At 40.1% G+C, this 128,754-nt stretch overlaps 2 protein-coding genes across 2 annotated transcripts; one reads left to right on the plus strand and one right to left on the minus strand.

Moving 5' to 3' along the window:
- Positions 1-13,028: 13,028 nt before the first annotated feature.
- Positions 13,029-82,249, plus strand: PDE8B (phosphodiesterase 8B; the record flags this gene model as incomplete). The annotated part of the gene is made up of 22 exons (XM_079548997.1): positions 13,029-13,310; positions 40,750-40,809; positions 47,610-47,800; positions 49,051-49,110; positions 50,163-50,220; positions 53,521-53,609; positions 57,826-57,904; positions 58,420-58,560; positions 58,944-59,032; positions 59,692-59,752; positions 67,248-67,299; positions 70,479-70,556; positions 71,442-71,518; positions 72,681-72,845; positions 73,652-73,697; positions 74,115-74,250; positions 75,318-75,516; positions 76,117-76,334; positions 76,768-76,903; positions 79,806-79,973; positions 81,509-81,638; positions 82,134-82,249. The coding sequence occupies 22 exons, from the start codon at positions 13,029-13,031 to the stop codon at positions 82,247-82,249; spliced, it is 2,631 nt and encodes an 876-aa protein (XP_079405123.1).
- Positions 82,250-86,131: 3,882 nt separating this feature from the next.
- On the minus strand, positions 86,132-109,905 carry WDR41 (WD repeat domain 41; the record flags this gene model as incomplete). The annotated part of the gene is made up of 13 exons (XM_079548970.1): positions 86,132-86,284; positions 88,242-88,372; positions 89,873-89,961; positions 90,842-90,963; positions 93,277-93,461; positions 94,345-94,455; positions 95,644-95,706; positions 97,112-97,223; positions 97,772-97,834; positions 98,186-98,317; positions 99,208-99,256; positions 103,448-103,563; positions 109,855-109,905. The coding sequence occupies 13 exons, from the start codon at positions 109,903-109,905 to the stop codon at positions 86,132-86,134; spliced, it is 1,377 nt and encodes a 458-aa protein (XP_079405096.1).
- Between the last annotated feature and the right edge of the window lie 18,849 nt (positions 109,906-128,754).

Below are 128,754 nucleotides of genomic sequence, written 5' to 3' on the forward strand. Positions count from 1 at the left end.
ATTTCTTGTTTGTTGAGGAGGACCTGGTCAGTGAGCATCCAACCAAAATAAACATACACAAATCCATGGGCCCTAATAGGATACAACTACATGTGCTGAGGGAGCTGGCAGAGGTAACTACTGAACTGCTCTTGATCATCTTTGAAAATTTTTGGTGAATGGGAAAGGTGCCTGACTACTGGAGGATAGCCAGTGTCATACCAGTCTTCAAAAAAGGCAGGAAGTAGGACCTGGGAAATTAAAGGTCAATTAGTGTCACTTCTGTCTTTGGAAAAGTGATGGAACAACTTGTTCTGGATGCTCTTTCCAAGAAATTGGAAGAGAAGAAGGTTGTCAGAAGTAGACAACATAGATGCCCCAAGGGAAAATCATGGTTGGCCAACATGATAGCCTTCTGTGATGTCATCACTGGTGGGGTAGATGGGGGGAGAGCAGAGGATTTTGTGTACCTTGACTTCAGCAAAGTATTTGACACTGTCTCCCGCAATATCCTTGTTATGAAACTTTAAAAGTGCAGGATAGATGAATAGACAGTGAGGTCTGTTGAGAACTGGATGACTGGTGGTGCTCAGAGGGATGGTCATTAGTGGCGCAGGCTGGTTGGAGGCCTGTAACTAGCAGTGCTCTTGTAGAGCTGGTGCTGGATCCAGTCTTATCCAACATCTTCATTAACAGCCTGGATGAAGGGATAGAGTCCACCCTCAGCAAGTTTACTGATGTTACAAAGCTGGGAGTAGTGTCTGACTCACTGGAAATCTGTGCTGGCATTCAACAAGACCTGGACAGACTGGAGGGTTGAGCAGGGAGGTACCAGACAAGGTTTAACAAGAGCAAGTGCAGAGTCTTGCACCTGGGGAGGAATAACCACATGCATCAGTACAGGTTAGGGGATGGCCTGCTGGAAAGGAGCTCTACGGAGAAGGACCTGGAGTTGTGGTAGACAGCAAGTTGACCATAAGCCAGCAGTGTGCCCTCTTGGCCAAGAAGGCCAGTGGTATCCTGGGGTGCATTAAAAAGAGGGTAGCCACAGGTCAAGGAAGGTGATCCTCCCTCTCTACTCTGCCCTTGTCAGGCCACATTTAGAATACTACGTCCAGTTCTGGCTCCCCAGTTCAAAAAACAGAGGGATCTCATAAAAGGCAACAGAGGAGGGCTACGAAGATGATGAAGGGCCTAGAGCATCTCTCATATGAGAAAAGGCTGAGGAACCTGGATCTGTTCAGCCTGAGAAAAAAGTAGACGGGGGATCTGACTGATGTTCATAAATACCTAAAAACAGGTGGGAGGGTAATGGATGAGGCCAGGCTTTTCTCAGTGGTGCATAGAGATAGGACAAGGAGTAATAGACTAAAGCTTTAGCATATGAAGTTCCATAAAAACTTGAGAAAGAAATTCTTCATGGTAAGAGTGAGGGGACTGGAATAGGTGCCCAGAGAATCTGCGGAGTCTCCTATTCAAGACCCATCTGGAACAGCTACAGTGTGACTGTAGGGAATCTGCTTTAGCAGGGCCTTTGGACTCAGTGACCCACATTTCTTCCTTCTTGTATATCAGAGGGCATACACTCTCTTTTGCCTTTCTTTTCTGACTGAAGTACCTGTGGAATCCCTTCTTGTTATTTTTCACATCTTTCGCCAAAGTTCAGTTTCATCAGTGCCTTGGTTTTCCTGATCCCAACTCTGCACATATGGATGGCATCCCCATATTCTTCCTACACTACACATCCCACCTTCCACTGCCTATACATGTCCTTATCTCTCATTTTCACCAGCATGCTCTTGCTCAGCCATGATTTCTGCTAGTACAGTTCTGCCAAGTATTGTGGCTCTTGAAAGCCATATTTATGTTTTTCCAGGGAAACAGATATCTTTCATAAGCTACAATCTGCCATGATGAATAGAAGAGAAATTTTCTTTTGATGCCTGAAATGAATACTGATAAATTAATGTAATAGTAAAATGTATGTCAATGGATATTCAAAAGCAAATCTCAGTGCCAAAAGTTGGTATTTGTTTATTGGGCAGACAGCAAAAAGAGCAGAGAATCATTACTTAAACTAGGGAAGATTATTTTTTTCACAATGTTTTTATTAAACTTTGGAATGAAAAAATCCATTTTTGGAAAATGCCTTTTTTTTTTTTTTTTTTTTTTTTTTTTTTTTAAATACACAGTGCTACAAATCAGGGTTTACTGGTTACTTTATAACTGCTTCCCAGTTAGAGAATGCATACCTCATCTGTTTTTATAGTGGCATTTTTTATTCCAGAGTCAGTCAAAGACTATGATCCACTAAAGAGTTGTGTTTCCTAATCATGAGATAACAAGACAGTATCTTCATGTGAACTTCTGTGGCAAAAGGACCAGACAGTACAAGTCCTAAGTTTACTCTAGAGAGAGAAAATGAATTCACTGTCTTCTCTAGCAATTTGAGCAGTGTTTCTCATGTACTACTGCCTGATATACTTCATGAGATGTACGTTCCATACTCTAGCCATGAATGACTGAGCTGTGCTTAATTCTGCCAGAGGGGTTCATTGAGTTCAACGTTTCTTTTTCTGTAGTTCTTCACAATGTAGCATTGTGTTCTCTTCCAATTTGCTGTAAGTCTATAGAGAAGTGATTCCCTTGGTGACTGTTCACTTTTTGTGATGATTGCAGTTTTCTGGCTTGTCGTTTACAGATTATCTTATGCTGGAATATTTTTACACTCCATTACTTTTGATTTACCTTGCAAGGATGTACAAGATACCAATCACACTGTCAGTTGAAAACACACTTAACAATAAATTGATTGTCTACCCACCAAATTAAGGCACTCCAAGGCAATACAAGACACTACTGTACATTTCAGCTTATGAACTGTATAGCTGATTTAAGACATTATGGCACTGACTGCATACAAATATCACACTGCAAAAGATTAATTAGGACAAATGAAAAGCAACTCAAGTAACTGATACACTTTGAAGCCTATAGATAGCAAGAGGATTAATGCGGGATCCTGTAGCCTTTCCCTCATGCTAATTGTACCTGTAAAGCCAAAGGCATCAGAAACGTCTGAAGCCTGATGGAAACTCTTTGAACTGAGACCTCTCATTCTCAAGTGAACAGAAATCTCTTCTTGCCATTCTCTTGTTTCTGCATGCCAAAGTCGAAAACGGCACTGTGAGCAATTCAGCTGTTCAGCGCTTTTTTTGTTGGGCTGGGTTTTTTTTTGTTTGTTTGTTTGCTTTTTTTGGTCAAGAAGTTCACAGAGATATGTGCAGATGATATGTGCAGATGGAATAGAATTAGGGGAACATCTTGGAAATGCAATGTATAGCTAAGAGCCAGGCACCAAAAGAGCAGCATAAAGCCCACAGCTCGTTCAGCTTCATCTGTGCCTTTATGTGAAGTGGCAGTCAATTGTTCAGGAATGCAAGCAAATTTATTGCTATTGTTCTTGTTCCTATTGTTATTATTAATTGTTATTACTGTTATTATTGAATGATATTTCCTTCTCTGGACAATGGTTCTTTCTTAGCTAGTGACAAAAGCAATGCTTTTTTGAGTATGCATCACATGACATCTCTGTCAGGCAGTGTTGTATTCACCCAGCTGTGTTCTGCTAGAGTATTGTTAGACATTTTACCACAGCTTCCAGCGTCAATCTCCAGTGATTTGTCTCTGCCCTCGTGACTACCTAAAAACCTGAGGAGAGATTAATGCCAAGTTTGTTTTTAAGATGAATGAGAGAAAAATCAAACAAAACAAAACCAACACAACAACAACAACAAAGCAGTAAGGATGCAACAGTATTTTTACTCTAGTTTCGCTTACAGTCTGGTAAATTTTTGATATAATGATATTGGAGCTTACATGTAGATTATGGATGTTCATAAAAATTGTTTGTCCATTTTAAACAGCTGATTTTGAATGGCTTATCTATTGATATCTAGCAATATTTTCTAGGCTGGCCGAACACAAATAAAAATAGCTTTTGTCAAAGAACATAGAAAACCTACTTCTACCAAAGAGGTAGGAATGAAATCAGAGGAGGAAATTGTGATGGCAGGGAAATGAGGGAGGACTTACTCACAGGGACAAGTCAATCTGCAAGACTAAGAATCTTTTGTACTTTGCTAAAGCCAAACAAATGGTCAAGCACAGACTTTGTCTGAGCTCTGCAGTCTGCTTGAGCCCAAAGCCTCAGAGCCAGTGCAGTGAGCATTTTGCTTGCTTAGGAAACATGAGTTCTGTTGCTATTGCAGCATGGGCATCTTGTTCAGGCGTGCTAGGGAAAGTCCATACAAGGAGAGAGTCAAATAACCTTTTTTACTGTTGGCTTAAGTGTAATAACTTCTCAGAAATGGGCTTCTCACATACTAATTTGTGGAAGAGATTAATTTTAATTTTAATTTAAGATTTATGCAAAGGAAATCAAGAGGGCAAAATGTTAAGAACATAACTGGCTTGTGTGGAGGAAAGAGCAAGAGAAACATCATAAGAAAGAAACGAGGGACTTCTGGAGTGATAAAAATGTTGAGAATTACCTTCTTGATAGTAACAGAAGAAAGTCCCAAAGAAATTAATATGAAAATGCAGCCCAAAGGAGAGTTGAAGTCTGTGTACATTACCCACTAGGAGGCACAGTGTTTGCATACTAGAATTTAAAGTTATTACTCAGGACACTAGAGTGTACTTACAATGCTCTCAGAACAGAGCAGAAGCAAATTAAGAGAGATGAAATGGATTAATAAAAAAGCAAATAAAAAGGCTGTAAAGTTCAAATGAAGGGCTTAATTCCATTCCTATTAAAATATAAACAGCCACATTCCCATTGAGTTCAATAGGAGTAGAATACTGAGTCTGAAGTAGAGTCCATACTACATCCTAGAATCTATGTGCATGGAAAATGCAATGAAAAAGCAGACAATTAACTTTTTTTTTTACTTCTAGAACTAAAAGGAGAATAGGCAGAATAATGCACTATATTTGGGTTGCTTCCCTGGAAACAAGGACTTAGTTACTTTTTATGTTCTAAATCACTGACGTTAGCACCAGCAATCTACTCTCAAGTCACAGGTGAATAAAAGGCAAGTGGAATTGTGCCTGTGCTGTTTGTTTTCTCACAAAAACCTGTGCTGACAGAACAATGGAGGATGCTATCCTCTCTTGAGAGTGCACCCTAAGGACCATTTGCCTGCCACATACTGAGCATGGTTGTTAACAATAGGACTAATTCTGCTGTGTTTCCTGTGTCAGGTTCTCAGTGTTTGCCTGGAAATGACACTGGCTGTTCTCAGCATTCCTCTGGCAAGTCCTAAAAAGCCACATCAGCTGGAAGACACAAGGAGAAATGCAGGGAAGATCTGTGTGGAAACTGCAAAAGATCTCTGCAAATGTACCTTAAATTTTATCTTTGTAAGCACTTCCAAGACCCTATGTCCAGATGTGCACCTTGACCTCACCCTGTTGTGTTCCTTAGGTAAGGTATGAGCACATTCCTGCCCCTTCTCTTATCTTCCTATGTTTTAGCAGGAAAGAAGACTGGGCTGTACAGAATGGCCAGAGCAAAAGGCATTCTTTGGTTAGTCCTTGATGCATTCAACTGGGGAAGCCAGGGTCCCAAGGCAGGCTGCAACGCTTGTCTGCTGCAGCACTGCTAGTGTGAATGTCCTTTGAAGTAACTGGGCAAAGCTGACTCTGAGGTTTGCAGTTAAAGTCTGATTCGCAGCATTTTATACCTCTTTTGAGACTGACCTGGGCTACAGGCGCAGGTGTCTGAGAACATGGCTATAGCAAACCTCCTGTTCACCACAGATCACTCTGAGAAAATGGAAGGGACATGCACTCCTAGACAACAGATCTTGCAGATGTATGGCCACTGAACGGTGGGTGTTCTGACCTCCAGTTAACGACATTTCAGTATACAGTTTCTCTGGAGTTTCTGGGGAGCTCAAGCAGAATTGTGCCTGCTGACGGTGGCTCTTCACTGTCCCTGGCCTCAATCTGACACAACTTGCTGACCCATACCGTTTCTGCTGCTCCTCTGAAGAACTGATTTCCTCTACAGGTTCAGTGCTTTAAATTTATTTTGTGATATGTTTTGTGGTCTGTGTTTTGTGTATCTTTGCATAGGAAGCAGCTGTGACTTAACCACTGTTTATCCCACAGCTCCCAGTCATCTCTACTCTTGCTTTATTTTTGTGACACTCAGTGGCTCTCCTCTGTCTTGTATGCAAATCTTTGACTCTTTTGGTGTAGGGATTTTTTTTTCTGTTTTGTTTGCTGAGCTTCTTGTACAGCTCACTTGTTGAGGCATTGTAGAACAACAACAGTATTAACCATGGTAATGAAGTACGAAGAATCAGTAATGGAAAATGGAAAATTTCTCCAAAATGGAAAATAGCAACATACTGCTTTTGAATATTAAAGGAGAGAGCAATGACATGAGACAATTAAGTCCAGTCAAGCCCAAAGATATCATTCCCAAGGGAATGCATTCCATCAGTGCGGCACTTGTTGCAAACTGGAGTATCACAAAGATGAAAATACACTTTGCAGCATGTCTTGGGTCACATCTCTGACGTTTGTGATTTGCCCAAGGTCAGGGTAACGCTACCCTCTCTTAACCCCGGGGTGTTTGTTCTCCCTCTCTTTGACTAAGAGGCTGGATTTTACCTGAGGACCCTAGATATCTCTGGACACAAGCAATCTGCTCCACGGACAGATTTACTCCCTCTCGAGGGGCGGTAAGGATTTGCCTTTTTCCAAATGCTGCATAACTACTAACACACTGAAGCAAACCCAGCTCCCGATGCATTTTACTTTCCCCATTCTAAACATTCCCATGCGGATCATGAAACGAACAGAACAGGGCGCGGGCTGGAGGCGCGGAGCAGCCGGCTTCACCTCCGTCCCGTGGGAGCGGCGGGGGCTGCGCGGCCCGGCCCCGGGGTGGTGCCGGCGGCGGGACCCGCCCCGCTCACCTGTGCGGGTCGGACGGCCGCGCTGCTCCCGCTCCAGCTGCAGCCCGCTCCTCGGAGGATGAACGCGCCGAGGCTGCCGGCAGATCCCGGCAGGGAGGTGAGAAGAGAAGGGGCTCCTCTCTCCGGCTGGTTTGGGCCGGCGGGCAGCCTGCGGGTCTCCTGAGTCTGGGGAGCGGGGAGGTCAGAGCTGGCCGGGACCGGTGCAGCGGGTCCAGGTGGAGGTGTGTCTGCTGCGGATGAAGCCAGGGCCCGTCCAGGGCAGCTCAGCTCGCCGGGAGTTGCGTTCAGCAGTGCTTCATGTGCAGAGCCAAATGCTTTAACCACCAGAGCCATATTTGCTGTGCAAAAATTCCTATGCAACAATAAATCAAAGGGGAACAGTTGTGTTACTGCAGTTGCAACAAGCTGATGATGAGGAAATGAAGTGTTGCTGGGGGACTTTTCGGTGGTGCTATGGGAACTGCAGACTGATCTTTTTGACTCTGAGTGCTGTGAAGTACGTGGTTCACTTCTATTCTGAAGCAAACCAAAGGGCTTGATGGAGAGCAGGAGACATTTAGGCTTCATAAATGTGGTGTGATCACTGTTGCCCTACAAATTTTGCTTATAACTGCTGGCATCTGACCAGCGTGCTGCCCAGAGTTCTGCTCCTTGAGGGGATTAACAATAATACATAATGGCAGTGCAAGTGACCAAAACATGTATCTATGTTTCTATACGTTAATTTTCCTATTCAGAGCCATAGGATATCTGTGCCTCTCAAGAACGTGTTGAAGTACAGTGCTGTGTTAGCCCATTTTAGGGAAAACAACTGCAGAAAACAACTGCAGGTTGTCTCCTGGAGGTAATCTGCATCCCAGAGTACTCTGAGGCAGACTATGGCTTGCACTTCCACCCCTGTCAGCAGCGAGGTGCAAAAGCCCAGGACTGCACATTTACCTGCCCCAGGGGAGAGAAACAGCTGCAGATGTGGGGAGGTGGGAAGTGCAGCCCTGCCTCGCTTCTGCAGGAACAGCTAGAAGTGAAGAGAAAGGAGGGCCCCTGCCTTTCTGCATTCTGTGCCAAGCAGTACTTACATTGACACAGGCTGCTAGTGGAAGGGCAAATGCTCTGGGGTCCCTCTTCAGCTCTGCTCCCTTGAGTACTTTTAGTAGTGGACTTCTCTGTGACTCAGTCTTCCTACTTGCAAAATATCCATCAGGCAAAGTATTCTATGTACTTCTGGTAAAAACTGAGATAGCTGCTATAGTCCAAGCCAGTCAAATATGCCTGTGAAAGAAGACCAAATTTGCTTATAAGTTTTACAGTGTGATCATCCCAGCAAAACCATTCAGTTCGAGCGGTACCTGCCTAAAAGGATATTATTGTAGTGTGATATTTATTCATAGCACTCATAGAATTTAGTATTTAAACACAGAATTTAGTATACAAACATGTAATAAACTTAAGAAAAAAAAAGTCACAGCATTATTTTTTCAAAGTTATGAAATAGAGGAGTTTTGAGCAGAGAAAAGAAATACAGGACTTGATTTTGCTTTCTAGATGAACTGAAAGAAACTATTTGCTTGCAGTGGGTTACTCTTGTTTACTCTTGTTTATACTGATGTGAGAATCATCACACAATTGTGGGCTGAAAGATACATTCTGCTCTTCCTCAGGCAGAAGAAATAACCCTCACTCTTGTATTTAACATCTTCCTTTTTTTTCAAGTAACATCATTTCTTATATTGTCAGTGAGTAAAAGCATGAGGTAAGCATTTGATAATTTGTTGTTACAGAGCTGTGTTTTTTCTTGTTTTGGTTTGGTCAGTTGTTTTGTTTTCAACAAAATGGAGGTATGCATAGAAGGCTTTCATTCTAGCTACCATGATTTTTTCTTCACATCTATTTTGAGTTATGAACACAGCATGTAGTCTGACTAATTTAAATTAATATTTAGGTATTTACTTTGCTCCCATATGGGCATGCATGTTAGTTTTTAGTGTAGTTTTGAAATCCATTGGACCAATATGAAAGGGCTGAGAAACTGTTGAGCCTCCTCAGTGCCAAGCAAATTTTTTTTAGATATACAAGCTAATTTGTACCTTCTTAAACTGGTTTACAGTAAAAGAAACACGAACAGAGGTAACTGTCATCAGAAGCTGGCTGTGAAGACAAGATTTTCTGTAAAATGTGACCTCTGAAGTAATACATTCTTACTGCAGTGAACTCAGACTTGCAGATGTCATTTCCAATAGCTTACCAACCTACTTGTAGCACGGGGTTAATATGAGGTCAGAGTGAAGCCTGTGACTGAATTTGGAAGGGATACGAAGTTTGGAGGAGTATATTTTCCTCATTATGGGGGGATTTGCAGGTGTAAATGCCATAGAGAGTGTGTATCTCTTGTTTTTTACCGGAAAAATAGACAAGGTTGTACAGATGTTCCACTGACATCTTCCAGAATCATTAGTACACTTAAAGCTGAAATTTGTCCTGTAAGAAACTGGTTTCCTGTACAGTGTAAAATTTGTTGTATAGTTGCAACTAAAGCCAGTGAAGAATCTTTAATAGTGAAAAAATGGGTGCATATCTTCCAGTGACTGGATGCACTGACTAAATGCTGAGGCCATATGAATTACACAATTCTGAGGGCAGAATCTGCGTCAGTACCTTACCTGTCCCTCCTGGATAGGTTCCTGGTTGAATTAGCACATGCTATTTAGAGTAAAACCTTCCATGTTAGTGAACATAAGTCAGGATAAGTAAGCCATAAGACATGGTACAAGGATGTATGTGTGTGTGTTATACATTCCCTCTCTGCCCTGTTCAGTAAATCTATGGCTGTCTTCTCACAGGCAAGATGCAGCAAAAGCAGCAATATTAGAAGAGATTCTTTAACCTGCCTCTCCATTTCTTCACCTGTTCCAGCTGCAGACAGTCATCCTATTCCTCTGCATTCACTTACTTTGCCTCACCCTCTGCTCATACATGTCATCACTCGCATGTTCCATTCCTCAAAGTTCCTCCTGTTGTCAGATGAAGCAGCAAGTGACTCTCCTTTCTACTGCCTTTTGGCTGTCCATGTATTTCTCTGTCCTGCAGCCTTCCCTCCTCTCAAGCATTCTGGCACTCTGCACAGGCAATTTTATTCCTTCAGTGGCAATTCTTCCCCATTAGCCAAAAATCAGTAGAACAGAACAGGGAGAGGTACTCAACAGTTGCATTTAGTCAAAATTTTCCAGACGTGTGACTTACGCTCTATTCCTGCGATTAAATTTCTGGCAAATATCATGTCCAGACAAAGGAAGTCCACATAAGAACGGGAAAATGCCTGCAATGCTGTCTAAAATAAATAGCAAAATTGTAACAGAGCTCAGTAAGAACAATATAGAATGCTGAGTATTGGGAAGCTATGGAAACCTAAGTATTCCCTGTCTGATGAAATAACAGTGAATCTATCTGAAGAAATGGACTGCAAATAGCTGAGCACATAATCTAGATGTGATGTGACATCTTTGAAGTCAAAATACAGCTTACTACCACATTCTTTTTTATTAACTAAGTCTCAACCTAAATAGCCAGCAATTCTCAGGGGTCTTTTTGGGACACTTCATTTACAGTGCATGTATGGATTTCATGTGGGATGATCCTCATTCTGTTCTAAATCTTTGGTGTGACCCACAGCAAGTAATTCAGATGCTAAGCTTATGTTTCCCACTAATTAAAGAAAGGTTAGTTCTTCAGTATAGTAACACTAAAATGAGGAAGAACTATGATATACTGCAAAAAATGGACTTGTTGCTCAATTCATAGAATCAAAGAATCATTAAAGTTGGAAAAAACCTCTAAGATTATCTAGTCCAACCATCAGCCCATTCCCACCATGCTCATTGAACCATGCCCCGCAGTACTACCTCTCCATGTTTCTTGAGCACCTCCAAGACTGGTGATTCTTCCACCTCCATGGGCAGCCATTCCAGCACCTGACCATTCTTTCTGAGAAGAATTTTTTCCTAATATCCAACTTGAACCTCAACTGGTGCAACTTGAAAACATTCCCTCTTATCTCGTTACTTGGGAGAAGAGGCCAAATCCCAGCTCACTACAGCCTCCCTTCAGAAAGCCGTAGAGAGTGATAAGGTTTCTCCTGAGCCTTTTCTTCTGCAGTCTGGACAATCACAGTTCCCTCAGCCACTCCCCATAGGTCTGTGCTCCAGACCCTTCTTTTCTGGACACGCTCCAGGGCCTTGATGTCTTTCTTGTAGTGAGGGGCCCAAAAATGAATGCAGTACTCAAGATGTAGTCTCACCAGGGCAGAGTACATAGGAGCAATCACCTGCTCCTGCTGACAACACTATTTTGATACATGCCAGCATGCCATTGGTCTTCTTGGCCACCTGGGCACACTGCTGGCTCATGCTCAGCCAGCTGTCAACTAGAACCCCCAGACCCTTTTCCTCCATGCAGCTTTCCAGCCACTCTGCTACAAACCTGTAGTAATGAGTGGGGTTTCTGTGACCAAAGTGCAGGACCCAGCACATGGTCTCGTTGAACCTCTGGCCTCAGCCCACCAATCCAGCCTATGGATTTTGCAGGACATGTTCATCTGCAGCTAAGTGTATTAGGATCTGGTAGACTGAAAGATCTCACCCAGAACTGCAGCCTAAGCAGCAACAACAGCTACACCGATGGATTGGAGGATAAGGCATTATTCTCTTTGTTTCACTCACAACCAAGCCTGGTTTCACATTGGTTGTCAAAGACAGCCGTCAGTAGGGCAGTGCTGCAAACATGCAGTATGTGCAGGACATGAGCCACAACTTTGTGAACTTAGACAAGTGGGGAAAAAACTAGTGAGAGAAATGTGTTTGCTAGGACCAGCACAGACAGGCTCTCTCTGGTAAAGCCGTAATTTGTCCTATAGGTTGGTAATCTCAGGCTGGTGCTTGATGGATGACTGAGTGTTCATATTGCCGCAATGACGCATGGAATTGATTGGCACCAGCAGCCTTGACAAGTGCTATTGACAAAGCAGCCTTCCTGTGCTGAGGCATTTTGTCTGTGAAGCCATCACTCCTGCGGCAATGAATGAACTGGTCTCCGATCATCACGGGACTCCTTTTGGAGTACTAGGAAGTGAAATGAAAAGCTTAAAGCATGCTGTTTGGCATCACAGTACTTATACCAGTCATTCTTCATGTTTCTACTGTATTTACAGTGCTTATTAAAAACTGGAGGGGGGAAGAGTGATATCAAATATCAAGAGATGCTCCAAGGAGTGGAAAGATGTATACAGACATACCGTTTGGTAACTGAATGTCGAGTAAATGCTGCATTAGGCAGTAAACATAGAGGCTGGATGCCAGTACCAGTTCTTGAAGGATTTATAAAATGCCATGGAAAACAGAGGAGTTTAAACTAAAATGTAGCAAAGGCTTAAGTACTGTGGTTAGCTTTACACCTTGTGTGCACTTTCACTGTAGGAAGTCGAGGAGGTGTGCAGATCACTGCCAGACTGAACCTGACGGTCTCTGGGACTGGCTGCAGGGGCTGGTACTTACTGGGCATACAAGCTGAGGCTGCAGGGGCAGCTCTGAGCTCTGACTGAAAAGCAGCATTCACAGCCGTTGAGCAGTCCTGGTCTTCTTCCCACACCTGCGGTAGATGCTGTGCGGCTCCGAGCTCGTACCTGCAGTCACACAAAATAACTGACACTTGCTTACCAATGGCTAAGAGAAGTGAGCACAGTCGGATTTTTCTGTAGAAGCACTTTAGAGACCTTTCGCTAGCAAAGCGAGTTGACGGAACGGGGCCGGGGGGACCGGACGGGGCGAGAGAGCGCTGAGAGCTGTGGGGCGGCCACGCTCCGCCGGGCGGGCGCGGCGACGGCAGGGGGGCGTTGCGGGCGAGGTGGGCGCCGAACGAGCGGAGCGGCCGGGGCAGAGCTGCAGGCTGGGCGGTGGCCGGGGGTGGCGCCACGGGCAGCGCGGCGCAGGGCGGCGGCCCTGCAGCCCAGGCGGGCGGCAGGTGGGAGCGGGCTGCGGCCGGCGGTGAGCAGAGCGGGGCGGGGACGGGATGGGCTGCGCGCCCAGCATCCACGTCTCGCAGAGCGGCGTGATTTACTGCCGGGACTCGGACGAGTCCAGTTCCCCCCACCAGACCACCACCGTCTCGCAGGGTGCCTCCACACTGCACGGCCTCTTCGTCAAGAGCGACGCGGCCGACTCCATCCCCGCCGTCCTCGCCTACCAGAGCCGGCAGCCGCCGCCCTGCTCCGGCCTCCGCCGCACGGAGCCCAGGGCGCCGCGCTGCTGCGGCATCGAGGCGGAGACCCAGACCGGCAGCTCCAGCCTCAAGGTGAGCGCCGAGCGGAGCGCGGTGGGAGAGCCGCTCGGCGCTGGGGTGCAGCTGTCCCGCTGACTCACCGCTCCCTCCCCGCCTGCAGAGCCCCGGGGGGGAGAGCTGCGCGGCCGCAGGGGAAGGGCTGCTCCGGCGCTGCGGTGGGTGGCGGGGACTGGGCGTCCGGGAGAGGTCCGCCGGGTTGGCTCCTCTAGGGAGAAACGCGCCTCCTGGAAGCTGAGCTCTTCCATTTCTCTGTCGGTCGGAATGAGCTGCTGCCGTCCGTAGGAACTCAGCCGTCCTCATCCTCAAGGCCGGCAGCCGCGGGCCTCTGGCAGCGGGCGGACAGCGGCCGTCTGCCGGCTCCGCTCCGAGCCGGAGCGTCTGCGGCAGCGGCCGGCGGTTCGGCGGAGAGCGGGCGGACAAGGCGCTGCTCCGGAATGCTGCACTGACCCAGCGCGTGCTGCCGGCGTCGTGGGGCACTGGTTTCCCTGCCAGTTCCCTGTAGGGTTCTGTTTTGCAGCGTCGCCCCGCTCCAAAACTTGCTCACAAAACAAGCGGTGTGGTGATCGCAGAAGCGCCCCAGGGTGCGCCTCCTCGTATTAATAAAGACAGGTATCGTGTCGTAAAGTTGTTCTCTGGGATTAAATAGATTCTATACTCGGCTGTAATTAAGAAATTGGGAGATGAGGTGAACTTAAAATATACTCTGTAATTAAAAAAAAAAATAAAATCAGAAAACATCTAATGAAAACGTAGGGTAGGTCACAGGAAAAAAAAAAAAAAAAAAAAAAAAAAGAATAACCAAAGCAACTGAATCCACTTCAATCCACAAAGTTAAAAAATAAATAAATAAATAAATAGATTTGTTGATTTTTTTTTTTTCTACTCACAGTGGGATGCTTTGTGAGATAAACTACAACTCTTCAAAATGCAAAATAAAATAGTTGTGCAAATTAGAGATTATTGCACAATTCTTTAAGTTGAAATTTGGAAGGAGGTTCTTAAAGTGGCAATACCATTTTTTATTCTTAGGGATTGTTTATACTTTGTTTACCTTTTTACTGTTACACCATGCACTCTTGTAAGCAAATGTACTTGTCAGCTTTCTGGTTGTCAGAAGTGAGAGTATTTCAGATGTTTCTCAGCTTCGTAATTGGCACCCAGATGTCACTGCTTCAGTGTTTTGCACAAGCGTGGGGACCTATGCTCAGGGAGATGGTGCTTCTATTCAGTTAAGAACTGCTCCAATGATACAGTGGAAATGTTTCCATCATACGTGCATTAAGATCTGTAAAATACTTTTTGTCATTTTAAAACCAAGTCAGAGCTCCCCATTTTTTCCATCATTCCTTCTACTATTTCCTCTGGGATAATAGGTTCTTTTGTGACCAAAATAAGGTCCAAATATTACAGAACTATCACAAAAGCAAAGTAATAGTCAACTTCTCTGATAGAGAAGTTAAGGGGACTTGCTGAGTATTATAGATGATAGAGACGATAGATTGTGTAAGATGAGTCTGCATCATAATTTGAAATAGGACCCCCAATTTGAGGTTCCCAGTCATACGCTGTACTACTAAAATATTTATGTGCAAGCACTGAAGTGAAAAACTGCCATCCCTTGCCCATGTTTAATTCTTGATAAAACACATGCTCTGTGTATTAGCTATGGCCAACTGATAATCATAATTTACTTACTGCATCATATCACTGCAGACAGTAGATATAGTCTTCTGTGATGAGTTGACTGCAACACCAAATCCTACTTGTAAACTATGCAAACAGCCTCATGGCAGCAAACTATTAACATCTCAAACCTTTCATTGGCCTTTATAAAGATAAGATGCACTTAATTTGCTTAATTGAAGGCTAACATTGAGTATGAGATGATACTAAATGAATAATAGTTGCTTGATCCATTGTCTAAATATCACCAGTTTTCAAGTGCAAATATACCAGCTGTTCAGCAAGAAGAAAAGGCTTCTTGGACATTTCTGTGGTGATTGGAAAAGATAATTAAGTATTTCCTCTGTGGAACTTAAAGAATGCAAATGCATATTTTTATTACAGCCAGTACAGATCTTGAGCAAAAGTTTGTGCATAGATGGACACTTCTTGCACACTATAGTACGTAAACAGTGGCCAGAAGACTACAAGAACAAACAAGCTTTACAGCTCTTATCACTAAAACATAGCAACAAATGGGAAAGCAAAACAAACAAACAACTCCTCCAAGTCTTTCACTGACTGATTACTTTATCCTCTTCTTGAAATGACAGGAAGCTTCTTTGTGGAAGAGCAAAACGTGTTTATGAACCTCCAAAGCTTTTGACAATTTTCAAGCATTTCCATATCAAAACAGAAGCAAAGCTCAGGAATAATAAGAAATTGAATGGACCAGTATCTCTAGTATTAGATCATGACAGGAGACCTTATTTCTCTCTTCCAATATGTGAAAGGTGCTTACAACGAGAGTGGGGTTGGTCTCTTCTCACTGGTGACAGGTAACAGGTGAGGGAAATGGCCTCAAGTTGCACCAGGGTAAGTTTAGGTTGGATATCAGGAAACACTTCTTAACAGAAAGGGTTGTTAAGCAGTGGAATAGGCTCCCAGGGAGGTGGTTGAGTCACCATCCCTGGATGTGTTTAAAAACCATTTGGATGTGGTGCTCAGGGACATGACTTAGTGGAGGGTTGTCAGTTAGGGTAGTATGGTTAGGTCATGGTTGGACTCAGTCTTCAAGGTCTTTTCCAACTTGAACAATCCTATGATTCTATGATTCTAAGTTCTGATGTAGAAGCACAGGTAAGATGACCCTCCTCAATATATCAAGCACCTAGCTTTTCTGATTTACTTATTTGTGTTTTTATTTTATTGGGAAATACCAGAAATGATGTAGCTGTAGGTTACAAATCTGAGGACGTCTAAGTGCTATGGAGAATACTCAGAAACCCAGGTACAGACAGTGCTGTCCCAAGGTCCACAGACCCTGGAGAAATGCAGCCTTGTACACTGCCTTGATCTAAAGTATGTTTCTTCTTTTTACAGAAATATCATGTCCGAGAGCGCAAAAAATCTGTACTGCACTGCCAGCACTTCTTGTTTTCTTTAAACTGTACTACCGTGTAACTACTGGCTGGTAATACATTCTGTATAACATGGGACATGTTAGAAACAGTAAGCTTGAAAAACAAAGCTCTAGACAACACTAGGAGTAGCTGTCCTGCTCTGTGAGTCAGTGTGACAATCAGTTCACAACTTGATTTGACATCTAAGACATCATAGTTCTCTTGAACATACTGTGGGACTGCAGAGCTGGGAAATGAAAATTAGGGGCAATCCGAAAAGTGTTGGTATGCTGAAACTATGAGACAGTGCAGGCTATTTTCAATTTAGCCCAGCTGGTTCTGTGAGAGGTTCTGGCTGGAACAACTCTTGCCATAAAAAAGGTTGCTAGTTGAGAAGTGCTTTTCTTGGACTAAGCCCAGACTTCCTATATCAGCATACTGAAGTGATTTTGGCAAAGATTTGTTGCTCCGTATTTGACCTTTTCATTCCTTTTCATTCCTTAACAGGTGCTGTAGTTGTACTCTTATGTGCTGACAGTGGAAGTGTGTAGACTGAAGTGTTACAGAATGGAGAAAACAGAGTCATCAGAAAATAATAAGCTGCTTGGCAAATAAAAAAGAGTAGTCTGATAGGTTAAATTTGGCAAACAGCACTCTGTACTTCCAGAACTATTTTAGGTGATAGACATTTCTAGCATGCTTGTTTTTTGTTTATTTGTTTCCTTTTTCCTTAGCTGGTATAGGAAATGTGTTGTAAAACTAAAAGAGATCAATTTGACTCAATCATTTGGACACGGAACCAAAAATCATCTCAGGATGACTGCACCCCCATAAGTCTTTCAGAGCCCAAAGCAACCAAGTAACAGTAGCACCTATTTCCTACTTCGTACCATTTGCTATGTGCAAAACAAGACTCTGAGGCTTTATTGTTTGAGGAGCCTGATTTGGATCATTTGTCAATTTCTAATACTCCTTGACAGCACTGAATGCAGAGAAGAGGGATTTCAAACTGACCACACAGGTTAAAGAAATAATGCAAACTAAGACCTTATGCAGTACATCCTGAGAATAATGCATGTTCTTGGAATGTAGAAGGTAACAGTTGATAATATCTTTCAATTTCTGTGTGCTTTATAATTGCTAAGGTGTCATACAGAAAGTGGGTGCATCATTTCCCCTCTTCTCTCCTTGAGGAGAGGAATAACCTGGCAAGCTATATACTAACAGTGGTGGATTGGTTTAGAAAGTGAAGTAACTCTGCAGTTTTAGCTGTACAACTAAACCTCACACCTGCTCTGTAGGTACTCTAACCCAGAGCAAATGTGCCAAACAGCTAACACAAACCCTTCCTTACAGGTGGCTTCTCTACGTCCATCATTATTTTGCCCTATTGCTGTAATGAGTGTTGAGGTGCCAGACTCTCAGCTGTGCTTAATCCTCTTGAGGGTCTTTCAACTTCTCGGTGTTTTATTTCAGGCAGGTTGCTGTACCTCTTCTAGTTCCATGGGTATGAATGGTCCTAGATCAGGTAGCTGCACACTCAGAGGAATAAGAGTTGGTAAGAGTGAGTAGTGAGGCAGATGCAGCGTGGAGCCAGGAATGAAAAAGCAGCCATGCTTTGGGCTGCATTTTCCTCTGATGTCAACTGTGGTGCTCCCAGATTTCAGGGTATTTTATTTTTGTAGACCATTCTCTGCTTGTATTTCCTGGCTACCTGTTGATCTCTCCTCCTTTCCCAACGGCTCTTTGTCTTTGTCTCAGTAACAGGCTTATTTAGTGAAGCCCAAAGTGAAGGATGCACGTTATATGTGAAACTTGTAGGTGTTTCTTTAATGTACGTGTAACTTTTCTGAAATTTCCTTTGACGAAGGCTCTATGTACCTGTGTGGTTGCTAGGAGATAGCATGTGAAGTGTTTTGTAGTGTAGCGGTTTGCCTCTTTTAGGGGATCGTTGTCATGGTAACCAAGGCCCAGAATTTTCTGGACTTCAAAATAAGTCAATGGTAGCAAGGTTGTAGCTTCAGAAAATCAACTGTTGCCTTTACAGATGCATAAATAAGCATAGAGCGCATCGTGGATGCAGCATGTGTGTTTAAAGTGCACTGTGTTGTGGTTGAGGACATAAGTTTGCAGCAGTGAGTGCTACGCAGTGATCTCTTGTGTGTTGCTGTCTCCCTCTGGCCCATTTTAGGAGCTGCATTTCTAGCCCAGCAAGACACCTGTCCTGCAGGGCTGCAGCAGCTGGCTGTGCCTCCCTGCTCTGTGGGATGGTGTTTGGGGGCAGTTCTTACAGGCCATGAAGTACAATGTGCTCATACTGTAGGAGCTCCTGCTTCTCCCCAAAACACTGCGGTGCTGTGGGCTTCTGGACCTTGAGCCACCTTTGCTTCTGTGAGAGGGAAGGGCACAATATTACCTCTGAGTGAGTCAGAATGCTGCAAAGCCTTTTGGAGGCACTGCCTAGTGCAGGTAACTCTCTTCATGTGAGAAAAGCAGCTGGACCAGCTCATGTTCCCTCACAGGCCAACCATTTGTGTCAGCCACTGCTTCAGCCTTCTGCATCCACTTATTCATATGCTTCTTTCTCACCCATATTGAAAGCTGTGAAAGAAAAAAATGCATTAATGATATTCTGTTCCTTTAGGTTTCCTCTGCTTCTGTGAAGAGAGGATTACTCTGGAAAACTGATCAAAAAGAATCCTATGTACTTCAACCTATTGATTTGCCCATCAGGTGCCAAATATTTTGTATCTTCAGTATAGAAGTAGAACTAAGAACTTATTGCAACCCATCAGCTAAAAGGTGCTACTTTAGAGGCAGTTTCAAGTGTGAAACACTTGATAATAATTTGAGTTATTCCTTTGAAAATACAAAACTAATTTTGTAGATTCACAATTTGTTGATTTCTTGCCCTGGATTCCTATTGCCCCTTAAAATGACAGCATTCTTTCTAAAAGGGGGATGGGAAATTCAGGCCAGAATCAGGTGGTTTCATAGCATGGAAGGGAGGAGCAGAAGTTGCAGAGATATGGGCCGCTACAACCGCAGACCAAATCCCAAGCAGGTCTACAGGGATTCCACAGAAACACTGTTTCTTCCTGGTTCCTGTGAGTTTACACAGTGTGATCATGTGCCTAAACGTTACAAAATTATATTTAAATGAGAAATCCAAAGAAATGGCTGTTAACTGAGAGACTATGCATTGGCAGAGTCTACAATGTTCACTAGGTCCACTGCCAGGTAGGGGAATGAGATGAAATGGGCAGAAGGGAGCTTTGAAACACCATAGCTATTAGAAAACAAGCTATTGAACAGCTATTTATAAGCCTGGGACAAACTGTGTTCATAGCCAGTTTGCATGTGGTGCTGTAACCTGTTAGATTTAATTACAACTTATTTATTTGTGGAGGAGCAGTGTCTGACTTCCTTCTTATTTTACAGCCATTTTAATGAAAATATTGGTATACTTACCAATGGCACATGGTCTAGTACTATTAAAATATAAGCTTAGTTTAACGTGGAATTGGGCATGAGGCCTATTAACTTAACTTCGGAGCTGCTTTCAGTACTCCTTTTTCCCTTTCTTTGGAGGTCAACAATTTGGCTACAAGAGCAGCAGAAGAACAGCAGCTTTCTGTTTCTCCCGTTACTGGAGTGGACAGCTTTTGGAAGGCACTGTGAACTTGAAAGTTGTTAATAGTCATTCTTGTCTTGTAGTTATGTTTAGTAATCATTGCGTCTGATCAAAGATCACAACTCAACCAGGCATTGTGGGGCCTGAAAACCAGGGAATCTCTTTTAGAAGAGCGGAAAAATGGAACTTAAAATTTCCTGTTCATTTTCAAAGTGAAAAAGCAGATTTCTTTTGAAACTGACAGAAACTTTCCTCAGGGTTGATGATAATATGGCAATTAAGCTACCTTCTGGAGAACAGACACTCAGGTTCAGTCCTCTGATTTCAAAGAATCTGTCCCCTGCCTCCTGAAGTGCTGACAGTAGTAGATTTCTCCTTCTGTATGTCTGAGACAGCTTCCCTGAAATCCACCATTTGCAAAGAATTCTGTCCTGCTTATCTACTTGTGTCACCAAGAAAAGAGATACCTAAGCAGGTAATTACTTTGGAAAATAACACAGACTTTCAGGAGAAGATGTTGTGTTCTATATCTCAGAATAAATCTGTTCAGAAGTCAAGGTTGTGTTTATGTGCTGAACTGTGTTGTGATTTGTGGAACCAGTGAGTTAATTGATGAAGGTCACGTTTCTGCAGCCTATCTTCAATCTACTTCTCTTTACATCAGAGAACACAGTGAGGGAAACCACGATGACCAAAAGTCTCAGAAGGTCCAGTTTCCTAGGTTCTTGCAGACTTGGTGAGGTGGGGGACTTGCAGAGGCACTACCGAGCAAAATATCAACAGCATCCAGTGAGCACTGCCTTTTAAGGAGACTGAAGGATCTGCTCGACTGTCTTTGTTTTGGGGAGGCGTTTGTAGAATCACAGAATGGTTTGGATTGGAAGGGACGTTTGAGATCATCTAGTTCCAACCTCCTGCTATGAGCAGGGACACCTCCCTCTAGACTGAGTTGCTCAAAGCCCCATCCAGCCTGGCCTTGAATGCTTCCAGGGAGGGGGCATCCACAGCCTCACTGGGCAACCTGTTCCAGTGTCTCACCACCCTCACAGTAAAGAATTCCTTCTTGATATCTAGTCTAAATCTACCCTCTTCCAGTTCAAAACCATTTCTCCTCATCTTCTCACTATATGCCCTTATAAAATGCCCCTCTCCAGCTTTTCTTCAGGTAGTGGAAGGCCACTATATGGTCCCAATGGAGCCTTCTCTTCTCCCTGCTGAAGAGCCCAACACTCTCAGCTTGTCCTCATAGGAGGGGTGCTCCTGTGCTCATCTTCATGGTCCTCTTCTGGACCCACTCCAATACCTCCATATTCTTTTCTTCTTGTGCTGGGGGCTTCAGAACTGGACACAGTACTCCAGGTGGGATCTCACAAGAGCAACTCCCTCGATCTGCTGAGTTGGAGGCACAGAAAGGTCAGCAGAACACTACAGAGCACGAGAGTCCAGTGGTGCTTGGAGAAGAGATGGTGAAGGCCTGAGATTGGTTAAAGCCTTTAATACTTTTTTTGCTTAAGTATATAAGAGTAATGACAAATGACAGAACTTGGGCTGCCCCAACCTCAGAGTCAGAGAATTAAGAAGGAGTGAGGGAGCACATACTTTCCATCTGTGATCAAGGAAATTGTAAGGGAACAGCTGTAATATCTCAATGTTCATAAGTCCACAGGGCCTGAGGGGATTTGCCCCAGAGTACTGAAGGAATTAGTGGATGTTATAGCTGAAACCCTCTTAAAAGTTTACTGAAAGCTGTGGGAGTCTGGGGAGGTCCCTGTGGCTGGAAAGTAGCAAGCATTATACCTAACTTCAAAAAGAGTTTGAAAGAAGACCCAGAAAATTATAGACCTGTCAGTCCAACTGTGGAAAAGTTATGCAGAAGACTGTCCTGGAAGATATTGAAAGCCATTCAAACAAAACTGTTCTCAGATGTAGCCAGCATGGGTTAGTGAAGGGAAAACCCTATCTCAGTAATCTGATCTGCTTCTGTGATGAGGTCTCCCACATTGTGGATGAAGGGGGGCAGCGGGTGTTGTCTTTCTGGATTTTAGTAAGGCCTTTGATATTTTCCTCACAGCCTCTTTCTGGACAAATTGTCCCACTGTGAGATTTGTTCATGTTGTCTTAGGTAATGAAATGGCTCGATGGCAGAGCATGAAGGGGTAGTATGAGGGATACTGAATGGGGACTACATCTGGTTGGCTGGTTGGCTACAGTCACCAGCAGTGTCTGGTGTTCATTCTAAGGCCTGTCCTGTTGCACATTTCAATGATTTGTGTGCAAGAATAGAGTGCACCCTAAGCAAATTTGCTGATGACACTGAACTGGGAGGGGCTGTTGCCTCCATGTAGGGAGGAGAGGCCTCGTAGAGGGATCCGGAGATGTTGCAGCATTGGATAATCATCATGAGCATGAAATTCAACAAAGAAGAATGTTGGATGCTGCACCTGGGGCAGAGTGATACAATACACAGGCACAAATGGGAAACAAATGGGGAGCAGCTCAGAAGGAGGGGACCTGAGAGTGCTGGTACCAGCAGCTCAGCCTCAGCCAGCAGCAGTGTGCCCTGGCAGCCAAGGGTCAAACAGCATCTTGGAGAGCATTAACACAGCACAACCACATGGTAAAAAGAGGTGATTCTCACTGTGTTCGATGTTGGTGAGGTCTCACCTTGTGTGCAGTTCTGGGCTCCACAGTATAAGGATTTTAAGGTCCTTGAAAATGTCCAGAGGAGGCAATAAAGCTGGTAACTGGACTAAAAGACATGAAACATTTCCTAGTGTGGTGCCTGCACCCCATGGGTGTTAGTGTTCAAGATGCATTTGGACAGTGCCATCAATAAATGTTGTAACTTTTGTTTAGCCCTGACGTGGTCAGGCAGTTGGACTTTGAAGACCACTTCCAGCTGTTCCATTCTGTTCCATTCCATTCCATGCAAAGCAGGATGTAATTGTTAAAAAAAAAAATCAATTCATCTGCAGCATTTGTGGAAGAATCATCTCTTATATGGTAGAAAAGGCCTGGATTTAGACATAAGACAGGGTAGTGGGACTGAAGAAGCACATGGGAAAGAAAATGTTTTGGGGAAAAGATTTTTCCTGGTGTCACTGCTGATGACACCTAGAAGTCCTGAGGATGTCTGAATTTAGATATTCTCATACAAACCTTATATCTACACTAAAGGAATGTAGTTTGCAACTCACTGCTGAGAAGTTTGTTTTATAGTGGTCTTCTTGAAAATGCTACTTCTGAAGTTTTATTGTGGTATTCTTAAGATATTTCTAAAGCCGCTCAGTTACACATCTGTTTCACTGCAACAGGGAATTCATAAATGGGTTCGCTGTTGCCTGAAGTCACCTAAATAATCTGGGCTTTTTCTGTGTATTTATTTTTCTTCCTCCACAGTGATATAAGGCTAATAAATCCATGTCATCTTGTATTTGAGAACAAAACAAAAGTATCTAATATTTATCCAGACAAGTTGGAGGATTCTGATCAGTCTGTTTGGAAGATGTACATTCTTGAAAGTAAAGTCTTTTTCAAAGTAATTTTTCACTGGAGTACTTCCCCCAGCAAACCATCCTGCTTTACAGTAGTGTTGTACCTGGGGGATACCTGGGGAAAAAGTGCTGGTAGTTCAGCCACTGCTTTTACAGGAAAAGCAGCTTACTGCAAGGTCTAAAGAGAGCTTGACAAAAAGGAAAAAAAAAAAAAAAAAGGAAGAAAATAAACAAGTATATAAACAATAAAAATAAACAAGTCAGGCACAAGGATGAAACTTGTAAATATGGAGGTACTTCTGATATAACTTTGTGAAATTACTCTTGTGCTCTAGCATGAAGGGTTAACACAACCTTTTAGCTCTGTCAGAATGAATTTGACGTTCGTGTCAGCTTTTCTTTTAAAAATAGCCTTGTATTAATGTCACTTTATTTGGTGCAATATTTTTTCCTGATGCATTCTGCTCATTTTAGTGACAGAGCTACATTTTACTATGCTGGTCCTTCAGGTGAACTTGGAGTGAGCAACACAACTTGTTTACTGCACCATTACTGGAATTGTTCTCATTTCAAAAAGATATTTTTTTCTAATGCAGTTGAAAACAATAGGTTTGATAAATATTGCTGAGGTCACAAGCTGGAGGCAAGCAAGATATGTGCCAATTTTAAAATACACTTAGAATTTCATAACTGTAAGTTAGGTTCTAGGCATTCCGGTTTTGAAATTGTCAGGTTTCTTTCAGGCATGCAGCAAGCTTAGTTGTTTAATTGAAGTACTCAGGTGTGAAGCCAGATACTTAAGGAAGTCAAATATCTTAACATTAGCAATAAAATAAGAACCAGGGAGCTGACCAATGTTACATTCAACTGTAAAACGTGAGGATATTGCATGGCCTCTAGTAAGATCCTGCAGTGGATTACGTCTGCGTGATGCCCTTGGATCCTCATTAATTTATGTGAAACAGATTTCTGTATTTCTCTGTGTTCATGGATTTTGCCATAATAATTAACAGTTTGTCCAGGCAAATCCTTACAGATTTAAGAGGAAAAAAAAAAAAAAAAAAAGCAGGTGAAACTCTTAAAAATAGTTCAAACCAACAGTTTTAGCCTTCAGGCTTAAATTTGTTTCTTTCCTACTCTATCAACTTGAAAGATTCCTTTGTTGTCTCTTTGCAGATATGTGTTAACTGGAACAGCTGATACACATGTAGATCTTTTTTGGCCCTCTGGCATTTCAGTGGCTTAGGGACTATCCATATAGTTCAAAGAGTTCAGCAATGAATCATCTTCAAAGGAGAGAATCTTTTTCATGGGTTCCACCAAATTTATACAAGAGACTATTTTTAGATCAAGGACCTTTTTTTATTGTTATTATTATTATTTTTTTTTCCCTTAGGACTTGAAGGCATCTGTGGCCTTGCATAAGATTTAAAAAATCTGCTGTTCTGAAAGTAGGTTCTTCAGGGCTACCCTTTCATGTTCACATTATTGCATTATTGTTATTTTTCATGTAATTGCAATAGTCTGCAGATAACTTAAAATTGTGAAGGGCTCTGTATTTCTATAGCTTACTTGTAAACCAGAGAAGGCTGGTTCCCTGTACTGTGAGTGCACGTCTGCTTGTGACAGGATGGTGCTTAATTATCATGCTCATGTTTATTCTCTGATGTCAGTAAATGAATCAGTTTATCTGTCCAAGCCTAAGATACACTTGTGTTTACAACTTGGTGCTTTATGATACACATATGGTTTTGGAATATAGCTTGTTAAGTATCAAGTGAGTAAAAAGTATCTTCAACATACCTTTGTTCTATTTTTGAATGTAAGTAGTATAGTTGTACAGGATCTGCTGGGATAAAATGGAGGAGAGTGCAAGCAATTTTCTGTCATTTGCAAGGTGTTTCATGTGTGTAATCAGTGTCTTGAAAGAATAGTAGTGATATATAGGATCATAGAATCACCAAGGTTAGAAAAGACCTCCAAGATCCAACCAACCATCCATCACCATTATTTCCTACTAAACCATGTCCCTCAGTACAACATATAAATATTTTTTGAATATCACCAGGGACAATTATTTTTGAGTTCGAGTAAGAACAAGCTATCCTTACAAGATACTCTCATCAGGCACATTTAGAAATACTTGAACGGTAAGGTAGATGGCCATGATCTTAAGCATAGGAAGTTTCACACCAATATGTGCAGGAACTTCTTCACAGTGAGGATGTCAGAGCAGAACAGACTGCCCAGGGGGTGTTGTGGATTCTCCTTCTCTGGAGATATTCAAGAGGATATCTGCCTGGATGCCTACCTGTGCAGACTGCTGCAGGGGGCCTGCTTTGCACTGGGGTTGGACTCAATGATCTGTGAAGGTCCCTTCCAACCCCTACAATTCTGTGATTTGCGATTCCGTGCATTTCAAAGGCTTAGGTGAGAGACACATGTTACGATCCAAATCTTGCTTCGAGAAAGACTCCACTGGCATCAGTGAGATGAAGACCTGGTCTCTTGCAGAGAAGAAGATGGCAATGGGTAGAAGGCTATCCAGATTTTCTGAAAATGTCAACATATTTCACTTCTAGTTCAGCAGAAATTGAGGAGTGGACTTTGATATCTTCTCTTCTTATTAATGAGCAGTCATGCTCCAAAATCACTTCCCTCTTACATAGCCTTTATCTTTTATAGCTGTAGCTAGGAGTTGGGCTAGGCAGTGTAGCATCTCCAAATACTTTGTTCCTAATTCTCCCTTGTAAGTCTTCAATATTAGTTGATGATCAAAGGAGGCAGTGGCATGCCATCAGTGCTGTATTCTAGCTTTACATCAGTTGGAGATGTCACCAGTTCCTTTTGTATGTTTGCTTAGTTTATGCCCATCTTCAGGTGAGGATGACCAGGGTGAGCCATTTTCTGGAATCTGCAATCCAGTTTCTCTCAGAAATTTACTTGGCAAGTGACTTGTTTATGGGAAATGGATACTGTATGGAAATATCACTTCAAAAAGAGAAATATTTCTGAGAAAAGATTTTGGAAATAAGTGTGAAGTCAGTCAAAACTTAGTAAAGTTAACCTCAGATTCTGTTTATACTTACATAAAAATGTCCACCTGAATTACTGCATCTACAAAGTCTTTATTCTTGGTGGCTGGGAAGATCCAGCTGAAAAACTTCCATCTGTCTGGCAATGCTAACTAACTTAAATCATTTCAGCTGCAGCTGGGAGGTCCAAAGATGTTGTCATAGAGATACACACATTCATTTTAAACCAGCTTTACAGTGCTACAGCTTGAGGCTTAATGATTACAGCAATATCAAGTGTGAAACAGACACCGAGAAGCTGATCCAGTGTGGAAACTGATGTACTTCAGTAGCTGGCTGGGCTGAGTACGTATAATTACCACCCTTCAGTGAGCGATCTTGAGGTTGGAAGCAGAGGACACAGCTCAGTTCTTGGTGAGACACAGTCAGCCTTGTGCTAAGGGGCCTGACCAGGTGCCTTAATTTCTCAGTTGTGTCACCCCTGTAGAGAACAACCAAGTGGCATCTGACAGATGGATCAGATCTAGCTAGAAAGGCCCACTCGTTCCACAGATTGAGTTGTTCTGCTTGTTGCTATTCCTCTTCATTTGGTGACTTTTTTTAAAGTTGGGCTAATAGGCTGCTCTTCAATCTATTGTTGTTATGCTTCTTCCTATGGAGAACCTACTCATGTGAGGGAAGCATATGAATGGTTACCTGATGTTACTGTCAGCAACGGAAATGGAAAGTGACTGACAGTAGTGTGTGTTCTGTACTTAAAAAATCATGAGGACTCTGTACTGCTTCATGCTGCACACATTTCAGTGATAAGTAATCTCAGAAGGAAGTGTCTGCAGTCTACCTTTCAAGAGTAGCACCGGCAATCATTGAACCCAGCCATCTTAAATAAGACAGATGTTCTTGCAGCTGTTTCATTTTTTCAGAATCAGTCTTTTCATCAGAGCTCATTTATTAATCCTTGCCTAGTAAAGTATATTTATCCTATTTCTGCACTCAGTTGCAGCGTCTACACTAGTCTTACAAGGATAATAAAATAATTTGTGGTGGCTACCAGTGCAATTAGTTTGTTCATAGTATAATCTAGTTACTTGGACCTGCACATATTTTCATTGCAATTACTACAAGTGTCATGCACCAAAGGATAAATTCAATTGAAGTTTCTGGCATTCATGAGAAATGGAGGAACAATTCTTATCTGCTGAGTACATAGGTGAGGTTTCCATTCTGAGATCATATTTTCACTTTCTGAATTTATTTAAGTGATTGATAACTACAAAATCATAAGTTTTATTAACTGTTGAAGTAAGAAGAAGTTTTATGTAAAGTAAGTTCAGGAGTTAAGGACTCAAAATTCTGAGATGGCCTGATGTCTTTAATGCTGTGGATTTTGGCTCCTCTGAGATGTCTGGCTGCAGAAAGAGTTCCTAATTTGCAATCATGTATGTATCACGAGTGAAATTAAAATATCAGGGTTGGGGAGAACTTTTTATTATTATTTTTAGGGGCAAATCATATAAGGATATGTCTTGGGCTCTTGCCATAAGGTCAGACACAAAAGTGTTGATTATTATGAATGTGTTTCAGTAAAATTTTTGCAGGAATAACTGCATCTGCAAATATATGTGCCTCTTTACTGGAAGCTGTGAGAAGAAATGGAACAGAAGGAACTTCTAAAACAGGAAATATTAACCATAAATCAGTACACAGACATTTATATGGAAATGGCACTTTTTCAGCAATTTGTGTGTTTCCATTCATTGGTTTTTGTTAAATTGACCCTGAAATGGGTCAACACTGCACTCTTACCTAAAATCTCTACAGTTCTCATCACCAGGAAAATGACTTTTCACCTTTCTCATCCTTAATGCTAACTTATTTTGGATTCCTTTCCTAAGTCCCAAGACATTACCATCAAGTAATGGTCATAATTTGGACCTGAGAAGCAGCATTCACCTTTCTATAGAGAAACAAAAATCAATAGCCAAGTTGTACATAAATGTTGTATGAAGGCCATTTTTAGACTTTGAGAAGCAAACTCCCTGCAGGTGGAGCCTCATGAGAGTAGAGCAGAGGGGGCAACTACCTCCCTTTCCCTGCTGTCACCTCTCTTCTGGTGCTGCCCAGGATAGAGCTGGCCTTCCACACTGCTGGATCATATATCAGTTAGCATACTTTTCACAGAAACAACCATTTCTATCAATAAAGCAAAGCCATTTGAACTTCTCAATTTAGATAAAAGGTCTCATTTTCAAAGTTTCTGAGAGCCAACATATTTCTAGATCTCCAGCAGATATGAGACAATAGCTCTGATAGTCTTTAAGGCAATTTAACAGCCAGTATGGTTACTTTATCCTGCAGACATGGAAGAATGGGAGTTTGCATGCAGGCCTGGTGCCTCCATGCAAGACAGACATGGAGCTGTTGGACTGAGCCCAAATTATTTCCTGAGGTACAGTCAGTTTTCAAAGAAGTTAAGAAATACTTCACTGACATAAATGGAGGGAAAGAAGCTTCCAGGAGGGGCAGAGAAAGTTATTTAGGCAACCACAGATTCATCATGTTGTCACACATGGTGAAAAGCAGTGCCAGAGTTCCTAAACAGATTGTGTTATATTGAACAGAAGATGCAATTCACTATAATGTTATTAAGCTTACTGAGTCAGCCTAATGTGAGCACCAATAAAAGCAAAGAGATTTTTCTAAAGAAAGGAAAGTTAATAACCTTCAAGGTTTTGGGAAAGAGTTTGTGTTATCAAAGACAAAGCTATTCAAAAAGCTAAAGCAAATGGGATGAAAATAATTTAGGTAAGGTAGCAGAGAACCTCGAGGGCACAGTAGTAGAAATGGACTGAAATTCAAACAATATGAAGTGCTGCACTGTGCACTTAGGTTTGCTGCTGTATGTTGGAAGACTCTTGGCTGAATACATCAGAAAAATCAGAGGTGACCTGAGGAGAGAGTAACAGGTTTTAAAAGTGAAAGGAAGTTTCTCTTTTTCAGAGTAGTGTTCCAGAACTTCGGTCAAGTAATGTCAGAGATGAATAGAAACAAACTTTTCCAAAACTGATGAGATTAAAGGGATTTTAGATGACTTTTCCATAGAAGATGACTTCCCACAGTTGCAGGGACCTGCTCTCTGACTGTTTAATCCTTTCTTGAAAATGCATTTGGCTTCATTTGGCAATTTTCTGTTGAAGTTCGAATGCTCCTTGTGAAATAAAAGAGACATTGAGCTGGAAGCCTCCTAACAAAACAAGTAGTGAAATATCTGTAATTGTTATGGTCATTGAACATAAAAAGCTCCTTTGCGGTCATACACGAAAGACTGGCTTGTTGCTCACATCTGTGGAATCTCTATGATGAATTGATAGTGCAGTAGGAAAGCTGAATTCTCCACACTGAGTAACACAGGAATATCATTGGTTATTTCAGTTACGGTATTACAAATATTTTAATACTGCTCACTACAGAATCTAGGTCTAAAGTCTTCAGAGTCACGTAACACAATCCAAACAAGAAACTTCCACATTCACAACTCCTCCCAGTGAAGTAGTGCTTTTCATCTGTGCTCCTTTTTAGACCTTTGTAGTGTCACAAAGCTAACCAGTTGTTCTATATTTAGCTGCCAGACGCAGGTTGTAACCACCTCAAGGTTGTTTAAGGATTCTTCCAAGGGCAATGACCCTGTAGAAATGTAAGTCCAGCCACTGCTCTGGTTTTTCCAGTCAAGCTGGATGGTTCTACTGGTTTGCTTAAATATCTTGCTAAGTTAGGCTTCAGTGAAGGGCAGGATTGCAAGTACATAATAGCGGGTGTAATGGATCAGATCAAACTGCCAAGATAATATCGTGTCTCTCAGAATGGTCTCCACCGGATAATAACATGAGGGCAAGTTCATGATACCTCCTGCAGCCACTGCTGACTGCGAAGTTTTGTGTTTTATGGAACACTCACTCCTTTTTGTATTTGTAGATATAAAATGGGGCACGGTCTGATTTATTTTGTAATTTGTAGTCATAGAATCATAGAAGGGGTTGAGTTGGAAGGGACATCAAAGACCATCCAGTTCTATACCCTCTGCCATGGGCAGGGTTGCCAACCACTAATAAATCAGTCACCAGCTCAGGCTGCCCAGGGCCCCATCCAACCTAGCCTTGAACCCCTCTGGGGATGGGGGCATCCACAGCTTCTCTGGGCAGCCGGTGCTGACATCTAATCTAAATATATCCTCTTTCAGTTTTAAACCATTCCTCCTTGTCTTACTGCTATCTACCTGTGTAAAAAATTGGTCTCCCTCTTGTTTATAAACTCCAAGTATTGGAAGGCTGCTTTCAGGTTTCCCTGGAGCCTTCTCTACTCCAGGCTGAACTAGCCCATCTCCCTCAATCTTTCTTCATAGGAAAGGTGCTCCAGCCCTCTGACAATCTTTCTGGCCCTTTTCTAGACACACTCCAACAGTTCTGCGCCCTTTTGTGCTGGTGGCCCCAGCCTGGACACACCCAATCCCATAATCTATGTCCTTGATAAAGGTGTGAAAGAGTACTGCCCCAAGACAGACATCGGGAGAACACCACTCATCATTCGTCTAGACCTGGACATTGAGCCATTGAGAACAACCCTCTGGCAATGACTGTCCAACTAGTCCTTTATCCATCAAAAAGTCCAGCCTTCAAATCAATATCTCTCCAATTCTTAGATAAGTATGTGTTGTAGGAACATGTCAAAGGCCTTGCACATGTCAAGGTTGATGACATCAGTTGTCCTTCCACTGTCAAATATGGCAGAGAGCAGCCTGGCAGCCACATCAGCTAGCTCCATCAGGGCTATGAGATACATGCCTTTGGGCCCCAGAGACTTAAGCACATTTATTCTTGTTCTTGAGAATTCAGAATTTATGCACAAGTAGCTCTTCAGTGGAGCTATGTGTAATACTGACTCTAATTCACTAAAATGGGGAAATGATACTTGAATAAAAGCTTTGTTGCCAAACAGTTTGTCAGTAAATTGGAACTGAAATCTTCCGTGGCTTTCTGGGACATGATTTCTAGATAGAGGTGGTTGGAAATTTTCAGAACTTATATATTGCAGAGAAAATTAATTTTCTTTTAGAGTTGACTATGTACGTAGCTCCTGTTGTTACTAGTTACTTAATTCTGAAGAAAAAAAAACAAAAACAAAAACACTAATCATTTGGAGAAGAAGTCTTTTTTATAAAGCTTTCGATGATTTCCTCCCAGTATGTAAAAATAATGCTGAGTAGTACAGAAACTATTACTGCTTATTGCTTAAGTAATAATTTGCTCCAGTGCAGCAGGCTAGCTCAGGGCTATGTAATGCCTTCTTTCTATACTGTTGCAGAGCTTATTTGGATTGTAGTTGCATGCAGTGTTAAATCTTAACATTAGATGTTGTTCCTACCAGTATTTGCATGAGTAGAATAGGGACAGTGAAATTAATATGACTGAATTCTGGTGTTTAAGACTGGGTAGTTAAGTTTCCAGATTTGTAAGACTAAGTAATTAACTTTCCAAGCTTATCAGAGCAGTTCTTACTTTTTGCATCTGTTACTCCCTCTTCTTTTGAGTCAGATTTTCCCCTTCTTCTGACCATTTCATTTGTACCACTAAGCCCATCCTGTACAGATGTTACTCCTACTCTTTCTCACTTTTTGTTTTTGTTTGGGTAGGTTTATAGGATTGGTCAATCCATGTTCCCTTATAAAAATACCTGAGGTGTGGTGAGGTTAGGTGAGTTTTCCCTCTGTGGTTTATGAACTAAATAGATGAGACAAGTTTCATGAACACTTTAGTCTTGGATGACAAAATATGGAGGTTAATAATGCTGGTCTTGAGTAACATCCACGTGGTGAACCATTCATGCCGTTAGATGATTCACCAGGGAGCAAGGCATTGTGCACTTCCCAGGAGGTGATACATGAATGTCAGTATTTGACATCTCTTAGATTCATACACTACTGCTGCTGTCCAGATTATCTGCAATGGTTTTGCCAAAGTTAAAACAGAAACTTAAATGGAATTAAATGTGATCATGAATTATTCAATCAGTATGCAAGCCTCTGGGTTGTTTATTTTGATGAGATATGTGCTTTTTGTTGTCTGCACAATTTTTTTGGTCTGAGACATGGCACACGCTATCATGTTGACTGTATCTGCATAAAAAAGGTAATTTTTAGCTGGAAGCTGTTTTCTTGAGAGAACCTTAGACTTCATACTTGAGATGGTATAGTCTACTCAGAGTAATTTTTTTATCTGGACTTCTGATAAAAACAGCAAAATAGTTAATTGTAACATATGTTTATGTTAGATTGGGAAAAAAAAGTGTACATACGTAACTCAGGGAGATAATGATTTTTGCTTTATATGGTGGTGGTACTCTGTGCAGTCAGGAAATTTCGAGGTTTTTTTGTTGTTGTTTCTTTGATTCGTTTCGGGGTTGGGGGTTTGTTTTTGTTTTAGTAGAGTTTCTATGTATAATGCATTATAACATTGAAGTAGTCATCTTCAGCTGAAGATTACTCAAACAATCCATCCTCGTAAACAGCCATTCCCCCTCCTGTTTATACACTCCCTTCAAGTACTGGAAGGACACAGTGACGTCTTCTCAGAGCTTTCTCTTCTCCAAGCTAAACAAGCCCAGTTCCTTCAACCCTTCTTCATAGTAGAGGTACTCCAGCCCTCTGACCATCTTAGTGGCCCTCCTCTGGACCCGCTCCAAGAGCTCCACGTCCTTCCTGTACTGGGGCCCCAGGCCTGGACGCAGTACTGCAGATGGGGCTCACAGGAGCCAAGTAGAGGGGGACAACCACCTCCCTCTGTCTGCTGGCCACCCCTTTTTTAATGCAGCCCAGAACACAGTTGGCCTTCCAGGCTGCTGGCTCATGTCCAGCTTCTCGTCCACCAGGACCCCCAAGTCCTTCTGTGCAGGCCTGCTCTCAAGTGGCTCTTCTCCGAGTTTGTATAAATACCTGGTATTTCTAGAATAGTTTAGACTTAGTTGCTGTATTTTTCCCTGAGACTGATGGAACAAGGTTTGACTGGATTCATCAGTAAAGCATGAGACTCATTTTCTTACTAAGATGAGACTGGACAATAATGACAAATGCACTTACAGAAAGAAGTCTCTTCAGGCTGAGATCCACAAATGTTGAGTGTATTGTGTGCACTTCGTCAGATGTTTATTTTCACTCCGCCAAGTGTCCCCCTGCAAGGACATTAACATAACCTGAAATGTGCATGCTAACAGAAAAAATGCACTTTCAGAGAAACCTCTGCTGACAAAGTCAGTATTCAAAATAAATGTCCTTGGAGACTCTGTAAATAGTTTTCTTTCCACAAGTCTAAAAATTTTGCCATTTGTGAAACAAATCTATCTCTTCAGGACATTTGTGCTGCTGGATTGAAACATGGAAGCTGACTTTTCTTAAAGAATATTATTAATGACCTTGCCCCAGTAAATATACTCAGAGTTGCTAAAGTTTTATTTCTCTGAAGGAGTCCATAGGAGTTCATTGTTAACTTTTAAAACAGTTCTCACAGAATCACAGAATTGCAGGGGTTGGAAGAGACCTAAGGCATTATCAAGTCCAACCACCCTGCTACAGCAGGTTGCCTACAGTAGATCATTTCAGCTTAAAATGAAATATGCTAATGGTTTTCCCAAAACTTGGGCTGAAATTGCTCAGTATTACAGGTAGGTAGAAGTGAGATAAGACGTAACTACATTATGATAGGAGATATTTCTCTCCTATATTGTAGTTTACAAGTCAATAATTTTGGCTGTTCTTTAGATTTTAATTCCTTTCTCATCAGTACAGACTGGGAGATGGTTGTCAAAGCAGCAGTCAAACTGGAAACGCATAGACAAAAGCATGGCTGGTCTGATGTAGTGTTACAATAGCACCAGTTGGAGCAATTAAATGACCTTCAGGGGTCTCTTCAAAAAAATGTTTTTGTGAGTCTTTATTCATTGGGATTACAGTGAGTATCTCTAAGCATTAGTCAAGGCCCCTCTTCCTATTTGGGTTCTGAGTATCTAGTTGTAACAGAGGGAGTTTCTTCCTGTTCCAGACCTTGACTGCCTGTGCTTTGCTGCTCTGTGAGCAGGAAAATGTAGTAAAAATTTAGAGAAAATACTGTTGAAAACTGATACATTAGATTTTTGCTGTGACTTGTTCCCTGATTAGAAAAAAAATGTTGCAGTGTAAGGTTCATTTTGTTTTGTTTTGTTGTTTTTCTCAGTAAGAGATAAACAGCACCTATGCTAAGTGGTGTCTTGAAATGTCACCTTGTCACAGCTAGCTTGGTTTCATAAATATTGTATTACAATAGTGTAGGTATCGAGCCAGTTCTAATTAAATATACCTTTAAAATTCTACTTAATCCCAAGACTGAAAAACTCTCAATACCTTAAAGTGGTTTGATGTCCAAAGGAAGAAATGCCTGGTTTTCTTATCAAAAGATAGGAAGTAAAATATTAAGCAGGAAATCCAATAAGAAATGGGATTCTTTTTTTTTTTTTCTTAAAGTCCGTACTGGAATTAAAGAAAAAAAAGGTAGGATTCATTGAAGGTAGGATTTCTTGAAAGAGAAGTGTTTGGTATCAGAGTGTGATGCAACATTTTATATTTTGATGTCTTCCTTGGTGCACATTTTTTATTTATGACATTTTTATTAATTTTATATCATTGCTATAAAAACATCCTTGACAGTTAGTACTCTGATAATGATAACTATATGTTATGAGACTATATTCTTCTCAAGCTGCACAAATGGCTGACAAGGCAACTGAGCCAGCTGTCCTCTGGGCACTCTGCTCTTGGGAGACATGAGAAGCAGATCTGGGTATGATGTGTGTACTGCTGTAGGGATGAGAAGAGATCACTAGGACTTAGTTGGCATATTCACCCAGGAATTCATATAAACCTCAAATTGCTGAATAACTAAGTAGTAATGGTGTGTCACCCGTTCTTTAAACGGATCTCAGTGGCAGCCAGCAGAGTGAAAAGTGGGTAATCATAGATACAAAGAATCACTAAGGTTGGAAAAGACCTCCAAGATCATCTAGTCCAACTGTCCAGCTATCACCAATATTTCCCCACTAAACCATGTCCCTGAGTACCACATGTAAACATACATTAGCTCTCCTTATGGGGTTCAAAGTGTCATCTAGGAACTACATTTTCTTTCCTTTAATCTTTAAAGGAACCTTTAAAGATCACCTAGTCCAGTTCCCCTGCAATGAACAGGGACATCCACAGCTAGATATGTTGCTCAGAGCATAGTCCAGGTTGGCCTTGAATGCCTCCTGGGATGTGGCATCTACCACTTCTCTGGGCAGCCTGCCCCAGTGCCTCACCACTCTCACTGTGGAAGACTTTTTCCTTATATCCAATTGAAATCTATCATCTTTAAGTTTGAAACCATTTCCCCTTGTCCTCCATGCTTTTAATTTTTACTAGTTTACTAGTAAACTAGTAAAATTTACTAGTTCCCGTGCATCTGCTGTTAAGCACTGTAAAAGACGTTCATGACACACTGAGTGGTTAGGCTTCTCTTATGGATGGATGCCTGCAGTTTGTAGTGGCTAATCAGCTAACTCAACAACAAGGCCTTATTTTTTCTAAGCACTATGTGCATTTGATCATCATTTTAAATTAGTAAAGCAACAGAATTCTACGTTAACCTTAGCTATCCGAATGTTCAATGTTCCTCTGGACTCTGGGAAGATGGCAGCTGACTGGCATTGAAGAGAGCAGTGGTTTTACAGCCCTTTTGTGGGAACTAAGGAAATCAGGGCCTGAGCAGCTGGGAAAGTAAAACCACAAATCAACTGGAAGCTGCAGAAAAAGAATGAATAAAAAGTCAGATGGGAACATTCTGAATTATGAGGAGTACATTACAACAGAGCTACCTCCCTGCTGGATGAGTAGCTGTGTTGGTGGGAAAAGAAAATTATCTGAGACAACTGATTAAATGAATGAATCAGGGAGGAATGGTGTCTGGGAAAGCCATCTAGCCAGGACCAGATCTCTAAACACCAAAAACCATCTAGCTCAGGGCCAGATCTCCAGCAGCAGGAGCCCTGGGAGGAGCAGATAGTAAACTGTTTTGTTTATTCTCCCAGCTACTGGCAGATTATGATTGAGGGTCTTACTGAGGCTGAGGTGGCATCTTTCTGAAAACATTTCATTTTTATTTTGTGAATGTGTCCTTATTTCAACACATGTAAATTGCCAAACAGGACAAGAAAGATATTCCCTATAACAGTTGGTGCTCACAAAAGAAGCATGTGAGAGATCCTAAGCATAGAAAGACTGAGCTCAGGTGACACAAGAATATCAGTTAATGAACAAGAAATGATTTCAAAGACAGAAAGAAAGAAGGAAAGATAGAAGAAAAGCAGGAAAGAAGGAGAGAAAGAAAAAAAGAAACAAAAAAGAGAAAGAGAAGAAAGTTTGAAGTACAGTTCTGCTGAACAACATGAGACAGTTAAAGAAAGGAAAGAAGAGAGGCACGTAACATTGCTCAACAATGGAAGAGGACATTCACTCTGGTTGGTGACAGCTGCAGGCTGGGGATGTTTTAGAAAAGCTGTGAGCCCTGTGTCTCAGAAGGGAATTCAAGACATCAAGAGAATGGAAAGTCAGAGGTCCAGTATGGAAGTCACATGTGATTGCAATCTTTTTCAGGGCCAGTTCTTGGTCAGGGAAAAAGGGAGATCTCTACCAGGCATGTTTTTCCTGTGCCCGTCTAGAAGACTGCTATACCATTTTGCTGGCTCCAGCTGCTGTTGTTTCTCTGGAACAACAAAGAGTTATTCAAGAAGATTTTGCTGTGCTAATTAGTCACCATGTTTACAATAGTTGTGCTATTAATTATTGATGATTCATAAACTGCAGGGGCCTTAAGTCTTCAGTCATATGATGAGTAAAGCATTTTGTATTAGTGATTTAAAAGAGTAGAACTTAATTAATAAGTGGTGATTCCATTTTGCTTAATATACTGCTTTGAAAGGAAGATAATTGATAATCACCAATTTATATAAAAAAAAGGATTTAAGAAAATATCATTTACTCTGTCTTTAATTCTTTGATTACTAGCGGATTCCTCTGGAGTTTACAATGATACTGGAAATAATGGTAGACAGTTTGAAATGTTAAAACAAAAATTTCTTATTTTTAAGCTCTCTAACCATCCCCAGATGGTTAGTTTATTTATGGTGTCTGTTCCTCTGCACTATTAAAACAGGAATTCTCTCACTGACCTCTTTGGAAACAAGCTCTGCATGTTTTACCAGAAAAGTTTGTCATGAAATACTGTACTAATTGAGTTAGGATGCAAGTCTATTAGCAGTCCTTCCTGCCAGTCAATAAAATAATGGGATATTTATTTTAATTGGAAATCATCAGCAATGAGATGTTCACTTGAGCCAGGAAATGAGCAGAGGTATGGTCATGGTATCATTAATATGCAGCATCCACATCATCATACTTTTCTAGGAGTTAGGAAGATTTGAAATTAGTTCTTTCAGGCCAAGGAGAAATCCATGCTTTTTTGACAGCGAGGTACTTGTGCCTCTTCTAGCAATGTTTTGAAAGAAAAATGAGACTGTTCTTTGTACCAAATGCAATTTAGGCATACAAATCTAGGGGATTGATTCAGTTAGTAAAACGAAACTCGGAAGTCCAAGTCCATGAAGGAAGTCTTTGAAAATGCTCCTCGTTGTATCCAATGAGATGGTTTATGAATCCTTCCCATGTTCAGTCCTATTATCAGCCTTAATTTGAGGACGCCCCTCTTATTTCCATGTGCTGGTAAGGAATGTCTTAAAGGTCATTCTTCCAGAATTTCAGTCTTGCAGGAAGAGCAGCACACCATTTCTACATCCCTATATATGGCTGTGACTGTAAGTAAATCATATCTTTGCAGAGCAGGACAGTGACAAGCTTACCTATGTTGCGACTCTCTGATTTTTCTAATCCTCATAAAGCTTTTCTACTGCCAGCAGACACAGGAACACTCTCAAATACTAGAGGGAAGAAAAAAAAAGACAGGATCTGATTTTCAGGTCCTTGCATTCAAGTATTTTCAGTTCACAAGTCTGATGTGAAAGCAGCACAAAGAGAAGCTCCTAGTCACAGTTATGTGAATTTTTATTTCATTTTTTGAATACCTGAGCTAAGGTAAGTGAAGAAATCTCTGAAAAGAATCTGATAGACTTGGCGGTGGAGATCTGTTTTTTAGGCACAGTTATTCCATCTTGGACAAAACTAAGAAATGAAAACTGAATGCACTCTGAAGTGGTAGCAAAGAAGAGATCACTTATTTAGAATGTCATTTCTATATTGGCACCGCTAAATGAATCATGAAATGGTTAGTGATGTCCTAAGTGTACCTTGTGAAGAATGGTAGGCTCTTATCAATATGTTTTTTTAAAATGTGCATTTTAAAAAGAAGGTTTTGGACTGATACAGACCAAAGCCTGTTGTGTATCTGTTGACTGTTCCCCTTACTATCGATTCTACAAATAAGACTACTTAAGAACACTTATTTAAATCAAAATGATTCACAATTTAAAAAATATTTTAGTTTCTTAAATAATGCACTGTAATATGAACGTACTTTTTTCTGATTTTTGTCTGTTTGCTTGTGAGGGGAGAGGAGTTAGGAGCTTTGAGAGAATTCTGTTTCCCCAGCTTTATTACTTCACGGCTTATGATCAGTGCTAACTTCCATTTCTATTCTAATATCTCTCCTTGCACTATGTTTCCTTCCAACATGGCAGGAGATCAAGCGGGATGTGAAGCTGTCGTGTGTGGAAAGGTTAGCTATTCTTGTATTGGAGGCAGTTTTTGCTATGGAAAGGAATGGCAATGCTTTGTGGTTTAATATTCTGGAGAATTGCTTGCTACCTTCTGGCATACATGGGATTCAAAAGGATCAGTGCTCAGGGATGTGTGAAAATCCAATGCGCCATTTGTCACTATGCATAATTCCACTGTCTGAAATGCAAGGCAAGACTAATACCTGCAACACTGGTGTGTCTCCTCCAAGGAATAAAACCAAATACTAGTAACTTCATCTATGTTGAATATTTATGTAAAGTCCTTTGAAAAAATACTATATTTGAGGATAAGGTAATACCCAAGTAAAAGGCTTGACCTAACAAGCAGTACACAGCAAAGTGGTGCAGAAATAATAATCTAGGGATCCTGGGAGTGAAGGAAAGTTCTGGAAATAGGCCTGCAGTTAGGGTTTTGTTGAAACAGCTGACCTGCAAGGCAGTTGCTTGAACTACCTACCCCAAGCACGTGGAGTCACTGGCATCAGGAAAGCAGTGAACCTGCCCCCTCAAATACTGCTAACTTGTTTGTAATCCTCTGTAGTATGAGGAGAGTAATATTCAGTGGGTTCAAAGAATTTTTTAAAGTACATACATCTGTGGGAGGACATAGGCATTGTTCAGTTGCTTGAGAGCAGTCTGTAATCTAAAGTGAATCAAATCAGCATTACAGGAGGAGTATATTGAAATGTATCAGTACACAAAAAGCATGAAGGTAGTCCAGCTATTAGGAAATAAGGCTACGAAGCATTGAAAGCCAATGTTTGCTGATTTTGTTGCTGTAGTTTTAAACTGTGATGTGCTCTCAAGTCTTCTGAAAACACCCTGATTAGGGATATCAATGTTGTTTGGGTTTTTTTTCCCCCTCTAAATTAAAGGCTACATTTCTGGAAAATATCTTTAAAACTATAATCCAAACAAACTGTCTTGTCTGAAAACTCACTTGTTTTTCTAACAAAACGTATTAAAATATTATTCTCAGTATACATTACAAGATCTTGAAGGTATGTATTGCATTCAAATGAATAAGGCAATATTTGGCCAGAAAAATAATAGTTTTCCATTGTCTTAAACAAAACAGAAGTCCTTTGTAATCGAAGTGCTCTGGGGAAGGAGGAAGATGGTGGTTAGATTTTTACTGCGTTAAGCCCTACAATGTTTAACGTTGAAGTACATGAAACAAAATTGTGAGCGTGGTTATCTGTTATCAAAGCTACACTTAAAGCAGCTGGATAAAGGCTGCATGTTGTGTGGCTATCCTGTGAGAGTCTTACTGGTTATGCTTGATCTTTCATTCTTGCTTGCAAAATGCTATCTTGTCAAGAAGTAGAGTGGAAAAAAATCTCTATTACTCTTACTTAGCAGGCTTCAGCTACAGAGGTACAAATTGGGCCTATGAGACTGACACAAGATCCAGTTCAGGTAAGATGTTCTCTCAGTTTTTTTGATACAGTCAATTCAGTGCTAATGAACTGTGAAAAATGAAAAAATTAAGGCATGGTTATACATGTTTTTATTTTACTTCTGCAAGGACTGTGAGTTCAATAATTGGTGTTTCGGTTTATCTGAGTGCTTGAAAAGAGATCTGTGGCTAAATTAACTTGATAAAGAAGGTGCTCACATTTCCATTAACATCAAGTAATTTATTTTGTGTCCTGTCAGTAGGAGTGTGTCCATATGTGTGTGCACCAGCAAGGAAAACAGCTGTTTCTGAACTTTAAAAACTGCTGAATCCTGACTTGCCACAGCAGAAAGCATTATTATATAGTTTAGGTACCAGGCAAATTTTGCTGGGTTTTGTACAGTAGAACAGAGAACTGTGCTTTTACAGGTCACAGATGCAAGAAGTCACACGTGTTCCAACAAGAGCATTGAATTTTGTCACACAAGCAGCAGCTCTGCCCATACTTACTACTGTTTCTGTACAATTTGTACCTAAGTCTGTAAACAGAGGGATGCCAAGAACATTATTTTTAACAAATAGTGTAATCTTTAATACTGCTCCTGTAAAGCAGTGTCTGTTAGAAGTAACTTTTAGTCTTGGTCAGCTAACTGCAAAATGCAGAGATATTTAGCAGCCACTCTTTCTGCATTAGTTTGTTGCTTTTATTCTTGCCATGACTGCCTACAAGCAGAAAAACTTACACATGGAATTCATGCTATGCTGTTTTGGAGGTCATAAAGCCTTACATTTTTCTTTATGTATTAAATATGATAATAATAAGTATAATTCAGTCTTAACAGTGGCTTGATCTTTTGAAACCGTTTATGTCATAAAAAGACTGCATAACACTGGGGTCGGCAGTAGACCAGTCTTCATTTGCAAGTAATTTAAACGTAAATATGTGGAACTAATTATGGAAAAATGCTGAGTAGACTGTGATAATCTGCAGTAAGATGCTCACAATAATACTCAAATAAGAGTACTCATTGTCTATGGCAACATTTTACTTTATTTACTTCATAGAAATTGGATTTGCAAAAATATACTATCCGTATTTGCTGTTATTATGCAGTTTAATCATGTAATAGTTCTTCATGTAAGAAGGGAAATTGTTCTGCGTTTTGTATAGAAACTTTCTTGACATTCATCTTTATATTTAGTTAGCTGTGGGTGTTGTTTTGTCCCTTTATTAGTGATTACACGAATTGCAGTTCTACAGAAATCACAGAATCACAGAACGGCCAGGGTTGGAAGGGACCTCAAGGATCATCAATCTCCAATTCCCCTGCCACAGACAGGGCCACCAATCTCCATATCTAATACTAGACTAGGCTGCACAGAGCCCATCCAACCTGGCCTTGAGCACCTCAGGGGCGGAGCATCCACAACCTCTCTGGGCAGCTGTTCCAGCACCTCACCACCCTCATAGTAAAGAACTTCCTCCTGACATCCAACCTGAATCTTCCCTCCTTCAACTTAAAACCATTTCCCCTTGTCCTGCTCTACCTATCCTTTCAGAGTTGACTCCCCTCCTGTTCATAGGCTCTCTTTAGATACTGAAAAGCTGAAATCAGGACTTAAGTAAAACTTGTACCTGAAGAGTATTTTGTAAAGACTATGCCATACTCTAAGTTAATTGCACTAAAAGAAAAATACTTTCTGTAAACTCAGTTCCTTTATGGAACAAGTGACATGACCTCAGCTTATTTGACAAGGATGGCACATACCTATTCGTTTAAATAATGTGCACTAATCTTTTATATTCCATCTTAATGATTGAGGTATGTATTTCTCTGTGAAGTGCAAAGGGCTACCAACTATGCATTTTAAATATCTTTATGTGCTGCTTAATCATGTTCTTAATTGTCTAATAAGATAATACACCTTGTTAAAACAATTGTCACCAGGGCTTTTCTTAGCAATGTTCATTGTATGCTTGTGCATGTTTTGAACTGTTGTTTGGCAGCAGACCTATGCCAGCTGGCAAATGGGTTGTGTTTTTTTGTCTGGGAGGTGACCTTTGTTATGGCTATGACTTGCCATAAACCATTTAATAGATTCCACCTCAGATTTTATGACCATCTGTGTTAGAGGACAAATCTGTTTTGGTTTGTACCAGCTTTTACCCTCCAAATGCCCTCCCAGCATGCAGCTTATGTGTCCGCCCCGATTTTGTACCAGCGCTTACAAATTGCCTTAATTTGGTTGTAAGACCTTAGAATTGACTGAGAAAAATGTACATACATAGGTCACTCTGAAAGTAATGCCTCCTATTGGTTTCCATGGAAAATAAAACAGATACAAAGATCACTATAACACTATTTGATAGAGCAAATTCTCACCTACAAAACACCATTTTTCAACACATTTACCACCATTAGCTGTGCATTTTAATTGAAAAAGAGCCTGCAGGCTGCACTTGTAAGAGTATGCACCAGTGTAAGTGACCCACTGTTTCACAGTTGCTGTGGTGTTATTGTTGGTAGGAAAACACTGACCATGCAGTTCATCCTTTATCAGCTTTACCAATAGCAGTCAGAAAGCACCAAATCTAGACTATACAGTAGATGCAGTAGGACAGTCCAGCCAAAGTGTCAATGTGCTCTATGGTCTTCAAACTTGTATGGCGTCTGGCATTATTGCTTTGCAAGAGAAAGGTTGTCTTCTTCTCTAACATTACTCTGGAAGTTCAGATCTTCTTTGTAGCAGCTGATGGTTTGTCTGGGTTCCAGGAAATCCAAAAGGATCACCCCTTTTCTATTCCAAAAGACAGTGCACATCACTTTACTTGCGGAGGGCTACGTCTTGAACATTTTCTTCACTGGGGAATTCCCATGTTGCTATTTTGACCCTGTCTTGTAGTGGTAACATCACATCTTATCACCTGTAGTGATGCAGTCCAGGAGACTGTCACCTTCAGCCTTGTATTGGTTCAGTAGGTCCTGAAAAAACTTATGATGTTCGTTCTCTTCCTGTGTGAGCATTAGTGGAGCCTAGTTTGGCACAAACTTAGCCATATTCTAACATCGCCACCACTGTTTCCAACACACTGAAGCTCTCTACACAGTTCCTAGATCAGAATCTGCCAATTCACACGGATGAGCTGATCAAAATGCCCTTCATTTTGTGGTGTGAATACTGTGCATGGCTGTCCAAAATGTGGCTTGTCTTTCATGTCACTGTCACCACTGCTGAAACACACCACCCACTGCCTCACTGTGCTCATATCCACTGTTTGATCTCCTTAAATGCTCAGCAAGCATCAATGGATGTCAGTGGGTCAATAAATGTCTTTCTTTTTTTTTTTTTTTTTTTGCATGGAAAAATTCAGTGACTCACCTTTGCTTCATACACACTTTCACGTCAGACATGATTTTGCCAGAGTGCCTCTCTGCCTCCATCTGTCACATGGCAACAAAATGGAAAGGAATACTGGCAGGAGGGTTCAACCTCTACTGCCATAGCACCAACATCTGCCTCTGATGTCATGGGACATCATAGAATAGAGACATTACTTTCAGAGCAGCCTCATTATAAATGTGCAGCTTCCCCCAGTGACATGAGAGAAAGATGTGTTAACATCTAGTGCATATGAAAAAGAAATACGGTACTCATTTGCAGAACTAGGGCTGACAGAGGTTTGTATATGGGACTTTCCCATATGATTTTTAAGACAGTGCCCTATGTGATTTAAAGATTAGGAGAAAAGAGGCTCAGTGATTGTCAGGGAAAATCAGAAAAAAAGTGAATGTGATCGGGAACTTCTGTTGGGTTTAACACTTTTAATAGAGGAGATAATTCCTTAATGGCCAAAGAGTAGGCTTGCATCAAATGCCTTCACATGTAATCAAATGGTTTGAATGGGAATCTTTTCAGCTGATGATTAATGAGAGCTTAGCTTGGAGATCAGACCATAGGTAGAAACTTGTTATCAACTAATGGGGACAACGTTGCAAAACAGGAAGCCAATTTACATCTGCAAACTTAATGATTGTTAAAGCAAGGGCAGGGACAGAATGTCAGACTATGTTATGTTTCAACATATGATCTGAATGCCTTTTAAAGCAGTGACTAATGGAAAAACTCTTGCTCCGTTATTTTTATGTCGTATTAGAGTGAAACCATGTATGAGCTGTAATTTCCCTAATGACCAATGAGTTAACATTTTAGAGTGGGAAGGAGTGGAAGGTGAGGAAGGCACAGAAATTATAGTAATTACCACTCCTAAAGCTTTTATTGGCATTTGAGTTGAAGTTTGTCATCATCTCCTCACAGAACTTCATATACTGGAAGTGAATGTGGTTGTTTCCCGCAGTTACTGTGGTGCTTTTCTGCACTCCTGGCTTTAACACACAAACTGAAATGCTTACTCTTTTTTTTCCCCATAGTCCCTATCTTCTATATTAATAAGTACATTTCTTTCTTGTTTGGTCTAAGCAAATACCTCTGGCTTCCTTCCAGAGAACTGCTGTAGAGTTTGTCTGCCACCTGTCATCATTCACTCACTTTCTTTTACTGCTTAATCCCGCTCCCCCTTCAAATACTGCATTTTCTCTCTCTTCTGAAACTCATTGGTCATCATCACTTTCACAGTGTTGATGGTGAGCTCCATGTCTGTTCTGATCATGACGATCTTCCCCTCTTGAGCTGCAGCCAAAGTGTTGATGATGCCCAGCATCTAATTGTTTTCCTGCCCATTTAATGTTTCACACAGTATCCCTCTGGCTATATTAAAGACACTATTGAAATAATTTCACTGGAATACCACAGAGGCATAAAAAGGTTTAGGTGTCATGTCTTATGACTTCTTAAGTTCTATTTTTTATTTTCTCACTGTTTCCTTCTGGTGTATATGCACCTGTTCTCACTGGGCTGTATTTTGAGATTTTCAAAGCAGATCTCTATCCATTTTCTGTATTTGCATGATAAACTGGGAACAAGACATACAATAGCTGTGCAAAACAAGTTCAGAAAACTGTGGTAGGAATTCCAGTAGATTACAGAAAAAAAAAAAAACCTCAGCAGGAAAAGTGTATGGTATTCCTATGTCAAAGCAGCACTGGATAAAAAAGACCTATTCACAGCAAGGCTAACAAACCACATACCAAAACAGATGTTTCCCATCAAAAAATACAGATTAAATTCGATTTCCTGTCATACTGTCTGTCTGATTTACACAGATTGCTGTATTTTCATTTTGATTTTGGGAGCATTAGCTTGCAATGCATTTGCATAATTCAAGTTTTGCTGTGTTTTCACTCTCTACAGTAAGCTTCATACAAATTTTAATGAGCAGGCATGGCAGTAATGCTTTAATGGTACCTTTAAACTTAATATTCTCTGAACGATTCACACACTGATATTTAGTTTCCAGTGGGGGAACAGGTGGTTTAACTAAACTCCAGTACTTTGCATCTGGTAAATGGCTGAATTTTGCAATCCTGTATTTCCAAGTAGGGAATGTTGAGAGAAGAAAGATATAAAAACATCTTCAAAGAAAAACCTCTTCTCCAACAGCAGCTGGAGCCAAACAGGATTGAATCAGAGTAGCTACTTTACCAGAGTATATGCAAAGTTCTGTAGCAGAACCATGTAACTGCTTTTGAATGTTTGATAACTGGAAAAGATTATGGATTAGGTGGAGTGACAGTTGCTACCTTGGATGATGAGTGGCAGTAACCTTACACTTATTAGTAAATGTACCCTTACTAATAAATGAAAACTTTCAGATGAATTTCTTAATATTTATTGAAGTTCCAAACATATAATTTTTTACTACTTTTTAATGAAATCTTGAATGATAGTCCAGCCTCAGTAACATTGATGGCTCTGTTTATTGTTTAGACTATTCCAGACCATTCCATACTGCTCAGGATAAAAGAAAGGGTATGGTCGCATTGTCTAGCTTCTAGGCTGATGGTGTTGAATTTTATGTGGTGATATTATAGACATGCAACATCACAGATGAAAGGTTATTAGCCTTCCTTGTGAGCATTTTTGAAAAACTTTGCTCAGATTGTTTCAGTGAAGTTGGGGGTTACTTCTGTTTGCAAAATGAACAGGATTTTGCTTTACATATATATTATCCTCAGTCTTCTGCCTTTCTGTGCAATGTGAATACCTATACTTGAACTTCTGACTTCTTAAAGCCTTTCTTTTTCACAGCATTTTTTCAATAATTTGATGTTTTTCTTTATCTGTCACATATAGTGGCATGGTTAGTGATCAGCTGCAATGTCTGAATCATTGTTTTCCTACTACCCAGCCCTTTCCATACCTGTTCGTCTATTGTTCTTTTCTGTTTTGAAAGAAAAAGGCAATTACATTTCAGAAAGTTCCTTACAATTTAAAATGTGTGTAACTCCCACAGCCTTAAAATGGGAATGATGTTTGAACATCTACTCGCTGAATCTGGCATCTGTTTAGATAGGGGCCTGTGTGTCAAAACGGCCTGAATAGTCGCAGTGCTCCTGAAGCCATGATGCTCTAGGAATGAGCACAGCAAGGTAACCTGTCACCTGCCAACACATTTACATCCAGAACAATCACAGCTTATTCAAAAGCAGTAAATATCAGTCCTACACAGTTAATGCTATGTTGATAATCACTCTACTAATTAAGTTATCCACTGTGACAGCTCTTTTATCATCTGCAGTCCAATATTTCCACTCTCAGAGTGGACTTGATCTTTCAATTAGTAGAAGTGGTTGTTAAGATTTTTGCCATGTGGATAACTGTTCTGCATGTTTAAACTGATGTTGCTCTGCATGCTTTGCAGGTTTTGCTGATCTTCGCAAAAGAAGACAACCAAAGTGACGGCTTCTGGTGGGCCTGTGACAGAGCTGGTTACAGGTGCAACATTGCCCAGACTCCAGAATCAGCACTTGAATGTTTCCTTGATAAGCACCATGAAATAATTGTTATAGATCACAGGAATTCCAGATATTTTGATGCAGAAGATATCTGCAGGTAACTAAAGGGCCTTATGCTATTCTTGAAGTCTGGAATATATTATACAAAATCCATAGTCTTAATTATAAAAAAAAATAAAGAAGAATGCACAAATTGGAAATTTGGAGATTGAGTACAAGAGGTTTTCTTCCCTCTTTAATGAAGACTCTTAAGAACTCTTAGAAACTCCTCTTAAAAGGAGTAGAATTTGAAAAATAAGCTTTTGGCCAGGATGACATTTGACCTGTAGAATTCTCTCTTCAAATCATGAGCATTATTCAGAGCATAAGCCACAGCTGTTGTGCAATCACTCTGTGCTTTCTGTATCTGCTTCTCCCTGGATCTCCTTTCCTGAGTTAGTGCTGTAACAAGATTTTAAGCTGCAAGGCTTGAAACTAATGCTATTGTTTGTTGACTACGTCAGGCACACGTCAGTGAGTGCTCTTCACAAAAGTTCACATCACTCTTCTGTACATGTGGAAATGGAAATGGAAAATCAGTTTTACCATGCAGCACACTACATTTCTCAGTCTTGCATGAACTGAAATTTCTGTTGTTTAAGACAAATATTTTAAAGTTCACATATTTAAGGTTATGGAAGTGTTTCTGGAAGAAGTCCACATGCGTATGACAACTCTTTATTCGGAAGAGAGTGACATGTTTGAAAAAAGTGTATCTTTCGCTGATGAAAGATGAATGGAGTGTTCTTGGTTGTTTTCTTTTTTCAGTTCTTCAGTAACATAAAGTGTTGATATTTTGTTAACCATGGTGGTCGTAGTCCTCTATAGAGAAGTGTATTTGCTATACTTTCTTTTCTTACCAGTGTGCCCCAAGAACACTTTGTATGCTTCAAAGAAAATTTTACAGTATATGAAAGGACAGTTGTGAAGGTGGGAGAGGGTGGTGAAGATTCTTGTTTAATTAGTTTTTGAGCTAACAGATACCAAGAATGCATTGTATAGACATTGCATCTTGTCAACCCCTGCGTTCAGGGCAGCCTGCCCTGCCTTTACCTAGGTAAGAAGGACAAACTTTTACTAGGTTTGAAGAGTATTTGGAGCTGTTGTCTCTGTACTGCACTATATTGTGCAGATTCTGAGGAGGCTGATACCAAAAGAAATTGAATGTCTAAGCGAGGACCAGTTGGTCCTATTTTCATAACTCGTAGGACTCTTTCAGAACTGTTTTTCATTTATATTGCCTGTGAAGACATTGTGTGTAACACTGAGAAAGCATGTGGTGTAACTGAGAAAATATTGTTTTCTTAGGTCTATTCGTGCCACAAAGCCATCAGAACACACTGTAATACTTGCTGTGGTTCCACGCACGTACGTTTTACTCTGTGTTGTGAAATATTTTTGTTTTACTCTATGAGAATGAGTTAAAATAAAAATTAGCAAGTAACAGAAGGTATCTCATAGATAAGATATAAACTCGTAAGTTTAAAAACTTACAGAATTAGTTTAATGTTAGTTATTTTTTACCTGAAATGGTTAAGTGATGTATATGGCCTATTTAAGTATTCAGTTACTTCCATTTATATAGACTAATATATCACCTTGACTTTAGAGAATTGTTATAAAGTGGCTTGCGTACTGAAAAAAAAATAGACACAGATACATTTGTTTTTAAAATGAAAGAATAGAAAGCTGTTTATTGTGTTGTAAGGGAAATAGATCAGATAACATGCTGTGGTTATTAGGTAACTAGGTAATGGAGTAAATCTTATTTCTGATGGTACTAAACTTGGTATTGTATTGTCCTGAATTCCTTCTTGAGTAATTCATACTCAGTGCATTCTTACAGACTTAAATACATCTTTTATCAAATATCTTAGAAAAAGAGTGGTTTCCCATCATTGTTAGTACTTTTACATACTCCTAAATCCATTCTAATTTTGTTAATTTCCTAGTTCAACTAAAACATTTGCAAATTGAGTTGGCTGGAGAACTTTTCCAGCCAAGATTAGAAAATAGATTATGTTTGCTGTTTAACAAGACCTTATAGCTTGTTCCACATTTCACTTAATAGCATTATTTTAGTTTCTTTCTTGTCGGATATCACAGGATATCCTTTGTTTTGTTAAACTATCTATCTATTTATTTATTGGAACATCCCTGTATGTCTATGAAGAGAAGACGGATGTCTGTGTAATATCAAATTTGCTGTAGAAATTATTTTCTGGCCATAATAACAACTGCAAGTATATATAAAAGACTGTATCATCTTTGACGGTCATTCAGAAGATCCACTTCTGTAATATTATGATTTGATATGTGTATTTTATGCAAAAGCATTCCTACTACATTATATTTGGATAACTGCTGAATTGATGCCATCTAGTTCCTGCATGTTGTGTGACCAGCATTTTGTCTTGTAGATCTGCTGATCAAGAAGAGACTTCTGTTCTTCCCCTTCTTAATGCAGGCTTTGATAGGGTATGTCTTCTTTCATATATTATGTATTTAATAAAGTAACTGTGATTGCTTTGTTAATTAGAGGCACTTCAACTTCCTCACATTTAAATCTTTCATATAAGTTCTTCATGTAAACTATATGTTTGCTTATGTCAAAAATGTATTTATGATATAATGGTCACAGTTGATTGGGTACTCTTGTTTTCAGAAATGTATTGGAAAAGCATATGAGATAAGAGAATCTGTGATCCAGGTAGTCCTTCCAGAAAAAGCAGGGGTACGGCTCTTCTCTCAGGTAACAGCAATAGGACAAATAGGCCTCAATTTGCACCGGCGGAGTTTCAGGTTGAATATCAGGAAAAATTTCTTTTCAGAAATAGTGGCGAAGTACTGAAACAGGCTGCACAGGGGGGTGTTGGAATCGCTGCCCCTGGTGGTCTTTAAAGAAAGGGTAGATACAGTGCTAAGGAGTATGGTTTAGTGAACAGGATTGATGGTAGGTAGATGGTTGTAGTGAATGATCTTAGAGACCTTTTCCAACCTTAATGATTCTGTGGTTAAATCCATGTGGTCTGGACAGATGGTGAGTGGATTTTGTTTATGAGTGCATTTAAAAATCAAAGACATGGCACCCTAATTAATGTGTGCCTAGTCATCTAGACATGTTTGTGTGCATGCTAGGAATATTTTCTGAATGGAGTACCAGCCTAGTCCTGCTCCTGCTGAATTGAAAAAGGATAATGTTTTGTTTTGCTTTGTTTTTTTCAGTGAGGTTTGAATTGAGTTGTTACCTCGGCGTGAACCCTTTCTATTCAGAACATTATAAGCTGTTCTGTACAAGAAACCAGAGGAGGAAATAACTGTTTACTGCTGTTTCTTAAAATGAATTTGTAGTGAAGAGCAGTGATTTTCAGTTCTGAAAGTCTAGCTTCATTTGCTTACCATCTTCTAGCCTTTGTTTGAGTGGCTTTGGGTGGTCATTAATGTTTCCTAATGTAACATAAAGCATCTGTAATATTAAAGCGAACTCATCATAAGAAAGTTAATCAATAGGAGCTCATCAGTAGACTCTGTAGTTAGGGGGGATTAAATATATGTGTTTAGAAGAATTATCCCAGTCAGAACACTATCCTATTGGTTCATACTGAATCCAGTATCTGAGCTAATTCGTGCTAAACCTGAGTTTCATTGCATAAAGTATATGCACCTGAGTCACCACTGTGGAACATCACCAGAAAGAGGTAATAGATCTTGACTCTCTTGCAAATATATGTATCAATATATATACATATATATATTTAAAATATGTATGCAAAACAAAAAGACACAAAACCCCCAAATAAACACCTTCTCCAAGGAGAGGGACAGCACATCCAGGGATCTTTTCCTCAACAATGTAATAAAATTGATTTTTGAAAAATCCCATCTGCTCAAATTATAGCTTTATCTTCCCTAACTTTATTTTTATACTCCACCTTTTCCAGTAGTTTATTTTGCATTATCACTATTCAATGTATCAGCATTTGTCATACTAGTTCCATTCTTCCTCGTTCCCTTGACAAAACTTAATTGTAATTGTTCTGTTTGATGGTACCTGTCTTTTAAGTGCAACTCCAAAATGATTAATAAAGTATCTGATGCTGTAGCCAATTAGTCTGTCACTTTTTTCTAGAATTTTATAGACAAAACCTCAATTTTTACATCAGATTCAGAGCTGAAGATTCCCAAGAGCTCCTTTAATATTTTTGGGGGAATACACTTACAAATACATCAATCTTAATGTCTTTTTCCTGCTGTGAAAAGTGACAGTTATAGAAATATTTAATATCTTAACATGAGGAGTGAAGTAGGCCCATGGTTAGTTACTTTTAAATTTGGGCTTAAGCTGTTGGTTCCCAAATCGCATTTTTTCATAAAGGGGAGAAGCAAAGATTCCTCATACAACACTCTTTGTTCTTCACAGATCTGAGTGCTGGCTCTTCACTCAGCATGCAGCTGTATTCTGAAAACTAATGATGTCACAGAGTATTTTGTGTGAAAAGCAGAATCCACAGATGTATTTACAAATCACTGATGTAAATCCACACAGCAGAAGTTTACTAGTGAGCAATAAACTTGAACTGAAGTCAGAGAACATGCTAATACTTTTGTGATGAATGTGAATTTTCTCACTGCAGCTGGTCCAAGCACAATACCTCTCTGCTAACTGCTTCTGCATAACAAATAGAGGACATTCCATCTAACACATATAAAAAAAGGTCTTGTTAACAACTGTCAAATTTTACTTTTCTGCACTTCTGAATTCAAAAGTGACAGCTTACTGACGTTACTTACAAATTCAAGTTACTACAGTTTGTGAGTTTCAGCTACAATACTTACTTAAAAACAGACAAAATGCCAAATGTCATTAAATTTATTTTAATTTTTAGCATGGATATTTTATGTCTTTAAGGTATTCCGTTCCTGTTCTGAATTAAGGCATAGGTGTTCCTAATGAAACATCCAAATGCTACTGATTTTATTTGAGACTTTTGTTTTTTTTTTTAAGATTACCTATTTCTTACTGAAATGAACCAGTGAACCAAGTGGCAAAGCTCACAGTTGTGGTTTCAGCAGATTTTTATGCTTGCTTTTTATTTAGCTAGCAATATTGTCACAGTGACTAGAGAATCATTCCCATTGCATAGATGATTGCTTAACACAACAGGCGCAATGAAAGCATTTCTACAGAACCCCAGAATAGCTGAGATTGGCAGGGACTTTTGGGTCCATCTGGCCCAACCCCTGCTCAGGCAGGACACACAGAGTGGGTTACCCATGTCCAAGTGGCTTTTGCACATCTCCAAGGAGGAGACTCATAGCCTTTTTGGGCAACTTGTGCCAGTGCTCAGCCACCCACACAGCAAGAATCATAAAATCACTTAGGTTGGAAAAGATCCTTATGATCATCAAGTCCAGCTATCATCCTGACGCTGGCAAGTTGGTGTTAGGAGGAACCTCTAGTACTCCATTTTGTGCCCACTGCCTCTCGTCCTGACACTGGGCACCATTGAAGAGAGCCTGACTCTGTTCTTTTTGCACTTTCTTGAGGTACTTATTTTATCTTAATGAGGTCTCTCCTGTGCTTTCTCTTCTCTGTACTGACCAGTTTCAGCTCCTCCAGCCATTCCTCATATGAAAGATATTCCGGCCCCATTTTTGTGGCCCTTTGTCGTCCTATTGCCAGCTCTCTTTATAACATTAGAGTTTTAGATACAAGAACAGGAATAATAGATTACAAACCTTCCATTCTATTTCATGCACTTCTGATTTGTTTTCCAGCGATTCATGGAGAATAGCAGCATAACTGCTTGTTACAATGAACTCATTCAAATAGAACATGGGGAAGTGCGATCTCAGTTCAAATTACGGTATGTAGACATATAAGAAGGCATAAGAAATAAATATTTGGAAATAAGTAACTGGTCTACGTTCCCAACTGCAGATATATGTATTTCATATGCTAACAATTTCCTACAGCCTTGTTCCTTGATCAGTTACAAAACAGACAAATGTAAGGGCTTTAATAAGTGGTGCCTTTAGAAAGCTTTGTTGATGTGCTTCATTCACTGCTGGTTTAAATGACAGTTTTCATTAATGCAGAATGCAGTACTTGTCCTTTATTCTGATGCTTGCTTGTGCCCATATGTCTTGAGATGCCCACATTGAGTTTGGCAATAGTACAGCAGCCATCACTGGTATTGCAATCAGAATGAGATCCCTTAGCAGAAATATTGCAGAACAGCTTCCGTTCGTTTAATTGAATGGTAGCACTTTAATGCTGACTTGTGTGTAAGAAAGGTTTATGGGCTGCAAAGTGACATGACAGGAAAATTTCTCAAAGTCATTCTTAATCTTATGTGTGTGAGATTTCATGTCTTGAACTGAGCTCAGTCTTGGGCTGGCTCTTCCTACTCTGTGCCAAATCAAAATCACAATTTTTTTCTAAATAAGAAATATTTAATTGTAAAATTATCTTCCAAATATAAGAAGGAATATATAATTATATAATCAGTTTAATATGATTGATTGTATATTTAATACTGGTGCTTCTGTTGCTTACACCTACATATAAATATCTTTACAATTCAACTGTATATAAAAAAAAGATCTTTGAGTTGTCATACAGAGAAAGTGTATTTATCTGGATTCCCATAATTGAGTTGCATTTCCTTCTACAGAAAATACTATCACTTCACTACTGGAGTCAGTGTTGCTGTTTAAGCAGTAGATTTTTTTAAGATTCCATTCACAAATCTATCACAAAGGAACTTAATGTTCAAGCAAATATGTGTTTATGTATGCAAAATATGATTGTAGTAGAATCTTTAGGAAAAAAAATAGGGTTCATGCTGTCACAATATTAATGTGTATTTCCCAAAGCTCAGCAGAAAAAAATAAAGAAAAAAAAAAAGCACAGAAATTTTAGAAGTTAATTAGAGCTGAATCTGACTTGGTTCAGTTGTAAATGCAGTGTGAAAAGTGTTACTTGTGAATTTAGTTAGCAAACATCAGTTTATGTTCATACAAGCAATACCTGTAGCTTGTGTTTAGGTCCAAAACGACAGATTTTGTAATAACAAGCATGCTGTAGACAAAAAGGAAACTTCTTCCAGCTGTTGTATATCATCTTGAGGACTACTCTTCTCACAGTTCAGGCAGCAATCCACTTTGTTGCCTGATAATGTCTCAAGTAAGATTCTTACCAGAAACCATAAAAACATGTGCAGATAACCTCCTTAATTTCTTAGCTGAGGACATTCATTGCTTGTTACTCTGTGTATAGTAACTTTTCGTCATTTCCATCTCTTTCTTAGTGTTTATCAAAACATAGAAGAGTGGAAATTATCCTTCTGTTTCTCTAAAACATCAGTGTATATGTCAATGACTTCTTGTGTTATGTTTTGTTTTCCTTTATTTCTTTCTGTTATAAACTTCATGTTCTTTTTATTGAAAATTACCTGCTGTAACACATGGAATAACCTACTTTAAGAATTCAGTGCCAGTAGAGTTAAGCATCTCTTTTAGTGATATCAACTATGAATGCAGATAATTATAACTCAGAAACAGGGAACATGATTCACATATTGATTGCCATATTTTTCTGTGAGATTATTTAAAACTATCACCAATAAAAAAAATATTGAAATTTGGAAGAGAGTGTCACTCTTCAGAAGCTTTTCAGCTACTGACAATTCTCTCTTCTGTATTGTTTATGTAAACAGTGTTGTACCACCCACTTGTAATTTGGCTTGTTTTTACTCTTCTATCTTTAGTTATGTAAACTGTGAACTTCCTTCCCTTTAATTTATGTAAACGTATAGCAAATTAGATGTTTTCTGTGTTATTGTATGTTTTGTATGTTAGTAACGCATCATGTATATATTTGCACATGTGTATGTCTGTATATTTACATCACCTCTGGTGCACTACTGTTTCAGAAAGCTTTTGGCAGCACAGCTGTGGTATTTTGGAGTTTGTTGCTGCCACTGCCTGAGGCAGACCCAGAGGAGTTAAATTCTACTTTTCTTTTAATGCAAGAAGCTTTGTGCTAACATCTGGGGGATCAAAACAGCCTTCTGAAAGACAAATTTTCTGAGAAGGCATACTTGTAGCTTAGAGAAGCTGACGCCTTGCAACAGAGAACTTCTTCCTGCTTTTGCCCAAAGAGGCAGATGTTTTAATTGAGCTTACCATAAAAAAATAAGCACAACTAGATTTGCTAGCCCTACTTGGTTGCAATTTGCTTTCATCTCTGTGGTTTAATGAAATGGGGGAAAAAAATGTTGCACTGTGTATTTATCTCACGGGGCTCCTGGTCTTTGATATGTCTTTGTATTTTTGAGAAGAAAGACATAATGTTCTCAGAAAGTAAATCAATGGGACAAAATCCAGAATTTTTTTTAGGTGTTTGAATAAAGAGAAAGTCTGTGAGAATTTTGGACCAGGGACGCAGTATCTGGTCATTTCAGTGAACAGAACTGTCCGGATGGGTACACTGTTTCTTAGACAGATTTTTTGTTTCTTTAATTCTAAAGGGTTTTTTTGGGCATCTGTGGGATGTGTGCATCTACCAAAGCTAGCTTGATTGCCAGATCAAATGAAAAAGTAGGTTTTGAATAGTGTAATCAGTTTAAAACAGCTCTGCGATTTCTTGCAGAAAGCTTACTTAGTGACTTGTTAGTGCTTGTGTACCAGATGAGCATCTACCACTGAGATAACTCAGTTATTTTGCACAGCACAAAATCACACCATGGAGTAAACTTGAACTGCTAGGTTGTCCCTTGTAAAATTACACTGATAGTTCATTTTATTGCATAAACTGAAGGAGTACAGTTGTCTTCTGCATACAATGCTTCTTCCTACAAATCTTCATCCACATCACTGTGTATGTATGTCTTCATGTGTATTCCCTTTCCAATTTGTTTCTGAGTTACTTCCATGATGAGCAAAGCTACCAACATCCAATATTCCTTAATGCAGAGGTAGAATACTTCTGTGCTAACCATGCACTGATCATCAGTATTAATCACACCTCACTGTACAGTTTGTGAGCAAGACATTTCCACTAGGTTACAGCTGTATACAAGGATGTTTCTGCATGGTGCATTTTATGCTCCCTGCAGTGAGACATACATAGCAGACAATTGGTCTGAATTTAGGCCAGAAAATGGACTGGGATCCATCACAGCACATCGTCTGATTTGTGTCTTTTAGTATGCACTAAATCTCCATAGTTTACTGTGTTAATTAATACATTGTTTTAATTAACATAATTAATTAGAATTAAATAACATTATTTCAATCTCATTCTGTGTAAATTATAGTTTAAGCAGTATCAGTCCTGTAGCAAAAGGGTAAAGATTTTGTTTTCCTGCATTAGTTCAAGGATAGCCCTGAAAAAATGGAAGGTGGGGATTAGTTTTGCCCTTAATTAAGACTAGCCAGTATGAAAGTCAAGCCACTGAATTATAAATTGAAAGCAGGAAAAATGATATTTTTCTGACTAAGATTTTGTGATGGCTTAAATCATTTCCTCTAATCGCTTAGCATTACAACTTCTTTGATAATCAAGGTCTGAAAAATTTACATTTATACTTATGTGTATATACACATGTAAAATAAGCACAGCACATTTTATCCGTGTGTATGTCAGGACATATTTTATTGGGGTATATATTAGGATATATTTTATATACACAGATTCATGAAATGTACTGTGCTGATTTTTGTGTTCTCTATTCTTGATGTTCACAAAACTTTCTATTGCAATGTATGCAGCCATTTGTTATTTTTACTCATTTTTAGTTCCTGCTCTAGAAAGGGTGTTTGGAAAAGGCACTGTGCTGTTAAGTGATGCGGTGCCTGTGAGCAAATTTTGTAAGTGATCTCAGAAAAATATGTCAGCAACGGGAGTGTCCAAAGATTGAATTCCTCAGAAAATTATAATGGTGATGGCTACCCGGTTTGGTTGAAACAGCATGCTAATTTGTGATTAATCCGTGGATAAGTACAGTGCAATAATCTGTTTACGATAAGCAAAATGTTCTAACAATAAAACTAATGTGAATCATTTGCTAATTTCAGGGCATGTAATGCAGTATTTACAGCATTAGAACGTTGTCAGGAAGCAATAGAAATAACCAGTGAAGATCGTGTTATTCAGGTATGGGGAAAAGACCAATCATTTTGCAGAATTCAAAGACAGAAACCCCAAAGAGATCTTTGTTCTGTAAAGTCTCTTCTAATTCGGTGTTTTGCTTTTGTTGCCGTATTTCTGCAGCATTTCTGGATGCTGCCTGTTGACACTTGCTGAATTTCTAGAACATTTCCTTCTCTAATTTTACTCAGATGATAATTTCCAGTTGCTTATAGCAAAACAAACGTGAAATCTATTGCAGAAATAGATACCCTGTACAGTAAAGGGGCTTGTTCTCTTTCCACGTTTTCTATTTCAGATTCTATTTCAACTCCGTATGTAACATAAATAACTAAATAAATAATATGTATCTAGCAAATGTAAGTGAAGTGTTTCACTACTGGCATAATATTTGATGTGACAGACTGCAGGGATGTGTGGTTTTGGATTTAGGTGTGTACCCTGAAATACTGTGATAGTTTTATGTGAGTAATTATCTTCTAAGTATGTCCTTCTTATCCTGAAGTTCTTTTGTTTCACAGTATGTTAATCCGGCCTTCGAGCATATGATGGGGTATCAGAAGGGAGAGCTCATTGGCAAGGAACTTACTGAGCTACCAAAAAGTGATAAAAACCGTGCAGATCTGTCAGATGCTATCAACGCACGTATTAAAAAAGGAAAGGTGAGTATCTAAAATCAGCTTGGGCAATTCTAATTTGGATTTCCAGTCTGTTTTATTTTTTAAACTCTGGGTTTAAAAACATGAGACTCTGTTCTCTCGAGTTGCATATATCTCATCTGAATTCTGTTCCTCTGATTCCTAAACTTTTTTGAAAATACTGGGCACTTCTTCACGAGAGAAACATATCAAAAAGTTTACACTATCCTCAGACAAGCAAATATCTGCTTAGCTGCGCTGAGGATTACAAGATTTTACACTTTTTTAGAATGTAAACATGAAATAGTATGTAATTATTTGCTACATAAGGACTAGGCAATAATAAATGAATATTCGACTGCAAACTATGTATTATCAGATGCTTTCTGTTGTGCATGTTTTCTTAGGAGTGGCAAGGGGTTTACTATGCAAGAAGAAAATCTGGAGACAGTATCCAGCAACATGTGAAGATAATACCAGTGATTGGTCAAGGAGGGTAATTAACATCTCCAGAGCACAATTCCTTTTTTTTTTTTAATCCTTCTCTGTGCTTTCCCTGTCCGTGCATTTGGCATGAACCTCCATATAGTAAGGAGCAGGGTGGTGATAACACTGCTGACTTCAAGCAGTTCAAGGAAAATGTGCAAAATTAAGAAGGCCGTGATTTTTACTGATTTGTCCATTTTGGAGTCTTCACTTGCTGGCTAAAAAATTGTGAAATCATAAGAAAGGATAAAGTTGCTATTATACAGACAGCTGCAAATTGGTGTTTGGGTTTATTTTACCATGCTTTTCTCTGTGAAGTTACTCCAAAGTATTCAAACTGTCAACCAGGCAATTGGAAGAGTCAGCAGCCAGGTGATTCATTTTGCGTGCACACTTGCATGTGCTTGCACTTTTGCCATGTATGATGTGCATGCTGCCAAATTCTGCTCCCAGATGTTTGAGTGAACTCTTTCAGCATCATCATAGTCATGTACTTTAGAACAAAAACACGACTGTTTCACTGCTTGTTGCTCAGTCAGTTGTTTGGTATTGGTTTTAGTTCTTGTTCCATTAGAGCATCAAGAATTCAGCTTAAAAAAATATCACTGTGTCATTTCACTTCCCTCTTTACCATCTGATGTGATAACAATAGATTATTTCTGTTGCTAGGAAGATCAGACACTTGGTGTCCCTCAAAAGGCTGCGTTGTACTAACGAAAACAACAAGCAGGTACTGTGTTTCTACGATGTCATAATTTCCATCTCTTTTAGTAATTATATTTTTTGCTTAAGAAGTTGATGTACAACCCAGAGAGGAGGAGGCTCCAGGGAATCTCATCAATGTCTATAAATATCAGAAAGGGAGGTTGCAAAGTGGATGGAGCCAGGCCTTTTTCAGTGATGCCCAGTGCCAGAACAGGGTGCAGTGGGCAAGCACTGAAGACTGGAGGTTCCTTGCCCGTATGTTTTCACATGTGTTCAGCCACATATCCACCACATCCTCTAAAAACTGTGGAGGCATGAGAAGTTGTTTGAGGAGCAGAAGTTGATCTGCTCCTGCACACTATCTGAAAGAGCATTTGAAGCCACTGAGCATGTTGTATGTTTTGCTTCAAAAACCAGTGGAATAAGAAATTTTGGACTTCTCTGAGTCAAAGAGTGAAATCTATCTGTGGTCTGTGGGAGTGAGATTGAATGTAGGGAGCATAAAGTGTAGCTGCTAACGTTTAAACTGAGGATGTGCTTATGGAGTATGATATATTTCCTATAATTTCCATTTTTTTCTAAAAAATGGGGGTTTTAGAAACTGAGTATATTGTTTTGTATAAATTTTTAAATGTGCTTTTACATAGCTGAGGATAAAGACAATGTGTGCATAAAGATGCATGGAAGGTTACTAGGATTTCTAGTTGCCTATTCTTCAGTATAATAAGCCTATCCTTAGTAATAGATTACTGAAAAAAAAGTATTGGAAGTTAATAGGTAATATTCTGTATAATTGTCTGTTTTTTGAAACCATGCCTGTTGCAGAGATATTATCAAGTCAACGAAGAAATATGCATAGCTTTTGGAAGAAATTTGAACCTCTGCCCCTTAAAAACAAAGCTTGGAATGTTATAAAATGACCTCCTATTTGGATCAAAAAACTGATTTTAGTATTAGCAGCAAGGTATAATCTACAGAAGCAGGATTTTAAAAGTACAGCCTAGAGTGCAGGAGACTTTTGTAATGGAAGAAGTACTAACGTTATACAGTATTTCTTTTTTTATTCATTAGTAAAACCTCATTGTTCATGTTGTTTCATTTACAGCTGCTTTGATGTTGATTTGAAAGCGAGGTATCATTTGATGCATTTTTCTACAGTGTACACACAGCTGAAAGGCTGCTGCAGTGTAAATGTAATATTGTTTATGTAAGATGATCAGTACAAAACAATTACAGACTTGCAGTCATCTGTTAAAAACAAAAACAAAAGCAAAAAAAAAAAAAAAAGCAAACAAAAAAAACACCAAAAGCCAGCAGTGGAAGTCTTCTGGTTCTTTGGATTAAGCAAATAAACTTAACAATAAATGTTATTTAGAAATATGTGTCAAAGACCATGCTCTCTATAGTACTGGCACTGTTGGAAAGCACAATCAGTTTGTGTTTTTCAGTACTGAATCATGAGCAGTTATCAGTAAATAAAGCACAAATGCAATGATCTTTATGCCTGGGCAGTCTTAGACAAGGTTGTATGACCTCTGAAACATTCTGAACAGATATAGAAATCTACTACAGCGATTAAAGATTACAGCCTGACAGAAAATATATTCTGTAGACAGTGAAGGTCTATATGGAAAAAAAAAAAGTACAGCCCACAAAACTAAGTGGGGTTTTTTTTGTATGTGTGTTTGTGTTTGTGTGTGTTTCTGTTCTGTGGCAGAAATCTCTCCTCCCTCTACTACAGTATCAGATGCTCTGGCATCAAATAGAAAACTCTTAACAGCATCTTGAGGTCTTGTTATGGTTTAGACTGGGGATGGTGGTTATGTGTAATGACACCTGTACTGTATTCATAAGACTTCCTACAATTAGTTTTGCAGTGATGATGCTCAGATTTTTTTGTGATCAGCATTTGAGCACTGCAGTTTTGCACCCTCTGGTGGTAAAGAGAAGTTCAACGAAAGAAAAAGCACTACTGACTTTTGCAGGAAGGCTTCATTTTGTGCAGCAGTTGGTGGCGCAGACTGAAAAACCACGAAAACGTGATGAAAATTAAAAATAAGTTTATCAATTATTTAATACACATAAAGTGTTAATAAAACGGCCCCTGAGGGATAAAAATTACTTGTTGGATTTGATTCACTTAGCCTTGTGATACTCCCTATGTTTCTAATTCTCAGTACACTGCAGTATTTTCAAATGCTGTACACCATCCTCTTGGAAACAATTTCAGGGAAATGAGGGCATGTGTCTACCTGTGTAGGCTTTCTGCATTTCTGAAAGAAACGTTTTCAAATATTGAGGAATTCAACAGTTACTGGCATTCTGTCTGCAATTGCAGAGAATTTGGGTAAGAAGACCAGACAGACAGACAGAGCTTGCACTGAGATACAGCCACTTTCTCCATTCTCCCCATTGCACTGAAGATGTGCTGCCATTGAGTCAAATGAGATTTGAGCAAAGAATGTATAAAGTGAAGTTCCAGTGTAGGCAAGCCCATTACAAGCACTCCTATTCTTTGGTTTCAGAGCAAGTAATCTCATCTATTTCTTTAGATGCTCTGAGTTCATCCTTGGGTTCTACTGCAAGGCAATCCCTTGCTTTCATCTGTTGTGTGTCAGTATGTTCCTGTAAAAAGAGCATACCTCTTCCTTAATATTGCAGCAGCTGGGTGAGTTGATTATGTGCCCTCAGGCAATAGAAATTGCTTCAGGTGCAACAGGGTGCTTCTTAATTTTTCCAAGCCATGGGGCTCAAATAGCCCATGCTTGCCTTGACCTTCTCTTGTGAGGTGCCAGCTATGTGTTGGAAACACCAGCATTGCAGCTGCAGCTTCTGTTGGCCAGGAGGCCTCAGCCTGCCAAGAACATCCAGAATATTTAGTCCTTCTAAGCTACTGCCTCTTGCTGAGATGTCTTGTCCTGTCCGGATGGTGGAGTCAGTGCAGTTCATGAAGTTTTGAGGCTGCCATTGTTTGAGGATTTCCTTGAAAGATTGGTACCCTGTGAGATAAACAATGAGAGTGGCCCAAATTTTTTTTTTCTTTTTTTTTCCCAGCACTGGTCAATGTGTGGGTCTGATGAGATTTGTGCTTTATGTTGGACATTCACCTAGTTCCTGACCAAGGAGCCCACACCACAGCACTGTCAATGTATGTGGTAGCTCTATCACCTTGCTCAGGCCATGCTCACGGGCCAGCTGCTTTTGGGAGGCTGGCAGAAGGCAATGGCTCTGGGCAGCTCAAGGCAGTGGGTGCCTGCCAGGGGGGGTGGGACCCCAATGCTTGCTGCAAGTACCCTGCTATTTTCTTCTGTGAAGCAAAAGAGAAACTCATTTCTCAACATTTCACTATTTCTTGTTTTGAAAAACAACTCTGGAAAGACTTTTTCTGTGACAAATAGAATATTTGCACTATTGGTTTCCTCCATTGTTTTTTTCCCTCTGGTTCAGTTCGTATTCAGCTTTTGTTAAGGATTTTAGTTATTCTCTCAGAACACTTTCTGCGGAAAATTACAAATATAAAGAAGTTATGTATTTGACAAATGCTGACATCCACTTCTGATTACTTAGATAAATAAAAATTTATTCTGCCATAAAATATATCAGGGTTATTTTCAGAACAAAAATGGTTTGTTATGGAAGCATGCAAGGAAATCTAATGAAGTACATATATAATTACAGGATAGTATCTGTCGTGATTCAAGTTTTGATCCAAATCACTAATGCTACAGTGTTTCACCATAGTTATATATGACTTAAACTCAACTTTCAGATAACTTCCTTTAGGAGGAAGTTTTTCTCTCAGACAGTGGTGACTCATCGGAACAGGTTGCCCAAGGAGGTTGTGGATGCCCCATCTCTGGAGTCATTCAAGTCCAGACTGGATGTGCCTCTGGGCAGCCTGGTCTAGTGGTTGGTGACCCTGCCTATGGCAAGGGCTTTGAAACTAGATGATCTTTGAGTCCTTTTCAACCCAGGCACACACCCACAACATCATTTTCTATGATTCTATTATATGATTCTATGATAATGCATGGAAGCTTACAAACATTCATGAATTACTATGAATACAGTCTGGGAGAAGAACTCATTCGGAGCAACCCTGTGAGAAGGACTTCAGGATTCTGGTGCACAATAAACTGGACACAAGTCAGCAGCGTGTGCTTGCAGCTTGGAAGGCCAACAGTGTTCTGCGCTGCATCTAAAGAATAGTGGCCAGCAGGGAGAGGGAGGTGATTTTCCCCCTCTACTCTGCTCTTGTGAAGACCAGACTGGAGCACTGCATCCAGGTCTGTGTCTCCCAGTACAGCAGGGATGCAGAGCTGTTGGACTGGGTCCAGACAAGAACCACAGAGATTATCAAAGGGGCTGGAACACTTCTTTTATAAAGATAGGTTGAGAAAGCTGGGCTTCTTTAGCTTGGGGAAGAGAAGGCTCCATAGAGATGTCATTGTGGCCTTCCAATCATAAAATCATAGAATGATTTGGGTTGGAAGGAACTTTCAAAATCATCTAGTTCCAACCTCCGTGCCATAGGCAGAGACACCTCCTTCTAGACCAGATTGCTCAAACCCCATCCAGCCTGGCCTTAAATGCTTCCAGAAAGGGGGCATCCACAACTTCTCTTGTGCAGCCTGTTCCAGTGTCTCATCACCCTCACAGTAAAGAATTTCTTCCTACTGTCTGGTTTAAATCTACTATTCCATTTTATAACCATTTCCCCTTTTCCTGTCACTACATGCCCTTATAAAAAGTCCCTCCCCAGCTTTCTTGTAGGCCCTTTCAGGCACTGAAAGGCCACTATAAGGTCTCCTTGGAGTCTTCTCTTCTATAGGCTGAAGAGCCCCAGCTCTTTCAGCCTGTCCTCATAGGAGAGGTGCTTCAGTCCTGTGATCATCTTCATAGCCCTTCTCCAGACCTGCTCCAACAGCTCCACATCCTTTTTGTGTTGGGGGATTTAGTACTGGACACAGTAGTCCATGTGGAGTCTCACGAGAGCAGAGTAGAGGGGCAGAATCACCTCCCTTGACCTGCTGGTCACACTCCTCTTGATGCAACCCAAGGTACGGTGGCCTTCTGATCTGCAAATGCATATTGCTGGCCCATGTTGGATCTTTCCTCAACTGACACTCCTAAATCCTCAGCACTGCTGCTCTCAAGCCATTTTCCACCCAACCTGTGTTTGTGTTTGGGACTGTCCCAACCCAGGTGCAGGACCTTGCACCTGGCTTGTTGAACTTTATGAGGTTGCCATGGGCCCACCTCTCAAGGCTGTCCAGGTCCCTCTGGATGTCATCCCTTCCCTCTAGTGTGTCCACTGCACTCAGCTAGTCAGCTTGCTGTCATCTGCAGACTTGCTGAGGATACACTTGATCTCACTGTCTGTGTTACCCACAAAACTGTTAAGTAACATCAGTCCCAACACCAGTCCCTGAGGAAAGCCATTCGTCACTGGTCTCCACTTGGACACAGCGCTGTTGGTCACTGCACTGTTAGTCACTGCTCTCTGAGTCTCGTCCAGCCAATTCCTTATTCAATGAGTGATCCATCCATCAAATCCATTTTTCTCCAATTTGGTGACCAGAATGTCATGTGGGACAGTGTCAAACACTTTGCACAAGTCCAAGTAGATGACGTCAGTTGCAGTTTTTAAAGGGAAATTATAAACAGAAGAAAAATGAACTTTTTACATGGACAGATAGGGATAGGACAGGACAAAGCAGTTTTAAACTGCAAGAGGAGAGATATAGATGAGAAAGGAGGAGAACATTTCTTAGTGAGGGCAGCTCTCATTTTTTAACTTACATGGCTCTTTGACGTCATGCCTACAGCAAAGGGTAAGAGAAATACTACAGAAGTACTGAAATGCAGTTTATTTTTCGTACAAATGAGGAATGTGCCATGGTTTTCTTTCAGTAGAGGGAAGCGGGAAAAGATATATTCAAGAACTCCAGTTTTGGACTGGAATGAGCAGTTCAGATGCCTTGTATCAATGTACTGTATGACAAGCTTCCACAATCTTGTTCTGTTGAGATAATTTCTGTGAGAGTTTCTGCATAATTGTAGGAGAGATGTTTAAGCTTTTAAAACAAGTTTTATGAGGGAAGAGTGCCCTCTTAAATTCCCTCAAACAAGATTTATGTAGAACATTACTGCAGGATTTCCTCTTCCTTTTTTAATTCTTACCCCACACAGTAAAGCACTCCTTAATTTTGCTTTTTGCCCTTCATTTTCTTCTCTTTATCTCCTGTCCCCAGAAGAAAAAGAAAAACAAGATGGAAGGGGCTCAGGAATGATGAAAAAGAGGTCTCATGTAATTATTTTCTTTCCTGAGTAATCCCTGCAGCTGCACAACACTGTGCTCTGTCACATTGACATGGACACAGAGTGCATAAATGCTATTTTGCTGTACTTCACTTTTTACTTATTGGTTGCAACCAACAGTTTGCAATTTAGTGCTTTGTTATAGGCAGGCAGGCAGGCAGGCAATGGATTTGATCAAAGGATCACCTACAGCAGATGAGATAACTGCACTGGATTCTTTGGTATGATGTATAATGAAAGATGTGCAAATGCAGCATGAAGGACTGTTCATCTTGAGCAGAGTTGAGTTTCAAGGCTTGTTTGTCTTGAGTAGATGGGAATGGGCTGAAGTGGACAGCAGATATTAAGTTGTCATATGTTGGACAGATTGTGTGTTTGTTTCTGAAAGGGATGAAAAAGCAGAAGAGCTTTTAATTTTTTATTTTATTTTTTATTACCAAGCAGTAGGTGGAACCATTAAGATGATGGAAAAGTCCTACTCAAGTTCTAGAAAAACTGAAATATCTGTTAAATTTTCAGGTGTTTCAGAAATACAAACAAATTAGATATTGCGGGTTTTTTGGGGTTTTTTTTTTTGTTTGTTTGTTTTTTTCATTCATGGGAGTGATTAAAAATCACTGAGAAATAAATTTCTGATGGATGAGACCCATCTTCTCCTCAGTCTGTCAAGTGCTCTTTTTCTGTCTTTTTTGAAAATGATCCATTCTATCACTAGTCCATAAAAGAGTGTATACAAAATTGGCTTAACAGTACAAAGAAAATAATGTTAAAAACACTGTACAGAAGACAAGAAATGAATAACATCTTAGTTTTTGTTTTGTTTTGTTTTTCTCTATTTTTGCATTTTATTTCTGGAATCTTTCATGTTCATATGAAATTTGTACTTAAAATGTTACCTAAAAAGGAACCTCAGATCTCTTACAGACCTGGGCATTAAACAGGAACTGATTGTTCCTACGTAAAAGCACTGTTGTATCTGTGATTTCCTGCACTGAATGTTTATTTGCTTTTATATTATTTCTCTACTTGTAATTACACCTGAAGGAGAGTCTTTTCCTATATATGTATATATATATATATAAAGATAATAGTAAATGTTGGATAAGGATGGTATTGAATGTAGCTCTTTTTAAATCTCTGTGTGTTTTGTTTTGTTTTTTTTCTTTTATATACATGATTTACTCTTGGTGCATCTTCAGCTCTGCAAGAGTCAACGCGATGAGAATTATTCAGGAGACAGTTCTCAGCCAGGTTAGAATGTTATCATTTACCTTTATATACTTCTGTTCTTGAAGTCGTGGCCAGCCTTTGCTGTGTTGTCTCCTCCTTCTGTGGAGCCTGTGCTCACAGAAAAAAGGCCAGCTGCTCAAATGTTGCACCATAATTGGGTTTGTAAAGTCAATAATAATTCAGTCTACTGTGCAGAGTGCTCAGAAACAAGTTGTGTTGCTGTTTGTTGTATTAAAGCACTGTATCTCATCCCAAAGCTGACATACCTTGTCACTTCCTGCTGCTTGAAATAAAATTGAAGCTGTGCCTATTTGTGCCAGAGTATCTGCCCTGCCTACAGTGTGCAGGCTGAAGCTAGTCATGTCCCATCAGCCCTGAGCATGGTGGTGGTGTTGCAGAACATCTGCACAGCCCTTGCTCTGTGTCTTAGGAAGCTCTGTTTACTTGCATACAGATTCAAGATCTCAGCCAAGAGCTGTTTGCAAAAGTTACTAACGGTGACTTCAGAAAGGAACATAAGGAGATAATCACTCCTTCCAGTGCTGTTTAAATAACACTTTTCCCTAGACATCCCTGGTCTCCTAGAGGAGGCTCTAAAGGACAATTTGAAGTTTGCAATGGTCTTCTGTTGATCTGAGATAGATGCAGCCCTACTGCCTTATTCTGAGAGAAAGATCCTTGCACTTTGTTGTTTTCTAGACCCCAAGACCCTTCCCACAGCAAACACTGGGCAGCACTGCTGTGCATTATAAGGAAGCTTCTGATTTTCACTTGGGAGGATATAATGTACTGAGAGATTAGGAAGTGAATTCATGACATTTACTGCTTTTCCAAGTAACATAAGAATATGTGGAAGCATTGGAGAATTTTGTGGTGCAGAGTAAAATTTGCAAGGGAGGGTGAGAGTGGGGTTAAGAGACCACGCATGCAATTTGATATCCTCATTATTGTTGTTGCCATTAGAACAGATCCATGTTGTGTTAAACGGTTTGCTGCTGTGTTGCTGTATTAAATGCAGGTTCTCCTTCTCACTGTTCCTCCTTTCCTAGTAATGGAGTCTGCAAACAGAGGAAGATGAGAACACCTGTGAATTAAGTTGCAGAATACTTCTCACTAGTTAAAACAATGCAATTAGCATACTAATCTGTTTGAAAGATTTAGGTGTTTAGACTTACTGTGACAAGCAAGACTGGAAAGAGATATCATATAAGTCACATTGATAGCAATGGTACGATTAAAGCAAGTAGCCAAAAAGTCACAGGGACTGTTAGTCTGGGTACAGCACAGGTAAGACAGCCCCACATCTTTCTTGTGCTGGGGATCCCAGTGCTGAACGCTGTACTTCAGATGGGACTTCACAAAAGTGGAGCAGAGGAAAACCACCACCTCCCTCTCCCTGCTGGCCAGGCCACATCCTCACAAAATACTCAGTATGCGTGGATTATTTTTCTACCTTCAGTACAAACTGGTTTAAACCTTCAGGTGCCTTAGGTATTAGGGAGAAACTATTTACTTGGAGGGTGGTGAGGCACTGGCACAGGCCATAGAAGATGGGGGTCCTGTGTCCCTGAAGGAGTTCAAGGCCAGACTGGGGGTGACCCTTCCCTACCTATGGCAGGTGGGTTGGGACTGGATAGTCCTTAAGGTCCGTTCCTACCTAAGACATTCTATGATTCTATAATTCTTCGTGTTTTGTTACAAATCTGGATGGGAAGATTCCACTCACCCAGTGAAGGGTAATTTTTCTTTTTTTTTTTTATAGTATTTTCAACTACTGTAGAGTAGCTCTTCTATGCCTGTTTCTCTCTCCAGATGGCACCAGCAAAGTTTCCAGCTGGCTAGCTGACATTTAAAACAAGGAGGGTTATATTACCTCCAACTGCCACTTGCAGCTCTGTTTGTGTGTAAATGTTTGCTCTCACTCTAGTGTCTTTTGAAATCCTGCAAAAGTTAAGGTAGGAAAGGGATTTAGACTTGATCACACTAAATAAATTAATAAAATGTCATGCTTTAATAAATTAATAAAATGACATGCTTTAATTATGTAGCACTTAGATATCAATGGGAAAAGATGCTTTCAGTTTCTTCAGAGTGGACAAGGATAAATTCTTAAGGCAGGAACTGTATTCATCATTTTTCATCATACTTTTAATTCTGGAGGACTGTATACTAATGCTTTGTTACAAAGGAGCTGCATATATATGGTCTTGACAAAGGTGATGATGGTTGGTCCTGATTCTTCACATAGTGGTTATCTCCCTTTGAAAGCTTTCTGTCATCTCTGATCTTTGAGTGGATCTCAGATACTCTGTGAATAGGCACTATGAAGATTTTTGCAGAGATACAGCGTTGTTGTTTTGGAGGGTAAAGGAGAGGGCAGACTGCATTGTGTTGGAGGAAAATTGCATTTTACAGAGTGCTCTTTTATATATAACTGAGACATTTTTCAGTCATTTATTTGAGTTTGTTTCATCTGGCTTTTCCATTTGTCTGAATACGAGGGTTTCTATTTATTTTTTTGTTTTAGTAAGTGGCAATTTCAAGAATGACAGCTTGGTGCACAGTTAATTTCCACAGCAACTGGTTAATTGTTTGTAATTGTTCTCAATATGTTGCATTTTTCTTAAATAGCTTACAAATAATTACTGAAATTAAAAACAAAAGCTGTCTGAATATGGAGAGAGCAGATTAGTCCTTGTGCTGGGGCCAGGAGAGTGTTGGCTGAGATGGGATTTTTCTTGCTTGTCAAATTTTCTGGGCAGTTAAACTCAGGGTTTTCCAATGGTCAGTGGAGAGCAACAGGAAGGGTTGCTGGAGGGGTCCACCCTGAAGTAGAATGAACTGTTCATGGGCATGCCACTGCCTATCTCTTATTACTACAGAAGGGTCTTTGATAGCTACCTCAGGCAAAGACAGGCTGGAGGACTGCTGCTTTTAGGCAGCTGAAGTTAGGCAAAGTGAGCTCTCTGCTCCATTGATGGTCTTCTCCTTCTTCCACAGCATCTTTCCAGGCGTCCTTAGGCAAGTTGCTTGGTGTACTCCAAGTTTGTATCTCAGTCCCTCATTCCCCAGTTCTGAGCTGTAGATTGCAGTATTTCCCCCACTTACGTGGTACGGTAAAGATTATTTAAATGGTATTCAGAGTTTGGAAAAGCATTTATTACTGACACATTTTAAATGGTTTTGTTTTGCATTTACAGAATCCCATTCCTTCAAATGCAAGAACAGAAGGAAAGACACAGTTGATGTTAAGTCGATAACTTCACAAAGTAGTGATGGTAAGAAAGTAGAAAACAGTTAGGAATAAGGTTAGAAATAAAGAACAGAAGCAGAAGAACACAGAGTGAAAGAGGAACCAGGCAAGTTCATGGGTGATTGATTGATCAGAGATTTCTTCAGTATCTTACAACTTCTTTAAAAATTCTTTATTCTGAACTGCAAAGCAAAGCCCCAGCACGAGCATCAGTGTAACTGTGCTGCATGTCAGTGCATGGTGCCTTCAATGAGAGGATTGGTGGCTTCATTCGTGAAGGACATGGAGGGACTGATTTCTGCTGGTTACTTGAGAGCAGAGCTGCTCTTGATCCCACCTATGGCTGCCTGGCAGGCCTGGAATGGTGCTGGCAGAGATTTTCTCCTTCTTCACTGTGTAGTGAGAGAAGCACACCTTATAGAGTGCAATAATGGGTTTCATTGGAGCAGCTGCAACACTGAAATGAGGGGGCTGCATTCTCTCACAGAAAAAGCTGTGGCTGACTCAAGTCCATCGGCAAACAAGGGCAGAGTGGGAGGTGCTGGGCATGAAGTACAGCGTAGTGTAAGTGTATAAGTACAGCTTTCCTTCAGTATAGCTGAAGTGTGGGATGGATGGATGGATGGATGGATGGATGGATGGATGGATGGATGGATGGATGGATGGATGGATGGATGGATGGATGGATGGAGAAAAACTGACAGCAGCAGTGAGAGGTGGCTGCATGGGAGGCAGCCTGCAATGCAGGAAAAGGAACAGCAAAGCAAAAAAGTGCAGAAGAAGAGATTCAGGAGAAACTAGTGGATTCTGGCATGCTGTTCCCTAATGGCTGCCTTTGGCACTGGATAAACGGTGTCAGATAATTAATTTATACTCTGCTATGCCTAAAAAGTGCTCTCTCTAATGCCAGCTCCAGGTTTACAGACCCGGCGGTACTCTTCTATGGCAAGGATCCACTCAATGACAATAGAAGCTCCTATCACAAAGGTGAGTCCTGAGCATTGCCTTTTCTGCGGGCTCAGAGTTTGAAGTTGCCCTTATAGGGAAATATATAGTTTTTGGCAGTACAGCCAGATCTTTACTGCATCTTGTATTTAACAAAATATTTGAAGTTAGACTTTCTTTTCTTAAACCCTTCTGCACCTCTCATTCCAAGACTTAATTATGAAGAAAAAAATAGAAAAGGTAACTAGGGTGTTTGTCCATGCTAGGTGCTCTGCTTGTGGCAGGAAAAGAAACCTGCTTTGTTGTCTGTGCTTGTATAGGAGAAAACGTATTTCACAGACTCATCTTTGCTTTTGCCATTTGTAATACAGCATACAGAAGAGGCATCCTCTGCACTGCATTCTGTCTCCTACTTTCTTGCACTCATTTCTTCACCATCCATGTTACACTATCTGCTATCTCAAACCAGCTGCATGATAATTTATATCACCAAACAGTGTGCCTGCTATCTCCTGTCCTGGTAAACTGGTAAAAAACAGTTTTTACTCTTCCAGCTCTTTGCTTCCTAGCATCTGCCTGTCCATTCCAGCAGCTAACTCCTCTCCTTCTCCACAAGCACAGCCTGTCGTGCCCCTGCAGCAGTTCTGACTGAGATTTTATCTGAGTCCAGGCATTGCCAGGAGCAGTCTTTAGGGTTGCTGCGCCATTGCTACTTTCCTGTATCACAGCTTAGAAATACTGTGAATGGCAGCAAAGAGCCATCTTCTTCTCCCTCGTTCGCAGCTCAACTGTTGCTGCTCTCTGCCCTTTTTCACCTACACTGAGAAAATGAAGGCTTTACATCCATTGGGAGGATATCTGATTCATAGGTGTTCTTGTTTTTTCTTTTCCTTGGGACTAAATGATTTCTTCTGAGCAGCCTGGCTGTGCTGCAGAACTGTGATGTGGTTATGTGTTGGTCTGCTTGCCTCCAACTATTCTTCATACCCTTCTGCTTTCACTTCCCAGGAGTCTGCTAGTAACAAACAACAGATGGGTACCAGGGACTCAAAGCACACAGTTACATTTTCAGAGTTAAAGGACTGAGGGAAACTACACAGTATTTGCTAGATGGGAAGTAGTGTAATTCAGTTAGTAATGTTACACAGCAAGAAAAATATTTGGTATTCACTCTTCCTTGCCTACCTCCCTAATCTGCTTTCAGGTTATTAACATAATTAATGCTGCCCAGGAAAACAGCCCCATCACTGTAGCAGAAGCCTTGGACAGAGTTCTAGAAATCTTGCGGACAACAGAACTTTACTCCCCTCAGCTAGGTACCAAAGATGAGGATCCTCACACAAGTGATCTTGTTGGAGGTCTGATGACTGTAAGTAAAATTAGTAAAGATGAAATCACTGTTACCAGTGTCATGCCTCACAGTTCAGTGATCTGCTACCACAAGCAGCTGAAGCAGAATTGTAATGTATCGCTGATTCACTTAAACATTTTGGCTTACTTACCAGGATGTGGTAAGACACAGCTATGTCTCAGTCAGTTGGGTGCATTCATTCTCATACAGGAGTGAACACTGTCTCCGCTAGAAACCGTATCATCTAATCTGTTTTGTCTCAAGTAGATACTTTTTAGAAACTCTAGAAACATAGATGGAATTAGAGGGATTGTTCTACAGCTACTCAACCTGACAACTAGATGAGAATAGTGGCTTTTACTTTCATCAAGGTATGACTTTGGTCCTCTAACAGTAGCAAAACTGCCTGCCAAAGACAGACTGCCTGGATTTCAACACGGATTGCCCCATTGTGTAATGAACACTGAGCTAATCCTTGTCAAAGTAATGAGAAGGAAACAGAAAATAAATGATGGTGGTTTACGTGAATGATGAAATGCTGCTAGTGCAAATGGAGGGGTCAAGAAGGGCAGTACACTGTATGGTTAGTAATACCATTTCTGGAGGTCTTGTGCTAGTGTTCCTTGGATCCTTTCATGTCTGTTTTGAAAGAGTTTAAAGCAAGAATTACACTTATAATTCTATTATAGTGCTACAAGTAGGAGCAGTACGTTCAGCGCCCAGGTGCAGCAGCTAAGAGGGAGCGTGTGTATAGTGTTTTAGCAGGTAATGAGACATGGAAATTATTTTTGCCACCTTGCTTCTAATAACCTTGTTTATTTCAGGATGGCTTGAGAAGACTGTCCGGAAATGAGTATGTGTTTTCCAAGAGTAAGCCACCATTTTAAATTTCTCTTTGCATGTGTGATTTCATTTCTAAATGCTAATGACAGAGAAATTCATGCTAGCAGTGGGATGTATGTCTTCAGAAATGGTCATCTAAGTGACTGTAGAGCGAGTGTTGGACTGCCTCCATTTTGGATCTGAAGCAGGTTCAAATAGCTAAAACAATGCATTTAAAATGTGGAAAATCAGACCAGAAACTTAACTAAATTGTCATTTGTTGATCTATTTCATTTATTTCCAGACAATCGGAAGTGACAAAAGCCACATATAGTAGGCTTTTACAAACTTTGTACTGTGAGGGAAGGAGTCATTTTTCTTAAAAGAATTGTTTTCTAAATAGAATACTGCATGTAAGAAGAAAAAATCCATAAATGCTGTAATTCCCAAATTCTATTTCAACAGATATGAACCTGAGCCATAGTCACCTTTCAGTGCCAAATACTATCAGTGATGTTCCACCTTGTATTGCACAGCTCCTGGATAATGAGGAAAGCTGGGACTTCAATATCTTTGAATTGGAAGCTGTTACAAATAAAAGGTACTTGAATCCTTTCTCTGGGTGTCCATGAAACTGTCACTGAGGTGCTGTAGCATGAAGTGCTCTACTCAGGAAAACTGAAGAAAGATATTGCAAGTCTGTGAGAGCTGTCTTCCTATTTTCTGTGTGCATGCATGTACATGTCCATACCACCTACAGCATCTACAAGTCAAGCATGCATCAGCTTTAAGATATATGCACAGGCCACAGGAAGCTTTTTGCAGGCTGTTGTCTTCCCTGACTTCACCTCCGACCCTCCCAGGTTCAACTCCTGTTCAACTCCTACTTGTTTGTCTCCCCCCAGCTTTCTCAGGTCACACCATCACAGCCCAGTGTTCTTACGTTCTAGATGTCCCACGGATGCCCTCATTCCTGCTACTGCGCAGATGGTCGGGCTGCAAGCAAGCTGCTCCCCTCCATCGACTAAATCACCCTATGATTTTGTGAGCTGTGAGACAACTGTGGCTTTTGATTATAAGGACAGAAACTGGGCTGGAGGATAAGCCAGTGATAGGATCAAGAGCCTGAGATTGATTAGTTGATTGTAATGATTGTAAGACGTAATCAATACAGTTTGCATATTGCCAACCCGATACATTCAGGAAGTAGAAATCTGTACTCATGGAGTCGTAAGATTATGTGAAACTCTAAGTTTTTGGCACTTTATCTTACTGTTTTTCAGACTTTGGGATGTGGCTGTGTTGAAATTGTGCTTTTTTCTCTTCAAAAGAAAATGTATTTTTGATTGATTGACAGATACTCAAAACACAAAGGAACAGAGCTTTTAAGCATTTTTATCTGAGTCTTCTTGAAGCCCAAGTTAAAATCTTAAGAATTGGTGAATCTGTAGTGGAGCTGTGCCACTTTGCAAAACACATCAAATCTGAAAGAAGATGTAACCATTTGAAACCTAATTGATTAGTCTTTATAGAAGTTCAGGTGCGCAATAAGGGTGCTTAATACTCCCCCCACCTTTTATTGTTAAGGTCTTGGTTTCTTTGACGAAAACATCATTCTTTAGAAGTACTTACATTACAGCAGTGCTATTTTTTGTTGTTGTTTTCTAGGCCACTAGTATATTTAGGCTTAAAAGTTTTTGGCCGGTTTGGGGTCCCTGAGTTTTTGAACTGCTCAGAAGCCACACTGCGAGCATGGCTGCAGGTGATGGAAGCCAACTACCACTCCTCCAATGCATACCACAACTCCACACACGCTGCGGACGTCCTGCATGCTACTGCCTTCTTTCTGGGAAAGGAGAGAGTTAAGGTAAAACTGTTGCCAGGAGCTAGGAGTTGGGTATGCTTGCTCAGGTGCCACACCGAACTGCCATTTTATATGCATCATTCAAAGTCATTTGTTTACTCAAATAATGGTCCGGGATCCATAAAGTTACTCTGCCCTCGAAATCTTTTCCTGTGATGCCTGCAAGCCCACACAGTTTCTCTGAAGTCTGTTGATAGGAGGAAGGAATTTATACTTATAACTAGTGACAGTAAGGGAAAAAAAATCTTTTCTCTTTATTATTAGCTGACTGTTGGTTCCTTGTAAAGCTTTGCAGAACGTACAAGGTCTGTAGGAGTACTGTTAGTATAGAGCCATTCAGAGAGATGTGCTAAGTGGAAGTGTGCACAAGAGCATGTTGTTAGGTGACAACACAGTAAAATGTAAATTAATAAAGTAGGGTTTGGGCGAGGATAGAGGACTTTGGAGAAGGTAACCAGTGTGCACAGTGAGTGAAAAATGACTGCAAGGAGGTGCATCCCTGCGCTCGAGCTTAAGGTTGTATATTTGTGAGTACACAGAAATGATCATAAATTATTTTGTCGTAATTTTTGTGCCATGTCATGATCTCTCTCTCATCTGTAGGGAAGCCTTGGCCACTTAGATAAAGTGGCTGCATTGATAGCAGCCACCATTCATGATGTAGATCACCCTGGACGGACCAACTCTTTCCTGTGCAACGCAGGCAGTGAATTAGCTGTCCTTTACAATGATACTGCTGTGCTAGAGAGCCATCACACAGCACTGGCATTTCAGCTGACAGCTAAGGACAGCAAATGCAACATTTTCAAGAATATTGATAGGTGGGTCTGCTGGAGAAGGGCAGTATGTCTGCATGGGTTTGTTGTTTGGGGTTTTCAGTCTGGGGCAGATAAGAACCTAACTTTTGAACCAGGAAATGTAATTTGAATGGAGACACTGATAACTAACCTTTTCAGAATCCCAAGTAAACATAGGTTTTGATTCCTCCACCCCCTGTGCTCTGCATTTTGTCGCATCATATGTTTTGTATTATTTGGAAGCACATGGGTATTTGGTAATCCTTGATGGACTGCAGTGGCATGGTGCAGCTGGCAGGCCCTTCAAACCCTGCACCTTCCATAGCCATGACAGCATCAGCTCATGTAGGTGAGCAGCTCATGTGGGTGAGCCGTGTTTTCAACAGTGGGAAGGGACAAGGGAAGGACAAGGTTCTGTCTGGCAGGACTGTGAGCAAGAACTACTTTTGTTTCCTAGAAATCACTATCGGACATTGCGCCAGGCCATAATTGATATGGTTCTGGCAACAGAGATGACAAAGCACTTTGAACACGTGAACAAATTTGTGAACAGCATCAACAAGCCAATGGCATCTGAGGAGACCACCTCACATGTAAGTGTCTGCATGACTTTGCACCTTTCGGCGTTTCAGTGAAATTTCTCCAACACAACATAAGGTATCATTTCATTCACACTGAATGAACTTGCCTGAAGGACACAACTGGAATTGTGATCTCACACTTCAGTGTATGAAAAAATACGTCCTTAAATTTTCTATGCATGTCTGCACACTGCATTTAGCTTACTTCTATTTTATAAGCCTTGCTCTCAAAGCTATCTTGTGATCCCGGGACATGGAAGTAGATGCTTTTGTAATGCAAAAAAAAAAACACTTGTGCCTACAATCCTGCCTCTGAGCAGAGGGACCTCTCTAAGCCTAGGGCTCTAACTGAGGAAACTGCAGTTTTGTTCCTATGCAATCAGGAGTCTTCAAGCCTTGAAGAACAACTGTTGTTTGCTGACATCTCTCCACCCCAGCCCCATTTCTGATTTCATCAAAAGCAATCTGGGCCATTTTTCTTGTCAATTCATGCACATTAATGCTCCACAGCCAGCCCAGGCCTATTTCATGCGTTATCTATGTGTTTACTAGCTCAGGCACCTCTTTGCCTTCATTTGTTGCCTCTTGAGGTTGAACATTGTCTGACATGGTTCGCCTGGCAGTGTTACTCACTTAAACAAAGATCATCTTATCACCACTTGGTGAAAGAAGCATTTAATTAGAAATGGGAATAAGTAACAAGGTAAAGTTCAGTTATATTAAAAAATTAAAATAGCTTCCATTACTTCCCCATAACTCAACTTTTTCTTCCATAAACTGTCATGGATGCAGAAACCAATCAGGACTGGTGAGGTTTATGACTTCAGAATGACTTTAACTGGCCTGCTGTAAGGACCACTGAGCTCCATTCTCCCAGCAGTCTGAGCTGGAAATCACAAATGCATCTGAATTTCATTGGCTTTGTGTACCCTTTTTACTGTTAGTCCCTAGCGCTTCCAAGCACTGGATGTGGCAATGCGTCTGACTTTGCCTGATGCATCTGTGCTGCCAGAACTCACAGGCGCAGAAGGACAATGGTTAAACACCACAGAGGTCTCCATCACTGTTCTGCATTGTGCTGCCATCACACCACCTAAGCAGAGCTTTTCACAGGCTTCTTCTCATGGGATAGGCCAGCCAAGACAGCAGCGATTCCACCTTACATCAAAGCACACAGGACAATAATGCCTCACTTAGCAGAATCAGCCACTTTCAGATTTCTCTGCCTGTGCTTAAAACATGTGCCAGACAGCAAATTGCTCCAACTTCTGAAAAACTCCAATTTCTGAAAAGCTCTCTGAGTTGGCAAAGGGGAATTAACACTCTCAGATAGCACTGCTTGTCTCCCTTTGGCAGATCAGATGTATTTCTCCACCTCCTTCCTTAAGAAATGTCCACGTTCTGGCATCCCTGTCTGTAGGATTGGTTCACAAGTCCCATCGAAACCACAGTGTTTCCAAGCTCCAAATGCAGTCCTGAGAATCTTACTTCTGTTACATTAATGCATCTGTTCTAACAGTTCCTAAACAGCTTACGTATGTTTGCTGTATTTCCTATTCCAATCACCACAGCTTACCTTTAGAAAACATGTTGTTTTCTTTTGTTTTGCTTTTTTTTTAATTCAGCCTCCTTTATCTTATTTGGCTTTTTAAAAACATACTTGAGTTAGAAGCAATACAAGTGTAGCAAAAGCCAGACGTCTTAGAGGTTTGTTTTTTTTCCCTAGTGTAGGTTGTTCTGTTCCTTATTTTTAATGGTGGCTCTTTTAATCTTTTTAATCTTGAACAGCAGTGTACAAGCAGGTCTAATCTAGCAGCTCTTTGCTGGGCTGCCCATGCTGAAAAAATTAACTGCTAAACATGAAGTTAAAAGATTAATGCTGAATTGGCAACTGCAAAGTATCTGCCCATAAACCACGAAGACATTAACTTAGCAGTGGTGGTAAAAAGTATTTATGTTCAATTTTTGACTCAGAGTTGAATTTAGCAGTGAAGGGAGACCATAATTACACAAATGTATTATTTTGAGTATAGCATTAATGCCATGTCGAGCTGACGTAGAGGCTTTTCATTACTCAGTAAGGAACATAAGATACCTGTGCCCTTCTAATCTATTCAGGACCCAGAAGATGATGTCATAGCAGACATTTCACAAATGCTCAGTTCCCTTCATTCATTCTCCACAGACTTCAGTGGACGCTTCAGTATGTGGCTGCCTTGTAAAAGCAGAGACTGTCTGCCCTCAGTCTGCCACTACTCCATTCTCCTACTGTTAATCTCCTAGATTAGGTGAGGTTCAAATTTAGCAGGTACCAAAGACAAAGCCTAAGGTACAAAGTCCAGCACAAAAAGGGGCAAGTGTCATCAAAAACACAGTGGAACTGAGTGGCATACACTTGTTTTTCTGCCTCTAAAAGAAATTGTGCAAATCAAATCATTCCTCTGTGCCTGCCTCAGTTTAACTTGTGAATTAAATCAGAACACATCCACCTGTATGAAGCATCCTCCCATATATGTATATGTATGAAGTCTCCTCCCATCAGAGCCCCCAAACTCTAAACACAGCAGTGACAATGTTTTGTCAGCTTGCTGTAGATGGATGACTCCCTGCTCCGATCCAGTTCCCAAAAGGCAAGGGCAACCTACCCTAGCTAACAGAGCCTCTATTTATTTCACAAAATACATTATTTCTGCGAACCTCCCAAACTACTACCAGTGGTGCTGCTACCGTCAGCTACTCTGCAAGGCTGCTGTTCTCAGACATTGCTTTCTCCTCTGACTTCCTGGTACTCTGCATGGAGGGAGAAAGCACCAGGCTGGGTACCTACCTGCCACGTAAGCACTGCTAATAATGATACATTTACTCCTAGCAGGGATGCTGGCCATCAGTATTTATAATCAACTCTCTGTTACAGAGTAAAGGCAGTGACTGTGAATGTACAGCCAACATGAAGAACTTTCCAGATAACCAAACACTGATCAAGCGTATGATGATTAAATGTGCAGATGTAGCAAATCCATGTCGTCCCCTAGAACTATGTATTGAATGGGCAGGGAGGATTTCAGAGGAATATTTTGCACAGGTATGTACATTTTTATCACTGGATTACTATCCTGTGTAAGAAGGTGGCTATTAGCACTGTTGTTCCAGTGGAATCTGTCTGGCATCACCATGGACCCTACTGCAGTTTTCTCCCCATTCATGAGAAGAATTCACTCCAAAGTTAGTTCGTTTCTTCTGAAGCTTGTGGTACAGAATGGTAGAAAGACTTTATACATCATACTTTCTCCATCTAACAGAAACCAAGTTACTAGATTAACTTCAGTAAATTTATTTGTCTAACATTCAATCATTGTCGCTGTTCTAGCTTCTGGTCCCAGTCAATACCTGCCCTGAACAGAGCATGACGAGCAATTCCATGCCTGACGAACCCTTCAGCTGAATCTGATGCTGACACTTTCTCTTCTGAGATGGTACCTGAAGGATCATTACCATAGGCAGAGGATGGGGCAGGCCAGTGTACAGGCACATGGGCATAAAAATGCTTAAATTGCATGGGATCCCTAAGAACAAAACTGGAAGCCCAATTTCCTTTCTTAATACTTCATTTTTTTAACACAAACAGAAGTGTCTTTGCAGTGAAACACTCTTTAGGTTTTGTATTTTGAGTAAGTGTTTTCTTAGCTTTTATTTGCTGCTAATGGCATGGAAACCTACAGCTTGGAATAGAGAGACAGAAGGATAGATGGACGTCCTAGCATGCCTGCCATGCAAATTCAGAGCATAAAGACAATAGTTGTTACTGGGAGGAAAGAATATTAGTGAATAGGACCTGTTAATTTTATTTTAATCCTCCTGAATACATTTGATTGTTTTCAGAGCAAGATCAAGGATTGCTTTGAGGTGCACCTCTCAAGCCTCCACGGTAGCATACTAGCAGGCAAGCTAGTTTTAAATTGCCAATCTTGGGCAGTAGCAAGCCTACAGCAGTATAAGGTGTTGAGAACTGCTCTCCTTTTCATTCACCTCATCTGGTAATTTTGGGGCTGCTTTGCTGCCAAGTCCAGTATTCAGTTCTGACAAAAGTACTTCACTTGTGTGTTACAATTGTGATTGGGCTGGTTGGCTCCACCACCACACTAAGAACAACACAGTCAGCCCTCTTACATTTATGGGCAGTTAAAGGGCATATTCTGACTTCTGTTTAACACGAGAGAAGCAAAGTTCAGGCAGCAACATCCCTCTTACTTAAAAGATGAATGTTTTGGAACAGCAGACATAGCTGTGGAAGAGTTCAAATCTGTTCTTTGCTAAGGGACTCTGAAACTCCATTTTTAACTGATGTGCCCCAATCATGAGATTACAGTGTTCTGTCTTACTTGAGCTAAGAACAGTCACAGCACCCCAGCAGCAGTACTTGCGAGGTGGAAGAGATGTTAATTTTAGTCCCTGTTCCAGAGGAAATAAAGCACAGGAAGTTCACCTTTGGGGTTCAAACTTTTGTCTGAAGCCTCCCACTGCAATTCACTTAGTCCCAGGGACCTGGGACTGGCCTTTGCTCTTCCAACGTGAAAGGCAGGAAAGCTGCAGAGGCTAACTCGTGTTTCATTTTCTTAGACAGATGAAGAGAAGAGACAGGGTCTCCCTGTTGTGATGCCAGTATTTGATAGAAATACCTGCAGCATTCCCAAGTCTCAGATTTCCTTCATTGATTATTTTATAACAGACATGTTCGATGCATGGGATGGTAAGTACTTCTCCATCTTTTTCCTGGCTCTGAGGCAGCAATTTGTACAGATTAAAAAGAATAATCTCAAACTAGCCATTAGTCTGTTTTTCCACAGGGGCAGCACAGTATTTAGTATACAGCCTTCAGTCTGCAGTACAGCTTGATATTGAATTTGGTTTCTGTCACCATGCAGTGTGAACTTCCCATTTCACAAAAGCTGAGTACTTACCAATTATGTAAAGAGAGAAGGAATAGTAGCTTAAATCTAAGTTTTTCTATCTAGGTCTTTTTTCCTGAAAAGCAGAAACCAACATCAAAGTATTTGCATGATAGGAATAAATGGCTAAACTCCTTATAAACTAAGAAAGGGATTCACTTGAAGGAGAAAGACTGAAAAAAATTTTTCCCTGTTAGCATTAACTTACAAGAGATAGGAGAATGCTGATTTTAGACAAGGCTGGGCTGTTCTGCTGTACTTTTTGTACACGTAGCAAAATTGTTCCTCTGTTTCAGCATTTGCACACCTGCCTGTTTTGATGCAACACTTGGCCAATAACTACAAACACTGGAAAATGCTGGATGAGTTAAAATGCAAGAGTCTCAGGCTTCCATCAGAAAACAACAACTGACACTAAAACAAGAAAAACAGACCTCCCAATCTACCAGTTCCACTGTGAATTGCTTACTAACTTGGATACAACGGGGATAGTGTTTCCTTTCAAGTGAAACTAGACTGTTTGTGAAGAACAAAGTATTTTATCTACCATTTTTAAGCTTCTCTGAATTCCACACAAAAATATTTTCAAAAAGGCCATAAACAAGTGCACTTTGGAAATATCATTTTATGGCAGACAAGGTACTTCCAAAACTAATTTCTAGTAACAAATATAAATCTGTCAAATCTTGAATCAAATACAACTGTATCCACTAACACTTCACACAGCTGTTTCTCAGAAACAAGTAATCTAGTCACCAGGAAAACAGTAAGTTGAAAAACAACCATAAACACTTCTCAGTTACCTAGCATAAATTTGCTCCAATTCTGCCAATGTTCTTTAGCTCTTTCAACCACAGCTGTAGAGAGAGCGTGCACAGTAGAACAAGTAAACCTCAAGAAACTGGGCACACTAAAAACAAACCCAGCACCGTTAAAAGCAAAACTTTCATTACAGACAATATAAACCTGCCCTTCCTTTTCTATATAAGAAGTGAAATTCCCATAAATTGGTTATACAGCGGAGGAAAATAAGCAAGTTCTGTGTAATTGGTGCCATCCACATTTTTCTTTGCCATCTTAGATGTTAACGTGATACTTTGTAAAGTTTTACATATAAACCATTGTGGCAGTTGATCGACATCTCTTTTTATAATGTGATGGTTGTACACGGTCATCAATTTTATTAAACTGATCTAAGCTTTATGACAAGCCATATATTATGCTACATACTTATCAGATGAACCTTCACCTTTAAAAAAAAAGTTTCCAGGTTATAATTTATAGCAGCGTTACAGTTTGTACTGCTTCTTCCTTCCTAACAAAATGCTGCTTTGTTTGGTCATGTTAAAAAAAAAACAAAAAAACAAAAAAACAAAAACCCACAACATTCCAAAAGTTGTAAATAAGTCAGAAAGCAGACATAGTTTTTCATTGGTTTTAAATATGAAATTTATGCTAAAGCTTCCTAAGCACAAATGTGTATTTTTGTACATCTCATTTTAACCACATGCAGACCATGAACATGAGTTCAGATTTTAGACTGTTCTCAGATTATTCAGTTAAAAATGGCAGAACTGCTTATTGTAAACACTTTGCACTGCAGGCAAAAGCATCAAATCAGTGACTTGAGTTGAAATGAAGGGTCTCAAGGCAGACTCTGTTCCACACCCTTACACTGTATCTACAACTGAACTAAGAAAGAAATACAAGGAGCTTCGATAGCTGTGGAAGAAAAGTGACAGTGATTGTTTACTGCAGGTAGCTTATGTATTGTGCCAACCTTTTTTGTATGTTTTGTACCAAGTTTGGAAAACAAAATGAAACATTCATAAAATGTATGTGCAGAAAAAAATGTATATAAGGTATATTTTTGTTAGAATTGTAATAGAATCATACTTTTGGTTGCTATGTGTTAAAATGCTGCACTGTGTATATTTGAAGAATGGTGTTTCTGGTGAAAGATATATAGTAAGAAATAATGAATATATATGCAACATTTTTTCAATGGATTTTTATTCAGATGAGTTGAACCTCTGTTCTTCATACAGTAAATGCTTTTACCATTCCTTTATCTAGAACTAGTGCTCTCAGTGGTTGTATCTTAACTATTCCAATGACTGAATGCTCTCTGCAGCATGCATTAGAGAAAAGAATTTAAACTTCCAAAACTTTGTCCTCTTAATTTATTAAATGCTGTAAGATCATACTGCGTAACTGTAAGACCATAACCATGTAAAACATTTCAATTCAGTATTGTCATAGCTCTGTCACACAAAGAGGAATGTCAATGGTAGAAGGGACGTAAGAAATAAAGTTCAGTCTCAGTACCTGAGTTAAAGCATCAGTGTGAAATATTTGTTGCCACATCCTGTGTATTTTTTTACCCAAAGTAAAAAAGTAATTCATGTGGAGTATTACTCCTCTGTAAGAGTAGAAGAAATAAGCATGAATTGATCTTTATGTACCACTTTTGTCAGACTCCTACCAGTCCCAGTGACTAAGTCTGTTGCTTCATACTGTTATCAGTACATAAATGCTTAAATTGCCTCTTTTCTCTATTAAGGCTATTTCTGACAAAGACATTTACTTTCACAAGAACATACAGAATTCTGCTTTACTGAGATCTGGAAAAAGAAATTTAAAAGGAATCATAAAAACAATGAAACGCCCATTGCCCTCCAAACTTTTCACCAGCTTTGCAGCCCTCCTTTGGACACTCTCCTTATCTTGTGTCATTACAATGGCATCCAGTGCAGGAGGTGAGGCCGCAGAGCACAGAGCAGAGTGGCACAACCCCTCGCCTCGCTCACTGGGCCTGGTGCACTCCAGGGTGCAGGTGGCCCTTTGGGCTGCCTGAGCACAATGGGGAAAAAGAGCCAAAGAGGAACTTCCTCTCCCACTTTGTACGTCAGTTGTACGGAGTGCAACACTTGCTGAGGAACGCTATCTGAAACAGTGCATTAGAGACTAATGAGCAGATGAGGCTAACATGCTTTCATCCTCACATGTGTAGTAACACATACCCAAAAACATGCTATAACCATCTGTAATCCAATCTCTTTCCCTCCCATAGGATAGCCATCTCAAGAAAAAAACATGCAGTTCAAGATTTAAAGGTGACTTCACCTTCCTGAATATAAAGGGAAACATTACTCAACAATTTCTCCATTCTCTTTTTGTTTTTTTAATGCCATTTGGGGTTCTAAATTCGACTCACAAAAGCAGGGAAAAATACAGCCTAAGATGTTACTGTTCTCTGCTCTCCCTTGAGACTTAAAAAGGCAATGTTTGTCTTTCGGGTGTTACGGGAAATGCGTGTATCCATGAGAGCTGGGGGAAGCAAATCTAAGTTTCTTCAGCTCCTCCTAGGAAGTTGGAGTGCCTCCTCTTGCTTTTGCTCTGGTCAGGATCCACTTGGCTCTGTTCTAATTACATATACTGCAGCTGCTGGACTTCAAACCTGGACTTAAGCCACTGGAGTCTACAGTACTGAAAACAGTTAACTCACTGATTCAAAAGGAAGCAATGGCATTGGAAAGTTCCAGAAGACTTATCCTGAGCTGTTCTGAGTGCTGGGTCTGAGGAGCAGAACTGAGGACACTGGAGCCCTATTTTAAATTCCTCAAGTCCTCTTGACCCTGGGTCCTCTCTGTTCCAGAAAGAGCAGTAGAAGGATGGTAATCCATCCTCCTTCCCACCTTCTTTCCACTGATTTTGGTAATTCCTTCCCCTATTTCCCATCTCATGATGATTACAAATAACTGTTCTGGATTTAACTCAGTGGAGGGTTTTGGGGGATTGGAGAGTTTTTGATTGGTTGGTTGTTTTTTTCCCCCAGCACTTTTCTTTTTTTTAATTATGTTTGTTTTCAAACCTTTTCAGCTTTGCAGACTACTGCCTCTTTCTCAGACTTGAAAAAGGCATTGTGTACTTGGAGGCTTTACGTTTTTAAACTCTAAAATACTATCTGGACTTACATACATAGAGTAAGTTTCTTTGAAGTCAAATTTTATTCAAGTGTTCAGCTGACAGAACAGATCAATTACTACTGGTTATGAAAATATTTTACATCCTGAAAATTCCCAGTAAGGACTGCACCTCCATGACAGACAAATGAATTCAATGAGTACACTATGCAATGACTAACTTGAATCAATCAGACTTCATGGTAGACATCATAGTGGTGTTATATCAACTCCAGTGTAGGTTAACCCACAGTAAAACTGCAGACTTCCCTTCACATTCGCATTTAATGTATATCCAGTTATGCATATTTAGCCTGTATTCAAGCAATTTAAAATTTTGGTTGCAGATCACCACTTTGTGCCAGTTTCTGAAATAACGTTAAACTGCGGAGTCTAGATTCGCGTTCACCATCCTTCCACAAAATAATGAGATGGTCAGCAGAGCATGTAACCAGTCCCAGTTCACTGAAGTACAGGAACATCTGCAATGAAACCATTACGATTATTATGACACTCACATGATATTATCAGCTGGCTTAAATGTTCAGTGTAACCCTGGACTGAAAAAGTACACGTGCCTGAAATGGTTCTGTTCAAACATTAGGTATTCAAAGTTACAACATATTTTCTGTATGTTTGAGATGTCATAAAATGTCTGTATGAATACAACCCTTAAATAACACTTTGCCCTGAAAGATTTCCATGTGAAGAAGGAAGTAAAGCTTTACAGATAGAGAAGCTAAGGTGCTGCAACTTGAATAAAACTTTTTCTAAGTCAGCAGTAGAAGGGGCATGAGTTGCATGATCTCTGTCATACAGTTTCTGCTCAGAAATAGAAGCCACTGTACTGTTCATTTGACTACACAGTACCACACTACAACACAAGTTACTCCCACCAGGCCTGGAGGAATCAAGAATAAATACCTCTTCAGAGACACTGGCATGCACCTGGTCACACACAGAGGGCGATAGGCCAGTGAGAACTGTAATATACGAGAAATATAGAAGTAGTGGAGAAATTCCACAAGAGCAGCGGAGCCAGTAAGTAGTGATCCCTGACTTCAATGACCACAAGGCTGCCTTTCATCAGCTAACATTTCAACATAGCATTCAGTGGAACAAGGCCACACAGAGACATCATGGCACGCTTGCAGTGCTCTGACCTCTCAAGATACTGAAGAGATTTGTCTGGAGAAAGAACCAAGATTGTGTACAGCCTATTTTCCCCAGGAACAGCCAGTTATTAGCTCTGTGATTCCAGTAAAATACACAAGCCAAGCACACATCTTTGACCATCACATTTCACCCACACTCAACATCTCCAGCCTCAACTGCTCCCGTCTATCTAGGGTCTAAAATACTTTCCATATGCAGAGCAATGCAGGAAATGATTGTCACCATTATCTTAGCTGCTACTTGATTCTAAAGCATCGCAGTAAAGACAAAACATATCGGGACAGAGCAAAGAAGGCAAGAGACAAACTAGACACTACATCTCCTTTTGTAGGTACCTACTTTTCTTACTACTAAGATAGTCTCTACTAATAGTTTTTGAAATAGTTTTAGAGAGAAAGATGGGAGGGAGAGGCAGAAAGATTTGCAGAAATCTCTGTAGCAGATGGGATCATTCTATCTATTAATGAGAAGCTGCCAGCTTTTACCAGTTCTGAAATCCAGCTAGTTTCATGCATACTTTTGAGCAAAATTACTCCAAGACTTGCCTCCTCCTCCCTTCCTCATTACCAAACCTTTCTCCTGCTCCTAGCAAGAATATAACAGTTCGCTGCAAGAAAGCTATCTTTCACTCCAATATTTTTGCCAAACATTAACATTGAAAACACAAGTATGAAAGGGGAAATACCATTTAAAAATACGTATACTCTGTTAGGCAGCACAGCACAATACCTGATGTAAACTTAAAAGACAACCTTAAGGCTCACAGCACAGGAGTTATAATTACTGAATTGATTTCATTTTCATGAGCCTTTGTACAGACTGTAAACTTAAGATGAAATTTCGAATAAGCATCCAGTTCCCAGTTGTACTGTTTGCAGTCTCCAAAAGAACCCAATATGCTACCATATTTTCCATAGCATTTTCGTACAGTCACAGACTTCATGCATCTGTCACTGTTCAAGCTCTGATGAACTCTGGATTACTAATATTATCATTTTCATACTGTTCTACATATTCCACACAATCAATGTGTCTATTTATTAGTTGCTAGAACTCTGATGAATTTAGAAGGACCTAAAGCCCAAGACTCCCATACAGCTCCATAGTATGAGACATACTATGACAACATAAGACATTCCCAGCCTCCCGACCTACAGAGTCAAAAGTTACAGCTTTTTAAAGAACATAAGTATTACATAAGTTAACATAAAATTACATAAGTAAATGAAATTCTTTTTTTTCATCCTACTAAAACTGGCCTACCTGTACAGCTGATGAATGGCCAATCAGATCACCAACCAGCTCCAAAAAATGCATAGGTGTATTCTCCTGCACCTTCTTAGCTTGGTTTGCCTGCTTGTTTGCCCTTCCAAATCCCCACATGTTGAAGAACCCTGTAGGGGGAAAAAAAAAAAAAAAAAAAAAAAAGTTTTCTTTTGGAAAACAAACAAAAAGCAATTTTTGTTTCCATTAGCTAAAAAGAAAGCTTTGAGAGTTGCTTGTAATCTAGAAGTAGGACAGTCTGCATGGCAAAGTAACTGAAGCATTGCACTGCACAGCATTTCTGAATCAGAATTACTCATTTTTATGGCAAACACGTATTTTGAATCTTGTTATAATGTGGCAAATTTTGCATTACTCACTTGGATAAGAAAATACACGTATTCAGCAGAAAATCCAGAAGATGCTTAAATGAACTAACTGAATGGCAAAGGCAGATACAGGACAGTGATGCTCTGTTCTACTAAACTGCCCAGCTGTCATTTGTGCTCAGAAGAGAAAATTGAAGAGCCGATCTCGTCCCTGTGTGTCCTCCACTGCACATTAGAGCACTGCACACAAGTAGCAAGCAAGTTTTTGGTGCTGAATTGCCTGCTTTCATACCACTTACTGACTTCTCATTTAGTCTTAAAATCATCACCCAAAATGTTCAACAATAATCCTCCACGCATTCCACTTAGATACAAGAAAATACTTACCTGAAGAACTGTGTAATGACATTTACAGAATGAGAAAGTTTGAGTTCTGTACACAGTGAAGTTCCATCTTTGTTCCTAACCCATCCTTCAGGCCTACCAGCAGACACAAAGAAGTGTGCTAGGCCAAGGCCTTGGTACAAGGCAGATGACAGGGGAAATGAACAACTACTTAAGGGATCCCTCAGAATGAAAATACCACAGCAACAGCAGGCTAGCCATCCCACTATGGCATATAGTTTCTTTGAACCCTAGGTCCGATTATCAAAGTTAAATATTTCAAACATGAAAACACATCACAATAAGCAGCTGAACTGCACAGACCAGCTGTCATCAGCAATACTGAAGCAGGACATTCCTGAAAACCAACCCAGAAGGCAAAAAGATTTGCAATTAGAAAAAAATATTAGAAAAACATCTTTATAACAGTTCTATCAGTCAAGCAACAAGACCCTGAGGGCTGTATGCACTTGAAGTTGGGACAATCTCAAAGTGAGTCCGAAGTTCAAGGAAGAAATGTAGAAATCTTTTTTTGTGCCAGCTGTTCATTTGCAAGTTAGTCTTTAACCTTTTTTACAAAGTCTTGCAACTTACTTTTGGCAGGGAGAGTACCCAGTACAAGGAGATGTGAATGAAAGTTTGACAGGAGAGACAGTAATTTTTGTTAGACCAGCTAATACAAGTGAAAACTGAAATAAGCTTTATGGCACAGAATTGCTCCAGTAGGACCTTCTAAATTCTCAAATCAGATTTTAGGTGGCTTGGATGCCCAATGTCTTCTCTGGTTCCCCTCCCACATCTGTCCCAGTGATTGAATACATGACATTATCTCGTCTTAAAAAGCCTTCAAGCTTTTGTACACCTGAATAGAGTTCTCTGATTTTCTAAATGCTGTTTTCACCCACACCCCAAGCAAACCTGTTGGAACTGGTTCATTTGGCAGCTGCTGCTTTTCTCGGAGCTCCCAAATGCGTACACTGCCATCTTCCGAACAGGATATCAGCTGCCTGTCAAAACAGTTGATAGGCAGTACAAGCATAGATACAAATAAGCTGTACCTGTAGCAGGACAAACTATAATGGACTTGAAACATAAATGGAATATGTATGTTTTCAAACTTAAAAAAAAAAAAAAAAAAAAAAAAAAAAAATCACACTAAAACACACCTACACTCTGCAAACACACAAAATGACTTCAGCAAGCTTTCTTTCATTAAGCAAAACCATATTATTTATGGAAACAGAACATAAGGAAAAATAGCCTTTTTTACTACACATAAAGGATGTGCTTAGAAAAACGTGAATTTTCAAAATCAAGACCCCAATTTTTAACTTCTGACAGAATTTTGCTCCATCAAACTTAAAAATAAACAGATTTAAAAAACGCAACTCCTAGATATTAAAAACTTGTCATATATGTAATTTTTGTTAATTTTTTTTTTTTAACTTGGCTGTCCAAAATAAGTTCTAGCCAGAAATTCCACTTTAATGAAAGAAGGCTGGAAGTTGTTATTTTTTTGCTAAAATATTTTGTTAGTTCTGGTAAATAATTTTCATTAAATATCTAAGATCTGCCATAGATCTTTGCTTTATATAAGTAAAACACCATTAAGCTGTATTTCCCAATGTAGACAGAAGTGTTTATGAATACTGACTTTGAAAATAGCCAAGATATTTTATTTTGAATCTGTCTATCAAGCACAATGGATTAGTTATTTCACATTGAATTTCGAAAATAAAATCAACAAGTTCTACCCAGTAAAAGCAGATCAAGCTAAAGATTAAGTCCCTGCCCTAGAAATTAGATGTAGCTTTGTAGACTGTATCTAGCCACTCTGCCAAGTGTTGAGCTTCTTTACTGCAGGACAAAATGTACCATGACTTGTACCTGTTTGGAAGCATCTCAATGTGCAGTACAGAAGAGTCGTGAGCAGTTCTCTGGCAGGCAATCACACGCTTCATTTGAAGATTATATACGTATATGCCTTTCCCAACCGCAGCATACACATACTGGGAAGAAAATTCAATGGAACAACTTATAGAAACAGACAGTGAAATATCACCCTGTGTGTTATGGATTTCCAGCAGGCCTTATGATATCATCTAGTCAGCATTACACGGCTAGTTTCTGTACTCACATTAACTGCTTTATCCTAAGCACATGGAAACAGCAAGTTTCAGAAAAAAAGATGGATCTTTTGGAAGAAATGAGAGATACTCTACTATAAGTGGTTATTTAATTTCAGTACTTTCATCCTCTGTCCTACAGTCTAAAGAGAAACCAGGAATACCAACAAATTAAAACATTTCTACAATTAAACGTTTATATACTTACACTAAAAGTATAGCTCTGTGTTTTAGCAAACCCTATTTTTCTCAAGGAGTAGTGAGAATCCAGAATTCTGAGAATTTCAGGAGAAATCTGAGAATTCTGCATTTATCGTTTTTGTTTTGTTTTTAATTTAATGAATCTGCACAAAACAGTCTTACCCAAGGACACAGGCTCCACTCCCATATATTACACAATACTGTGAAGACCAGTAAACATCTTATACGCAATGTTCTCCTTCAGTACAACGCAGGGATTCCATCTGACAACCACCACGGTTCTAAGAAGCCAGAAATACCTTGCATGTCATTGGAACTGGATCTTAGTTTGGGTTCAGGGTTTTTTTTTGTTTTGTTTTATTATGTACATCTACAATGAGAGCTCTATCACCACTGAAATTAAAGTCTTTCCATTAGTTTTTCCCATTTTGAGACACACTCTTGACTTTTTTTAGGTTCCATGTATGCTCTACTAAACGCGCTCTTCACAGAAAACCTTCTTTTACACCAGCCCTGGTAAAATTGTGGTCATTAAAAACCCCAAGAAAATAAGAAAATAAATAAGACAAGGAAGCATGAACGGTACACTGATGTTAAAAGGCAGGAGAAGCAGACAGGAGGTGCACTCCTTAGCACACTTTTTTAGTATTGCCAAACCTTTACCATCCCACTGGATTCTGAGTGGCGCTATGCATGCAAACGCGGCATCAAATTAGACAAGCTCTTCTTCAGCTAACCAACTACCTAGTCTGCCAACAAAGCTCCTAATAGAGAATTTGTCACTGTAAAAAATATGTAATTAAAAAAACAATAAAAATAATGAAGAACTGTGTACTGCTTTTAGATAGCAGGTAACAAAGTAATTGATCAGAGGAATACATTTCTAATACATTTCTTCTCCACTTTTTTTGGTAGGAACTTTACAAGACAAAGACAGATCTCCCCTACAACCTTCTCTTTCAGGATGTAGGAAGAAAAGGTGATTCTAGTGCTACCACTCAAACCTCACAATAGAAATACAGTTCAAAATTCTGCAGCAATCTGTGTTTAGTTCAGTTCCACGAAAGGAAGAAAGTTCTCAGCAGACTTAGATTCCACCCCATTCAACACTTTTAACTGCTTCTGAACTTCCCAAAATTCCCTTTCTCCTATAAGCTCCATTTTGTGCATTCTTTGAGCAAGGAGTCAGAATGCCTTGAAGCCAAGTCACAGAACTCCTCCTGAAGAAGACTGGCTTTTTATTCCTCAGCACTGACAACAGAACGACATGAAACCCTATGTTTTAAATACAGGTACATCTCTCTCCTTCCATTCCCACTCAATGTTTCTATTTGCAGTATTTTTGAGAATGCTCTTTTCATAATCATGCAAGACCCCGAATGATGACTTGGCCCTCAGGCTGCATTCAGGCTTTCCCAGTTTTCATTCTGTTATAGCTTACACCTTCAAGTCATTTCCAGAAATCTTTTTCTTAATCATTCCCTTGCAATACACCTTCATGCTCCAGAACAGAATCCCACTGTACTCCAACAGTGAAATACTTTTTCCCTTTGTTGCTAATAGGCTGTGACATTTCTCAAAAGCAAACAGCAATCTGAGGATTTTTACCATCTCCTCTATAACAACTGATCTCTCCTAGGTCATCTCCAGAGTAAATGTACAAGAGATGCACTGTTTTGAAAAATGTCATTCCAGAACCATAACACAAAAGATGTACACCATCAGAATGTTGTGTTTGTTTGTTTTTTTTTTTTCTAGTGGTACTGCAAACAGCTGATTTTCTTTTTTCAGTCAAAAAATAGTTCTTGAAACAGCCCATAATAGCTCCCATACAGCCAACACCCTACAATCTGCAGTAAGCACAATGACCAAAATCTGCACGTGAAAATTGTGCCCATTTCAAAGAAGCCTATCAAAATGCTTAAAACAGCAACGAAACTGAAAACACAGAACATTTGCCCCTTTCAGTAGTTTGCACAGCTTATGAATCCTTACCTCGTCATCAGATGCTAAGTGTTGAACTGAAGTTTCATTTGGACTTTGGGATAGTTTTATTTCTGTCCGTGCATCTGGTTGGACAGAAGAGTCCCAGAAGTTGCACTCAGATGCCTGCTTTGTCCAATCAAGTGCATCCCAAACTATTAACTCACCCACATGAGAACCTGTCGCGAAAGTCAAATCTAGAGGGGAAAAAAAAAGAAAAAAAAAAATCACATTGAGATCATATTACTTTAAAACAAACAAACAAACCCATCCATTTCAGACAAGGCTACAGTCCTACACAGCAAAAAAGCTTATGCTAGCATAAAGCTATATGTAGAATGCAGTCACTAACTGACTGAACAAAATCCTCTCCCCTTTGAGAAAATTTTTATTTGATTACTTAGAACAGCTGAGGCAATTGAAAGGAGATGAGCTCTCTCCTGTAAAATCAAAACTAGCAAAGAGGGCATTCACTTGCTGCAAAGCATAGTATGACAAAGGCAGAGACCATCACTGATAGTATGTACAAGTATTTGAAGTTCATATGTTGCTTACATGGAAAAGCCTCTTATTCCTTTGATAAGTAGGTACATCAGTAAGCCAGAAACAACCACCAGAGAACCCAAATTTTATTCTCTCCATCTCTGTTCAGTAGGCCCTTTGTGCCAATCTGGCTGGCACATATTAGCTAGAGTACAAATATGCACTCTGTCACAATGGGAATAACTTCTCCTGGGCTCAGAGGGAACTCAAAGAGACAGATAAGATAACAAAACAGAAGGGTAACTACAGTCTTTACCTAGGCAGAATTTCAGGCAATCCCTTGGTCCAGACAAAATAAGCAACAGAGACTGCATCATCTTCCAGAGCCTCTAAATAATGCATCTAAGTGCAGGCCTACATCTGTACCCCCTGAGCCTTTTTTACATCACAAACCTACTTGGTTTGATTTCACATTTCACTGCCTTCACAGCTACCACAGAAAGGATCACTTACTAGATATGAAGCTTCACTCCAGTTACAAGTTTGGTCCCAACAAGAAGCATGCAGTTGAAATATTCCATCAAAACCCCTACTTACCATTGACACTGACCAATGACAAGATGTTATCTTGATGATCGACAAGGCGTTTTACTTCAAGGATATTCCAACCTTCAGACTTATCACTGGAAGCAATCAACCTAAAAATGACTTCCAAGATAATGAGAGAAACTGACTAAATAAGCTTTATCATTTGTCAGAATAAAATATAGATATGCTCAAATAAAACAGATCATATTCAGACAGACACAAATTTAAGCACATTAAAAGTGAGACAGTGCAAGATGCGCAGTACCATTTATGATCATCTCTTTAACTGCTTTCCTCATAACACAAAAATGTGAATAATTTATTACAGTGTTATTATTAAGGTCTCCTATTATAGTAGCTGTAGGGATCAAGATTTCTACTTAGTAACTTTGATATTTAGAGAAACGATCAACATCAGAAGTTGTACAAAGCAGTGGAAAGTATTAAACATCTGTATTGACAAGTAAGGTAAAAACAATTGCTGTCTCAAAGACTTACTAAACAAAAGGATGAAATACTCTGTAATATCGCAATCAAAGTCTCCAGGAATTAAGACTTCCTTTCAATCAGTCTTGGAATTTCTTTTTTGCTATCTCAAAGGCATGTCAGAACCAAGGGAACTTCAGATGGAAGTTTACGCTGTATACCAAAGTCTAAACAAAAGAAGACTATTTCTAGTTTGCTCCCAACTCTTTGATCACACTATTAGATTTTTTTTTTTTCATCCAAGTATTTAATAATATCGGGCAAAATCTGTTGTTTTGTGGACTCGTTGCTACACTTTATCTCCTGAAACTTTTTCTACATTTTGGCATTTCAACAGTTTCATAAAACACTTCCAAAAGGCCCCCCACAAACAGCTAGCAGATGATTTACAGTTTGCATACATTACATAGAAAAGCTTATCTCTGAGTATCAAAAATGACCATATCATCTCCTTGCAGCTTTGGATATTGTTTTATTGGCAATACTGCACTCTGTATCTTAGGAAACAGAGTTCCTAGGCACTGAACAGGTATGAAAACAAGTTCCAGACCAGAAGGACAAATGCAGATATCCACAATCAGATCTGGACAGGTGGCATTAATAATACTAAAAGAATGCATTGACCATTTCTCAATGAAACTCCTGAAGGAGACGAGTACTATCTGCTTTATTATCAAATAAAGAAAAACATAGGAAGGTTGCTAATTACATCTTAGTACCTTTCACTTTTCCTATACAACTCCAGCAGTGTTCTGAGTACAAGTATCTCTGACAAGCAATGACAGAGGATACTAAGACCTAACAGAAATCCAGAATACTCACTTAGCTCTTTGCCAACAGCAGCCACAACACAGTTTTTAGGCAACTCAACCAAAGCACTAATACCTTTGAAAAATAAAGGAAATAAGGGAGAAAACAGTATTTATTGACCAAAAGTAAACATAGTTAGCTGATAAATCCTTTGCAATAATGCTTTTCATAATTTTTTGTCCACATACAAATTACTAGCAAAACAAAATCATACTGCATGAAGCCAAAGTAAAAATGCAACAGAAGTGAACAGATTACTTCAGATGGAGGTAGAGTTCGGTTCAGAAACCAGCAGAATTCTTAGCACTGAACTTGATACAGGAGCTAAAGTTCCTACAAATCATCTTTTTATTTTAAGTAGTGCTAAGATGTATATGCCCTAATGCTGGACAACAAAAAGGATACTGTGGTAATTATGAGACTTTAAATACGAGTTGTTGAAGTTATTAGATGCTGATATGGCCACAATATACATGAGATTAAAATATTATGCAGAGCTAGCTGAAGCATAACTCTGCATAAGAGATGTCCAGCTTACTGATATCCTGCTTTTGTTCCACATACACATCCCAAAACCTGTGTTGTCACATTAATATGGGAAAATTCCCTGAAGAATAAAACAGACTCTTTCTTCTCCCAAAAAGGAAGCAAGGGATCAGGAGAGCCAATGCAGCACATTCCATTGGTCAACCCTACATACAAAAGTTTACATAGCACTCTATGCTACCAACTACAAACACCAATTAGAACTACTATTTGGTAGGATACTTTGCATCAAACCTAAAGAAATACTGGTATTCTCAAAGATTCAGAAGGGTTTTACTTATGGCTATTACTTATATGATAAAAATAAGGAAAATTAACAGCTTCATAGCTATCTTTGTAAAGCATAGCAATAATGTGTAACTATTTTCTTTGCACAGCTAGATAATATAAGGTTATTAACAGAAAAGCATGAATTTGAGGTTTTGATAGAAATACAGTAAATATAATCTGATCTCAACCTTCTACAAAAAAAAAAAAAAAAAAAAAAAGCACTGATTCTTAATAATGAAAAGAAATTTTACTACCCTACTTCTAATACCATTAAGTTTTAAATAGAAATAATAAAACTCCAGCTCCTTCACAGAGGAAGTGAAAGGATCTGGCCCCAATTACAGCAAATGCATGCAAGTCAGCAATAGAGGGTACAGCCCTCTAAGATTTCAAGTTAATTGGAATACATTTATTGCAAAATATTTAGAGTAACTGTAAAGTATTACACTTACTAAGGTCTGACATAATCTAAAATTCACATAGCACAGGAGACTAAAAGCAGTCTTAATTTTGAAATGATTATGTTTGACATTTTTAAAAAGTGGCTCTAATACATAATGTTATCATTAAAATTAAAGAGAATTTGCCAAGTTGGTTTTGCATCATTATACAGATCCATTTTACTTGCACTTTAACGGCTATAATGAGTCATTTACATTTTTACCTGCATCAGTAAGATGACTGGTCTTACACAAGAGATCTAATTTTCGGTTCCAAACACATAGATCACTCCCTCCAGACAACCATACATCCAGTCTTTGAAGGACTGTCAAACACTGCAGAATAAAAATCAGATATATGCCCCCTGCAAAAGTTCTGCAGGGAATTTTTCACTAACGTGACTGTGAGCTTTAGCTAGATGAACCTGCAAGTACTATGAAATACATACATTATGAATGTATATACATACAGTATGAAATACATACAGTACTAAATGTCAATTTCTTGAGAAATACAGAATTAATTACATACTGTATGTTACATTTTTTTCTATCAACAATGCAAGATCTGATCTCTAATGATATTTTCAATTAACATTCAAGAATAGTTTGATTCCTGATTGCCTTTTCCAATGCAATAACAAAACAGAGGTACAAAATCGGCCTTAATCTATAGCCTTTCAAAAACAAAATTGAGGAATTCAAAGTTCCAGAAAGAAATTAAGAACTTCTTAAGAACAGTTCTCAAGCAGTCACTGTTAAAGGGTTACATCTTCTAAAATTACACTGTTGTTCATTTAAATACACTTGCCCATAGGAAGACCCGCACAGAAAAGATTACTGTGCACAAAAAGACAGGCAGACTTAGGGTTTCCTCAGCTTACCTTTACAGTAGAATGGAAACATGACACTTTTTGCACCTGTCTGCCAGTAGTGCAGTCCCAAACCTGACTTAATTCATTAAGGAAATTGATTTTATGTATTTATTATAACTGCTGTGTTTTTAACTAAAGGAGAGTCTGGGATATAGATATGCAGAAACTCAGTCTTACAGCTTTAGATTGTCTTTTCAAAAGGCCAAAATGACATGCTAATAATTGCCTATCATTAAGATTCATTTTCCTAGTAGGGATTACATCTAATTGTGAGCAATGACTAGAAAAAAATGCTAGTTTGATCCAACTATACATACTGCTTTACCAGCCAATAAATTCAAACAACACATAGCCTCTGTAAATGCTTCCAATAAAAACAAACAAAAAAAAAGAAGTTCAAAACCTCTCCAGATCCAAGGATACAATAACTGTTCTATCAGCTGATGCTGTTAAAATCAAATGACTGTTTTCTTCAGAAGCATCTGATGAAAAAAATGGTGCTATAGCTGTAATCTTGTGTGTGTGACCATGAAGTTCAAAAAGTTTCTCTCCAGTCTGAAAAATAAGAACAGGGAAAATTAAAGGTAAAACTTGGATTAAACCTATAGTGATACATGACACAGGTACCAAAGTACTTTCAAAAACAAAAATTTCTAAGAGTCTAAAATGTCAATTTCCAAAATCATTTATGGTTTCACTTCACTAGACCTTCAACACTTTCCAAGATCTTACTTTGTTAAAGTTAAGTTAAATAACATAATTAAGTACCTACATGAAGAGTATTACATAACAAATAAAGTGGTTTTCACATTTACAGAGCACAATTTCCATAAGAGTTACTTTATTTTAGAAGAGTTTCAAAAATTACAATGAAATTTTTGTCACAGCAAGCAAGGCCTTGCTTTGGCACTGAGTGAAGAATTTAACTATCAGTGATTGGTGTTCTTCCAATAAAGTTCTGCATTAGCTCTCCATTTAGACTCATCAGTTTTAATGCAGTTATTGCAAACAGGGCTACTAATTCTGAAAGAGTTATATACTGGGATCTTGCCATATAATCACAGAGTCCACAGTTAGCACCTTAGTGTTTTCAGCAAGCACTGAGCATATATTAAAAGAAGAATTAGTTGTAAGTTCATATTCACTTCTGCTTTTCACATCAACATATAATTTCCCAATATGTGAAAAACCATTATGCCACCACAAAACATTTTAACTTTTAAAAATTATGTTTTTCTTATGTCCACAACACAACTTTTACTTTCCTAGTTCTTCTTTTAAAACAGATATTTGATGAACTCCACTTATACATTCTCAAATAGTATTTCTGATACAAACCAATGCAGGAATTTTTTATGCTAGCAGACATTCCAAATAGCTCTCAGTAATGCTTACTTCTTCTGAAACAAATCATCTACCCCCACACACACTAAAAAAGAGCAAACCTGAGCATTCCACAGAAAAATGATCCCATCATCTCCTGCAGATGCAAACCTGGTAAGAAATACAAAGTGAAACCTTGAATACATCATAATATAATGGAACAGAAGTAAAATTATACATAAAAAATATTTGAAATATTAGACTCTTGATTTTGATCTAAGGAATAAATAAATATCCATAAATCTCAATTAGTTTTCAAATTGAAGTCCTGAAGTCAGTACATTTAAATAGGGGTTTGCCAACAAAGAACAAAGCTAGAGAATTCCAATAAATACTATTATAAACAGAAGCCCACGTTGCAGAACCAATTCTCTTGTTGTTTGAAAATTTAATGAAAGATTTTATATACTGAATAACCTCACAGCCTAAAGCCAAATATTATCAGTCAGAGCCAATTGACTGCATGACATCAAACAAATTAGAAACCACTCATCTGAGTTCAGCACAGGAGTAGAGGAGCCCAGTATTTACTGATACTTGGATGTAGATTAAAAAGCCTCCCTAAGGTCTGTATTTAAGGCACCAGCAGGGAGAGAGAAGCAATTGCCCCTTTCTACTTTGCCCTTGTGAGGCCCCCCATCTGCAGTACCGTGTACAAACCTGGGGCCCAAGTAGAGGAGGGATGTGGACCTGTTGGGGCAGTTCCAGAGGAGAGCGATGAAAATGACTGAACACCACTTATTACAATATGTTGAGGGAACTGGGCTTGTTTAGCTTGGAGAAGACTCCAGGGAGACCTCACCATGGTTTTCTAGTATTTAAAAGGAGCACCTAAACAGGAAGGACGCAGGCTTTTTATGTGGAAAGACAGCGATACGACAAGGGGGAACGGTTTTAAACTGAGATTTAGATTAGATATGTGGAAGAAATTCACAGTGTGGTGAGGCACAGGAACAGGAAGCTGTGGTGCCCCATCCCTGGAGGCACTTAAGGTCAGGTTGGATGAGGCCCTGGACAGCTTGAGCTTGGGGGCAGCAGCCCTGCCCATGGCAGAGCATTGGAACTTGATGGCCTTAAGATCTCTTCCAACTCAATCCATTCTATGTTCAATGAACTAAAATGTCTACTTATGTGCAAGAAAGTAGTGAAGAAGAAAATTTATATCACTTCTGATTTTTTTTTTTCTGTTGCCAGATACGAATGTTTTCATTAACTACACAGAAGTCTTTCTTTTGGACTCTTACTTTGTAGTTACATTGCCTGTGAAACCTGCTAACAAAGTCTTCTGGCAGAAAGCTGTACTCCCTCAGCCCCAATTATTTTCAAATGTCCTCATTTTTTTTTTCTCCCTGTTACAGTAAGAAAAATGTGCTAAATATGCTTTTTTTTTTTTCCTATCTTTTGTTATATTACATTGAATCACACCTCTTCTTTGAAAAGAATATAGTGAAAAAACATCTTCCATGCGTGCCTTTAATAACAGTAATATGTCATCTTTAGTGCACTTTTAACTGAATTACGCATTGTTTTGCCACAAGGTCAAGAACTTAATCAGACTCTCACATCTCAGCATGATCCCTTTAAATTCCAGCCGCTTTTCAACTAACGTTGGAACAGTGTGCTGCTTTACAGAATTCTGAGAAAGAAACTGGTGTTTGAAGGAAGTTTTGAGCACGATTTATCAGCACAGAAGTTTAATGCAGCGCTCATCTGTACTTTTTCCTCTTCGACATCTAACTTGGATTTCTGTTTAAGCAGAGGTACACTGTAGGGTAGCTGACTTTACAAGTACCTCCTGTTCACCCAGGTGGAGTTTCGTAGGTGACCTGATTCTTTTCCAGTCATGATCACCATCCTTTGTAACCCTGTCTGCTTCCTGAAGGAGTAAGGAATGGTCAAACGAGCAACAAAAAAATCTATTCTTAAAATGTGTTATGAACTCTGTTTAGTTTAATGTGTCAAATGCTAGAGTATAACATGCAATTTTATCTCAGTCATTTTTTGGAAGACACTTGCTGAGTCTTAGCCTTCTTTAGCAATCTCCCAATCAATATGACCCTCACTTCATGATCAAAAACATACAAGATAAAAGGAAAAAAAAAAAAAAAAAAAAAAAAAAAAAAAAACAGCTTTCTGTTACATTTATACAGGATTTATTTAGTATCTCCAAAAACCAATCTGAGAAAATTTTCCACTCACTGGTTTTAGCTGAGCCACTGAGAAAACAAGAAAATCCTTCTGCAAAATTCTCAATAAGATGATATTATCTAAAGATCTGAAGCGTGAAACTTGGCTTACAACAGTTGACAAAAAGCACACAATGGAATAGCAGCAGAAACTAAATAAAAACATTTCAGAAACTGAGTAACAAAACTAATTTTACTGAAAAGAATTAAGTGAAAAATATTATCAGCTTTTTAACAACCCAGAAACTACAATATTCTTCATAAATAAAACCCCTGAATTACTGTTCAGCGAGGCAACTATCAAACTCCCCAAACTCTCAGAATATTAACCACCTATGTAACTTACTCCTTATCCAGATGCTATTTCACAATCTATCTTCCATGTAGCCAACCAGGCTATAGCTTTATGCTGGTTACCATTAGTTTAACGCCAGTAATTTACCTACTACCATAAAATGATGCCCAAATTATAAAAGATTTCTTTATCTCAGAAAGTGCCTGAAATCTAAGAACAGTCTGGTATTTTATTCAGTGTATGTCTTAAGAAAAATGTAACTTGAAGAAATATATATACACATATATATACATATATATACACACACACACACATATATATATATATATATATATATATATATATATATATATACACACATATGTATGTATGTATCTTGGCATCAGAGGATCTCCAAGGTTGGAGCAGATCTCCAAGATCATCCAGTCAAACCGTCCACCTATCACCAATACTTCCCACAGAACATAAAATGAACCAATTGGGAAAAAAATGAACTAAGGGGAAAAGACGTACCTTGCAAGTATATTATTAATATATCATTAAATTACAATATTCCTCCACAAAATGCCTGTTTAACACTGTAAAGATAAAGCATAGGTAAGAGCTTGGTTTCTGTTTGTGTATTGTACTGAACGGTACATCAAATATTCCTCTGCGCATAATCCATAAATGACAATAAATACTCCTCAGAAAATAGACTCCCACCTATTAAGTAACATAACTAGTTCTGAGGGTTTTCTATTTAATTCCTCAAGACAGATAAGAGTCATTCTGGTTACTATTGACTAAAAGTTTCACAACTTTATTCTAAGGCAGTTATTTAATTTAGCTGTTTAATGATTAGGTTAAAAGAGAGAGCATGCAAGGTTAATTTTACACTAAGAAAAAAGAACCGTATTTCATTCTCCTAGTCACGCTTCCAAAGAAGCAAAGGTAAAGTCAGTGACTTCATCTTTGCTTCATAATCAGATTTTTTTTTAGATGACACCTTCCTTGGAATTTAACTAGTTACAAAAAAAATAAGAACAGAACAAAGATACCAGGAAATACATTAAAAAAATGCACAAAGTTAAAATTGCATGAGAGAGATAAGGGAACTGTAAGGTTTCAAGTAAGTACAGCAAATTGAAAACAGGAATTTGGAGTAAAAATATAACATAGTGATTAGCCTCTTTTCAAATTTTAGTAGTCATTATGCACAGAATTAAACTACTGAACACTTCAAGATTTGAGAATTTCAGTTGCATCAATTGCAGGTCAAGAGAATTAAGCACTGGAATTTCAGAACAAAGGACAACAAATGCATTGCTTTTGACCCAGGAATAGCAATATTCAGTGAGAATACACTGTTCAATTACTACATTGAGGGCATCTGTAAGAGATGTATATTAATTTGTGGAACCGAATGGTGAAATGCAACAAATAAACTCAAATCAAGAACACAGAACACATCAGACCACACAGGAAAAAAAAAAAGGAAGCACTATTCTGTAATGTCTCAGGAGAAGGTATGTGTATGCATATACAGAAAGGAAAGTTCAGCCCAGAAAACTACGGGCTCAATTAGCTAAAGGTGTTTCCTTCAAATAAATGAACTTGAGAAATGAAAATAACTACTTCACCATTCTTTTTTCATAAAAAGACAAACAACAGAAAAACATAATAAAACAAAAGTGTTCACCCCATGTCTTTTTAAAAACAGTCTTTTCCTCACCCTTCCCCAGCAAAAACAGAGAACTGAGAACATTTCTATATTTTTAAAGCTATTATCTGAAGCATTCCCAAGAGCATTATAGAACAATTTAAGATGCAATTTCTTACCTGTAATCATCTATTTGTACAAGAAAACGTACTATATCTTGATGACCTTTCAACACAAGGAGCTCAGTGTAAGGATTTTGTACTTGTTCTTCACCAATGGTCTGTACAGACGATTTCTAAAATTCATTTAAAAAAAACAAATTTATTTTGTGCTGTTACTTTCATCAGGTTTTTGTAACATTTAACAATGTATTTATAGCCTCATGTGCAAATGTACAGTTACATTTAAAGTTAAATTAATTTTCTGAAATAATAATTTTACTTTAATTAAGATCGCCAGAAAGGCTCATTTCTTATCACTTCAAGTAAATAATATCCTTTTAGAGTATTTTAAATCAAAATAGAGCATGTTGTGTTTGAAAAACATTTTGTACTTTGTTCACTGATCTACTGAGACAAAAAGCCAGATCAGTCACCAGCTACCACTGGAGCCAGCTACACATACCATACGTTTAGTTTTTCATTAAATTACATACCCTCCTGAGAGGTTTCTGCATCTCCTGTGTATTTCACCTACCATTCAATTTTGAAGTTTTATACAAAAGACAACACCTTCAATGATGTATCTGTATCTACATGTCTCATCCATTGCAACTCTATTCACGAAATACCAAAGCCAACAGCTTAAAAAAAGCATGGAGGACGATTAATCACTTCATAGAACAGCATCTACAATTACATCAACAAAACTATTAATTAAAAGCACTATAAATCACTTGGAGCAAGCTGATCATCCGGCAGGGTCAACAAAACACTGTATAAGCACTGCAGAGTTGAATAGGATAATTCTGCTAACGTCAATCATCAGTTTGTTCAATAGAAGGCAATCTCTTCGTGCTTACACTCTTTAGCATTATGAACAATTTGCTATTAGACATACCTTTTAAAAACGCCAAGGACATATAAATTACTAAGCAGTAATTCAGTGACAAAATTCTTCCACTTCCTAACTTTATTACCACTACGACCGTCTGTTCTTTAAAGATATCACAGAAACTACTGTAAAACTGTAATTACTGAACACTGTAGCATAAATGAGAGATAAACCTACATAGAATCATAGAATCATAGAATCACTAAGGTTGGAAAAGACCTAAAAGATCACCCAGTCCAACCGTTCACCTATTCCCAATAGCTCCTACTAAACCATGTCCCTCAACGCAACATCCAGTCTTTCCTTGAACACCCCCAGGGTCGGTGATTCCACCACCTCCCTGGGCAGTCCATTCCAGTGCCTGACCACCCTTTCTGAAAAGTAATACTTCCTCATGTCCAGCCTGAATTTCCCCTGGCGCAGCTTGAAACCATTCCCCCTGGTCCTATCACTAATGACACGAGAGAAGAGGCCGACCCCCAGCTCACTACAACCTCCCTTCAGGAAGTTATAGAGAGCAATAAGGTCTCCCCTGAGCCTCCTCTTCTCCAGGCTGAACATTCCCAGCTCCTTCAGCCTCTCCTCATATGGCCTGTGCTCCAGACCCCTCACCAGCTTCGTTGCCCTTCTTTGAACACGCTCCAGGGCCTCAATGTCTTTCTTGCAGTGAGGGGCCCAAAACTGGACACAGTACTCGAGGTGCGGCCTGACGAGTGCTGAATATAGGGGAACAATCACCTCTCTGCTCCTGCTTGCAACACTGTTTCTGATGCAAGCCAGGATGCCATTGGCCTTCTTGGCCACCTGGGCACACTGTCGGCTCATGTTCAGCCGAGCATCAATCAATACCCCCAGGTCCATTTCCTCTACGCAGTCCTCCAGCCACACCGCCCCAAGCCTGTAGCGTCGCCTGGGGTTGTTGTGGCCGAAGTGCAGGACCCGGCATTTGGCCTTGTTGAAACTCATCCCATTGGCTCCAGCCCAGCTCTCCAGCCTGTCCAGATCCCTCTGTAGGGCGTCGCTACCCCCAGGCAGATCCACGCTTCCAGCCAATTTGGTGTCATCTGCGAATTTACTGAGGGTGCACTCGATGCCCTCATCGAGGTCATCTATAAAGATATTGAAGAGGACAGGCCCCAGCACCGACCCCTGCGGAACACCACTCACGACCGGTCGCCAGCTGGATTTGACTCCATTCACCACCACTCTCTGCGCCCGGCCCTCCAGCCAGCTCCTTACCCAGCCAAGAGTGTACCCATCCAAGCCTCTGACTGCCAGCTTCTGCAGGAGAATGCTGTGGGAGACAGTGTCAAAGGCTTTGCTGAAGTCTAGGTAGACCACATCAACAGCCTTTCCTTCATCCACCAGATGGGTCACTAGATCATAGAAGGAGATCAGGTTGGTCAAACAGGACCTGCCCTTCACGAACCCATGCTGGCTAGGCCTGATCCCCCGGTCACCCTGCACATGCCACATGATCTCCCTCAAGACGATCTGCTCCATAACCTTCCCTGGCACCGAGGTCAGGCTGACAGGCCTGTAGTTCCCCGGATCCTCCTTACGACCTTTCTTATAAATGGGAGTCACATTGGCAAGCCTCCAGTCATCTGGGACCTCACCAGTCAACAAGGAGCGCTGACAGATGATGGAAAGCGGCTCGGCTATCACCTCCGCCAGTTCCCTCAGCACTCTCGGGTGGATCTCATCTGGCCCCATCGACTTGTGACAGTCCAGCTGGAGCAGTAGGTCTCTGACTGTTTCTTTCAGAATCGCAGGGGGGTTAGTGTGCTCCCCGGCCGAGATTACCAGGTCAGAGAGAGGGGTATCCTGAGGATAACTGGTCTGACTTTTAAAGGCAGACGTAAAGAAGGCATTCAGAACCTCCGCCTTTTCCTTATCCTCAGTGGTCACATTCCCAGCCTCATCCAGCAAAGAGTGGATATTCTCCTTTGTCCTCCTCTTACTGTTAATGTATTTATAAAAGAGTTTCTTATTCCTTTTCACACCAGCAGCTAGGTTAAATTCAAGCTGGGCTTTTGCCTTTCTGATTTCACCTCTACACATCCTAACAACTTCCCTGTATTCATTTTGAGTGGCCTGTCCCTCTTTCCACAGGCGGTAGATTCTCTTTTTCTCCCGGAGCCTCAGGAATAGCTCCCTATTCATCCACGCCGGTCTTCTTCCCCGCCGGCTCATTTTGCAGCTCAGGGGGACTGCCTGCTCCTGCGCCCTTAAGACTTCCTTTTTGAAGAGCAACCAGCTCTCTTGGACCCCTTTGCTTGCTAGGACTGAATGCCAGGGGACTCCCCCTATTAGTCCCCTGAACAATTCAAAGTCCGCCCTCCTGAAGTCCAAGGTAGCAGTATTACTATTCCCCCTCCAGGCTCCACCGTGAATCACGAAGTCTATCATTTCATGATCACTCTGTCCAAGACAGCCTCCAACCTCCACATCTCCCACCAAACCTTCCCTGTTTGTGAACAGCAGGTCTAGTGGGGCAGTTCCTCTCGTGGGCTCTCCGACCAGCTGTATCAGGAAGTTGTCCTCTACGCATTCCAGAAACCTCCTAGACTGCTTCCTTTGTGCTGTGCTGTACTCCCAGCATACGTCAGGGAAGTTAAAGTCCCCCATGAGGACAAGGGCAGGCGACTGTGCAGCTTGTGCCAGCTGCTTATAGAATACCTCGTCTGTTTCTTCATCTTGATTTGGGGGTCTATAACAGACGCCCACCAGGGTGCCTGTCTTGTCAGCCCTTCCTCTGATCTTTACCCATAGGGATTCAACATTAACGTCCCCAGTCATAATCTCAGTAGCGTAAAAGCATTCCCTAACATAGAGAGCTACACCTCCACCCCGCCTTCCTTGCCTATCTTTCCTGAAGAGTTTATAGCCATCCATTGCAGCACTCCAATCGTGGGAGCAATCCCACCACGTTTCCGTTATGGCTACTAGGTCATAGTTTGCCTGCTGCACAATGGCTTCCAACTCTTCTTGTTTGTTGCCCATGCTGCGTGCATTAGTGTAGACGCACCTCAGCTGAGCCCCTCGCCTCTCACCTAATCCCACTACCACTTCCCCAGGCTGCTCTCTAGCAGGCCTGGCTTTATCCCCCTCTCCCTTCCTATCTAGTTTAAAGCCCTCTCTACAAGTCCCGCCAGCTCCTGGGCAAGTATCCGTCTCCCTTTTGGAGACAAGCAATTCCCATCAGTAGACCTCAGGCCAGATGCCGAGTAGACCAATGAGAAATACATGAGACAAACATCCTCAGAAACATCAATATTTTCTTGCAGGAACAACCAATTATTTTCCATTATCTCTATGTTGGTACTTCACAAGTTAAGAACAACAAAATTAATAAAAAGGGAAGGAAATCTGTGTTATATTTAAAATGAAGAGGTTGTCAAAATGCTAGTTCTTGCAGTTTTATCTTGGTTCTGTGGTATCTGATGCATTTCATGAAGCAACTGTTCCTCATTTTATGCAATTATGCGAGAATAGCAGTTCCCATTTAAAACAATGGAAGTATAGTCCTCAGAGTTATAAAGAAAAGTAGAAAAATATGAAAACTAACAGTTCGGCCATGAAAAGCAAATAAAAATATTCCTTTTTAAAAAAAAAATAAAAATCTAGCATTTTAAAAATACTAAAATATCTCAGTAGCATTCAGCTGATGACATAAGCAGTACTGTAGTCAAAAGAGTCCAGCTCTTTTATTTAATAACAGAAACATGTATTCACAAAACAAGTGCACCACTGCTCTGAAAAAGCCAGGACTTATAACACTAACATCCTAATTCTATATTCTGTCTTTGCTGCTTCTTCAGTATAACACAGTGACACTTCCTTTGAACCTGCCTAATTTTTTTTTTCTTACTTCTGCTTCACCTAAGATTGCCCATGAATACTGAAAGATACAGTGCTGCAACATGATATAGAGAACAACAAGAAGTTTTTCCTCCAGTTGTGTCATACTGCAAGCCATTCTTGCTTCAGATGCTCAGATGTTGAGATGTATCTTCTCAATTGTTAGATTATACTTCCATTCTTTCTTTGAAGAAGTCTGCTTGATTTAAACTAATTGTTAACTGAACTCTCCTGTAGCAACACCAAGTTTTTACAAGAGAAGATTAGGTGCTGATCCCAACGGAATCCATTCCCAACTTCCAGGTTTTTATGCAGGGTCTGCAACTGTCACTGCAATAATAACATTCAACACAGCTTCACAACCTTTTGATAATCCCTGTGATTAGAAGCGCTTAAAGGTGGGATGTTTAAAAGCAATCCACCAAAACTGGATACAAAAGTATATAGAGATTCTTCTGTAGTTACCCTGTACTCTGGAGCACAATAGAACAGTTTGTATGGACTATCAGGCACGCACCGCGGCCATCAACATAAGAAATTCAGGACCTCAAGTCTAAATCATATACTGTGAAATTGAAAGAATGGAAAGGCTAACGAGAAATTCATATTTCCTGAACGTAAAATTAAAAACCTTTGCCAAAGGTTTTCATTATTCTCTTAGACTCTAGTCCTTCTGCCTCTCTGAGACCGACTGAAGCCACAGCAACAAACCAAACGCAACCAGCCCAAAGCCCAATTACTGGCTGTAATGGACTCCCTCATCTACGCTGTTCAAATACAAAGGCAATTAATGGTTATGAAGATCATCTTCACATTGTCTGTAGCACAACATAGTGCAAAGGGGAAAATAAGCTTCCAAAAATCATCTTTATGAGTACTTATTTGTCAGTTTTCCACTGAGGGAAAATGCCATCATTCAGCACACAGAATGCAGCACACTGATATCAGTGGAGAAAAGTCCCATGGATCATGCTTATGAAAGTCAAGAAAGGCAGAATGGGAGAACTCCGCTACACTTACGCCTTGTTAAAATATGGTGAGCCTTGAATGTAGCTCAAGTTTAAACTCCGGAGAGGAGCAAACAGCAGGGGAGCTACCTAGCCCATTTTAGCATTGCTGCTACCAACTCCTGCCCCGCACACAAATCTGCTGAATACAACCACAGGATAGCCGAGGTTTGGGCCGATGACGCAGGTCAGTGGCACTGCCGCCGTGGTAAACACTGACATTAGAAACAAAACAAGACGTAGTCACGGCTTGCTCACGCACAGCCGCTGAAGAATGACTTCCTCGTGTCTGTCTGGCATTAAGAGTGAAAATCCCCGCAGCAGCGTTGCTAATTCCTGTTAAAAGCAGGCTCGGTTCAGCACTCCTCGGGACAGGGCAAAGACGGCAGTGCCTCCCTCACACCCAGCACGACACAGAACCAGCCCACACACCGGCCGTGTCAACACCGTCACGGCCCGTAGCGCTCCTTACCTCCGGGCACCTTACCTCCGGCGCGGGGCTCACAGCGCCACCCCGCAGCACGCACAGAACGCGCAGGACCGGCTCACAGCCACCCCGCGGCGCGGCGCGGCGCAGCAGCCCCACCTCACCCCACCGCTCCCGCCCGGGGGGCTGAAGGGAGACACCCCCCTACCAGCGGCCTTACTCGGCCCCGCCGTACCTCCGCCAGGCCCTGCGGCTCACGGCCGCCCCCGATCAGCCAGCGCAGCATCCCACTACCGCCGCCTCGCTGCAACTGCGGCCCAGCCCCTGCCTGCGCGCCGCCCCGGCGCACAGCTTCCCCGCCGCAGGAAGGGCCTTCTTAATCGAGCTCCGCGCCGACGAACGAGGGGGCCGGGAGAGGCCTGAACAATCGAGCGCCGAGTGCGTTGATTGCACACGGTGGCAAAGTAAAGGTCTTTCCTTCGCTAGTTTCTGATCTGCCGGCTTCCAGTTCCAGAGGAAATGCTTTACAATCTGAGAATAACAATCCTGTGTTATTGCTACCCTCTTGCCTGTTTCCTGAAATAAAAAATCCCCCAAACTGCCTGTCTTAACATTTTCTTGCGTTCAGCAGCTTCCCTTGACTGTGGCTGCTTTCATTCTCTGCTGAGCCGCCCTGGGCTCCACAATGTCTGCGTTGAACTGGAGGATCCAACACTCTACCCAGCCTCCAAAACAGGGCTATCCTGTCAGGTTAAATGCCGGTCTCACAACCCTCAGTCCTGCCCTCACCTCCCTTACAAATGTCTTGGAAGCCTTTAAAGATTCAAAGCTTGAATTCCAAAGGCTCAAGGAAGCAAGATTATAAATACAAACCAACCCAAAAGATTATGCAGACCCCATTTTTGGGCAGACACAGGAAGCCATGAAAGTAAAAACCCATCTGATGAGCGCTACTCACTGCCTCTGAGCCACATATTTTGTTTGCCATCCTGTTGATTGCTCATCCATGTTGTTTCAGATAATCAGTGCCCCATTGCATCCTGAGATGTATTTGAGATTTCCAAAGTACTACAGCAGGAGAAAATAGTGGCTTGCTCAGACCTGAACTAGCAGTGACAGACCTGTGTGGAAAGCATGGCAATGTCTGGGATGAAATGCCTCCATTGGCATGTTCATCAAGCACAGGGTGGCATGCAATCTGAATACTGACATTTGTTATAAGCTGTGAATTCTCCGCTGCTTCTCAGAAGACTGAAGTTGGCGGCCACCTAGAAACAGTTTTAAAGAGGAGTTTACTCCTATAGCAGCACACCTCTGATTTTCTACTTAGTCACTGCAAATTTCACTGAAGCTGGTTTGTCAGCTCAGCAGCATTCTGGATTGTCAGTAAAGGGCGCAGTCACCAGGATGACTGTGTGCCTGCAGCTACACCTGCATGGGTGCCCATGGTAATATTTTGTCCTCACTAATCTGTTCTTTAACAGTCTTTCTAAATAATTTGGGCACTTGTTATCTTCTCCATTGGGCATTTAATTGCAGCTGATTTATTGGAAGGAAGCACTGTACAATGTAACACTTCTTACAGTTGTATGAGCTGTAATCTGCATTTATGATATCCCCATCCCACCACCCAAAAAAGAAGGAGAGAGCACTCAGTATAACAGGAGCAGGAACAGGGAATGCTGCTTACTCAGATCAGAAACACGAACATGGATCTTCTTTCTTCTTTAATGCAGTGAGAAAAATTCACCCCTCAACTTCACTTTGCCTTTCCCATCATACCTCCCTACTTCAACCTATATTATTGTAATGGCATTCACACACTGGAAGATACAGGATAAAAAAAAAACACAGAGCTGCAATGTGTAGGATTGTGTGGAGAAATACAGAGTTTTGCTGTTCGTGGCAGCCAGCCTGGAAGACTTTAGATATCATGCAGTCATAAAAATTGCTGGAATATATTCTTCAAAACATATGAGATGGAAATGTACCATGTTCCATCATGGTCTACATGGATTCAAGAGCATTGTGTGGCTTTGAAGGACTTCAGGACTTCAGCACTCCTTTTGACTTTTTAATTAAATTTGACTTCAGAGCTCTGCATTCAAACATCTTCATAATCCTTTATAAAACTAAGAGTGTAGTCTGCTTCTGTCTCTTATTCCAGTCTCCATTTCTCTGTCTTTGTATGTTGTTTGAATTTTGATATTCCTCTTTTTTAAATCCATCTTTCAATACTAAAACAAACAAACAAACAAACAAACAAACAAATATCCATTTCCTGGAGCAGCTTGTGCAGTTACTATGTTTGTAGAAGTGTTAAGTGATAGTGTGATACACCACTGCATGCCAGTTGCCAGGCTGAGATGAAGTTTCCTTTTAAATGTAATGGTTTATTGTTGTCAACCATTGCCTTTTGGTAAAGAGTTGTGCTAAGGTTCTTAAGCAATATCAGAATAGTGTTTGAAGGCATCTGTCACTTCAGGAAATCTGATAAAAGTATTCTAGTTTACACAAAGACCCTCTTCCTCAAGCTTGTCATTTCTGGACCCTAGTCCTTCATAGCTGGATGGAAGAACACTTCTTCTTTCCAACTTCTAGCACAATGTCTTCCATTGTAACATCCTGGTCTCATGCTGCATGCATAAAAATCTGCACAGTGGAGGTGAACGGCTGCTATTGTTGCCACTGCTGAAATGCACCACCGGCAGCCTCACTGAGCTCACATCCACTGTTTGGTCTCCATCAGTGTTCAGCAAGAGTCGATGAATATCAGTAGGTGCCATTTTTTCTGCATGGAGGAGCTCAGTGACACACCTTGTCTTCATGTCAGATGCCACTTTGTCAGTGCCCCTCTGCTGCCATCTGTGAAAGGGCAACAAAATGTAACAGAAAGAGTATTGGTGGGGAGATTCAACCTCTGCTGCCATAAAACCAACCACCTGCCTCAGACATCGTGGGCCAACATCATGAAGTAGGGAATATTACTTTCAGAGCAGCCTTCATACATTTAAAAATCCAAATTCTTCAGAAACAACAATTTTATAGTTACATTAGACTGACAACATTAATATTCCTGTGAGCTTTTCATAATAAGAATAGTGAATAGCAATACCACTGGGTCTGGTTGCTTAGTATTTGTTACTCTTCTCCAAATATTCTCAGGTTTGTGTCACAGACACATGTGGCACTTCTATTTCTCATCATTTTATCTCTCAAATGATTGTTAATAATAAGAAGCTTTTCACACACTCACCCTCAGTCCTGTTAACAAACTGTGTAATGGCCTATAGTTTACTATATAAACTAGTAAACTAGACATTTAAACAAACCAACCAATCTTTTTGTTGCATGAACATGCATGTGTGTATAGATCTCCATGTACATATATCTACATACAAAAATATACAGGTACAGATCTGTGTAACTATGCCTAACGTGCATACATTAAAATTTAATTTCATATACCATAAGGAAAACATTATTAATGCACCAATGTTTTTCTGCTAACATATTGCTGAAGCATATATCACAGTTTGCTCGAGTTACAGATTTTATTTTTTTCAATAAATTACATTTATGGAAATGAATAGCAAGGTACAATAAACAGTTTCAAATGTCTTCTTAAGATGCAATTGGAAGGGCTTTTACAAAGAAGGTACCTGAAAATACTTGTTTTTGTGAAAGATGAGTTCTCTCAATCAAACCATGTACCTCTGAGATATAGTCAGCTGTGCTTCAGTTTCAAAATCCATACCTAACCCAGACAGTATTTTCCCCTATGTCTAATAAATATGTCAGTTGAAAAGTGCCTGCAAGGGTTTCGTACTCTACCAGAATCAAATATAGTCTTTCACATATTAAAGAAACAGTATTCCAACCAATATATGATATTTTAAGAGTATGTTACACTCCTCTATGACCAGCACACATGCCTTAAAAATCCGTTCTACTCTTCTTTATATTCAATTTCTATCAAATTCATCCACTTCAGAAATAACTAAGAGGTCATTAAGTCACATTTCCAAGATCAAGTGAGCAACACAAATGCTCAGACACCCTCTTTTGCTGCAGGGATGTTACCCCTCTGTGAGGTTGGAGCCCAATGCTTCTAGGAACCTGCTAGATAATGGAAGTCCAACCATGGGTGATAATTAGCTTGAATCTCTGTGTCTTGAGAGTGTTTCTGCAGTTTCAGTCTGTCTTGTCTGAGAGGGAGAAAATGCCTCTTCTCTGAAGAAGGGGTCACTGGCTTACGTAGAGTTTGCCATGGGCCAAAGAAGTGCGGGGATTCAGATCCACAAATGCAAACAAATAATATTGCCTTTTACCAGATATGAGGAGACTGCAAGCAAGGGTTTTAACACTCTACCAGTCAAACACTCCAACTAGACATGGAGATTAGAAACTCACATTTTGCCCATTTATATGGGATCTCCTTTGCACACAGTCTTCTTCCTCTGTTGTTCAGGTGATGAATCCATGATTTAGACAAATACAAAATAACACCAGCCACCGTCACTAGACACAGACTTACTTCATGCTCCATCTTGCCACAATGTCCACCTGGAGTAGGATAGCCAGGTTTCCAGATCTTTGGCCTCAGAGCAGCTCATGTAGTGCAAAGATCCAGCATTAAGTACCTGAGTGCTTTCTGTTCTTACGACCGTGTTGCAGCTCGTGCCATTGACTTTGCTGGAGTCAGGTTGTGTAGTTATACAGTTCATTTCTTCAAGGAGAACCTCACGAGATTGGGAAGGAGAGGAGAAAAATGTTGAATTGTCTTTAACTGAAGCAAAGCTCAGTGGTGACTTAGAAAAATTTTCAGAGAAATAAGACTACCTCCTCTTCTCCAGCTTTAACACCTAACTGGGCAAAATGAATGCTTGGTTCTCCTGTCTGGTCTGAGCCATAATGAAGGGTATAAAGGTTCACATAACTGCACGTTAATGCAAATGAAGGGGAGAGATTACCCACATTTTTCTAAGTACAAGAGTTTTTGCATGTAGTTTTACTTTTTGGCAAAGATTAAGGTCAGTTCTCATTGTTTGTCACTCTAGGCTCGTAATGCCCTAAATTAAAGTAAGGAAAGATTTTAATACTAATTCAGTGGATTGGAAGTGTGGTTTGTGTATTTCCATTTTAATGCTTTGATTTGTTACATTACAAAATTTATTTGTACTTGAATGATCCCATATCTGCTTGCAGGAACTCTGTGGCCTTGTTGTGTCACTGATATCATCAAGAGTTTTCTAATGTATATTATGAAGAAAAATGCTTTTTGTGTGTGTGTATATTCTGTTTGTCTTAAATTTATTTTTTTTTTTAACTGTATCATCCTACATATAGTCCTATTGCTGTGTCTCCCTTTGCAATACATATTAATTTTACTTCTACAATGCCCATTTATCCTTTTATATGTTTGTTGAAGCACTAAGGAAGAAGATGCCATAAAATGGAATGATTCCTTCCTGAAAATCTTGCCATAATTCATGAAGAAAATGGACAGAATATTTTTTTAGTCTGACAATATAAATCACAGGCAGCTCTGATCTTAAGCGGGGTGTGATGGCAATAGAAGCCCCCAGGTGGCATTCTAACCTTGTTTTTCTAAATCATTTGTTTTCATAAGGAATAGATCTGATTCTTTTGTTTAAAACGAAATTTTCCTCACCCTCATGGTAGATTTGAACAAAGAAATTAAAGCTGTACTCTGCTTTTTTTTTTTTAAGTTTCCAATTTGTATATGTTTTAATAATTTAAATTCAGTGGCCTTAAGCCCAGCTTGACACCTGATAGACATTTAATGGAATCATGTAAATTTTACTATATTCTAGATACTGAAGTCTGTAAGCTAATGATGTCCTGCAACAGCTATTCAATAAAAGATACCACTCAAATTTTAGAGATCACTATTACATTAAAATTAGTTACATTTCAACAACTTTACGAGAAAAGTTAAATCCAATTATGACTGATACGTTACAACACATGGATATTAACTTATGCCAGGCCATGATGAAATTCAGACAGAATTTGATTCTATGGCTACATGAAACCAAAGGGATTCTGGTATGATTTACATTCCAATCCAGAAGCACAAACAAGAAGCTCGATTTGTTCCTCCTAACTTAGGCACCTAACGTAGGTGCTGCAGGTGTTCTTGGTACATCGTCAGCTCCCTCTGCCATCAGAGGAAAAATTGTACCATAGAGACTGACTCTGGCCATTGCAGGCACATTCTTGTGCACGTTGATCCCTCCTGAAGTATTTATGCCCCTGTAAGTTTTAAGATTCAAAGGCTGGAGCTTGATGCTGAGCCATGAAAATGCCCTTTGTTTTGCTTTTCCCCTTTCAGCCATTTCATGCCCTGTCATTACTTTGCTGGCAAACATTTACTTATATGCTTTCCCCACACTTTATTGAACCAATGGGAGAAATGTCTGCGAAGAAAGCACACTGCTTCCCTTTAATCTTTTGTCCAGTTCTCACCCATAACTTCCCCATTAACTGCTGGACTGGTGCGCTGCATGTTGTTCTTACAGCACTGACCATAGTAGTCACCTAGTCACACACCCCATGTGCTGCACTTTCTGTGTCTCTTTGTGGTCTCCTTGCTTGTATTTCTTTTATAACCTTTTTGAAAGGTAGACTATTTAAATTTGGTTTTGTGCAGCACTTGGACGAAAGGAGTTCTAGAACCTGCTTAGGATGCCAGTCGGATACAGAAGCAAAAATACACAGCAATCATATTTAATAAAGCAAACAGAGCTAATCTAAATTACTGCTTAAAATACATTTGTGCATGGGTCATAAATAAAAATAAGCCTACACAGTGCCCTCGAAATCTTTCAGAGCACACTGCTGGAGGAGACAGTAAGTCAGATTATCATCAACCACACTTTCTAAAGCAAAATTGCTGCAGCAACATAAGGTTAGTGGTAGTCATGAGATGCAGAAGAAAAGTTTAAAGATCAAATTTGCATCTGCTCTTTCATGTTTCAACCTTATAAATCTCAGTAGTTCACCTGAAAAGTCATTTCACTATCAATTAAGAGGCTAAGCTTTATTCTGCTTTAGTCAGTTGCAGGTGATTTTATTACTGAGTTTTGGACTGGACCAATGAAGAATTCCTTTGATTTTGAAACAACATCCTGTGTATTTGTGAACAAGATTTACAAATAACCCTTTTTAGACAGTCTTGCTCTGTGTAATAACAGTTCTGTTCTCTTCCTCCTTGCCAATAGCAATTTTTCATGCTCTGTTCTCTGGTGGCATTTAGGTACATGTACACTTAAGTATTACGCAGAGACTCATGATTTTAATACCTAAGTCCCTTCACAATAAGTGCAAAAAGGACCACAGCTTGTTCTTTCTTCCCTAATTCAGAAGTGGCTGGGAAGATTCTTGACCCTTAAAAAAAACAAAGAAATAAAATTACCCTTCAGAGGAAAAGTATAGCCTGAGATCTGATTGAAGTAAAATTTCTTGTGTGTACTGAAGAGGTCCAAAATGGAAAAGCAATGAACCCTAGACTGGCAACAGCAAAAGTCTTCAATATTTACACCCCGATAAGTAACAAAGATGTGAAATCTGGTTGCTTTTTTTCAGTCTTAGGGGACCTTGCCTCAGAAGTTCCTGAGCATATGAATGCATTGGCAATGTGAAGTAAGTCTGCAAATAATTTACACAACTTCCATGGTAGGATACTTCTAGTATGTATATGCACCTATAAAGACCAGTGTACAGGATAGCAGCAAGATTTCACTCAGTGTTGTGTACCAATCTGGTCACCTAGCAAGATTAATGCCATTGTGTGAGCTGGACCATAAGACACAAGGCTGATCACAGTGAATGACATCTGAAGTTCATCTCAGTCAAGCACAAGCAGAAAGAGGAGAACAACTCTCCCTGCACTATCATGGAGACACTAGAAAGGAGAAGAAAAAGCTGATGTTGTATCAGAATGAGTGGTCATACTTCAACTTCTGTGAATAAATTTGTACTAGGATGTGGAGTGCTGTTCTGTTTTTGGTTTTGTTTTTGTTTCTTTAAAACAAATGCAAAATTTCAGAGGGAGAAACCCCTAAGTCAATAATCTGCTGTGCAACGGCACACGGTCAGACTAGGAAAAGAGCCTAAAGGGACAGAGTTGGCTACTCTAGGGAAGTCCTTTCCTAAATTTATCTCCTGGCCCACCCGGCTGGGACAAGGCCCTTAGGCAACAACCTCAGCCATAGAATCAGATGGAAATAAAAGATATATACCTTGCTCCAGTCTCTAAATGAGAGACGGAATGATGTGGACATTTCAACATTCATTTGACAAGTCCAATCTAGCAAAGTATTTTCATCACACTTCCAATGTGCACATCCGAATTGTCCTTCCGAAACAGCAGAAGGTAACTTTCTATTTTAAGTACATTGAGTTCTATGTGGGTCACATGCTGATACTAGTTTTCAAGTGGCACATCATTTACCCGATTCAAGAAGAATCTTTCCACTTAGAGCAACTGATTAAAGATTTTAAGTCTTTAAAATATTTTGATATTTCATCCACTCATTCATAATAAGCTACAGGATAGCAAGGAACTAAATACCTAGAAAAGTAAAGGTTCCATCATAGAAAGCAATCACCAAACCCAAACTTAGTTCCAGAATTCCAGTTAAGAAATATGTTGAAGTGTATGTTACATGTGCCCTATATACTGAGATTTTTTTCTTTCACATTTCAGTCTACACACTTCAAGATAAAATGACATTCAATTTTACATAATAAGTTCAGAAAAATTATAATTGATGAGCCATAATGATTTAGAAGATTGGCTGGGGAACAGTTCTTTTCTACACATAACATGGTTAAAAAATACTACTATATTAATTCATACTATGTCATTAAATGAAATGGTTTTCTCATTCTGACTCTCTTCCCTGTATGAAACCATTGAAATGCCACCAAAGACAGCAGTACTAGACCATATACTTTGCACCTTCTTCATACAGATGTCCCCTTGAAGTAATGAGTAAGCTTACGTCAGAAGAGGGCCACGTTTTTCTTGGACTTGATCACATAAATCCTTGCATGATGTACAACTGAAAGTTGTAGAGATGTTTACAGGGCTACTTTTTTGCCAGAAAAGTCTAAGTGGTGCAGAAGAATGTGCCTGAGCACTAGCCTAGTGGTCGTGTCACTTGTTCTGTTGCTATGCTGGCCTTCCTCACCTGCTCCCTCACGAAATTTGCCTTCATTGTTTTCCAGTGCAAGTAGGGGCAGGGGCTGCATTTGGGCTGCAGAGAAAGTTGGGTAATAGTTGCCATCTTCCAATTGGTGCACAAATGATTCCTGAGAGGGCGTTCTCTTATTGTGTTCTCTTCATGACCACAGGGGCGAAAAATGGCTTGAAGGGCACGGGCTAATGTGTGATGAAGATTGTCTCCCATATGTGGTCATTGGCAGCATTGGAACATCCAGGTCAGCTTTTGGGCTGTACTGTTGTGTCAGTGCATTTGATCCCAACACTGCTAGCACATGCTCTGATCCCAGTGACAGCCTTCGGGTGAGGTTTGGATGCCCAATGACCTCTTTCTTTTCTCAGGTCGGATTAGAAACAAACTTTCTGATAACAACATTTTGTGAAGCAAAACACTTTAACTGGATTTGTGATAGAAGACTGTTCTTGTGCCACAGTTTTAGATGCTTATTTACTCCTCTTGTCTATTTTCTCCTCTAGGCTGCAAGCAATGGGGGCTGTTTTCCCTGGTCTCAGACAGCCAAGAGGTACTAACAGCTAAACGAATACAACGTTACAAATCCAAGGCTCGCAGCTCCCTGTAGACAGACATCCCCACCTTTGCCAGACGGCTCAGCTCCTGTTGTCATCTCCCAAGTTAGACAAAGAGCCTGTCAAAGCCAAACAGATTGGAACATTCAACAAAATCCCCTCTGACCCACTCTTTTTTCTCCAGAGGCTTCAGCTTCTCTCAGCTTTTACATCATTAGCACTCTAAGGGCAGGCAGGGGGTCATTTCTAATTTGTGAATGCCCTTGGATGGCAAGCTGGGATTTTAATTTGTTTACCTTGCATATTAAACAGGACTTTCAAAGGTATTGTCAATAAATCCTCTATGAATAGGGAGCTTCATTCCAAACTTAGTAGTTACTTTAACTTTTTTGTTTTGATTAAATGAGAGAAAAAATTTCCTTGAGGGCAACCTCATTCACCAGACACAGTGCCATCACCAAAATCCCCAGAGGGCTGAGGGCAAACCTCAGGCTTTGTGATGTTAGGGAAGAGTGCTGCTTTGCAAAGGAGAGGTCAAACTAAGCCACTACTTCAGACCCAGAAGTGGGCACTCAACTTATAGGCATGTGGCAATGAAAATAAAACTAAAGGAAAAGCAACATATATCACCTCCCTGACAGATCAGCTCTGGGTGCAGCAGCTGCAGTGATAGAAGGAAATACTCTCTGCTGTCCCCTTGTTTCTGTTTTCAAGCCCCACATGTATTTCATTTCATGGTATCCTGTCTGTATGCTTCTCCCTTCTCTTTATTCTCCAGGATAAAGCAGGAGATTTTATTTACTTCTCAGCTTTACATTTCCAAAAATACTTTTATTAAGCTTACAGGGCAAAAAGGGGAATGTTTCCATATGGTCAAACATAAAACAATGCATGGTAATCGATCAGTATCTCTCTTTCTGCATGATGTATGGTATTACAAGGCTATTGAGCTGCAGCACTGGTGTCATAAACAGAGACAGGTGGAATTCAGTGGTTTTGGTTCACAGAGTTTGAGCTAACCTTGTTCTCACTTTCAGCTCCTGTGAAGTTTGCTGACATATATGGATATGACCAGATCTGAGGACATTTTTTAAAGAAAACTTAGGTGAAGTCACCTGTGCTCAGTTTCTCATGGAAGCTGTGGGAAAGCCATCAAATATTGGATAATATGTCGTAAAAGTGCTATTCAAAAGAGGGGTAGTCAAACTTTTCCAGTTTTGCTCCTTCTTAGTCTGAGAGTTCAAAATGGTACTCACACATTCAAAAGCTGCAGGAAAGAAGCCAAATCTTCAAGACCCAAGAGATGCCCACAGAGCACAGGTGACTGTAAAGCAAATTGGACTCTGGGTCATTTTACCCTAGAAAATACCAAAGGGGGGGAGGGGGGGAGAATCAAAAATAGAAATCAAGCTAGTAACTACCTCATACGCAGCTACAGTTTGACCTCACTGGGCAAGAATTAAGCTACCTTTCAAATAACTGTGTTAAGAAGTTGACAAGTATCTTGAAACATCAAGGATTTTCTCTAACTAGGCACAGAGAAAGAGAAAGTGCACTGTCAAACAAACACTCCAAGCAAATGCTGCTAGCAGAGGAACAATGACAAGTTCCTTCCCATCTTCAGGGAACTTGTGAACCATCATGTAATTCCAGCCATTGGAAAGCCATAAGCAACTCCTGGGCTCCCTGCTCCCTACCACAAGTGAGCTCTGCAGATCACTGCTCCCTCTCTCATCTGCCACCCTGTTGGTGACACCTGGGACTTCCAGTTAGGGCTGCTGCAGTGTGAAGAGATGGTTTCATTAAGCAGTCTGTCTGGTGAAGGCAGCAGGATTGTGAACAAGAGAACAAGACTAAAAAAGAGACAAGAGAGTAGGTGGCTAACCTTGTCCATGCCCTTCCACAATGGGCCTGATGCAGAAACACAAGCACAGTGGTGCAGCCTGCCTGGCCTTGGGATTGGGGCCATCTTGGTGATGGGCACAGCACCCCAGTGGCAAACATCCCTACAGAGTAGTGTGCTGGAGTGGAGGGACTGTGTCTGTGCCCATGGGGACAGGCAACCCAATGGACTCAGCCAATTGACATAGGGAGGAGAGGCCAGAGAAGCCCCTTGGACTATGGATTACTTGAATCAGGTAGTAAGGTGTAGCACTGATTAAAAAGCTTGTTCAGATTGCTTTCACTGTGATTCATAAACTCTTCGTGCAAATTCATACGTTGGGATGAGGAAGCTGGAATAAGATTGCCTTAATTTAAATAAGAGACATGGTTGTGAATATTAGGCTTTTACACTGTTAGCAGTAACCCATCAGATGTTAACAAAATCTGATATGCAACAGTTTTACATATCCCCTTGTGGGAGAAAGATCAACTTGCAAACCGCTTTATAAATCAGCCACACTGTTAGAGTTAGGCTACTGTATCTAAATGGCTTTTAGATATGCTTCCTCTTTTAAGCTACCATATTTACAAATGAAAGCTTTTTCAAACCACGTCTTTTAATATAATTTGCATATTTAGTAATACATTGATTAACATTAAACACGGATTATTGCAATTTATTTCAGAAACAGATGGGATGCATTAAATGAAAAAGCCAGAGCGTTTAAACACAGTGCACTCACAGGCTGGCTCCTGATGAGCGATGAACGCAGAAACTTTATTAACTAACAAGAAGAAGAGAAAGGAAAGAGGAAAGGACACTTCTCACGCTGCCTACTTCTCAAGTACCTTCCTCACGTGAGAGTCTAAGAATAGTTTCCCTTAAAGATACTTTAAAAGAAATACTCTTCGAGTGAGAGAGTTTGCCGAGGGCGAAGCGGTACCCGCGGGTCGTGAGGAGCGGACGGAGCTGCCCCAGCCGCGGGCTCGGCCCCGCGTGCCGCCAGGTGGCAGCCGCCCCCCAGGCACACTTCTCCTTCACGTTCCTTTTTCCCGCGACCCCAGGGAACTTCTCGGGCTGGAGGAAAACTCCGTTTGTTTTCCCGATATTCGAAATGGTCTCAAAGCATCTGCTTTTCGCATACGCAGCCTTTAGATAACGGAAGGAGCACCCCTCCTCTGCTATAGGCTGTGAAGCTCTTTGCGCTTGCAAGCACATCGGCAATATGCAATATTCTGCGACAAAAATAAGGTTTACATAACCTGCAGTAATCAGCTATGTGGATACGCACGCTTTTTCATTGCAAAATGAGCATTAAGAGCAGCACTCATTACTCAAACCTTATTTGTTCACAAATACTCTTCGCTCAGAGAAAGCATCCTTTCCAAAAAACACATCAGCGCTTGGTTTGGTTTGGTTTTGTTCATTTTGTTTTGTTTTTCCTATTTATTTAGGAAAAGGACATTGAAATAGTTCCAGGAAACAAGTAGGTAGGCCTGTGGAAGGCAGGTTCGTGGATGTTATTAAATGTAACAGTCCAACATCTGGGTGAAGCTGATTCCCACAGCCAGAGAGGAACAGTGAGGAAGGGATTGGTTACGTGTGCCCCACTTCCTACAGCATTAAGAAAGTATGTTCACTGCCGTGCACCAGCAGACTTGTAGCCTGACTCAATGCCTTTGTTTATACCTTATTTAAATTAGCTTTCTGTATAATTAATAATGCAGCCAAACAGCCTGTCAAAAGTTGAAGTGCTACAGTTAAAATAAGCTTTGACACTTAATAGATCTGTTCTTGTAGGTTACATAAATGTTGCTCGTATAATACTCATTCTTTCTGTTTTATGGCCTTTATGCTTTTAACAGAAATTCCTAAAGCAGGAGGTGGAGATCTCCAAGGGGAGCAGTTCTGCTTTTCTAGCTTTTGCTTCCAACAGACTCTATTCTCCACCCATACACAGTGGCACAGGGGCTGACAGCTTTGGACAGTGTAGGAAGGAAACCATCCTGCCCTTCCACACATCCTGCATACCAAACTCAGGCAGGCAGCATATTTGTGTTTCTTCTTCCTTATTACCAAACATAAATTGTTGCAGATATGGAAAATGCAGACTGTACCTGTTAGAGCACACAGTCCATGCTGAGGGATGGGGAAGCGGTCTCCTCCAGCAAAACCTAAGGAAAGAAACCAGGAAAGCAATGTACTACAGAAGTTACTATGGAATGAGTTTGCTCTTTTTTTTTTTTTTTTCTTTTTTTTTTCAAATAGAAGGTGTAAAATCAGTGGAATCCTGCTGAAGTTTAGCTCTCAAATCCTAACATTTCCCCAGGCTCTATGTGGACCAAGGGGAACTTGCAGAAGGACAGAAACATCTGTGCTCCAGTCACTGAGGACAGTCAACCACCCCAGTGTTGAGGCTCACAGGGACTGCTCAGGAATATAAATATTTATTTTTCTTTACTTGGGGTAAAGAAAATATACTATACTTCTTTACTTTACTTATCTTTATTACTTGGGGAACACCCAAGTGTTCCCTCTATGTCCTTTGGGATTGATGGAGTCTTCCAGAGAGGAGAGGTTTTAGATACCATTTCTTTGCAGGGAAGGGATTGAGCCACATACAGCAAGGGCAACTCCTGCACAGTCCCAGGCAGAGGCTATCCAGCACACATCTGCACTGGTTTAGGGGTTCATTGCCAACACTGCTTCCTCTCCTGCAGTCCAAATGAGAGAAGGCACGTGGCTTTAGAAGTTCAGATCCTTCCCATATCTCTTCATCTCATTTCAGCTTAGGCTGTAGACCACCTTCACTAACTCACCTAAGCCTCTTAATCTTCTTGTCCCTCCACTATTTTCCCTCCATTTAGTTCTATGCTGCTGTTATAATATGCAATTCTGGGTACTGCTTTGGTTTACACTTTTTTTTAGGAAAGATGTTGCTGACAAAATGGCTGTGTTGTATCTTCATTTAAATCTCTTTCCTGTTAACCAGCCATTTGAAGACACCTGGGTATGCTTCAGAGCATTCAACAGAAAATTATTCTGAAAAGAGATCACATATTTAGTGGGGGGGGGAAGGATATGGAGAAGTAACTCATGAGCTTTTTAGAACATACTGGCTCTCCCAGCACCAGGAGAGAAAGTCTTTGTTAACGTTCTGATTTGCTGTGGCACAGAGCCAACGTTTCAGTTACAATATAAAAAGCACCCCAAAATTACCAACATCTCCTTTCTTCTGCCTTCAAAGTTTTATTAAATATTCAGAAGTATTTTAAAAGGTCAGTTACCCATTTTGCTGCTATCAGGGGATTACTTTAACATGAAGTGTTTGTCTCCTGTTGTGAGTAGTGAAAATCCCCCTGTATCCAGCGTGTTTTGTTTGGATTGAGATGGCATGCAGCTGATGGCTGTGACCTTCATGGTGGCTTAGATCCCTGGCTGGCACTGATTTTTGATTTAGTGCCGATCTGCTGCGCTTGTCACAGGCTGCAAGGTGCTTTCCATGCACTAATGGAACAGCTCAAGGGCAGAGGGGCCCTGTAAATGTCTATCTTTCACCAACACTGTGCTAAATAGAGAGCTGAGTTTTCTACATGTGAATGACAGACCCTGAGATTATATACAGTAGAGGACTGGGAGTTCTTCCACCTGAGCTGATGCTTGGCGGTAAATAAATGTCACTGTAAAACGGGAAGTTTTTATTATTCTGAGTGGTAATTAATGTAAGTATACAGTGTTAAACAGAATATGTAACATCACCTATATATCCACATCCGATGGCGGGACCACGCCATATACAGACCACGTGCCCCATAACCAGCAGTGTATTTCCTCTGAATTCTAGAGGATTTGTATTACAGCTCAGTTTGACCTGTCTGCATTAATAAGTCATTAATAAATCCTGTTCCTTAATAACATATTCGGCTGAAAATGAATTCACCCCCAGCTCTGCCTTGAAGGAAACCAGCACACCGTATTGCAAATGGCAAAGGCTCTCAGGTTAACTCTTTGCTTATTCACAAATATAAGGAGCAGAGACAGCCCTGCAGTGCTTACCCAGGGAAGATCTCCAATAAGGTTTGGTGGAGGGTTCTTCTGTGGACAGGCACAGGGAGAGGCCATTCAGTTCGTCAGCTGTAGAGAGAACAACACAATGCAGCTTACTACCTTACCAATCCTATAACCCTACTCCACAAAACAGGTCTATGGAGGATAAACATATTCCTTGTGTTTAGAACACCACATTGAGGTGATACACAATTTCCATATAATGTGTCAGTTGGAATATTCAGAATACACACACACACACACACAGAAAGTGATAATAAATGCATACTCTCTTAAGTGCAATGGAGCAAGTCAGACCCTCAGCTTCTGCATGCAACTCCTGGGTGAAATCATAATGAAGAAGAGCTCTGTGTTGAAGAAGAGCTCTGTGTTGAGGAATGAAGAACTCAACTTAAAGGCTAGAACTGTTCCTCTTTCAACTGGTCTGGTTTCTCCTGATTATTGGAAAGTGACCTGTTTCTTAATTATGAACTGTTTTTGAAAGTTTTTGTCTTAGTGATTAAAGTTGCCATCATGTTTCTGACAGACAGAAACAAACAGAACCTATTCACTGGCTGTGGAGTCGTGGTTTCTTCATCTACAGTACAGAAGTGCTTTACTTACGGATGTTGCTGGGCTAATTAATTACCATTATTAGAATGCAACAAGAGTATTACGGATGAAGGACACCATACAGGATCAAAGCCCTGACTTCTTTCAGTGCTTTTCAGGCTGAGGATACAAGGGTCACCTTCCCTGCCTTGACACCTGGGGCTGTGCCCACTCCCAGTACTCAGGATCCACAGACATCTGAGTCTTTGGCCATGCCTGTTGGAAAGGTGCTGTCAAGAATCTGGCCCTGTTAGTGGAAAATACTGGGACATCTGATCCAGGAAACTACCACTGTGGGAAAGGTTTGGGCATCAGTAACCAACACTGTATGAATCTTCATAGCAGTTGGCCTGTTGAGACACCACAGGTAGGCACAATTATTAACACCTAGAAGACAATATACCATCTGCTTTGGTGTGACTGTGATGCTCAAACATGAATAAGCATCCACAGATAGTCTCATATGTACGATGTCACAGGGCTCCATTAGCAGGTAACAAGACAAGGTCCCGTTTCACCTCTTGATGTGTTCTTGTAACACAAGAATAAAGCAAATATAGAGCAAATTTTCTTTACCCCAGTCATAATAGAACTATTGTTGGAAATTCAAGAAATGTGTAGACTGGACACGAAAGCATGAACTTACCTAGCACATAGATGACATTGTTCAAGAACATTTCATCTTTACATCAACTTCTCTCCGTGAAGCTGTCAAGGTCAGTAAAACCTTAGGTCATCTGCTGCATAAGTGCTGGCTGCTGAAGTCAGAGCTGCTGGAGGACGAGTCTCTCAGAACACTCCTGCCTCCCAAGCCTGTCAATTGTTGGAGAACACCACATATGCTCTCCAAATCCTCTTCCATCCTTCCTTGTCCCTTCCTGCCACTTAGGTTTCCTCACACAGTGTATGTTCCCATGCTGCTCCAAACATGCCTGCCTTCTGGGATGGAAAAATGTGAGTTAAATTAGTTCTTTTAGCAGTGTTAGTTCAAAACCATTTTAGCAAAATTTGCTGGAGATGTTCATTGCATTCCCTCTTGTTTGACTGAAGAGCAATATGTACAGAACTTACAGCCTGTGAACCATAAACCCCTGCAGCTGATCCACTCTGCAGAGGCATCAATAGACAGATAATGCAGTCCTTGTATCCTATGAAAGACCTTCTCCTTATCTTCTTGTATGTGGTTTTTTAAAGTGTTTAATTCAGGCTCATGTACCTAAGACCCACATTCTATGGGAATCTCTGGTCCTGGGGCCAGAGCAGGCATTGTGTGCATGTGGGCTTGAGCACTCAGTCCCTGAAATGGCCAGAGAGTCCCAAAGTGAAGAATATTAAAAGCTAATTTTCAGTTTTAATTTTAGAAAAAGCTGCTTCAGTGTTATGCAGTACAGAGATATCTCATTAGCTCTTAGAAGATCCCTGCCTTTGGAGGGCTCTTTCACTGTGCTAATGGCACTTTGACATTTTGTGGATTACTCTTTCAGGTTCCATAATCAATTTAACATTAACATTCATGTAAACTATTAATGAAATAATATTAAAAAAGAAAAATGTTCCTACAATACTGCAACATTTTAATGCCTCATTAAAATCATTAGTAATGCTAATATTAAAGAACTTACTTCATCTTTCAGAGAACCCCAAAATAAATCATAATCAAATGTTTGCTAACGTACAGCCAGAGAAATAATTTATACATTGCTGGCATATAGGCATCACGTACACTAACGATGACACCATAAGGTCACATTATTAAGCACTACCAACTAGTTATGGCTTTGGAAACTCATGGTACACAGTATTATTTTATAATTATCATTAAACATACTGAATATTATTTGTGTTCTTTATGTAGGGGAAAAATACATAGTGTGCATCTCAGGCAGCCAGAGCTTTCATGGAATTCAAGTTGCAAACAATGACATGCTTCACCGACCTCAATGACTTAGAAAAGCCATTTATATTCAGTACTCTCATTTATGCTATCTTTAAAAATGAGTAAGAGACATATATTAATAGCAAGAAACTGGTAGAATGATTGCATCACGACCCGTCTCCAGACTTATTGCAACAGTTCATTCTCCATCAGCTGAACTGACATGGGAATGTAAATGCTGTATATAAAAGCTATATAAATTTCTACAACACATGTAAGAAAACCAAGGAGGTGCTGTGGTCCCCCTTTGCTGGCCAACTTTTGTACCCCATTCCGGAGAGCCATGGCCACACAGGTCACCTTTGCTCAGTGGGTCCAGGGGATGGGTCGCAGGAACACAGCCCCAGCTGAGGGCTCAAATGGGGCACACCGTGTTCTCATCATTAGCAGAACCTTTGTGAGGGAGGGCAGTGGGGGAAGTAGGATGGAGGCACCATGGGGCTGCAGGTGCTGACCCCATCCCACACCAGCACCCCCTGAGCACATGGCCTGGCCAGGGATGACACTGAAATGGAAATCCTGTTATGTTTGATGTAAAGCTTGTGTAGACATGCCAGACAGCCCAGAATCAGCAGACAGGAGCTGATTTGAGGAGCACCCATATCAAAACCCAATGCAATCAGAAGGAAGCCTTGCAGCCGCTCCTCAAGAGCCCCATTCTGCAACAAACGCTCAAGTGTCAGGATCCATCCCAGCCTCCCCAGGGCCCTGTGCCTGCCTTCTGAACACCACTCTCCTTTGGAGATAGGATGGCTTTCTCAGCCTCCTGCTATTTTGAGAATTGCCTCCTCCAAGCCCTCGTTGCCTTACGGGTTTCGCTTTGAAAACCTCGTCAAGGAAGCTCAGCAAATAACTCCAACAGGGTACTCTTGTG

This window comes from Tetrao urogallus (genome assembly GCF_951394365.1).
Source record: "Tetrao urogallus genome assembly, chromosome: Z".
NCBI lineage: Eukaryota > Metazoa > Chordata > Aves > Galliformes > Phasianidae > Tetrao > Tetrao urogallus.